Source organism: Drosophila elegans, unplaced genomic scaffold, assembly GCF_018152505.1.
Source record: "Drosophila elegans isolate 14027-0461.03 unplaced genomic scaffold, ASM1815250v1 contig_814, whole genome shotgun sequence".
In the NCBI taxonomy this organism is placed as follows: Eukaryota; Metazoa; Arthropoda; class Insecta; order Diptera; family Drosophilidae; genus Drosophila; species Drosophila elegans.
The window spans coordinates 20,009,352-20,135,615 of NW_024546167.1; the positions used below are offsets into that span (position 1 = coordinate 20,009,352).

The window sequence follows — 126,264 nt, forward strand, 5'->3', positions numbered from 1 at the left end:
TTGATTAATTAAATTGCCAAGTGTATTTTAATTAATCTTTGATATATATTTAACTGATCAGAACAAGTCAAATTGCTTGTGATTTTATTTTTGATAACTAAAATTCGGTATCTGCCTGGCAAATATAAGATGATTTTTCTTTACATCTGCTATCAATCATGAAGTGACCAAAGAGACGCACGCAGCGGTTAATGTCATCAGCAGGGTTGAGATTATACTTACTCCATTTTAAGTACGGGGCTTTCTTCCCGGAAGCCACTGACATATATTCGCCTTTATTGTCTCGATCGTTGATGCCTAGCCAGTAGAACTTATACTCCTCAACCATATACATGAGAGCGAACTCTTCTTCCACGTCCTTGATGGACGCTAAGTGTCCTCGTTTTTCCTGACAGGCGCGTTCAGCATCTGTCCAATTTAACTTCACATTGTGCTCAATGATAAAATATCTTGTGCCAATTTTCTGGTATTCTGACAAGTCTGGCTTAGGCGTAAAGTCGCAGTCGAAGTTCCAATCGCGTAGGTGAGTATACAGATAGTACACAAGTGCTGCCCAAACAATCATTTTAAATTTGTATTGTTTTCGAAACAGTAAACGCGTATGGAATCAGCTTTAGGAGGCAACTAAATTTTGGGGCTCACTTGCCTGTGTTTATATGTACCTCGGAACGCTTTTCAATTTAATAGAATGCTTTACTTCCGCGCTCCCGACACGAGCTTTTGCTATTGAACCTAGATAACCTTAATAGGTGTAATTTATTTGGAAAGATAGCTTTTGCTAAGATAGATTTGAAATGATAGAGGACGCTCTGCTGAGTAAAAAATACCTAAATACAGCAACAAAAACAAATTCGAAATATAACACAAAATATTGAAATATTTATTATCTTAGAAATAATAGCATGGGTTTTAATACAATGCTATCTATTTTTCACATTTAAAACTAAAAGTTTAGTTTAAATAGGTGTCTTGATTTTACTTGTAGATCATAACCTTACACAATTTTTAATTCAACAGCCATATATATTTTTTACTCTTTCATTATTTATTTATTAAAATGTTCATGTACACAATTAAAACTCATGTCAAACAATTTGCCAAAGAACAGAGCCACGCAGTGCGGTTGGTCGCTCGTTTAATCAGGTTCCCCCTTGACCCACTTAAAAATAGGGTCTCTTTTCCGAAAGCCACGGAAATATAGCCTTATTCATCATAATCGACTTTGGAAATGGTGACCACCAGCTCCACATTGTTGTTTATGGATGCCAAGTGTCCTTATGGACTTACCCATATAAGAGTTAAGATTTTTGTTCTACAAACATTGATAACGTAAATTAAAACGACAACAAAAATAATAGTTTTTAATTATATTTTTTCTATCTTTATATTTTATATGTTTTACTAAGGTTAATGGTTGGAATATATAACATGTTTGATTAAATAAATTGCCACGAGTATTTTGATTAATCTTTGATACATATTTAAGTGATGTGAACAAGTCAAATTGCTTGTGATTTTATTTTTGATAACTAAAATTCGGTATCTGCCTGGCAAATATAAGGTGATTTTAATTCACATCTGCCATCAGTCATGTCGTTATCAAAGAGCCACACGCAGCGCTCATTATCTGGAGCAGGGCTGGGATTATACTTCTTCAATTTTAAGTACGGGGCTTTCTTCCCGGAAGCCACTGACATATATTCGCCTTTATTGTCTCGATCGTTGATGCCTAGCCAGTAGAACTCATAATCCTTAATCACATACATGAAGGCGAACTTTTCTTCCTCGTCCTTGATGGACGCTAAGTGTCCTCGTTTTTCCTGACAGGCGCGTTCAGCATCTGTCCAATTTAACTCCACATTGCGCTCAATGATAAAATATCTTGTGCCAATTTTCTGGTATTCTGACAAGTCTGGCTTAGGCGTAAAGTCGAAGTCGAAGTTCCAACCGCCTACGTGAGTATACAGATAGTACACAAGTGCTGCCCAAAAATTCATTTTGATTTTGTGTTATTTTCAGAACAGTGAACGCGTATGGGACCAGCTTTAAAAGACAACTATATTTTGGGGCTCACTTGCCTGTGTTTATATGTGCCTTGGAACGCTTATCAATTAAATAGAATGCTTTACTTCCGCGCTCCCGACACGAGCTATTGCTATTGATATTAGACAACCTTAATAATTGTAATTTATTTGGAAAGATAGCTTCTGCTAAGATAGATGGAATCTCTAATAGATTTGATTTGAAATGATAGAAGACGCTCTGCTGAGTAAAAAATACCTAAATACAGCATATATTGAAGACTATCAAATGCTTTGCTATGTCTTTTTTATATGCAGCTCTGGCTGGCGTTTTGCGGACCACTTTACTGCCACTCTTAGCATTTGTTTCGATTTCATTACCTCAATTTGCTATTGCAATAACAGCTCGGACACTCAACAAAGCCGAAACCGAAACCGAATCCGAAAAAGCAGTAACGTTTTGGTCCCCTGAGGGCCTGACCTTCAACACTTGCTGGCATAGAGACCCATATAAACCCATATATGTATATACCATACCATCCGCTCACCTCTTTTTCTGCCCTTGGCGATGGTCCAATAAAGCGCTTCATTAACCAGAGACTTTTCGGGTGGGGTTAGGGTAACGAATAGGTTAAAGTGGGAGTTAAGCCGGCCCAGCCAACATCCCCAAAAGAAAAAGAGCAAAAATTCCAATGCCTAAACGTGGGGAATCCCCCCATCCTCGTCCTAAAACCAAAGCTATTTCGGACTGGCCTCAATCAACAGTTGGTTCCAAGGGGTTTTTAAGGTGGTTTGGCTTTTGGGTGACTTAAAATACGGGTTTGGGTATGATTTTGTGAAAGAGTCGCTCAGAATTGTTCTCTTTTTTTGGTATCCCTCTAGATTCTGTCTGGGTGAACTAATAATCCATGAAATTTCAATTACAACTCACAAATTATCACCCCCTCGCTCTATCTATATATCCCCTCTCTTTTTCTCACTATTTTTTTAGCCATCACCTTTCTCTCTCTCACTTTTTGCTAGCCATCTCTCGCTACACTGATAAACAAATGGAACAGTACAAATATATATGTGAATTTAAATTTAAAACAACATATACCAAAAAAAAAAATAAAAAAATCATTATATTTAATAAAAATCATAATGATTAAATATAAAAATATTGGTATTAATATTAAAAATATAAGGTTTAAAATGGGTTCGATTATGTTTTAATTATTTCAATATAAAACTAATTGTATAAATGTTACAAATATTAAACATTTTGGATTTAAAATGGGTCATCTTTTATTTTATTTTGTAAAATAAAAAACTGTTTGTAAAAATCTTTAAAATATTTGACTTAAAAAGGGGCCATCTTTGTTCAGTAAGCAATATATTTGTAGTGTATTATGGTGTAAATTTAATTAAATATTTCAGACATCAAAATCATTTCCGAGTATAGACAAATAAAGAACTGAAAAAATGTCACATTACCAAAATATTTAACTTGACTTACCACTTTTTTTGTTTATTAGTGTAGTGTAGTGTAAGTTGTAATCATTGAGAGCTTTTTGTAGTTGTGCTGGAAGAACTTGGTTACTATATGTTTTTGCCGACAATTTGCAGAGTTTTCCAGTTTACATTTCCAAAAGGAGGGGTTGGGGGAGAGTCTGGAAAAAGCTCTCTCTCTGTTTCTTTCCCTCTCTCTCTCTCCCTCTTCCTGTTCCTCCAACTATTTCTCTTTTGGTGAATTTCTTCAGAGTAACTTTCTCTCTTCGTGCGTAGTGCTCACCTATTTGGCTATTTTGCATGACTATTGCTCCGCAGAAGAAAGTCATATTTCTCTTGAAAAATTAAGAGACCAGAAAAGGTGTTGTTGTAATGTAGGGGGGGGCTGATGGTGCGGGTGGGAGTGATGGTGACTCTGCCGGTCTGGTCTCTTGAAATGTTTGGCAGCGGATCCAGTTGGATTTCGACTGCCCGACGAGCCAGTCTCTACCGCTTTTCTCTCTAACCGCGTCGGTCGGTCTTTTCTTTGTCCGCATCTGCTGCTCCGTTTTCCCAGTGTATCGCTGTGCCTCCAGTGAATCAAAAAAAAAAAAAAATTGTCAAAAAAATAAATGAAAGAAGGCAATACAAGCAATAAATAAAAACCAGCCAAGAAAACAGGCAACCGTGAAAATATAAATATAAATTCCTGGCATCAACTGTCAGCGACAGCGGCATTTTTCCAGCACAATGTTGTTTCTATTCGTACGGCGATTTTAGGTTCGTTTTTTTGGGTGCCACTTTTCCTATTTTGAATATTAAAAGCCAAGTGCGAGGACGGACATCAATAGCAATGACGCTGACAGTTTTCGCGACCCCTCCCCCACCCGTGATATCGCTTTTCCTCGGGTTTTCCTTTGCCAGCCAGCGATTAAGACCAGTCAAAGTTGTTGGCCGTTGCCTGGCTACGTTTACAAGCCAAGAGTCGAGAGATGGCATGCATTATACATAAGCTCTAGTGAGAGGTTTGCACCGAGAAAAACGTACCCAAAAATGTCCATCTCTTTGGCAGGTTTTCAATATAATATAGTTCACTGATTATTTATACATTATAGCGTTTGCAGGACATTACACTTCCCTAGGTTTAAGTGCCCTTCAATATGGCATGGTAGCTTTTCAATTTAAAATAGTTCACTGATATGGTAATTTATACATTTAAAGTATCTGTTAATTAATTAAAGCAATAGTAGGGAACCACAATTCAGTTTGTTACAGTGATATTTAATATTAAGCAATGAAATAAACAGATTTATTAGATTTATACTCTGTACTGATTTGATATTTTAATTTTATTCAAACCTTAACCTTTAATTCCAACCTTTTTTTCTATAAAATTCAAACCCTTTGCCCTCCAATTTTAGTAAACATATAACAAACCATCTAAAATTCGTTAAAATGAAATGAAAATCGTTTTTTTAAGACCATTTACATGTTATCCATTTTAACTAATGAAGTTTGACTTAAATAGTTAGCAGCGCTTTGAAAAAGAGATTACAACTATGCATATACAAATTTAAAATAAGTGTAATTTTTAATTTTTTTTCCGTGTGCGGAATTAAATGAAAAAGGTGTTCCGTGGGGTGTAAAAAAATGGTTGGAGTGGCATAGCGAAGCGGGAAAAGAGTAAAGTGCTATTGGCTGCTGGTCTCCAACTAGATTAACTGTGAGCCGAGCTTTTATTTTTTGAATCTTTATTATTAGCCGGGCAATCAGAGTCACTTCGCTGGAAATTGGACACTTCTGCTGCACACTCGTTGTGTATTAATGACAATTTCCCTGACAAATATTGAATCGATTGTAATGGTTTCTGGCAATGGTAATTGTAACTCGATGCGGTTAGTTAAGGGGTATCTGAATAACTGCGGTGGGTCCTGGTTTACCGGTTGATCAAGCGGAAATGTGAAACAGGTCGTACTCGGATTAGCCTATATTGATTGAGATAATGAATGGATTGAGGGTTGTGTATTCTCCGCAGAAAGAAAAATTGTATAGAAGAACCAAATATTTGTAGACTATACCCGTTATAGAAGAGAAATAAATCTTCTAGGAGTTGAATTGTTGAATTGTTTCTTGTGTAGTATAAAATGAAAATGTTGCTGGCAGGTGTTTTAATTTAACTTTCTTTCTCAACTAATCCAAACTTTAACAGTCAAATGCATACATAATTTTGCTCACTTTTAGCATAAAAAGTTTTGCACACTTGTACTTGTTTATTTATTAATGTGGTTGGGTAAATTCAAAGAAACATAGATGCTTGTATTATTTATACAAAACTAAAACTAAAAAACTTGGACGAAAGTTGGAAATTACATACACCCACTAAGTATTAATACACTTGTAAAATAGTAAATAAAAATTCTACTCTCTTTAATGAGAAACCAACTAAATCAAGTAAAGTGCAAAAAAAGAAGAACAATTTTAATATTTCTTTGTGCCTGTAAAACGTGTTTCAATTTGTTCGATGGTTAGTAATTGCAAAAAATATTTGAACAACAAAGGAAATTGTTGGTATTATATTTCGATCAAAAATGGCAAGCTAGATGCCCACAGTTTTCCAATTTTGGTCAACAATGAAAGCCAAAAACCGCTGAAAAGCCAGAGATTTCCCAGCTTTGCCAGTGAAATACCTAAAGGGATTACCATCGAAGTTTATCCAACACGGAGAGTGACAACCTGACAATTACGCGAAAAACTAAAACTAGAACCGCTGATACCGAATAAATGGCGTGGAAAACTTTAACTCCGCGTTGCAAAATCCCGTCGGAGTTGCTTGACTTTTCCGTGGCATACGTTTAGGCGAGCTCGCTGGGGGAAAACTGCGGTGAAAACTGCTGGGGAAAATTGCGGCCATGAATGACGCAAAATCAAGGTATCCAGCGGGTCGAGCCCAAACGTTTAGCGCAATTCTTTGGTTAATTTTTTATGTGATTACCCCAGCAGGCAGCTGGCAGGCGGCAGCCCGTAATTGCATTTTAATATTGATGATATATTGATGCCGCTATGGATGTGTGTGTTCACTTCACTTCACTTCACTTCATTTATGAAATTTACATATATTTCATTTAGTGACAGGCCACTTTTTCGGTTTTGATTAAAGCGATTCGCGGGTCACGAGCTCAGGCCTTCATTTGCATAGTTTGATTTTGCGATTTCAGCATTCGGCATTTTGCATTCCGTTGCTGAATGTTGACAATAGCCGACAGCTGCGAAAACAAGCGAAAGGTGAAGTGTTTGTCGAGAATCAATTGAACGGTTAAGTGCCAAAACACTTCACGCGAATTTTCCGCTTGCCCTCGCTTTACACTTTAAAATATAATATTTTAAAAGTTCTTTTTATTCTTTAAATCTAATAACTTTGCTTTGAATTAAATCTTACAAGCTTATGAGAAATTTAGGATTAAAGAGGCTAAGAATAGTGTTTCAGGGAATGGGTTTTTAAATGTTTTCATATTTTTTGTTTGCAAAAACTTTTACCTTTTTTTAACTCTTAATAAGTAATTTTCTTATTTCTTCAATTTAAAACAATGCTTTGGATTATACCTTCTAGTGTTTGAGAAATTTAGGATTTAAGAGGTGAACATTAGATTTTTTTTAACATTTTTCCCTTCGTACTTATTTTACCATTGTTTTAACACTTTTAATGCAAGTAAAGTCATCTAATTTATATTTAATTTAAAAATAATACTTGAATTTTCCTATAATTGTGTGTTTTTGTTTAATGAAGATTTTAAAAAAAGTCTATCAATAATACAATTCGGCCAGTGGATCTAAAAATGTATAATAAATCAAACAACATTTAAGTTAGCTTAAAAATAAAAAATATGATTATGTATTCTAGAGAATTGTCTTAGCTTTCTAAACCTTTTGGATTCTGGTTATGTATTTTTTTAGTGTGAGCTTTCCATTTCCATTTACAATATTAAATTTGTGTCGAAGGAGTCGTGACAGGACAGAACTCGTCCTGTTCTGTTCCATTTTCCTGCTGAACTGCGCACAAAATTTTCCACATCACCCCGCCCGCAGACAAATGCATTATTTTTGTTTTTCTCTTTGTTTTTCCCTCCACACGAATAACAAGTTCATTTCGTGTCCTGTAAACAATAGATTCCATCACAACAAAATTCGTATATGTCAATCGAAAGTATTTCATTTCATTTTTGTCTTGCTGATTCGCCTCAAAATTGTTTCAAATATTTTCGGGTTTGATTTTATTTTTTTTGGTGATAGAGGAGGATAGGTTGTGTAGAGAAACCTTTTTCCGTTTGTTTACAATTGGCTTAGCTCAGATTTGTCTATGGATTTCGATTACACTGAAATGGATATTTTGTGAGGCTGCATCAACAGGACATGGCAATTATTTATTGATTAGATAGACATTAGGATTTATCTTTCAGAAGGGCTGCCGCAAAAAAAAAACAAAAGGACCAAAAAGCGTATCAATATCCAGGGATTGACCTGAGTGTTGAGACATTGAAACATTGTTCTAGACCCACTGAAAGTCATCGAGTTGAGTGCCCCGACCTTTTAGCAGCAATTTCCAATTCGAAGCAATTTGCCAGTCGCCTTTCCTGGGAAAAGTTTTTAATTAAATGGGGAGTCATCGGCATAAAGTGTGGATAATTTGCATATTTCTGGAAAATTCACGAAACATTGAATAAGACTCTCGGCTAATTTAGTGACTTTAAAAGTTTTAAATTGTTAAGTGTATGCTAATGAAGACGCCGTCTGAAATTCTCCATACAACTCTACAGCTTTTTTCAGCTTTCAGCGAAATAACTTTTGATTTTCCCGCTTTCGGCTTGATTATGATTAATTTTGATGTTTAAGAAAATCGCTTTACGCGTTCAATTTCACACTGCATAAATATAGGGTTTCATTATTGATAGATACATAAAACACTAATACCTAAAGCTAATTAAGCGAGATGGAGGTAGAATCCTTAAAGATCTTTTGCATATTTTGGGATAATTTGGTGGATAAGTGATAGCAGAAATTAAGTGAGTTTCGAAAGTTTGTGATTGCTTACTGTATATTAATAGGGTGTTCAAATGCAAATACAAGGGAATTAAATAGGATTTTGTTAGTTTGTAAATGAAAGTCCTTTGATTTTATAGTTAATTGTTTGATTTGTTTACCTAGTTAATTTATGTTAATAATAAAGAAAGGAAATATTGACTTTTCCATTTTTTATAATTTTTTTTAAGTCATACCATTTATTACATGAAAGCAAATTGATACTACCTTTGTCCGTCTCTTTGCCTAAGCCTCTTTAAACTTTTTTATTTGCTCTTTTCAAAACAAGTTGTGAAAAATTCTTTGGCTTTCCACAAGTATTAATTTTCAACTTTCCTTAAAGTCCTTGGAAGGAAAGGATTCCCTGCAGTGTTTAAACCAATTAGTTTGAATAATTTGCTAGGGCTTGTATCATTTATAACCCGAAAACTTCTTAATCAAGCCGCACAAACCGCACAAGGGTTTCCCTGGTTTTCTCCCATTTCCATTTCCTATGATTTTCCCGTTCTTGCTTAATTGTCCCTTGGTGCGTTTTCTTCGCCCTGCGTTTTTGAGCTTTTTGCTTTTGTTTTCTGTTTTAGCCCTTCAAAATTTTGGGGGTCTTAATCCCGAGGAAAGTTTCGGGCTTGGGACTGTGAAGTGCATCTTATCTTAAGCACTACCCAAAACGCATTGACAGCCACTTGATGCTGCGTTTTATTTTCAGTTTGTACGCTGTGGCCATGGCAGTTTATGGCTTGCAAATCCTTTGTGATTTAGTAGAGTGTCACCCCCCGGAAATCCCTCTCAGCTGTCACATAAACCGATTAAACTTTGAGCAGCTTATGCATTTTGTATCTGTCAGCTATCTCGTATCTGGCAAATGTGCAGCTCTAAGCAGGCTCCGCCCCAAAACTCCTCATGGAAAACCCCCAAAATTATACATACAACCACACATCGTTGACCATAAACTGCAAATTGTAGCTGGTGGAACATTAATTGTACTATCAATATTATAATTATATCTGCCTCGAACTCAACATCACAGTTTATTACAAAAATTCGTGGCTTTCATTGTAACAAAAAGATCATAATTGCTTAAAGTTGACTTATACAAATATGATAAATGATGAGTTAATTACAAAGTTTTATAGTACAAAATTTTTTTGTGGCGTTCTTACATCAACAATACTTTTATTAAATTGAATAAATCTTGTATATCTGAATAAATGATAGCTCTTTATATGCGCAAAAACTATTAGCATATCTATTACAAATAAACTGAAAATGGTCTTCGACTGATGAATCCCAATTGGTTGCTAAATTTATGATCAATTCGAGTGACACTCGTATCAAAAAGTAATCTTGCTGAATGTTTATGCAATATGCATTGCTTTGATGGCTTCTTTTGCTGGGTATATTTGTAAAATTTCTCTTTTCCGCCTCACAGTACTGAAAAAAAACATGTACAACTTTTCCCTCCGATTAGTTTATTATTTCTCATTGCTCTTTGAAGCAACTCAACTCATTTCTTTTCCTTTTCTTGCTGCTGCTCAAGGAGCAGAATAATTTTAAAGTAGAATAATAAAATAATGGCTATTACACATTTAGAAAAGGGAACAAAAGCCGTGAAGAACGGGGAAGAAACTGAAACAAATGTAAAGAAATGCAAAGAAGTTGCTAATGTTAGAGCTTAAATGGAACTTCAGTGTGGAGAAAAGCCTTTGAAACGTTTTCCCTAAAAAGTACGAGTACTTGTGCAAAAACAAAGGGCTTATCCCGTAATTGAAAATTATTCATTTGAATGTGAGAAAAAGTACAAAGGCTTATTCCAACATATTGAATTTTTCAAAAAATTTTGCCATTTTAACCAATCTTTGGTATAATAAAATTAATAAATTACCCGTGCAATTGCTTTATTGGGTAAATATTTTTAAAAGAACATTTAAAACTTTCCCAATTCCTTTCTCGATCAGAGAGTAAAACCCACTTCGTTGTGTTATTAAAACTTTTTTCACTTTGTCTACAACAAAATTTCTTTGATTATTTTTCCTTGAGCCTGGGTGCCATTCGCTTAATTTATTATTCAATTAAAGCAGCAAAAATAAAGTAAACTTTAATCGTCGAGCAGGCATCAGCAAAAGGCCCCAAAAGACACTTACGTACAGGAACCCACACAGACAGAAGAACAAAATAGAAAAAATAAATATGGAAAATCGTGTGCCAAGAAAATTGCAGTCACATTTTCGTTGCTCCTTTTGTTTGAGTTTTTCCTCTCTGATTTTTCGTTGTTCATGCAAAAGTTGTTGCAGCTTTTTGCAATCGATTAAAAGTGCATGTCAAACTGTGCGTGTGCTGGATTTTTTTTAATGGGCTGCTAAAAACAACAAAATACCAGTGGGCTGGGGAAATAATAAAAATACAACAACAAGGATAAAAAAATAAGCTCGGTCGCATTAACATGAAAATGTGCGATGAAACAGCAGCAGCAGCAAGAACAAAAACAACAACTACAACGTGCAGAAAAGCCCAAATGAAAAGCCAAAAAAAAAATTTAAGTGCAGAAAACAAAAAAGAAAGAAAATACTATAGCAGATGAGAAGAAAAGCGAAAAAATATGACAAAATTTACGAGCATCGCTCGTTCCTCATATTTGTACATACCAGACTCTCTCGCTATGAGCCTTGTAAAGGGGAACCCCCTCTTCCTGGTGATACATGCTAAACAATAGCTTCCAGAATATTAGCATTGCTTTGGAACACAATGAATTAGTAATAAAAATGAAATACTATTTTTGCATAAATTCTAATTTAAATTAACACATATATATAAAATAAATTGTTCTTTCAATTGTAAAGACGATTGCTTGTGTTTATCTAAAAATTTATTTGGTCAAGATAGGGTTATTAATGGTCATATTTGTGTTATAATTTAATGGATGGTTATATTATTATGAATGTTTTGGTTTTCTGCGACATTTGTTAATTCTATATAAAGTTAGATCACAGATATAATAATTGTAATAGATATTTTTTTCAAATTTCCTTATGAATGATTTGATATGTTATGAAAACAATGGTCTATAGATTTATCCCCAAACAATTTTTTTTAGTTTACTCCTATTTTTGGATCCTTGGGTGTGTGTCCCCAACACCCTGTTCCACTTCTTGTTACCAACGCTTGGTGACGCTTCCTCGTGTGGCTTGTTTTTAGTGCTTTGGCACGTAATGGGGTCGTTCCACAAGCCCCTCCTTCTGCCCACCACCACCCACCACCCCCTGAGCCTCCTTCCTCACCCACCCCTTTTTACCCACAAACGCCTTTTGTGTGGCGGCTGTTGTTGTCGTTGTTTTTGTTGTTGTTGTTGTTTGCATGCCGCCTGGTTTTCTTTGGGACTCCTCCAAAAACTCATCGCTTGCCACTTGTGTGCCATATGACGATGATGAGATGAGCGCCAAGTTGAGTTGAGTTTAGCTGGGGCTGAGCTACCAGCCAAGCTCCACAAACTAACTGATATGGACGGGCTACAAAGCACTTGGAAAAACAAAAGCTCGCCGCAAATAGAGAATTTATATTCAGGGAAAAAGAAAAACTAATTAAAACAAAAAATGTTTTTTTTTACTAAATTATCTTGAATTTTGTCCAATGAAATAGTGATTTTAATGATGAATTATAAATTTGCATAAATAAAAAAGGTAATTTATATTCAAACAAATACCCTCCATTAAACCACATAAAAAACGTGTAGATTTATTAAGTTTACTAAATTTAATAACATAAAATATTTATGGTCTTGTTTATAAATTTATTGATTTATTTTAAGCCATAAACACTTTTTAAGATACAAAAAAAAAACACTTTGTGGAATATAATAGTTAATTTGGGACCATAAATTTAAAACTTTTTTAAGTTAAAAAGTTTATTTTTAAGAGTTGTTTAAATGAAAACAAATTATTCTTCTTACTTTTAAAAACAATATAAGGATTTTTGTATATAAGATTTTCAATTGGATTACAAAGGTTAGCTTTAAAATGTGTTTGTTTTAAATGGTGTTTTTACTTTTTACGTTCAAGTGCAAAAGTGAATTTTGGTTTTTAGAACTAACAGTACTTAACATTTTATGATATATATTTATGAAATTATTTTAAGTGCTTACAAGTTCACCCTTTATTTGGCTCAGTGGAAGTTAGGTGCTAGCTGGCGTTATTGCCGCAAGAACTTATGGCTCTTCTCCCTTCCGGCGCGAACTGTCCGCACTTATCACTTGATGATGATGCCAACTCGGCGGAGTCAAGTCTGCTCGGTTGGATGGTTGCTTTAGTTGGCTTAGTCCTGGGGTCTGGCGGCACTCGCCTCTGTTTGATGTGATCTGAAGGAACGATTAACGGCATTCAAGGGCCTCAAAACGAAGTCCTTTCGTCCTTCCCGCCTGTCTAACTGCTAACTGCTTACTGCTGTTGCTGGCTTGGATTTGCGGAAACCACGAAAGCAAATTACGTTAACGACAAGCATCATTTTCCACTTTATTGAATTACCCCCAAAAACGGTAAATATGGGGCAGACAGCAGGATGTGTGCTGGAAAGTCCTGTCCGCAGGACCAACGACAGATAAACAGAATTTCAATTTAAAATAATTTTATATATTTTCCTTGGCAATTTCTCCCCTGGTTCTGCTGGCTTGGCATAATTTTTTGTCTTCCTTTTTTTATTTGCGAGGCAATGTCTTTACTTAGCCTTAGACATAAAGAAGTTATCAGCATGGCGTTTATGGTTGTGCTGCTCTGCGGGAGGTGGTGCTTTTCCCCCCTTTGAAAACCGCCTGTCAGTCAGAATGTGAGTTTTCCCCGATGCCTTTCATTAGCCATGAAAAGCCCCGCCGACTGTCTGCCTGTCGCTTTGTTTAACTTTTTGTTAGCCCGTTTGCCTGTGTGTCTGTTCCTTTTTTTTTTTTTTTTTTTGTCACAATTTTTGATGAGCCCATCACCTACACAAAACTGGGTGTTCTCCTCTGCATATAAGAGTTATATATATACGTGCTACGTATGCATATGTATATAATCATGATTGTTATGCGCATTTGAGGCACTTTCGCTAGACACTCCCAACTAGCAACTTTTTGGGGGGACAGTGGAAATTCACCAAATGAAATCAACGGAGAGCCAACAAAGTTGGGTGATTTGATTTGGAATATTAACAAAATACGAAATTACAGCAGTCTTAAATGGAGGAAGTTTGGTTATTGAATTAGTACATTGAGGGACACTGAATTTCCCCTACAAATATTTTGCCAAAATAAGAATTTATGGTCTTTATGGTGTATTTTCTGAGATAATATTTAAGTATAAAATCTTAAGTCCATTTAAGTAAGTGGAAGTGAGATAACAAGCTTTAATTTTTTTAGAACAAGACATATTTTTTGTTTTAATGTGACATCGGATTATACTTTTAGTAAATCCGAAATTTGTTTATTTAATCATAACTTGATTTCACCCTAATCTAGCTATTTTTTTTAACCGAATTTGTTTTCAAGAAAAAGTAACTTCAAGAGATAATTCAAACTTTTAGATGAAGAATAACACGGCCAATTCATTTATTATTTCAATATGTTAAATAATGAATAAGAAAGAAAATAAAATAATTATTCAGTTTTCAGTGGAGTAAGTTATGATTATGATGCACGTCCATTTCAAATAGCATAAATCTCTGTGGAAATTTTGCTGTACAGAATTTCTCTGATTGAAAGTAGTTGCAGATTGAATGTTTGGGCTTACGGGAATTATACCCTTTGTAACCCATATTAATTTTCCAATAAATTGGAGCCACTGTGCCTTGTCAGCCGCATTCCGTTTCGCAGTGGGCGCCATTCAAGCTGCGTGCTTAAAAGAGCATTGCCCGCCGGCATTATGTTTTGTGTCAGCAGGAAAAGCGGATGAAAAGCGGGTGAAAGGGTGGTGAAAGGGGTGGTGAAAGTGGGTGGCTCGGGAATTGCACGTATAGTACATTTGTGGGTTAGCAGGCCTTTCATCCTGGCTGCTCCGCTTTCAGCCTTCGCTATAAAGTAAGTTGGCCATGTTGACTATGTCATTTGCTAATTTAGCACAAACGGTTTGAGTCTACTTGGCCTAGCCACACTGGTTCAACTTGCATTCGCCAAAAGGTCAACAAAGATTGGAGGGGACACATCTCGGACACAAACACACATATCCACATCCACATCCATACATCCATTGCAAACGAACATTAATTAAGCAGGCCAAACGATGGATGGCAAACAGCTAAAAGGATGTCAGCAAAGGCACAATTCCGTCCAGCCGAATAATAACCACAAAATGCCTTTCAGCTATTCATAATTTGCAAAGCCTCAGTTACTTAATGGATTTCACACTTTTATCGACAGCCTACACACAGCAAAAAAATATATAACACAAAACTTTTAATGGTTAAAACTGTCGCAACCTAGGAAAAAGTATTTGTCAACGTATTTGAAAAGATAAAGAATCTTCGATTGTCTATTCTACAATAGTATTTTCTCCAACAATTAATAATATAAAAGATTTGTAAAATCATTTGATTTAGATTTATCATTAGTTTCTACAGCACTATTCAATGTCCCGAAAAATAAAATAACAAAACACGTACCATTTTTAGGAATAGAAAAGTATTCATTTTTCATTGGCGGTTTTACTTATTTTATTTTTCAGTATGCATAGTTTTTTTTTCACGCAAAGCATTTCTGTCACCTAGTATTTTCAGCACAAGCGAAATCAATTTGTAAAATTTTAGCAAAATTTGGGTGGTTGGTTGGGCAGACTACAGTGCACTTGTGTTCCCATTCTCGTGGCTTCCATTGTGCCCGAGGGGGACATTTGGTGGCAGCTCTATCAAGGCCCTAATGGCGAGATGTCTGGCTCGAATCCAAGCTCCATGTCCATACCATACCATTCCATACCCATGCCATACCATCGATGAGCTGACAGAGACTAACGCTGGCTCGTCACACACGTTGACACATTGTTAGTCAAACAAAAGATTTCGCATGCTAATTCGATTCTCCGGTCCAACACAAACGCACATCTGGGCTAAGACCCCATTTTTTTTGTACTTTTATTATATTTTCTCTTCACTTTTTTATTTAGGGAAGCCCAGAAGCCAATAATAAAAATGTTTATGTGGGTTTAAGGCTCTGTCGCTGTCGCCTTACTATGCACTGAGAAAATATTAAATATTATCTTTTTTAAGCCAACAGGAACCTATTGAAAATAAAAAAATTTGTATTATTAAAAATATTAAAAGTAATTAATTGATTATAAGAAACAGGGCTAAAAATTGTTAAGACACTGTCTAGTTCTAGCCAATTTATATTGACTTATAAAAAATATAAAGAGTAATTAAATAGTTAAAAAAATGGTTTTAGAAGGTGTTGTTTAAGTTAATAGGAACTTTCTGAAAGTAAAGAATCTGTCAATTTTTAACTTATTGACATAATATATAGCATTGTGCAGCTTTAACTATTTATTGTGACTAATGCTATAAATGGTTTAAAATTTATTAAATTAAATATTTACTTATTTTTTACAAGATAGGACAATAAATAAACTAATCCTTTTATATTATTTTTAAATATTTTTATTTAATAATAGAGAACTTAATTCTTAAAGAATTTTTAAACAAAGAAAGAAAGTTAGAGAAAATGTAGTTAATTTTAGAATTAGGCTTTTAAAGATTTTTTTTGCCAGTGCAATCTTTACTTAAGGACTGATGTTGATAAAGCAAGGCGCACGACACAGGGAATTTGTTGCGAATTTCTCCGACCGTCCGCCCGCCGGAAAGCCTTGTAATTTTCATTGTTTTTAGGCCGGGCCAAAACGAAACGAGATGGGACGATGCTTGACTTCCTTCCGCCTCGAGTTTATCCCTTTTTCCTTTTTTCCTGCACGCGAGCTGTACGGAAGTGTCGTTTTTCAGCTAAGAAGGGCTTAACTTTTTCCTTTATGATTTAGCTCACGCCTGCTTAAAAAGGAAAGCAGACAAGTAATCACACAAAGACAACCACCGCAGCAAAATTTCCGGATGGCTCTTGATTTTTGGTGTGGTTAATTTTTGAGGTCTCAGCAAGGTTAGCATTTAAAGTGTATTTTGGAGAATAATATTAATTTTAATGTCTGGCTGAAGCTGATGCTGACGCTGACGCTGAAGGCAAACCTAATTATGCCCGTGATAGGATTTTTGAGTTGGGTTCACAGCTCGTTGGGCACTTCCACCGATAAGGATGTGAACCTTTAGTAACCAGATTATCCAGGGGCGCCCATCCCTTCAAAATTGGCTTATTGGGGACACATTTTAATGCCGTGTTCGGTTCAGTTCGTAATTTGTCTAAAAACATAAATCCATTAGCCGACACTGCAGAGCACTTGGTTATAAAATATGCGAAAAGTTACAGACAGAGCAAGAAATGGTCAAGTTTTCCCGTCTGCAAACTAAATGAAAAAAGTATTAATATATCCCCTTTGCCAGGGGCTGCATTGCAAATGATTTTACCCTGGGGAATGCCGAAATTTCTTCGCATAAAGAAGGCGTTTGTATACATATATATTCTATACAGCTTCTATATCCCGAAAGGAGCCAAAAAAAAAGACATCAAAATTCGTACCCTTTTCTGGCAAGGCGGCCAAATAAAAGTTGTAAATGCATATGGGCAAAAGAAATAGAAAGAAGGTCGGGTCAGCGTGTTCTGGCAAACGATTTCGATACAGTTGGCAAAGTTGTTTGGCCAAAACTTATTCGCATTGTCAGACGGGACTTGACTCTTGTAAACATCTCTTGTATGAAAACTTTGAATTGTACAATCGGAAAACGAGTGGTCAAATGGTGTAAAAAGTTTTCGTATAATTTTAGGGTAATTTCTAAAGAGTTTCTGGAAAATTCACAACAATCTTAACTCTTTATAACAATAACATGTAAAAACTTCTATAGCTTTAGCAAGTTTTAAAATGTTAATATTTTATAATCTGACAAATTCTTATAATAAATAATAAAATGTTTCCTAAAGTTTTACCCGAAAACAAAGAACTTAATTAAACACTTTCAGCTGATCTCCCTTTATTGTTCATACACAGATTATTTTTAGTCCCTGTCGGAAAGCATTTTATTTAAAATACTTAACTTAAAGAGCCGCATAAGCTCTTGACGGGACTCTTGCTGTTTTGGCCACAAGAAGCGAACTGTAATTGGAATATGGCCACCACAAAGTTGCCTTCGTTTTATTATCTTCGCTTTTCGCTTCTCGCCTCGCGCATTTTATTTATTTGCATTTTTATTTAAGGGTGCTGATGCTGTTTATGTTGTTGCCACTGAATGTTGCCGCTGCTGTTCGCATATTGTCGTGTGTTTATTACAATGCAAAGTGCAAAAAAAAGGCAAAAGCAAAACTAAAATGTGAAACCCCGAGGCAATATGATACCCATTATCTGCCAGTTGGGGGCGACAAACTCGACAAACTCGCTGAAAAACGTTAGCGGGCAAAAGTTTAAATAAATTTTATGTGGCTGAGCCGTCGCTTTTGCTCCTTTTTTTTCCTTTTGCCTTTTTGTTGCGGCTCGCTGATGGTGGCGCATATGTTTAATCAGCAAAGTAAACCGACCCCAGAATGACCCGGCATCCAGTTAAATCTCACCTTCTCGACGCCCACTGCGCCACGCCCCCAGTAAATAAAAGTTGGCCTTTTTTTTGACACAACCGCACCGACACAGACACACAGCGGCAGTTTTTGGTCTCATGCGGATGGTTACAGTGCGTTGGAATAGTGTAATTACACTTCTTAAAGACAGAAACTTCCAATTCATTTGCTGTGTTTATCTTAAAGATGATAGGAATATATTTATTTAGAAAATATCATTCCTTTACTTCTTTACTTAATTAATACACAAGATACAACGCAAACATAATTATTCAAATTTCACAGCACAATATTTATATATATAATTATCAAAGTAATTGGCTCATATAAAATCATATTTAAAAATATATAAATATATATTTTAATTAAAGCTTGTTGAGTTCAGCTTATAATTGATTGAATTTATTTTGGTGTATATTTCACTTTGAAACCATTCTACGAATATGAAATTAATTTAAACTACAATTCACTCATCTATAAACAAACACAATCAAATGGCTACTTCTTTGGCTACAAACCCCAAATTTGTTTTAATTTACTTAGGCAATATTAAGCCAAAATGAAATTAAACAAACCACTCCGAAACTTATTAAAAGTTAATCCCGAACTACCGGCTGTCAGCTGTCATACAGTTCCGAAACGGACTGCATAATTTTGACTGCAGCATAAAGTTGGTAAAGTCAATGACCAGTTAAGTCAACACTCCGTCTGCCGGGTGGCAAAAATGGTCGGAGGTGAGTGGATCCATATTGAAATCGTTGCCATCATCGCCGGCACTCTCGCATTTTAATATAACATTTTAAAGAACATAAAACTGCTGACAGGACCGATTCATATTTTGTGTCCATGCGTTCGTGTGCCACAAGGATATTTAAGGATTTTATTGCATCGCACCATTGGAGCAACAAACGAAAGCCCAAAAAGCTGTGAAAAGTCCGAGAACCCACAAAGGAAAGAAAAGTGGCAAAATATTTATTTTCCTTTTGTATTTTTAGGTACAGAGAAAACTGATCATTCTTTTTTTTTATAAATAAAAAATGAAAAGAGTTATTTCAAAAAGAAAATATTAAGTATAATTTCTTTGGCGTGATTTTCGGGTTTAAGCATGGTCGAAAATTGTTATTATTATTATTTTTCTTATTTGACATCCTAGCACTACATGTATAATTTATTGTTTATGGTCACGAAGACTTATTTATATTTTTAGTTACAACAGTTTAACAATTATAAGAAAAGGAACAATAAACAAGTTGACAAAATATATTGAAACTATTCCGTTTATGATCATTATATCTCATATAGTAATTTATTTTAATTTAAAGTTGGGTTCGCTCTTAATTATTTTTAATCCATTTGGAATAAGGTACCATTCTTTAACAGCTTAAAATTAATTAAGTCACATGCATATGAAAATATTGCTCGTCAACTTGTAAAGGTAATCATTTACTATTTTACATCCTTGATTAAATAGCAACTTCAAGTATCTTGTACTATTAACGAGAAGTCGGATCGCCTGCTTCATATTTTTTTATTGTGTAGCCAATAAGCGCTAGAGCGGATAACACAGGATATCGTTATGTATAGCCTTTTTGCTCTTTGCTACAATGTTGTTAAATTTTATGTTTCCACAGGTAATAGTCGTAGCTTCGTTCTAAGGAAACTCCACCATCTACCGCCCACCTGCTGAGTTTCCTTTGCAACGGGTTTTTTGATTGATGTTGCTCTTGCTTTTGCTCGACTTCCTTTTCTCGGGGATGCTTCCGCTTTTCCGCTTTTCCCACAATCAATTTAAATGCGCCTCTGTGCATTGTGAGGCGAGATGCGAAATGCGAAAATGCTCGGTGCTCGTTGGCCAAATCGCTGTGTGTGCAGCCATAAAACTGGATAACTGGGCCATATGCTGCTTGCACAAACTTTTCCCGATGCAAAATGATGCAAGTTTCCCTTTCGGTGTGCTTTTGCTTTTGTTTTCCAACTGCTTTCCAACTCCCCCGCGTTCGCTTGTTTTCCTCATTCCAGATCATTTATCATTTTTATAGCCCCTGAATGGGACATTGGAACTAATCTAAATGATACCATCGCTCCTTAATGGAGAAGTAGTCAAACGATAAAGACATAAATCAATCAAGTTTTTGGGAAAATCGAGAAGCGGACTGACATGGTGTTTTATGGCAGCTTCTTGAAGAAAGAATTCAAAGTCATTTTGCGAAAAAGCAAAATGTTTGATTTGTGGAGTTCAAGAATTCTTAGGTAATAAAGCTAGCTGAAACCAGCATTTAAAAACAAACCTTTAGACATTGATTAATACGAACTTTAACTTAACTTTAAACATTTTTTGTTGATATTGATAGAGATCCTTTAAATCCAGATAATCAGGCTAACAAGTTTTGACCAGAACTTAAATTTAAAAGAGTCAAAAGCATTACTTCTAAAGTGTGTATTATTAGTACCACTAATTGCAAAACAATACATCAAAACAGTAATAAATAAACTACACATATTGCCTGACATTGATAAGGGTTCTCAATGCATAAAGCTGACCAAATACGAAAATCGTTGCTATGCCCTTACAAAATCTATGTATCAATTCAGCTTTGTTTTACACAATTTTGCAAATGCGAGTACTTAAAATATTTTGCAACTAAATCTGTTTTGCATACACTTTCCGAGTTTCTGGGAGCAAACATAAATATGTCCAACATTTTTGCAGGCCAAATATGATAACGTGTTCATTTAAATTCCCGTGAAAAGGGACACACATTCTTTGACCAAGTCACAGTTCATTTCCATTGAGGATATTAAATAATTTAGAAAATGCAAATAAAATATGATGGCACATAAATGTATTATACGAAGTGCCAATCGCAATTTCCTCTAATTCTTCTGCCACAGTGACCGCAAAAGTTTTTCGCCCCATCCAAGTTATGTGTACCACGCCCCCTTTTGTCCCTCCGCCCACTCGACTAGCACATGTCTGGCAGGCAATTGAAAATACACGCAATTGAACAACAAATTGAATTATGCATTGCATATGCTTCTTGTTTTGTGTGCTGCTGGTGTAGAGTAAACAAATTGATTTTGATTTGATTTATTTATCGACTCCCGTTGGTTCGCTTTTTTTTCGCTCCCACATCCTCTTTTTCTATCTCTATGTCGCTGTGTTTCGCATTTTAAAAACACTGAAACAAAATTTTGTAGAAAACTTTGAAGTTAACTAAACTTCAATAAAATATAATATATTATTTATATAAACCCTACATAAAGTTTGTAAGATTTCATGATTTTTGTTAAATTAATTTTTTAAAATATCGTTGAATAATGAATTTGGTCGTCACTGGTGTTTTGCCTTGGGCAGAGTTTCAGTTTGCTTTCTTAAAATACATAATTACCAATTTGCTACCAATTTTTTTGCAGTGGGTTAACACAATTTGGCGCTTGGCTTGCAAACGTTCGAGATGGCCCCAAATGGATTCGGTCGGACACTGGCGGCGGCAGCTGCCTAGAAATCCTGGAGAGCTCTGCCCCGAAACTGATACCGAAAACAAAACCGAAACCAAAACCAAAACCGAGACCCCAGACTCGAAAATAATGTGCTGCAGCAGCGGGCATTACTGAAGTTGACAAACAATTTCGGCACACGCACGCAACGATTTGAAAGCAGTGGGTTAAAAGCATTTTTGGCGGATCCGGAGGAGAACAATGGTCATCCAGTGCACATGTGATTGCAACTGCAGTGATAGTAGAGATAACCGGAGCATAATATCCTGCCTGCAGCCGTGCAAGTTGGGCTCCTCGTTCGGTGGCGATGATATGGAGCCAAGGATACCGTACTACCGACGCCTATCGAATACCTCATCGGCGCTCTACGGCAGCTGTCCCCAATTATTGCCCACTGGCAGTAACCACCATTCCTGGCTGAGAATCCCCAAGAACAACCAGGAGAATCCGCAGGAGAATCCTCAGAAGAATCCCCAGGAGAATCACCAGGAGAATCCCTCGGAGAATCCACGACAGTATTCAAGTCTGGTGAGGCCCAAACAACGCAGTCCAGTGCTATGCAACAAATGCGCACTGTGACGAAGATACAATCTGAGCTGTGAGCATCCCAAACAAACCACCGGGAAAATAGGGAATACCAACACTGGTAAAAAAAAAGCGTAGTAGATCAAAGTGTTACATAATCAATTCAAAAACGTTGCGCTTTAATTTTCATCTATGGGGGCTGTTAGTTGTTGCATATATGGAAATATTACATTTTATTGTAATAAATTATTATAACATGCATTTAAAACAAAAAGGACAATTTTAAATTTGACATATTTGGAAAATACTTATCTTTAATTAATTGGTTTAAAACCAAAAGGAACCATTATAATATTATTTTGAATATTTATTTACTACTTTCGGAGTTCATTTTAATATCTGAAAATATAATTCAAATTCAAACCATATAAAATATTTTAATAATGCAATTTTATATGAATTGTTTTTAACATGAATATTATTCAAAGCGGGTTTTAGTTATTTAAATTTGTCTTTTGACTACTTTTAGAATTGCTTTAAATGTAGTTTAAATTCAAACATTATTACATCTTATAAGATTAAATTATGCAATTTATTATTATGATCCTTTAAATAATTGAATTTCCCTTTTTATTTTTACTCTTCCATTTTTTATCAGTGAACCAACCTCATCTGGACAAGGACACGACCACCCAGCGATATTTGTGCCACGAGTGTCGCTTCAATAATCAGCCGCTGGCCTGGTGGGTCTCATGTCCAAGGCTTTCCTATTTGCCGGCTGAGCAAACGAATATGCAGTCCACTGCCACGCCCACCCGTCACTGCCATGGCGGCGGGGGCGTTGGTGCCCAAAGCACCAGCACACCACCCACTCTGCCCCGGTTTCCGAGCAAACGGCATTGCGACAATTTTGGCAGCTATGCAACATTGCCCACCATCGAGCAGCAGATGCCCATGATGCCCCACTGCAGTCGACACGGTGGTTTAGTGTCTGGTTCTGGAGTGGGTGGTGCTGGTGCTGCTGCTGGACTGATGCCCGCCCCACCGCCGCCCCGCTATGCGAATCACAATTTGAATGGCTGCTGTTATATGTACAATCCAATGCCCGCCACCGCTCACCAGAATCAGAGTCAGAATCAGAGCCACCTTCAGCATGGCCAGCACCACCCACAGCACCACCAGATGAGCCAGCACCACCAGAGTCACCACCCCCACCACAACCACCCACACACCCACACCCACCATTACACCCCGCAATACTGCCTCTGCGATAATTGGTACCATCAGCCACAGCAACAGCAACAGCACCACCAACAAAGGAGCAAGAACCTAATGGCCAACGGCGGCTGCTATTTCGGTAAGTACACTCATGGAAAATTTAAAAGAAGAAGCCATAAATTAGGCTCTAATTGAAAAAAGAAAACACTCACCTACTTGGTTGGAAAATTTATTTGGTCACGGACAACCAACAAGTAAGTTAAAGAACTCTTGAAGGTGCTGTGCTAAGTGTTAAATACTGAATAACATTACTTTTCATTGATTTATCTTTGGGAAATAGAAAATATTTAAAAAATATTGTAAAGTAGAAAATGACATAAAAAATGTTATAATTGAAAAACTATATATAAATATTAACTCCTTAAAGCGCTGTACAAATTGTAAGATTTTTAATTTTGTTTTACAAGATTACAGTGCAGCGTTTCAAAATCTTCATTATTGATTTAATTTATTAGCTAGCAAACTTCTATTAGTTTATAAAATATCTTTGGCAATACAAATTTATTGAAGGTCCTGAAACTAATTACAAATGTGTGTAAAAGTATATCCATAGTAGTACGTTGTTTTTTTTTTTTGAAAGAAAACGAAATATTTTAAATTCATACTTTTTTATACTCTTTAAGGTGAAGCCAACACTCAAAATATTGAATATTAATAAGCTTTCTTTTAAGTTTTTGTTTTGGTGTAACGCGGCAAACCAAGCCATTTGTGGCGTCATTTAATCATCTGCCAATTGTTTTTAAATGCCCAGGTTACGAGGCGAATCATCATCCCAGCCTGCATGCCACGCCCCCCCATCCCAGCCACATAACCGATGAGGAGGATTCGGCATTTCCCGGACTGGCCGATCGAGAGTTCCACCTGCTGCACCGGAATATTCCGGCCCTGCGACGAACCGGCGTGGACACCACACGGATTAGACAGGTGAGGCATATATCAAAAGGTGCACAAGGATTGCACTATACACCCAACTTTCAGTGCCTGTCAAACTGTAATTGCCGGCCCTTTGTTCTGACACTTGCAGAACACGAAAAAAAACAAAACCAAAGCTAAATTCTTGTCATTTTATTTTTCTTAAAAATGTTGAATAAAATAAATTCTCTAGAAAGCCGAAATGATACTCTAGTAAGCCGAAAAAATGTATAAAATAAGTATTGGCTAATTCTATGCTTTATTTCTCCATATCAATTTAATTTGCTGGTTATACAAAAATAATACAAAAAGTAAAACAAAAATATTTTAAAATTCGATTTTTATTATTCATTTTTTATATTCAAATAAATATTTTTTGATCGAAACCTTATTGCTGCGTGTATTTGCAGTACTTTTATCCCGATGGCGGCTGGGGCTGGATCATTTGCGGCGTGTCCTTTCTGGTCCACATCCTGACCACAGGACTCCAGCTGAGCTACGGCCTGTTGTGGTTCTATGCCGTTCAGTATTTGCATAATACCAGTGGCATAGGTAAGTCATATGAAAATCGGGTGAAGGGGGAGGGGAATACATTTTGCAAGGTCCTTAATCGGAATGTATAATCAGAGTCAACGCAGCCTGTTGTTATCTCTCTGCCATTTTCCTGTTTTCCTACACATTTGTGGTGTTTTCTATTTTGAACCCCCCGCTGTGAGGCAATCAAAATGTTTGTCACACTGTTTGTGCTCGAAATGCAAATGTTTGTGAATAATCCATGTTTGTAGGTGTGCACTTTTTGCATACATTTCATTTGCGCTTGACAATCCGGACATAATTAAAGAATAGTGTGAATATTGTGTGTGGCTGAAAGTGTTTTCCAGCTTTTAGCCAACCGCAAATTGCTAAAAATAAAGAATGCAGTCTGTGTTTAACACAAATTTCCAGTGTTTTGCTTATTTGAAGATTTAAACCATATTTTGTTTTCCAATTCATTGGCTTCGCTTTATTAATAGATGCAAAGGATAAATATTGTTTTTTCATATTATAAATGCACGTGTTGTTATTCGAGTATAAATAAAACGAAAGAATTGATTTATTTTAGCTTAAAATAAATTCACTTCACGGAAAAATATAATGGCTTTTTGAGAGCGTACATTCGATAAAACAATTTATTAATTTGAACTCACAACAGAAAATATATGAAACAAAGGCTGTCAACTGTGCATCATGTGTTTTATTGTTTCTATAAATTTACAAAGAAAGGCGACATTTTGTTCAACTAAATACACATAGTAATCAAAAATAAAATTTTCAATGATTTAGAGTTAATCATGTGTTAGCACAGAAAAGTCATGTGAATGCCTTAAATTGATTTTGTAAATTCCAGTTGAAGTAAAATCTACCATTTAAGGAACCGTTTAAATGCTTCACTTTCAACTTGTTTAAAACGCTGCTTATACATTTGTCATTTTAATAACACTTAAATGCCACCTTTCCAGTTTACCACCAAGACCTTCGTCAAGTTTACTTTGCCGCCTTAGAATATTATCACTCAAGAGCTTAATTTTTTACATTGCTTACAGAACTGCTGGGCGCCCTGAGCTGGTCAGTTTCCATGGTGGCCACATCGTTTGTGGTGTCCCTCTGTCGCAAACGCTCCATCCGCCTCCTGTCCATCGTGGGCGGACTGGTGATGCCCCTGGGCATATTGTTCACCTCATTTGCCACGGAATTTGGCCAGGTTGTTTTCAGTTATGGTGCGTACAACCGGGCTATGGGGTATGGCGTATGCGGTATGGGGTATATATAAATAAATAACCTGCCAGATGTCAGTTAGTCGGCAGCGGAAGTTGCTTATCATTCGCACTTAAACACTGGGAAAATAGAAATCATTACTGACTGCTTATACAACTAATGAATTCATGCTTTATAAAACTAATGAATTATTTATATATTTTTATTCAACCTAAAAACAATTATATTTCAAATATGACTAGCTAAAAACTAAAGATAGTTAACCAGGATTTCTTTATATGCATAATTTCAAATGATTTTGAATTTGCTGCCATTTAATTTTACTAAATCGTTAAATGTTTAAATGTTAAATGTTTTTGTTTTTAATTAGTGCTTTATATTGTTTGATAAAGTTCAATGTCACTCTTTAACTAAAAATAATATGTTAATCTGGTTCACAGACTTTAAAATCTGTGTTTTAACATCTGTAACATTTTTGATCACTGTACGAAAAACACCGTTCTCGACACATCCTTAGGCGTCGTCTTCGGAGTGGGAGTGGCCATGGTGCGGGAGGCATCCACCGTAATGCTGGGCAATTACTTTAAGCGGCGCCGTCAATTCGTCGAAATGGTGGCCATGTCCGGCGAGGGAGTCGGCATCGCTTTGTTCTCCGTCATTCTGAAGGAGGGCGTGGGCAAGGCGGGATGGCGCCTGGGCCTCCAGATTGTGGCCGCCCTGACGGCACTCAGCTTTTTCATGGGCCTAATGTACCGGCCCGCCTCCCTATATCATCCCCAGCGTCGGGCCATCCAGCATCTCAAAAATCAGCGCAAAAAGGTGGGAAATGGTGTTGTGCAAAGTTTTGGTTTTTAACTTCTTGTGACCCAAACCATTTTTAGATGCGGGAAAAGAAGCCGATTCTCAGCCAGGAGGTGGAGAGCACACCGAGATACTTGTTTCTGGACATATCATCACTGAAGTCGGTGACTGTTAAAATTTTACTCATGACCTCCAGCGTGGCCTCCTTTGGCATTTATACACCCATGTTCCTAATGGTAAGTGGTTTTCCCAATTTATCTTACTTATTTTTGGTAGGTTTTTCATTATCCCACATACTCTATTAGCTTAAAAACTAGCTTTGGAGCTGCTAGTATAGTTTTGGTTACCATGAATTTAATTTTTAGGAATTTATATGTTTTGAACTTTGTTTCATGTGTTTCGTATGGTGCTTTAGTTATGTTTTGTAAATTATATAAAACAAAAATCATTGAGAATGTCTACATTGAATTTTTAGAATATTATATGCGATAAATTTTAGAAATTTTCTTGATTTGTTTAAATTTGAAATGTGTATTAATAATTTTACTTATATTTCTTTTAAATATTTTTTCAGGCTCTTAATGCCGCCGAGCAGGGCTCCGATGTGCAAGAGTTGGTCCTCCTGCAAACTTTTTTGGGAATTTCCATGGCCCTGGGAGTGGTTATAGCTGGAGCTTTGCTGCGACGCTGTTTTGTGATCAGGCACTTTGTGATCAATACCAAAATAGTCACACAGGTGGGTCATGATGCGTGCTATAAATATAAGAGATTTCTACCTAATTGTTCCCCCTATCAAATCGTAGATGTTCATATCAATTGTGGCCTTGGCTATCCTGTTTCTATCCTTTGTCATGGGCTATACAGGCCTTTGCATACTGAGCTGGTTGTATGGCATTGGTCTGGGTGGCTTTCAATACTCGCTGAAAATATTGGCACTCGAACGCATAAAGCTGAAACACTTTTCCAAGGCTTGGGGTGAGTTGTGCGGTCATAAATATTTAAATTATTGATTTAACTTTGAGCTCTTTACTTGGGCAGGTTTTATACGGGGGGTTGAGTCAGTTCCTGTGCTGATAAGCGTACCACTCACCTCGTTTCTGAACGATTACTCCCTTAAATACGGACGGGCTGGCTATTACATATGCTCAGCGGCGGCAGCCATCTCGGGAATTATAATATTTTTCATAAGTGAGCCGCAGCAACAGCAGTCGCAGCAGCAGCAGCAGCAGCAATTGCATCATCATTATCAGCAGAGAAATGGCCATTTACCAACTCCCATGCTGATGCGCCACTCCTCCGCCCGCCAGCCACGCCCCCAATTGCCGATGGACTACGGCTATGGGGAGTACCCCGCCCCCGCCCCGGATCTCCTCAGTCGGAGCTGCATTAGTCTCAATCAAATGGAGCCCTATCTGCAGGCCAACTACTGCCAAAGGCACATGTTTCAGCAACAGCAGCAGCAGCATCAGCATCAGCAACAGCAGCAGCAGCATCAGCAACAGCAGCAGCAACACTCCCACCTGCAGCAGTTGGCCTGCCACAATCTCGATTTGCAGCAGCAACAGCACCAGGTAATGTCCCACTTAGAGAAATTATATTAACAATTTATAATATGTTTACCACATTTCTTAACTAATTTAAAAGCAACTTTAAAATACTGGGCTATAAAAACTTATTTAATTTAATATCCATTTTTTTATATACCAAAATTGGTCTCAAAATTTGTTTAAAATTTTATATCAATAGAAAAAACTATAAGATAGTATAGCCTCAGGGTTATAAAATTATAATTTAAAGAATTATCAACTTTCCGATAATAGTAAATTAATTTTAAAAACGTTTAAAAGCTTAATGATGTTAAAAAAATGTAATTATTTATAACTGCAACATAATTATACTCATTTTGATCTTTCCAATCATAGTAAAATAATTGTTTAAAAATAAAATAGCTTCGATATTCATGTAATATACATTTTTCACCCGTGCAGGTGCGTGGAGCCTACCAGTTGGGCCAGGGGAGCATTGGGGCCAGGATGGGAAAGCGACTGCAGCGGAGTCTGTCCTTCATCCAGCAGCACAGCAACTGCTGCGACGGCCAGATGTACTGCAATTGGCACAGCACCTACGAACTGGGCTGTCACAAGAGCAACAAGTGAGTAGAAATGGTGGAATGGGATCCCTAATCACCCCCCAGTGTGCAGTAAACCCTCGCTCCTTCTACATGCAATTGAATGGCAAATCAAAGTTCAGCTGGAAATTGTCTGACAATTTTACAAGTTAAGTAGCTATCGACAGCTTACAGAGAATACATTGGTAAATGTCAAAGGGATAACGATTGCGCAGGGAAACTGTTAAACGCAGTCGTCATACACATTTAAAGCAGGTGAATTGCTTTGGCTTTAGCTTTTAATGCATTTTAAAAGCCCCAAATTGCATTTACCACTGTAATTTATACTTAGCTGTAGGAATTTTGCCGCTGCAGGGAAAATTTATTATGCAATTTATTATGCTTTGTATTTTTAAAATTATTTATAAATATCAAACATAATTATTTACTAAAAGGGATGTCAACCAAATCGAGGAAGTATAATTTCAAGCTTTGTTTCAAAAAGTTTAAAAACCAATATGAAATAAATCAATTTAAAAGTTAAGTATCTAAAACAAAAAATTATAAAATATACTTTAAAATGTGTGGTTAATACTTACAAGCCAAAGGAGTTGTCAACTTTATTAAAATATTATAACTGAAGGTTTATTTATTTATTTTTTGTATTTATTATTTAGTATTATTTATTTTTTAAAACTGAATTAAATTTTAATATATTTAACTAGTTGCTCATAAACAACAACAATTTTTCTTTCTTGAAACTGAATTAAGGTTGAAGAAAAAAAGTTTAACACAAAAACTAGGTGGTTCCTAACAAAACCTGTTCAAGATTTCTATCTTACCCCTATCGAATAATCGATTCAAAAGTTAAGTAGGCCAAGCGGAAGGAAGCCAACATTTCAGTGGTATCAAAAACCAATTAAGAGATTTCCCGCCGAGCCAGACAATCAATGGCAATCAGGACTGGAAGCCCTAGAAAGACAATCAATTTGACGGCTTCTTCGTTGCTTATTTTGGCCGCAAATTCGCCAGTTTGCCAATTTGCCAATTTGCCACACTCTAACATTTTGCGATGCTAGCCAGAGATTCTCGTACTCATACCGCATTTAACCGCATGCCGAAAACTGTGTTGACACTCGCGCCTAAACCATGGAAATTGACTTGCCATTTTGCAGGAACCCCGGATCGGCGGACCGACAGCCATTGATATGCACCTGCAGCAGCAGCACCAGTCCGAATAGGACCTTTGGCCAGCCCCATCCGCCCAGTTCCACACGAAGTCGCAGTGTTCCGGAGGGCTTATCCTCGATGTCGCAACAGTGTAACTGTCGCCAGGGTCCCGCCCCCTTTCCGCCACCCACCAGGGAGTTCATCTACGTGCCGCACGCCTACGCCTCCCTGCAAAGGACACCCCATCGGCAAAGTCAGGGTTCGAGTTCTGGGGGGGGCAATGCCACGTTGCGAAACAATCCACAATGCCGCCTGAAACGATCCCAATCCCTGTGCCGACCCAACGCCGTGCAATTCGTGGAGCAAATCACCACGTCCGTATAAGAAAACAGGGGGAGTGACAAAGGCACTCGGAGAAAAAGGGTACAAGAAAGGCACTAAATCGACAGAGAAATATATTTTTATTTTAAGTCCTGTCCCAAACTAAATTTCACTATCTAAGGTGCCACTTAAATCTCTTCAGGTCAGAAACGATTTAAAAGGTATATTTGATTTAAATAAAAAGGTCGTCTTTTGCCATTAATTCAAGGGTCTTTTTATACCCTAGACACCTTTCGAAGTGATTTTAGTGTCCCACAAATTTATGTGGCCCTTGAATGTGTTGCTCTTATAAATCTTGGTTCCTAGTTTGATTCCTTTAAACTACAATAAATTAAATTTTTAACTGTTAGAAATATTTTTTCTCTGCCGATATAATAAATTTCAGTTCCACTTTTTTCCAGTGACAAGCAAAGCTGAAAAATGCGAAGAAAATCGGAGAGGTTCCCGCAGCAATTGGGTCCTATAAAACTTATATTTTGGTATTGTGGTCTCAACCACACACACTCACAAACACACACGACTACGTGAATCGCATGCACAATTTGTCAGATCTCTTCTAGTCTTTTGTCGTAGCTCTATTAGAAATGTAAACTTAAAAACTCGAACCGATTGAGGGCGAAAGTGTAACTGAAGTCCCGCAGCACCCAAACGAAAAACGAAACTCGATGAATTTTTCACTGAAAATCCACATTCAACTTTTACACAAACGCATGTACTAAGCTAGGATGGAAATTTTTACTCATTAGCATATTAATATTATTATTATAGAGATAACAGACAGACGGAAAAGCTTTATCTTTGTCTCAAGCAAAAAGTATTCAACTTGTGGCCAATACATAAATATTTATGAGATAATTCAATGAAGCGGAGAACAAACGGAAAACGAACAAACTTCTTAAATGGTCCATTTTATAAACGTGCATACAATTTAACCACCGAAAACCGATTACCGATTAAATATACAAGCGAGAATGAGAACGTATACATGGACATAAAGTCGATCCAATTAAACGACTCTTTTTTCCCGGAGGACAAGGCTGAGCTGTCCTGAGTGCCGAGTTTTTCGTGTCGGCCAAGTACTTTATTTTTCAATAACAATTACAATATATACTGCATAATTAAGACCCGTTTAACGGCGGACTACTGAACGAGGCCAAACAAAATGGGCAATGTAAATGAAAATTACATTCGCCTTATTTTCCAATCGAAATGAGGCATATGAAATAATAATTATTGCCGTTATGATAGCCATAATTAATTGAGGCTGGCATGACCAGAAATTCATTTCGGACAACTACAAACATTTTGTAATGGAAGCAGAAATTACCACTAAATTTTATTGCTCTGAATCTCGGAAAGAAAACCTGTGCTTTTTTAGATTCTCGAGCTCATATAAGCGATTTTCTAATAAAAAATAGTTTGCATGACAAGAAAAAATGCTTGAGGGCTTCAATATTCACTAGAAACACCCAATTCAATTCAATTTTATTTGCAAAAGTAACATTGCGCCAATTTTATCGATCGGAAAACATCTAAGGTAATCCGCTATAAATTACAAAATATATTGCCTATAAATAACATCAAAAAAATTAAACAAAATACGCAAAGCCAATTTGTAAATCATTAGTAATTAATTAATAAAAAGAATCGAAAGTTAAAAAGAAGCCAAGTGCATAGGCAGCTAAATAACAAAGACACATTACATACAATTAAAATGGATAAATGAAAAAATCAATGGCACTATAAAAACAGAAAAAAGATCAACAGAATAAATGAAATATTTCAAAGGCTTAAAAAAGCAAATAAACAAGCATGGGACACTTAATAATACATGAAAAATAATAAACTTGCATAAAGTGAATTTTGAAATCAACTAGTAAAGTGGCAATCGAAACATACACAAAAATTGCAAAATGCCCAGCCAATTTAAACAATATGTTCAAAGAAAACAAAATGCAAATTTCTAACGAAACGGAAAACCAATTTATAAAAATTTCCAAACGAAATTATACATTTATTAAAGGCTATAAAAGATGAAATACGAATTTCCCGCATCTCACCTTCTTTGTATATAAATTTCCACTGAAAATCCTCACAATGCACAAATAAATGGACTTAAGTCAAACCAACTGCCATAAAACGCGAAATAAAAACGTAAGCATTTGTTTAAATAAATCTATACAATTCTTAGAAAAATTATTTTCTTTCAAGGTCCTTTAAATTTAATTAGATTTACCTTTTCGCCAATTGTGTTCAGCGAATACGAAAAACTTAGCATAAAATACTATTACATTACATCCTCAAGCATATCTATGTGCCAAAAAATAAACAAAAAACCATAAACTGTTTGCAATTTTGCCGAAATATGAAAAGAGAAAAACTAACCAACTTGAGGTACAACTTGTAGCTAAAACAATTTTTATCTGATGAAATTTAGATACGTGAAATTTTTCAGAGAAAAACCTAAGCGCAGCAACTCATATTTGTAACTCTTTATCATTAGTAGTTTAGTGTGATAAATGTTAATAAAGAAACCATAAACGAAAACCCCCTCGACTCATTCAATCCTTTTCAATTTGTTTCTTGACTTTGAGGGGAGACCCAAAAAACCGCAAAATGTCGGGTAAGTTGAACAATTTAATCCCAAAATGTGCCAGAACTTTCGTTTGGCCACGATAAACTTTTCATTTATTACGTGCTAAAATTTAATAAACAGGTTCAACAGTGTGAATGTCGTATTTCATTTATTAATTAATGGCATTAACATAAAGCGTCAATTTGTGCGGGCAAACAGAGACACACGAATCCACAAAAGAGAGGCAGCCCTCTAAAGCCGGTGCGATTAAAAAGTTTACCCTAGGCAAAGTCAAGACCGGCCCTTAATGTTGCATATATTGTGTGCACATAACCCCGGGGTCCCCATTACGAAACGTGCCTAGACTGTAAACAGCCGTCCGGGGAAAATCGGGCAGACACATATAGCATATATATATATATATGTATAGCATACAGCACATCGTCAATGACATGCTCAATTTTTCATGCATTATGCCAGGCCGTCGGGCCACAGTGCGTATGCTTGATATTTGCCTTAATATCGGGGCGAAAGCACATTTAAGTCGCCGAAGCGAGAAAGCCTGAGTATTTGCGTGGTAAGCGCTGCCACGGCGCGAAACTTCACAGGGCCCATAAGACAATTTGCTGCTGGCTTACTTGCCAACACTGAGAAAAAATGTCTCGTTTTTAAAGTTATAAGACAAGAATGAGCATTTCAATTTATTGTACATATCATTTTAAGCGTACCAGTTATTTCTAAGTGAAAATTTTGAATTTGTATTTAAAAAATGTTAAACTAAATGTTTAGCAATTCTTTGCTGTGTAGGCCAACTCACACATACGCACACACATCTTGGTTTTGGGGATATAGGCTCAAACTGGGGATGATTTCGTTGCCTTAGGAGTTGTGGGCTCGGAGCAAACATCGTGCAACGGAAACTATCGTCGTCTATATTGAGGAAATGGTTGGGGCTTTTCGGTCTGGCCATTTCGGGTTACATAACTGATTAAAGATTGGCCCAGCTTATGGAGATATACTTGCACAGATGTGGTGAGTGAGATTTGGTTGGGCAAGGGCTAACCTCTCGTGTCAACTTGTTGACTAAGCAAAGTCAGCCCCATATGAGTTATGGTTTACTCAGCTCTTAAACAGGGAAAACAACGATGAGGGGGAATTGCCTTTCAACGCCTCCTATTTATATTATGTTGCTAAACAAAAAATGGCACTTTGTTACTTTATACCGATTCGTTTCTGTCATCTATCAGTATTAAACAATCTATTATTAAAACATTAATTATGTTTGCATTCTTAAGGAGTTTTACAGCAAAGATTCAGTAATAAGAACATTGTTCTTGTAGCAATGAATTCTTATTTTCACTACCTTTATTACCTATAAAAAAAAAACATTGAAAGGGCATTAAAAATGTGCCACAGATTTGTATGACAACTTAAAGGTTATCACCGCCTTAAATAACCACAAAAAGTTTTACCTCGCACATTTCCTCTTCCGCAAAATGAATCTTCAAACGTTTTATATGTGTCCTAATGCCATAAAGCAGACCTAAATTCGTGGTTTGCCGTAGCCGTTGTAATTTTGTTATGACCTCTGTCCCCTAATTCCCCCCAAAAGTATGCCATAGGAAACTTCGTAGTAATTTAGTTGAAATGATGCAGTGGCAACTTCGCCTTTGTTCTTTCATTTTGTGGCAGATATCTCAAGCAAATTAACCTAACTACTCCTAGTGCCGGAGTACAGCGCTCTGGCACTCACACACAAAAACCAATTAAATTCATCGCAAGGGCATAAAAGCTTCCTTGCCTCGATTAAAGCTTTGTAGAAGTTGATAATATGGGGGAACTCCGCAAAAATGAAATAAAATATCCATGTCTATCTTGATTTTGTTATCCTTAGAGGACAATATTAAGCATATTATTTATTTATAAACTAAAAACGCTAAATCTACTATAGTCTGAACAACTTTTTCGTTCGAAAACCGTCATAGGAAACATATTCGAATTTTAAATTTTAAAAGAATTTTTCGTCACAAAATTTGATATCAGAAATTTGTATCTCGTTAAGAGGTATTACTTATAATAGAGAATTTTAATAAAAACATTTCGGTGCACACAGAAATACAATCCCAAATCAATTACAATGGAAGTGGTTTTCAATTTGTTGCTGTGCACATTGTGTTAGACATGTTTTTGCCTTACAGCCAGACATGGAAGCCGTGTGAAGTCAACTTTTGTGGACGCCTCGAACGAGTTCTAAGTGAAATTTAGCCGTTGGCTACGTGACGATGCTGCTGATTCTTCTGTTTCCTCCGTTCTCTGCTCCTGAAATAATAGCTGGACGAGGCATGAGGATATGGCAATGGCATGTCCTGGCCGACTGTCTGCCTTGTTGACATACGTCCTGCTGCCTTTTTCGTCGAGCCCTAATGCGCAAACGCATGCCTACTTCCAGGCATTTTCATTGTTGCGCTTTTGCAGTCGCAGAATCCCCCGAAAGTCCGGAAAACCCACCAACCTCCCCCCAAAACGCACCAGATGCCGAACATCTGTTTTATGTTTGCCTCGCTTCCAGGCAAACTCTCTTAAATTCGCATGAAAATCTCTCGCTCTTTTTGTCAGTGCGTCGGAAAATGCGAGTTTCAGTGGCTGAGTTTCAGTTCCAGCATCAGCGCCATCGAGTGAGGAGCGTGTTTTGGGGACCGGAAAATCCGTGAAAACTGTTAGGAGCACACACACACACCCCAGCCAAAAAAAAAATGGAAGAAAGGAAGACCCTGCGAAAAGCAGTCAACTCAGCGGAATTTAAGAATAATTAACAAGACCGCAGCGAAACCCAGCTCCAGCGGAACGCAAATTAAAAACGCGGAAGAGGACCCAACAAAATTGAATTCGGTGGAAAAAACGTAGAGTTTGCGTTTTTCCTACGGCTTTTCCATCGCTTTTTTGGCCAGCGCGAATATCGATTGCTGACTGCCTTGCATAAGTCCACGAAGATTAGTATACAAACTGGAAAAGCGATTCAAATGACAACGAACAACAACAGCCGCACTTGTAGTAATTATGTTTTTTAATTATCAATATTGAAGCAGTCAACATGGAGCAGCTGAAGTCAAGGATTTCAAAGCCTCACCCAGACAATTGACACGAAAAAAATAGAGTCGAAAACAAAAAGAGCACAATTTCCCAGCATATATATAGGAGTTGACGTGTGTGTGTGTGTGTTTGCCCCTGTTTCGCTTTTCTTTTCTTTTCTTTTGCATTTTATTTCTTTTGTTGCCGTTTGAAAATGGATATTGCCTTGCGTGGCACAAACAACAGAACATCATCAACATCATCAACGACTGGAACTGGTGAGTCCTTGGAAATCCCGGCTCTAAGGCACATAATCACACATCTTTTATGTGTGCGCCCATGTTTTATTCGACTGGCAAGGCAAAATGAAACAACAGCCATTTCATTTACAGGTCTGCATCATGCTGTGTCATTGGGCAACATTGAGGTCTCCACCAAGGTTCGTACTCACATAGAGCACCTCGGCCAAAAACGCAAAACATTAAACACCACAAAGTGTGCGGCGAGTAAAATTAATTTCTGTCAGGCCTGAAAAATTCCGGGAAGCAGATGCTGTCACACCGTATGATTGACACAATTATTTTGGTACAAATCTAGAGGGCAGGAAAAGACAGCTCAGCATGCAAGTGGCTGGAGAAATTAGGGGGCTTAAGATAGCACAGCAGAAACTAGAAGAGAAATTAAGGGATTAGACAGGATTAGTCAGGGAAAGAAGCGGAGTAATAAAACCATTACAACAGTAGAAGGAACACTAAGAAAAGTGAAGTTGGATATACTTTAAGTGAGAAAAGTAATCTGACAGGCAAAATACATTTTTAGAAAAACACATTACACAAAACTCTAAGAGAATTTCTGTAATATAATTCTTTAGGAAAGACAAAAACGTTTTTTAAAACAAACTGAAATAAGTAAGTTTTCCATTCTTAAAGAAACTCAAAAAAGAAAAATAAAAAAAAAATTAATTAAATTTAATTATCAAAAAATAGATTATATGAAAATAAGCTGCGATAATGTCAAGAAGTCGTATACGTACTTATATTACAACAATAAAAAATACAGATTTAAATTTAAAAAATATAGCCCTGAAAAAAAATTAAAGCTGTCCTGGATATATTTTTTGCCTTTTTAATAGGTACATAATGTTTTTATACCTGACTCCCTTCTAAACCGAATATTAAGTATACGACAGGTTGGGCCTCAACACGAATAGACCAATTTTAGAGAAGAACACAAAAAAGGATTCTTAAATTGGTCATAAATTTTAATTTAGCTATAATGTAATAACATGTACTTAAAATAGTTGTATGATGAGTTTATGCCTGTCCTCTTATTAAATGCAATGTTAAGTATACGACTGGTTGTACCATAATAGCAACATACAATTTAAAGGCGTTCGTAAAAAAAATATTTGAAAATATATTATTAATTTTTGTTAAAATGTAATCCCTAGACCACTTACTCCAGCCACATGGATCGCAGCTACGACTCCGAAGACGAACACACTGGTCGCCGAAGACTTCGCCACACACTCTCCTCGGAGCTACAGCCTCGCACTTCAGTCTACTCACGCGGAGATATTAGGGAACAGGTTTGTTAAATATGTTATTCAGAAAGTTTTATTTAATTAATTTGAATATTTTTAAAGTACTGCCTCACAGATCGCCAGCTGCATAGCATAGAGCAGCGTCCTAGGCGGGAACGATTTTTTGGCTGCCTTTCGCGTCGTGGTCAAACGCAATCGGGCAGTTTTTTGGGCGGTTGTGTCGGTCGTCGAGTGCCCTCCGATGAGAATCTGGCCGCCTATGCTCCGTTTGAGAAATATCCACGGTGGGTAGAAATTGTAATAAAAAAAATATGTCATTTTTAATCGAGTTCTGAAAATATTTCCATAAATGTCACAGTTATATCCATTCAAATTATAATGATCTCAAAAAAAGAACAAATTTCTGAGGTTACCACAGATATGTTCATGTGAAGCGTGACACCTTAATTATTGTATCCTTCGTTTTTATAAATATATTAGACTCTATAAAATAATTCGTATTTATGTGAAAAATTCTAATTGTACCAAAGACATCCACTGAAATCTCCTTTAAAATCTGTGGTATATAGTTATAATTAATTTCGTCTACAATGGTTCAAAATCTATACTCCGTTATTAACAATAATTTCGTATCAACCCATTTTGTAGCTACCAAAACAACTACACAGACACACACGAATTGGAAAGTTCCTATTTTCGCCGTCAACCGGCTTCGATTTTGAGCACTGGTAAATCGGGTGAAGCGGATCCGGGTGGTCGTTACACCTGGATTGGTCAGCAGCAGCAGATGACCAACAACAACGCCGACTACCAATCGGACCACAGGTATGAAGTGCCTGATCGATATTACAGATCGATAATACAGAAACAGATAACCAAGAACCAAAAAAAAATACCCAAATTAAAAACCGTAAAATGCTATGCCAACTGTCGCTTAGATCATGCTTAACTGTCGCACTTTCTGTAGTCACTAACTCTCTGTCGCTCGCTATACACCCCGACTCTCCCAATATATATACACTATTATATATTGTCTTGTATGTACTATATATGAAAAACGCTCGCAATGCTTGCCCGAAACTTTCCACTTTCCGAATCATCCATTTGCATTATGCCGCTTTTTGCCTCCAAACAAGTTTTTGTCAACCACTCGAAAAACCACTGATAAACACCCTACTAGAAATGCTGTATAAAAATACTTTTTCGTTATTCATCCACCTGTCCTTCTCTCCTCAAAAACCAAAAAAAAAAAACAACTGTAAAAATCAACCAAAATTTAACAATTGATATTGCCAAAATCAAATCAAAACCCCACCAAATACTAAATGAAATGATCAAAATGTGTAAAGGGCAACTTGTTGTACAGCACCACTTGAATCCTTTTACCAGGATGTTTTGCTACGGAATTATTATGTCGAGCTTTGCGCTCCACCAAATCCTACACCACCAACATCACACACCAATCAAATCGCTAATCTAAATGTTTGGTATGTAAAGTGATCTAAAATCTAACAAAATACTTAAATAAGATATATATATATATGCAAGAAGCTGAACAAAAACTCTATTAAAAAAAGTGCGCTAAACTAAAAATGTTTATTTATTGTTATGTGTCTGCACGTGACCAAAGCAAAAATCCAAAAAAAAAATCTTGTTAAAATTAAAAGAATTAAATTAACTAAAAATGCTTGTGTGTTAACTAAAAATGTAGCTAGGGGAAATTGGTTAATATTCTGCTAATGTGCTTACTCCACAGCTCGTATCACTGCCCCACTTATGCCACAATGCCAACCACTCATCACCAACATCATCATCAGCAACAGGCCGGAAATGTGAGGTAAGTTGAAGAATAATCTCCTCTAGAAATTGTCTTTCACAAAATTCGTTTTCCACAGAACCAAGCACGTGAGCTTCGCCAGATCCCACACACTCACCAGCTTCGACAATGTGAATGCCGGATTTCGGTCCACGGGGCGATTGAAAACCGCCCGGAGTCAGGAGCGTTTAATTGGGGGCAAGAAGCCGATTATTGCCACGGGTTCCATGTACGAGACCCTCCAGCCACCGCTCCTCAGTCAGCAGCAGATGCCACAGCCACAGCAAAGCTCCACTCTGCCAAAAACCTGGCTGCCACCACCAGTTCAACTGCAACCCTGCCAGCACCACCATGCCCCAATCCACCTCCACCAACCGATTCCAGGTGAGGAATTAACTGATTAATTAATAGGAGCTTCAGGTTCGACAAAGGTACTCTTACCAAATTATGTCTTTTAAATAAAAAGTGGGTTTTAGGTTAGGTATAAGTATAAGTATTCATAAGTACGAAGCCGAACTTCCATCATATTTATTTAATTGTATTTATAATTTTCTGATTTAAATAATTTGAATGTACTCTATAACTTTTAAATTATAAACTATTATATAATTATTTAATTTTTCAGACAACATGGTTGGCCTGATTATACCACAGCCTCTGCCTTTGGCTCTTCCACTGCCCAGTCCCGAAGTTCTCATCGTGGAGAAGAAGTTCCGCAATGCCATGAAGACGCAGGCCACTCAAACGGATGCCGCTGCCCGTCGACAGGGTCAAGTTGGCTATAATACTCAAGTTCTGGCCTTAAGTCCTCGGCCACCGCATCGCATTAAGGTGGTCTCCCAGGGGGCTCAAACCAATGGTCTCCAGAATGGCAAGAAACTAACGAAAAGCCTTTCCGAAATACCCAATGGCAAGGAGCTGCCATCACATCAGTATCAATATGGGTAGGTTTTATTTGATTCATAATTTTATACTAACATTTTATGATTTAAATAAAATTGAATACAGCAACATTTCGTTTAAAGTACATTTTTTATTTTAAAAAATCTTCCGAACTCTAAAATTATTATCAAAAATCCGATTTAAATTAATTTGCTACTTTTTAATAAATAATTACATTTTTCAAGTAATTAATCTGATTCCTATTTGTATTTTTAATTTATTTATTTTAATATTTTTTAATATAAATAAAGTTTTTGATTTCCAAAACTTACTATATATTTTAGCTATTCCTGAGTCCCTATTAAAATTAAGATTTAAATTATTTTGGAAAAAAAATAAAAATTTTAAATTAAAAAAAAAAGAGTAATATTTGATGATCACTCCATCCACAGCTCGATTTACCCCCACGAGATCATCTACCGCACTCAGTCGCAGGATGTGGTGCCATTGCAGACCCTCTCGGATGCCCAGAACAACATCATGTACTACAAACCGCCGCCACCTTTGCTGGATGCCCATAGCTATGGCCTGGGAATGGAGCACCTGAGCAGGACTCGACCGTCGCCCTCCGAACAGAATGTGGAGTATGTGAATGTGAATGCCGCGGCAGTGGCTCTGAATGAAAGCTTCGACTACGAGAGCAACAGTTTGCCTCGACGAACGAGCACCTCGCATACGGATTACTTCTCGAATAGTCTGCCCAGGCGACACATTACAGAGGGATCGGAACTCATGGCCGAGAATGTGCCCCTCGACTTTAGCCAATCGCATTTATTGCCGCCACCAAGTGAGTACTGCAAGAACGACGACGATGTGGATGTTGATGTGGATGTCGATGTGGATGTGGATGTGGAGGAGTACTACGAGGAGGAGGAGGATCATCCCCACGAAACGGAGAGTTATAGTTCGGAGGTCTGCATGGAACAGGCTGCCCAACATCGCCGAATGTCCATGTTGCCCCAAATGATTGACTCCCCATTTCGTCGCGATGACTTGAGACGCCAATCCATGCCGGTCTATGGGCAAACCGAGAAGCTCATCGATGGCTTCGGGCCGAGAACATCCTTTCGAAGGCGCGACAAGGTCAGCTGTTTTCCGGATGAGCCACTCAGGTAATACCCCAAGTATACTGGTTAAGAACACGTAGTAAATCCATCTTTTTGTACCCAATTAAAATATTTTTTGCTTCGATTTTCATCAACTTAAGCTATTTTAGGTATTTTATATATTGCACTTTTTTATAAGTTTTTATTTTGACTATTTTTGGAATTAATTTCAATATCTAAATTATAACCATATTTTACTTAAATAAAATACATTTACATCAAATATTAACTCCTTTAAATACTTTTCCTTTTAATTAAAATACTTTAATATTAAATCATGCGTTAAACATGCATTATATAATCATTTTAGATCTAATATTTTCCACATTTATTAAAATATTTTCATATTAAGTCATGCAATTTTAAATGCATTGTAATCAACAATTTTAATGTTAACATTAATGCATTGATATTTAAAATGCCTTGTATTTATAATTATAATTGCATATTTAATTTCAATGTTAAATACATAGAAATTTTACTATTTTATTTTTCTGTCAGTGCACCTGCGGTTCGAGATCGAGATGAGCAGGAAATATTTATAGATTTCAAGCCACACGTTTCGCCAAAGCCAAGTCCTAAATTGCAACTGAAGCACAGGAAGCAACATAAGGCCGAAATTGCGATGAGAAAAATGCAGCAACAAAGAATGGCCCAGGCAGCAGCTTTAACTTTGCCAAAACTGAAATCGGTCGAAGTTGAGGTTAGAAAAGCGGATTTGGAGCCCAGTGATGAGGAGGATGATGAGGATGAAGTCTCTGAGCCCGAAGAGGAAGACGTTGAGGAGGAAATCGATGAGGATGAGCAGAAACTGGAGACAGATCATCCGGAGGATGAGGAGCCGCTCTACGAGAACATAACACCATGTAATTACCGCGTGGAATCGCAACCGCAACTGGGGGATATTCAAGACAAGAGATCTCAGTTCCGCAAGCGTTCTGTGAGCCTGGATGATGACTATGAGGCGAAGACTTCGGGAACTCCAACTCCTGGCCTGCGATTGCCATCCACTCCAGCGAGTCCTTGCCGCGACGAACTGCTGGCCAATGTCTCAACCTATCCATCCTCTGACTCGCTGGCCAACGACAACACACGCGATCATTCCGATGGCATTTGGAACGAGTCGCAGGTCACTGTCTTGACGGCTGAACATCGCGATATATCCGATGCATCGTATAGCTCCAATTTGCTATTGACTCCCTCGTCGAAAAGGAAGAATCTACTGCTGCAGCACCAGCAAAGAAGTTCGGTGGACACCGATGCCCTGGATTTTGAAGAACAAGTGGGTACACAGTTGTGGTCAAAATAGTAGTAGTTTTTTAGCTTATGGAAAGAGCAAAAATATTTTAGAAGCAGCTTTGACAATATAAACAATTTTTATATATTTATTAATGATAAATTACAAGAGAAATTGAAAAACGAAGAAATATTGATAAGAACATTGTTTTAAGATTTGTATTTAAAAAAATAGATCAGATAATAAAATTATTTTTATTTAAATAGAAAGTGCAGACACACAAGGATATATAGTTATTTTCTTAAATTGTTATTAAACTTTAGCGAATTATTTACATCTTAAAAGTTCCTTAAAAAATATTCAAGGTTTCTTAAGCCTCATATGGTGTGTTGCTAAGAAAGCATTATAATAAATTACTAGAAAAGTTGTCCTTTGCCTTAAACGTTTGTTTTAGATTGTACCACTACTATTGTATTGACAGCAGCTCTATGAAATATATATATTATAAAGTAATTTAACTAAAATTACCCTTTTAGAGCCCCACCTATGGCCTACAAACACTGCCGAAGATCATCAAGACCCCCACACCAACCGCATCGAGGCCTACTTCCACTCAACCTCTAATGCCGCCACCAGCCATCGCTGTGACCCCATCATCGAATCAGATACTGGACAGCTCTATATGTTCACCACTTCCCAAGAGGAGCATGGTGGCCAGGGGATCGGTTCCGGATGCCCGACAGCTCATGTTTATAGGCGGAGCTGCCAAGCAAAGGTTACTAAAAAATATATGGTGCTAGATATATTTATCTTTTGCCCAAAAGTATGCTTTGTGATATAGTAAGAAAAAGCAAACTATTTATATCCCTTCAATATGATTATCAAATCATGACTTTTAGTTTTTTTACCAGAATTTTAATAGGACTTCTTTATGTATAATAAACTTTTAGCTATAACAAATACAGTTTTTAAAACACACTTAAAATTGTGTTAATTTATCAACTTGAAAAAAGACTTACATTAACCGAGTATATTATCACAAATTTTCATTTTATACTAAATACTAAATATCATTTAGCTTAACTTCAATTGAACCAAACACCTTGTTAAGGTTTCTTTACACATTCTGATTTTTTATATTTAAAAAATATTTAATCATTTACTATTTAATTGAAAACCATGCAAACGAAATTGTATGTAATACGATGAAATCAGACTTTTAAGACAAAATTTAAAAGCCTTTAGGATTTAAGAAGCTTGACAAACCAAGAATAAGTAATGTATTTTAAACTCTCTTCCAGACACTCGGATGCTTCGTTCCTGCCAATGGGCGTTACAGATTACGTCCGGAGTGCGGATATATCGGAGTGCAGTACGAATACAGATGAGTATGCCACCTGCACGGACACCTCGAAACGAACGCCAGGTATTAAGACACCGCCGACAACGACCAGTTCATCGTCGACCACACAAGTGCCAGGTTTGGGCCCTCCGATACGTACTCGTACCCGTAATCGTACTCGTACTCGTACTCGTACTCGTGCTGTGTGTGTTCCTGTTCCTGTTCCTGTGTTTGTGTGTAGAACATAACCTAATAATCTTGATCCATGAATGAGTGTTACTACCAAATCGAATCGAAATGTGTTTTTGTGGCCACCACCAATCCACCACCATGTACTCTCACCGCCACCATGCTTACTGCCCTAGTGTTATACAGCCTATATAGCTTATAGATTGTAGACTCATCTGCCACACCTCAACTTTGTCTGTCTAAATCTATCTCTCTCCTCCCTAGTTTTAATGTTGTTGATGCCTGATGATTATGATGCCTTGCCCGCAATGCTTTAGCTGTACTCGAGAAATTTGCTTAAAAACAGCTTTAGTAACTGGCTGAAAACCCCTTCTTATTTCACAGTTTCCACACAAAGTTCGCAGTTGGAGAAGACACATGCCGGAAGTTCCTTCGAAAGCGCCAGTTCGTTGTACTCCATGAGGGAGGAACTACTGCAACATGACGAAAAGGAGAGGGATAAGCAGGCCACTTTGACCAAATCCCAGCTCAAGTCACCCATTGGTTCGGTGGCTGAGTTGACCAGGAAATCGCCCTCGCACTCCATCAGTAGCACCACCTCTTCGGGAAGTTGTCCCGTCTCCGGAGCAGCCATTAAATCTCCAGCCAAAGAAAGTCAAACACAAACGGTGATCAGCTTGGGTACAGCTCAAATGAAAGTCAGTACGGCGGAAAGTAGTGTGCCGCCCGGAGTTAAGCCCAAGCCCGATTCAATATCAGAAGATGAGCGCAGCGAAATGCGATACTCGTCTTCAGGGTACTACGAAAGTCCTCATGACGACGACGACGAAGAGCAGGGCATGCGAAGCAAAGCCCGGAGAATTCGACAGGAAGATGAAAGGAAGCGGCGCAAAACCAGCATGAAACTGGACATTGAAAAGGAGAATATGCGTGCCCTGACCAGTCCCATTAAAAAGCCCACAGGATCATCGAGCAAGGTCACCTCACCAGAGCAACAGGTACCAGGATCCATGGATAATGGCAGCAGTCCCAGCAAGATGAAACGCTTTCGACCCAAGATTCGACGACAGTTGAGGAAAAGTTCACGGGAGGATGTCCTGGCGGCGGCAGCGGGGCGAAGGAGTCGCGCCACACCCACCATTTTTGGCCTGAGCAGCGGCAGTGGCGACACAGAGTTGCTACTAGATGCCAGCATGTCAAGTGGCGCCCAAGCAGGGGCAATAAGTGGCGCCCAACCAGGGACAACAAGTGGCGCCTTAGCAGGGACATCTACCACTACAACCTCAACATCATTACACAGGTAAAAAAAACGTAGTTAAATCTATTAATTAATACCCAATTTAAATATTTTTCGATTTGTTATTAGTTATTTTTATTACGGTAATATCTGAAAATGTAATTTAAATGTAAGCCATATTAGATTAATGAATTTATTTCAAAGGTGGAGACATTTCTAATATAATACTTTGTAATTGATATTATTATTTTATATTTAATTTTAATATAGAAGTATATATTAATAGTAATTTAATTTCTACTATTTAATTTTTTTATTAGTGTGCCTTCATCAACATCGAAGGTGACAGCATCGGAGTCTTTGATGACCACACAACTTGAAGCAGGAGTTATACCGTTGACAGTAAAGAAACCACACAGTTGTGCCACGCCCACATCCCTGCTCTCGCCCAAACTGCCCACAATAAGCAGCACTCAATCGAAATCCACTTCGGACACCTTTCAACTCAAAGCCAAGTCCATAGAGTCCCTGCGGTCCGTGTCACCAGGCTCGGATTCAGTGTTCTACAGCGAAGCCGATGGAAATGCGGCCAGTGGCGAGCAAAGTCACTGCCTCCATTGTGGCAAGGAAATGGAGGGCAAGCAGCAGAGCAACACCATTAGCGAACTGGCTGGGGACTCGGTCGAATCGATACCCTACATCGAACAGGACATCGTTAAGCCACCCTCGGACTTTGCCGACTCCCCAGTGACCACCAAGACCACCCAGCGTTTGTACAAAAAGATGGACAAGCGATTCCGATCCGAGGAACGATATCACGGCGAACGGGGCAGGCACTACAAAACCAGGCAGGAGAACATCAGGGCAAAGGTAATATCTAAATCTAAAGAGACTTTTATTTCTGTAACTATTGTTGCTAACCTAATTATTACCATAATAGTTTATTCTATTGAGGTGTAGCTTTTGATATTAATAGCTTTTATTATTTTGCAGAGCGAGGAGCGTGGTCGTGCTCCCAGTTTGCCCAATACCCCAGTCTTGCGTCCTGCTGGCTCGAGTCCTTGTGTCCTGCCTGATATCAACACCGAGCAGAGCCAGCACATCATCTATAAGGGTCACTACGACGCAGGTCGCTACACACGTCTGACCGATGATGACTTGTGGACTCAGCTGGACCATCAGTGCTTTGGTGAGTGAAAAAGCATTACTTATGACGTGGAATTCGTTTTTGATAACTAAGGTTTAATTTTCTATGCAAAGGCATTTACTGTTTGTTTAAAATTTAGATCGCAATACTTGTGCAATTTGTATGAGCAAGACCCAAATACATATAGCATATCTTAAATGTCTTTGCTTCTATAAGAATTGGCATTTAAAGTAACAGATACATGAAACTAAACTAAAAATTTTCCAAGACAAATTTTATTTGACACAGTTGTTACTGAAAAAAAGAAAAATGAAAAAATAATGTAAGATTGAAAATATTTACTGCATTTGGTAGCAAACAAAAAAGATGAAAACAGTACTTTCTATTATTTTCGTATTATTTCTTGAATATGTTGTGGGTCTGAAATATCGTGAGTTTTAAGCGACACAAAACTGTTTTTGACTAATAATCAACAATCACTTTTCTAGCTGTTTGCGGCCTAAAGCCAAGGATTAATAGCTGTATAATGAATGTTTTTCCAGTTCCTAAATTTTATTACTATGATGAAAACAGAAACGAATGCTATATACTTCAAGATCCATGTAAGAAGTTAGTCCGAAAATTTGCAACGAAAGCGATCTGCCAAACGATATGTGTGGAGTAGCTAATGCGTTATTATGATTTGAAATGTACAAATTTACTATATAACTGAACTAATAAAAATTATGTTTGTTTAAAATGCAACAATTTAAGTTTAACATTGTTTCAATTCAAATTAAATTAAATTTTTCCAAAAATAGTCAAATTAAATTTTAAAACAAAAGAGTAAGAAATATATTGTCCCTTAAGTTTACTGCTTTTACTTACTTGTGAGTCACTTGCAAATTTTTATAAATTGTATTTCCTTTTTTATAGATCGTTCCAGGGAACGTCGAGCTTCCACGGAGTCCGAAAAGGGCTTCCATGCCAAATATCAAGTGATCCTCCACCGTCTCGTCCAGCGGCGTTGCACCCTGGAAATGTATCATCGCCAGAAGCACAACAGCTTTCGTAAGTCCAAAATAAATTGAAAAAAAAAACACCCTGTTCGAACACCCAAACAATATTCTAATTTTGGCACAACGTGCGTGCTTTTCTACTGAGAAACACAGAGAGAGATTGAGAGAAAATTGGGAGAATTTTTGAGATAACAAATGGCATGGCGCTCCGAGTTTTCATGACCGGCACTTGGCATACATAGTAGATATGTATGTAGGGACCATCAGACAGAACCGAAATAAAAAAAAACAACCCATAGTTTTTTGGCTCTATTATCGAGAATAGTTGAGGTGCGTGCTTTGTTGTGTGCCGACCATAAAAAATCCGCAACGCGTTCCGTTCGGTACTTCGGTTTAAAGCCAAATGTAAAGAAATAAGTGCGAAAAGTTTTGGGAATATTTACGTGGTGTTTACACAATACTCAGGCCAAATGATTGGTGGGTAAACAACAAAAGAAATCAAACGTCTCCGTAAAGGGTTTTAATTTTTTTTTTATTTATGAATATAACTATACAGAATTAATAGCGTCAAATTCCACGCCGGATTCGATTCGACGAAAGTTGGAGGAGGTCTTGAAATTGATGCTCCTGGTTTGGGCACGCGAAACATTTGTGATATCCACACTTAGCAACGGTGCACATGGTAAATGATGTCCGGACGAAATCCGGAAATAAAATAACACAAATCACTTAAATCTCTCTCTGTCTCTCTATAAATAATTTCCCATGTCTACACTTGAGAAAAAGTATGGGAAATGCTTGTATTTTTATTTGTATTGTCTTTAAAGAAATCTAAAAAAATTTTATTAGCTTTTTTTACTTATAGTCCTCAAAATAATTGTTTTTTAATATGGAACTAACAATGGTTTTTTAAAGCTTCTGTCTCGATTTGAAATCCTAGACTTAAAAACCTTTAAGTTTTTTTTTTTATAAATTTTGATCAATTCATATTAACCTTTTATGTTTTATATTTCATGTATATATATTTTTTTGAAGAAATTGAAATAACACTATATGTTTTAGTGTTATTATTTTTTCCCAAATTGTGTCTCCAAATGATTACTCAAAACTGCGGGAAGGTATTTTCCAGATGCAAAATGTTTTATTGTAATTAATTTAAAAAGTTTTTTCCAAATGTATGATCTAAATTGAAGTGTATCTTTTAAGTGTATCTAAATCTATCTAATATATATATATACCTCTTTTAGGCGTGGATAAAACTGTGGTGGTCAAGAGCGATTCCGGTGAATTTGGCTTCCGCATTCATGGATCCAAGCCCGTGGTAGTGGCTGCTATCGAGCCGGAGACTCCGGCGGAGAGTTCCGGCCTGGAGGTGGGCGACATCATCATCTCGGTGAACGGGGTTCAGGTTCTGGACAAGCACCACACCGAGGTGGTCAAAATCGCGCACGATGGCTGCGAAAAGCTGGAACTGCAGGTGGCACGGACCATTGGAGTGCTGATGCACGAACAACTGGAGCCGCCAAGTCAACCCATTTTCAGTGGATATTTGTGGCGGCAGAGTGGTCAGGCCAAGGGAGCCCCGAACTCCAAGAAATGGGTGCGACGATGGTTCTCCCTGAGACCCGATAACTGCCTCTACTACTACAAAACAGAAGATGTGAGTATGCATTTGTATGACTTGAATTTGTATTCACATTCCCAAAACTAACGATGTTAGTTAGAATTTTGGTTAACTAAATTGTATTTAATATATTCCAGGTTCTGTAAATAAGAGTCATTCCAAACTTATATTTTAAATGGCTTGTTGAGATTTTTTATTATATTTGCTTATGAAATAATCTGATTTATATGCAATTTGTAGGGAAGAGTAAATCCAAATTTATTTAATTTCGAAATTCGCATACTTTTCTCTACATAAAAAGATTTTAATATGAAATTATATGTAAGCCGTTTTGTTAAAAATGATTATTTGCATATAATCATGACTTTATAAAATTTTGATTCTTAAATACCTAATCATTTTCCAAACAAATTTTATGTAAGGACGATGAATTTGATAATTTATTATTGTTTCTTTCTTTTCTTGATATGTTTAGAAATGCTTGAAAAATTAAGTTCAGAAGATTTTTATTTGAAATAATAGGTAAACACTTACTTATTTTAAAATGACTTTCGAAATAATAATGGTTTTTGATGATTTAGGAACATTGTATTATTTTTGTTTTTATTTTTAAAACTAAATTGAAACTATTGAATTGGTGCTGAAAGATTATGATTTTATTTTTTTTGTTTCTTAATATATTTTATTATGTGTGTAACACTTATTTCTATAGCTATCTGACATTTATATTGTGATTTACTAATTCTGCAGGACTCGCAGCCCGTTGGTGCCATGATAATGGCCAAGCACACGGTGGACCTGTGTCCTGTGGATGTGGGCAAGCCGTTTGCCTTCAAAGTGGATGCCGGGGAGGGTATTCCCATGTACGTGGCTGCGGACTCCGATGAGCTGGCCAACCGATGGCTCCAACTCCTGCGGCAGGCGGCCTCGCAGGACAACCAGTGGCTGGACAAAAGGTGCGGTTTCATTGATCTTGGAGACCTTTTCGACTATCCTAGTGATCCATTCTCTCACATCACTTCCCTTATAGCGCGAGGTGCCTGTACCAGAGTCCCACCAACATTCAGAGGCCCGACTGCTTCGGATACCTACTCAAATTGGGCTCAAGGTGGTGCGGATGGTCGAAACGCTATTGCGTTCTTAAGGATGCCTGCCTCTATTTTTACCAAGATGCAAATAGCAAGAGTGCATTCGGTGAGTCAACTCGAACGGCAGACGGATTGATACAAAACAGGTGACTGACTGGCCAGCAATTAATTCAATTTCAATTTCTCTACTCAGGCATGGCCTGCCTGCACGGCTACAAAGTGGCCTCAATGTCCGCCAATGCATCCGGCAAGAAGAACTCGTTCGAGATAATACCACCAGAAACGAAATTGCGTCACTATTTTTTCTGCACCGAAAGCGAAATGGATAAGAAGCGGTACGTATCCTAATAGATGTTCAACTAAATGGGACAAGCTCTTTCATTCAAGTTACATTTCCTACCATAAAAACTATATATTCCTGATCAGCATCACTAGGAAAGTCGATCTACTCTCGGTTTTCAAGGTGTCGGGAAGAATCTTTCCCGTAAGTCTCTTTTTTGTGCCCGGAGACAAATAAGAAAGAATCGGAAAAATAATTTATACGAAAATTCTTCGAGGATATTTGATTATTAATTTTAATAATTTTTAATTTTTCGGCTACGAGCTTAAAGTAATAAGGGTTCCTGGTTTGTCCGTCTCTCCATTCCAGATATGGTGCTGGAAAATCGGCACAGGATCATTGTTTTTAAACATTAATATCTAAAATTAAGTCGTTGTTTCGAATTTTATTTTGTGATACAAATATTTTCAAGAACTCTTTTCGACTTTCTATTTTATTCACAGCTGGATATCCGCACTGGAGTACTCCATTGACCGGTGGATAAAGTCCGGGTAACTAAGGTTAAAGACACGCTCCAGATCGGCTCTGAGCAGCCGGCTTAAGCGTCGCAGTTTTAGCTACTTGATGGATTAGTCGGAACACTTTCGACGATTTGACGATTTGAAGATTTGATTTGTTCGACACTAGTACGGGTACTACCAACAAAACAACACTTAGAACTTAAGCCAAGCAAACCAATTAGTTTTAGGCATAGGCGATTGCTTAGTCCAAGGAATTTAGTCGGTCATTCAAATCGGGTTTAAAACTATTTTGAACAAAGCGTACATACACAAATATATACACATATATAGAGGAATACGATTCAACATTTTTGGTGTGTATTCTTGTTATATAGCTTACAACAAATGGCATACATATATATATATACAAAACTTATGTTTAGTGAGGTTGTCTTGTCACTTATATACATAGAAAATATATTTAGCCACGAAAAAAGTGAGAGAAACGATCGTACAGCAGACCAAAATGATTGTCTAATGTATATAGAATTCGACTAGGCTAAATCCAAATTGATATGATTAGGTATTCAAAAGGCTCAAATCCAGGCAAGGCAAGGCAAACGGTTTTTAGATAAATGTCTATTTACATAAAAGGGTAATACACAGAACAAAAATTAGTCAAGCGAGACCAAAATTCGAATCGAAATTATCAGAGTGGATCAGTTTGAAAAGTCATTATCGAGGGCCGAGATAAGTTTCCCATTTTCCATAGCTGCTTCCATAAAAAGAAAAACAAAATAAAAATTACAACATTATGTGGATAATTAACAACGGTTTTCGTCCTTATTGGAAACGATTATTAGTTAGACGCGATTATACGATATAAGCCAGAATTAGTTAGCTTTTTGATAGGTTGGATTTTTTAGGGAACACAAACACACATCACACACAACGTTCATAGTAGATCAAACAATAATAAAATAGAGATTAATTCGGAATCCAGTAGTTACTTTGTCATATATAAAGATATGATCTTTAAAATGCTGATTTCCTGTTTTTTTGGGTCAGTATTAAAATACAGAGATTGAGTGAGGATGCAACAATTTTGAAGCTTCTTTTTGGTTTTTAATAAGACGGTAGCGAACATAAATATATATATATATATATATATATATATTTTATATATTTTAAATAGAGATTTCCAATTCGGCGAGGCGCAAATTAAACAAAAAGTTAGGTAATTAATGTATGCATTATATTGATTATATGATATACACAAGAGAGAGCCATTTTATGTTGTAAGTGGAAAGCAAGATAGCAAAAACAAAAACAAATGAAAAAGAAAACTAAATAAGAGCTTTAATTATTAAATAAAGAATATACCGAGAACAAATGAGAAAAGTGTGTCTTGCTGACAGCCCGGGGGCATTGAAATGCATCTAAACATCATTAATTTGGCTCAACGATCCGATTCGGAATTGGATTCAATCCAGGCCCAGCCCAAACAAAAAAAACATCAGCTACCTGCTGAGGCCAACGAAGCATTTCGAATGCGATCAATGAACCTGTTGCTTTTGGACCTCTAGCTCAAACTACCAGCTGAACTCGCAGTTGGCCACATGTTTTACACAAATTTCCAGTAACTAATTTGAAAATCGTAAAGCGATGCAAAATATGCAAGGAGGGATACAACATTAACTGCGGCGCACTTCGAAAAATCACTGTTAAGTCTGTAAAAATGTGGATATTGTTGCAGATGGAAGGTAAGGTTAACTTCATTTGTTTTTGGGTAAATATGAGGGAGATATTCATACATATAAAATCATGTTTAAATGGATACTTTTGTAACTTTTCTGTCTTAAATTTACATTTTAGAACAATTACAAACTTAATATAATTTATATATGATTCATTACAGGGCAATATTATTTTCTAAGTGCAGCAAAGGCGGCAGCAAGCGCAACAGTTGTTGATGGGGGAAGTCGACGACTAGCATAACAATTCGCTCGCCCTATGAGGCAGCTACCGTTTTGGCCTCTTCTCTTCTCTACCACTTACTATAGTTCTTCTGGTCTTCTGGCTGCCGCATTGTATCTGAATCCATTTACTGTTTTTGCAGTGGCAACAGCCACAATTTAGTTCCACTGTGCAGCACCCTAATTACATGGCTCCGGCTCTCTTTTGTTAGCCACTTTTCGGGTTTTCTTTTTCGGCATCTCAGCATCTCGGTATCATTACGACCATGATCATTATGATTCCTCTCCTTCTGGACCCTGACCGATTATTTTTGGACTTTTTTGTTTCCTTCTTTCCTTTTACCACTTGACCGAATTGATGCTGGTTTGGGAGAAGATGTTGCCAGATTGTTGGTCTTAACAAAAAATATTTATGGAATTTGCAGGACTCAACATTTAAAATTCCAAGTTTAAACTTTCGTTGCCTAACAAAAGGGCATCCAAGTCTAAAGGCATTTCTATATAAATGATGTCTTGACTTTTCAGACTAAAAGTTTTAGCTTTTAATTTTATTTCAACACTCACACCTATATAATAAATACTAATTACTATAATTAAAAGTCAGTCTGGCGATAACTTTACCGCTTTAGACCAGTATTGTTTTACAGCCGTTTTCCATAAATAAATTTATGATTTGGCTGCTGAACTATGATATGCTGTATTAAGTCATCGTTAAAGTGTAATTTGGAAATATAAAAGTTACTTTTTATTGTTCAATAAATGTGGCAAGAATCATAATAATAATGACTAGAAAAACAGCAATTCATGGTTAATGTTAATTGATTAATCCTATATGATATTTACTTATCGGTATCACAATCGATGCAGTATATCAAAATATTATACGAAGTATGTAATAAAGTTTATTTCACCCCAAAATTCGATATAATCGCCGCTTGCAAACCCTTTCTCCGAAGAAACCTTATCGCCTTGCGATTAGTCATTCCCCTAAACGAAACCGCAATAATAACCGAAGAACAAAATACACCCCCACAAAAAAGGAATAACAATAAACAGGGGACTACCAGAGTTACACCCTCCAGTGCCAGTGCTCGGACCCACCTCCACCATAACGATCCATGGGCAGCGGCGGCAATCTGGCAACACCCGGGCAATTGTTACCGTACCCGCGCGACCGGGGCCGAAAAAAAAAACAGTCGGCGGTGGTAGTCGGTAGTCGGACGGTAAACAGGTAGCGCTCTAACTGACAATAACTCGTCGTACGAATGCACGTTCCATGCTCCGCCAGTGCCAGTCTCCGGTATAAGTCCGTCCCCAAGTCCGCCCGTCCATTTGGCAGCGTGCGACTGGCGGTCGGTTGGGTTGAGTTCGGTTCAATTCCTCTCCTGCACTGTTAGAAATTTTTACAAATTATTTATCATTTTTAAATTTTAATCTTAAAATTCTAGTGAGTAATAAAAGAAGCATTTATAGGTTTAAGTATCAGAATCGAAATAACTCTATAATAAGCGCATTCCAAATATAAGAAAAATTAATATTTTGTACCTATTGGCATTAACTTTAAAGAAAAGGGGAAGTGAGTAAATAATTATAGCATCTAGGAAAAAACTATTGGTTTAAATATAAGTTTGAACATAAGTTTGGTATTCCAAATATAATTATTTATTTCCGTATTTTGTTTTGGTGTACTTTTTTACTCTTCAATTATGTTTGTACATTTAAAGGCTTAAGAGTAATTTCAATATTTTTGCCTAGCTGTTTTTACTAACTATTTGCTATCAACATTATGTCGCAAATTAAAAAAAAAAACAATTTTTTTTTCTGTGCACTAAGCAGGTTTTCCTGCTCCCGCTCGCTACTCGTTGGCTGTTGCCCTCTCTTTCTCCGTATCTCAGGCCGTTTCTCTCGGCTCTCTCTTTCGGGATTCGGGCCCGGTTTTCCGAGATCGTGGCTCAGTCTTCGAGTTTCGATCGTGGCTAACGCACCTGCGCGCGGATCGTCTACGATCGTATGGGAAAAGTGAACTGCATTTGTGAGTGCCTCTCGCTCTATATCTATCTGTATCTTTGGCCGATGTATCTTTTTCTCGCTTATTGAGCGGGTGCCAGTGTGTGTGTATGAGTGTGAGTGAACTTGTTGCATCGCCAGTTGCCTCGAGAAAAGCGCTTTTCAACTGCAACTGGCTCTGTGTGTGGGAAGAGTTTGGGACTACTTGAGGAGCGAATTGGTAGCTGCACTGGCTTCAGCTCCTATTTCAAACAAAATGTAGAAAAACACATTTCAGCTGCCGTTGTATCTCTCGTTCTCGTTCGGTTTTTCTTGCGTTCGCTGAGGTTTCGGTTCGGGTTTTTTCCTTCGGTTTTTGTATCTGTGAGATACTCTGGTACTCTGTGCTTGTGTGTGCCCGTGAGTTGTACGTGGATTTTGTTGGGTTGGAAAAAAAAACTACGTGGTTTGTGGTAGCTGACTGCCGTTGATGCTGCTGCTGCTCCCGTAACCGCCCCCCTGCCGCCCCCTCTCGCCCACCCCTAATGGCGATCGTGTCGCGATTCGAATCTCATAATTGTCCCACTGTGTGCGTGTTTTTAAGTCGCATAATGCCCTAAAACTATTTAATAAAAATTAAAACCCATAAACTTAAAAAAAAACCTTTAAAAATCTGAAAACAATAGTGAAAAACATTTCAAGCCCCAATAAATCGATTATCTATCCACAAAATCCTAAACCAAATTGGTTTCTTTTAATTTACAGAAATTCAAATCAACTAAGAGAAAATAAAAATTCCATAAATTTTTACACAAATTCATCTACGAAATTGCGCATTAAAAAACAAAGTTAAAGTGCCACTTAAAAAACACAGGTTCTACTTTGAAAAACAAAAAACAATGCTGAATGCTTAAAAAAGTACAAAACAAGTAAGCATAAAGTTGTTCAAAAAAACTACTTGGATACTTGAGGCCGCAAAGATAGAGCTGAAAGAGCCCCAGGCTTTCTTCTGTTTAACCCACAGGTAAGAAACCGCCAAGAACAGGCCCTGCCCACTAAGATGAACGCAAAAATTCCACAGCACTTATTTTTACTTTTAACGTTTGTTTTTTTGTCGTCGTAGGGCTAGCTAATTATTTTTGTTTTATTTTTCTTATTTTGTTATTTTTGCGTTGGCCAAAAAGGCAGCGAGTACAGAAAAATAACGAGTACGCAGATAGAGGGAGAGAAAGAGAGAGAGAGAGAGAAAGACCTGAGATGTATCTCAAAACCTGCTCCACAAAACGAAAGAGACGGGGAGATGGCAAGAGAAAGAGAGGGCAACAGAGGCTGGCGGTTGGCGGACTGTCGACCGACAAGCGGCTTCCACTACAACTGCATGTGCCACTGTCATTGCCACTGAACTCAGTGTGGTGCCGCACAGTCCACAGTGGAGTCCGCCCCACTCCCCCACCCCTCCCCCTCTTCATAACCCCCACCAGCCCCAACCACCCCTCTTTGCCAGCATTGTTGTTGCTTTGCTATGGCGCTCAGTTCGACTTGGACAGCTCGAGCCGGACTCGAAAAACCTTCGCTTGGAATTCTGGGGGTCTCTTTTATTCCCTCTCTGTGAATCGGTATTATGATTTGGTGAAGCGCCACCAAATCATAATTGTACAAATATATATGGTAAATAAAAATATATATTGAAAAGGTTTCTGGATCCTTAGAGGTAAAAATACCTCTCCTAAACCAATTTGACTTTTGATAATAGGGGGCCAAAAAGTAAATCCCATATTTTAAAATGTGTTTTCCGATTTTAACTTACCAATCATTATTACTTAATTTATTCTTAAACTTATAAGTACCCCTCGCTTTTCATTAAAAACCCATTGCAGACTTACTCGTTTTTGTAAAGTCATTCATATTAATTAATTGCCTTAATTGTTATCCTTTTTCACTTTTGAATAACAATATTTTTTATCCAAATTATAGAACTAGACAAGGAAAAATATTGTAGAATTGTAATAATTAATCAGAGAAGCAAAAAAGTGAAGTAAAGTTTTCTTTATTCAAGTAATTTTTCAATATAGGTAAAATTTAATTGTTTTTCTGTGGTTTTTTGCCTTGTGAGGGAATAGAAAACTTCGGTTTTTCTCTGCTGATTTAAAACCAACTCCGTTTCTTTTCTTTGTAAACCAGTTCACTTGTAGCCAGTGCCAGTGGCCACTGGTCGCTCTCGCCGTCTTTTTCGCTCTTTCTCGGCTTTGAATCCGGTTTTTGGTTTTCAGTTTTTCGGTTTTCGGCTTTCGGTCGTGGTCGCGGTCTTAACTTGGCTCGATTCAGATTCAGAGCCCGACTTGGGGCTTTAATTGTCCAGAACGTGTGGCCAAAGAGGAAACGCAATTGCCGCAAGCTTCTGTTGGGTTGAGATACTGATTTGGATTCGGATTCAGCCTCAACCTCAGACCATCGTCATCTACATCTCTTGATTTCTTTTAAATGCTTTACTTTTTTTTTCCATCATTTCATTTTCTTTGTAGTTTTTTTTTCCATAGCTTTTCGTAAAACGCCTCCCGCGCTCTCACAGTCTCGTTTTGAATTTTTTGTTGTGTTTTTTTGACTGCGGTTCTATAAAGTTATTGGCTTTTGTTCCGCCCGAGTGGAGATCTATTTTGGATGTTCATTGTCTTGGTTTATGGGCCATTTGGTCTTGTGTCAAAATGGATTTTTAGCATAAGAATGGTAGTACCATAAAAGTTTATTGCATTTTGCCTCTTTGGGTGGGTTTTCCGCTCCCCCCTTTCGGTTACAAACAATTTTAGTTTTCAGTTGTACCAACAGTGGAGGAAAATGTGGCTAATTGCCTTGCTGAAAGGAAAATCGAAATTAATTAAAATCGTGACAAAACAGTTGATGAATTTTAGTTGGCCATTAAGTGGCGGAACAATGGTTCGTTAGAGTTTCGCCATATACGATTTGAAATGGTTATACGATAGACACGCCTGGTTTTGGCACGTGTCTATAATTCACCTGATAGACCAGTTCATTTATTGTTGTTCTGGAACGGAGACTCATCAATTTTGATGAGGAAATTAGACGTTGTCCCGGGGAATATGAATATTTGATTCTATTAACGAAATCAGACAGCGGAAAGGTGATCAAAAGCTTACATTTTATGCTTTGCCTTGGTCTTAAAGATGTCTGAAAAACGATTGGGTTAAAAATTAATAATATTAAATTATTTAGCATAGCTTAGATGAATGTTAGAATTTAAATTTAATAACATTCAAATAATTTTGAATCACGAAAAGTAATAGTTTTCATAATCCAATTGCAAGGAAATAATAAATCACAGTCTTAAGGCCTTTACACTTATTAGCATAAACTCTTCTAATAAATAAGAATTGACCCATTGAAATTATCACACAATAGATTGTCTGGAAAAAGTAGCAATCCCACTAACAAAAGATTTAAAGAGCTCTTTTCAAGGGTGAAATTCTTGAATGGCTTTAGATCGAAAGAAAAGAGCAGTACAATATGCCAAAGAAATTTATGAAGAGATCGGCTTAGCATACAAAGTAGATTACTGCCAAAGGGATTAATTTTAGAAAGAGTCAAAGTTAAGCCGAGAATACTTCAATTTGAGGTAGGAATACCTGTACGAACTTGGGCTTATCTTGAGAATTTTATTTCAAATTGATTTTATAAAACATTTATTATTTAATATGAGTACTAAGAATAAATCATTTTGAGGAATGAATAATTGCAGAAGCTTGTGCTAAGCTTGAGAATTTTATTTAAAACTTATATTATAATATTTATTTTTTTTAATTTTTACCTACAATTAATGTTTTAAAAAATTTAAATATGTGATAAAGTTTGCTTAGAATATTCTTTGATTATTTTTGATATAAACATGAACAAGTTTATCATTTAAACATAGTCCTTCGAAGACATTCTGCTTAGTCCAATCGTTCCATCCTTGAATCTTAACAAATCTTCAGTCATAACATGAAAGCATTTCCAATTTATGCTAACGACGGTATCAATCCTGCTGCAGCTGCATTCCCGAACCCATAAAACTTCATTAGCGGTTGCTCGTTTTCCGATTTTCCCCGCGAAATTAGCAATGCTTTTAAATTAATGGCCAGCCCAGCACACATAGAACAGAAAGGGGTTCTCTGGCCAGCCACTCCAAATGTGTAAATCTCATGGATATTAATCAAGAAAATTATAGACAAGGCAGCGCAAAGGAAGATCGCCTGCCTACCTCGGGAGCTAAAAAAAAAAATAAAAATAAAACAGCATCGCAACTTGTTTTTCACCATGGGCAATGATTATGCTAGATTTTTAATAGCTTTGACTATAATCTCAGATGCTGCTTGGGGGCCCGAAAGGGTTTTCAGATTAACGCATGCGAAGTGCAGGCCTCTTCTTATTTTTTTGTATTTTCTTGGCTCTCCTCTTCGACTATAATTATAAGTCTGCAGCGTTTTTCCTCCTCTTACGTTGTCTTGATTATTAGCTACCTTCACCCAAAGAAAAGGTATCCCGAAGGGATTAAAAACAGCCTGGCCAAGAGCATTCCGACACTTTTTCCCTTGGACCTCAACCGTAATACCCATACGCATTCTCCTTCTCCTTCTCTGATGAAAAAACTCCTCCCACCACTCCACTTTCCTTCGTCATCGTCTTCTGGCTTGTTTGTTGTTGTTGGCTGGTGTTTTGTAAGCAAACTGAAGTGCATATGGGGACCCGGTAAGCACTCGGTCCAGAAGATATGCTCAGAAATGTAGGTTTACTGATAAACTACAGAAATACCCTGGGAATTGAATTTTTGCTAGTATTTTTATTTCCCAGATTTCTAATTGTAAAATGGGTTTTAAATCGCTATAACTGTATTAAATTATGCTGGATTTTAATAGTTATTTACTTTTTCATAAAATAATATAATATATATTTATTAACACTTTTTTGATGGCTCTTCACTTTTAAAACAAATGTATTTAAATATAATTTACAGAATTATCAGCTCCATTAATAATATTGATTATTATTTAACATACATTATTTAAACGGATTGATATATATTTAATTATAATCATTTCTGAACGCTGACCACTTACATAATTTTTACTCTTTTATAACAAAGTTCTACCAAGTTTTTTTCAATTTAAAGCATGATCACTTGGTTTTTAATGAATCACTTTTGCATGCTTAAAGAAACCCGATATACCCCGTTTAACACCCACAGCAATGGGCAGTAAAACGCATGGACATTTCCAACCATCGTAGGCCATCATCAGAGGGACAAACTCGCCTCCTCAACTCTCTGCGTTTTCTATACAAACACTAAATCCGTTTGCCCAGTGTGCGTCGTCTGTGTGTTTGTATATTTTTCTGTTTTTTTTTTTTCATTTTTATCAACTGAAACCTTTTCACTCTGCTGGGCCCTGGGTTTCAGCGTTTCTGAGTTTCTGCTGGCCTCAGATGTTTACACACAAAAACCCAGCAAACGAACCGATCCCGGACCCAAAAGAAGAAGAAAAAAAAAGCAAGACTGAGGAGGGAAAAAAAGTGGCAGCCAAATTGCTCCTCGATATCTTTTATTTTCCACCAGCAGTAGTTGGTCTTCTGGCTCTTTTTATTATATGTACTGTACAGAGAAAGAAATGAGATCATCGATCAGCTTGTGGTATAACTCTAATTGATTTCTAACAATATTTGCTTTTTTTTTGAGATATTTTAATAATTTAGAATGTAAAACATTACCAATTGTATTATTAGTGGACTAAAGTTTTTAATTTTAGTTTTCAATTTAATATATCCGCAAACAAATGCTTAGAGAAAATAGATTATTAAATTAATTATTTGATTAGGACGATTTTAAGACCCGAGTACTATCCCTTAGGATTATTTGTTACTAAAATAAATTTTACTATTTTTCTAATACCATGAAAATGTGAATAGGTTTAATATATAATCTTTTAATTATAATTTTATTATTAACGGTATATTAACGATTTTAAATACGATAAAGAATTATCCATAAAATCTTTAAGTAAAATGAAGGCATATTTAGAAAAACGACTTCCTTATGATTATTATTTGAATTTTTTTTGTTTAGACCTTGACCTGACATAATAGAATGACAAATAATTTTTTCCTGTGCACCCAAAGACGCACATATATTGGGAACTTTAAGCCTTTGGCTTCATTTGCTGGGCAACCGTTTGCGCAAACGTTTCGGTGTATCTGTAACTGTGGATCTTTCAGTTCGAGTATCTTTGTATCTCCGCATCTATATCTTTATCTGTATCTGTATGTGTGCGCACAGCACAACTCTCTCTCAATATTTCTACGGCAGTCTACGTGCCGTCGCTTTTGCTGATGATGTCCATTATTTACATGAATTTTATTTGTTTTTCTTATTTGGCTTGACGTTTTTCAAAAGTGCCGATGTTTCAGAAAAGATAATGAACGCTGAATTGTACATTGTATGTGCACAGGGTGTGCGTGGGGCAAAACGTGGGTCCAAGCGGGTCGTAAATGCAAAAGTGAGAAAACAAAAACCCTAGAAAAAGTACCGAGATCGAAAAAATCACAAAAACGAAAACCCAAAACCCAAAACGGGTTACACTATTTTTTTTTTTTTGCTGTTGTTTTTTCGAGGCTACCAGAAATACGTGAGCTGAAATTGGTAGGGGGATTATCGGGATCGTAATCGAATGACATATTACGGGGCAATCGCTCATCTAAAGAAAAAAGAGTCCGCTGATTATATCAGCCTGGGCATGTTGGGGGATTTATTAGATTAGAGTCGAGTGTGTCATAAAGAGATCAGATAAATGCTTTATTGAATCCAATATAGATAGAAGGCGACAACTTATCAGCTAGGGCAGGAGAACTCGCCTGGGTTAGATTAGAAATCAACAAATGCTATTGGAGTAGACGCATTATCCAATTACTATCTAATAAAAGTGAAAAATACTTTGGCATGTGCTTCTGGAATGAAGAAATCGTGGGTTGGGTGTGGTAAGGATTGGAAGTTATAAAATGTGGTCGACTTCTAGTTCTCAATTTTCAAAGCATTTTATTGACACTACTAAAATAATAAAGTAATATTTATTTATTTAACATTTACCCATTAATTATTTTTTTCCCATTTTTGAAATTTAAATAGTGATTTTAAAAATAAGATATAACCATTTTGCGTAACGCCTTAAGATTATTATACTTTTTTTACGGAATTAGGTAATGCCTTCCCACATCTAGCTAATACTTAAATGATTAAATTAATCTCCCACTTGAACTACACAAACTACCCAGATTCATTTCCCTAAAGACTGTATCAATGATATACTCATGATCAAGTCATGATTTCAGCTACTTTATAGAGCTAATCTGACAGCGCACTCTCCAGCCAGACAATACTAAAAATTATTTCCATAGATAAGACCTCTACAATGCCAACAATTCCTGAGCTAGTCATCAAAAAAAAAAAAAAAAAAATAAGGAACGGTATCTCCAACAATGCGCGCCTCTTCAACTGCCACAAAATCTTGGCTAAGCTTTTTTTTGTTAACCAACTATGACGATCACTTTGCTTGATGTTGGCTGAATGTTAATGTTGATCTTGATGACGTTGCAGCATTTTGCATTGAAATCAAGTGAGACAGCCAGAACGATTCTAGCAAATGATAAGCAAAACTGTCATTGCACCGACAGCAGGGTTATTTTTTATGCTGTTTTTTTTTTTTGTCTTCGCACAACTGGTTATAACTTTAAATGAGAAAAGTGCACAGGAAAAAATCAGTTCAATTTATTTATTTGTATGGTTAAAAATCATAGCATAATCATTTTCCTATAAGCCATTGAAAAACAAAGGAATTTTATACATAATATACTATATATATATATATATATAAACTATAATTTTTTTCAGAATAAAAAGTTTAATTTTAAACACTTTTTAATTAAATATTTATTTAAAAATAATGCTTCTATTTAAAATGTATATCATAATCATTTTCATAAAAGCCTTTGAAAGACAGTGGAATTTATTTGAATTCTATAATACTTTATTAGATAGAGTTACATTATAAATACTTTTAAGACTAATAAATTAAATAAATTAGTTACCTTTTATAAAATTGTAGTTACATATACTTATTTTCTTATTTTCTTATTTTCTTATTTTATGTTTGGTCTTGTTTACAATATATATATATTTCTGAAGTTTGGCTTGAACTAATCACTTCATAATGGTTAGAAATATAACATATTGAAGAATTAGTTACATATATTTATTACAAATTTCATTAAAAACAAAATTGACCCCCATTTCGTTCCATTTTTCCTGTGCAGCGCAATAAAATGGCAGAAACAAGCGTTTGTAAGATGGGGCCCACATATTTTATGGTTCGGGCCATCATTGTGATCATTATTATCTGCATTATTTTGTTATTATCGTGATGATCACGTTTCGGGTTGCTAGGCCCCTGCCCCCGTCGATTTATTCTCCCCCCGTCGAGTTATATTTTCGAGGCACTCAGAAGTCGAGGCTCCTGTTGCGTAAATCCAGTAAGCAGTCGGTCGAGTTCGGTTCGGTTCGAGTCATTTACCAAAACCGACGGCAACTTGGCTGCCTGCTTCTCTGTATCTGTATCTATAGTATGTCTTTGTATCTGCAATTGTATATGTATCTGTATCTGCAACTGTATCTGTATCTGAGAGGGCCAGAGTATCTGCCGATATACTATATATCTTGGTTGGAGGAGAGAATGCTGCCAGTGTGAGTGTGTGTTTCGTGTTCCGTGTGTGTTTATATCGTTACTACTGTGCTGGGGCCCCCTTGTTACTCAGACTCAGTGGTTCGGCGGCAGGTTTTTTTTAGACGCACAATCTTATCTAACCTGCGCACTGGAAGCCCCCGATCGCGGTGCCAAACTGCGACTCGTTTTCAGTTTAGTTTCACTCCTCGTCGTCGGCAGTCCGCCGCTGATAATGATAAGCCAACAAAAAACCAACAAAAACACAGCAAAAGCAACAATAATACAAAACTCATCAGAAAATATAAGCCATAATGTGATAAACTTTTTTGTTACCCTGTGAAAATATATTGTGTTTCTATATCGTATGGGTAATTTCCAGGAAAATGATTTTCTATTTACTATACTGATCTAGTAAATCACATTCACGTGTTTAAATTCTTGCTCAAACGCTTTAAAGTGATGTGTTTATCTGTGCTTTTGTGATATTTGCAAGTTTAAAGCCATTAAATGTGTTAATTTCCCCGATAAGAAGTGTCAAAAACAAATTTGAAGAACTTGGGGTGTATTAAAAGTGAGTTACAATAGGTTCAGATAATGACAGCATTTCGCAATATTTGGTTAAATTGAACATGCAATTGCATTGTCTTAAAAATTTAACTATTTCTGTTTAAAAGGAATGAGGGTTTGTGGCAGTGTTTTTTTTTCTATTTTTAAGAACAAAAATTTTTGAAATATTATGTTAACTTGTGATAATATAGATATAGATAAATCTTCTGATACTGGTGACTTTTTATATATATTTTATTTTCGATGAAATATTTTGACTTGCTTTTTTTTGGCTTAAAGTCATACTTAAAATCTGAGATCCCCAAATTAAAAAGTCATATTCAAAAATATGTTTTTTGCCAACATTCAGTGTGTCTAAAAATCTTTAAATTTCATCATCCTGAATATATTTACCTAAAACGAGGTGGCTTATCATACCCCGTACTACCTTAGGGGCCATAAAAAAGCGGGGTACAAATAACCGTTTATTGCACTTGGCTCGCAATTAAGATAAGCCCAAAAAAACGAGAGCCCAATTAAGCCAGTCCACAATCGTCTACTAATTGTTATTTATGCCACTACCCTTATTTAATTTTCACATTTTTTTACTTGTGTTGTCTGCCTATCTTTTGCAGTTCCAACGGAATGTGAAGAGGAGTCTCCTCCACGAAAATGCCCACGGAAAGCTCAGCCAGCGAGATCTCCGGCGGAGGAGGAGGTGGCGGTGGTGCCATACCCATGATGCGACCTTCCCGAATGGATCAGTTCATGACCTCGATGGCGGCGGCTGCGGCTGCGGTGGGTGGTGGTGGTGCGGTGGCGGACAGAAATGGTGGTGGATCGGGAGGATCGGATGGTGGCTCCCAGAATGGCGGCGATTCGCGCAATTCATCGGCCAGCCGGATCTCGGCATATGAAACACAGCTGGCCTATCAGCAGCATTTGGCCGGACTGCAGCCACCGCCGCACCACCGTGAGATCTCCGCCTTCGTGCCCGTCTTGCCCACCGGCAAAGTCCGCCCGGGCAGTAATTCCAACTACGAAATCATTGCCATGATGGCGGACAAGCGAAAGGAGTTGGCCCTGAGGGAGGCGGCTGCGGCGGCTGCCATGTTGGGCAGAGGTCCTGGCGGACCAGGAGGTCCTGGTGTGCCACCGCCGGGTGTTTTATACGGACCCGCTGGCGTCCCACCGCCGCCATATCTCACTGGACCGGGTCCGTCGCCCACCGGAGCCGGCAGTTTTCCATTTCCCCCGGTGCCGCCGCCGCCGCAGCACTTTTTCCACCCGGCTTGGGTCCTGGCATGCACGCCGGGCTCGACCGGCGTCTGCTCAGAGCGCCGGGCCGCGCTTCACGGCCCAAAAAGCAATTCATCTGCAAGTTCTGCAACCGACAGTTCACCAAGTCGTACAATCTGCTCATCCACGAGCGGACGCACACCGACGAGCGGCCCTACTCCTGTGATATCTGCGGCAAGGCGTTCCGGCGACAGGATCACCTCAGGGATCACAGGTGAGTTCGGGGGATGCACAAAAAAAGACACAAACAAAACACAAAAGGGGGGAGTGTCTGGATCGGGTAATTGCCATTCAGGCCTGCAGATATGTTTAAGCTTGATGGTGCATTAAGAAGGCGAATGTGGTAATACCCTTAGCTAGTTCTAAACTTATATTTTAATCAACAAAATTTGATTCTTATATTAAGGCTTGTGCACTCATAAAAAAATAGAATAGTTAATATAAATATCTGACTATTACAATCAAAATTTAATTTTAAATAAAAAATTTAACGCTTATTAAATTGCCTGACAAAAGTTATAATTTTCTAGTCTATGTAGATAATATAAGATTTAAAATAGTTCCTATTTGATTTAAATGCATTTTATTTATATATGGTTTAATTTTAAATTCGATTCCCGAAAATAGTTATTTACAAACTAACAATTGCAATGGTTGAAATTCACAGCAAAATATATTTAAAGTGTAGTGTAGGTACATATGTACATAGATAAATGCTTAAGTCTTTTGTTTTTAATATTAAACAATCCATTAAAATTATTTAAGTAATATAAGATAGCTGCTTCAAAGCAAGCACTTTTATTGAATCGCTTTCGACTTTAAGACCCATTTTAACAAGTAGAATATCTGAAGAATATTCCTACCCCAACCCAAATGAGTTTTCCCCCACAAAACGATCCAGAAATCAGAGCTCCTACGACTGCCAGTGAAACTCCATCTTGGCCAAAGAGTGCAGCACAACAAAGTTAATTAACTCTGTTGGTTTTCCTTTGGGGCTCCTCCACCACAGCATTAAAATTGAGGGATGTGGGGGGGAGGGGGTTATGTATCGGGTCTATATATATTATATCCCGATGCCAGGCAGCAGGTCTCCATCTTACCGACGACTTCCATGTGTCGGTCTGTCCGAGCGTTCTGTCTTTTGATCGTTCGGTATCGGTCCATTTGTCGTTTGTTTGCTTTGCCGCGGGGCTAATTCTTCTTTATTATTTTCGTTTTTTTTTACTTTTTTTTACTTTTTTTGACCAGAGCATGGGAGAAGAATCTCGGGGCCCCAGAGCAGACAGAACCTGTTTTGGGTTTATATTTTTTTTTTCCAGCAGCTGCTGCTGCCTGCGAAGCGATGCGATGCGATGCTGAATCTGAATCTAAATCTGAGGGGACTTTAGCTTTTAACTGAGGCGGCTGCTGGTGAACAACAAGTGGACGCCATTGCCAAGATGGCCGCCATAAACATTCAAAAAATTAATGCAAGGCGATCGATCGCAGACCCAACAGTTAAATACCCTATCAGTTGTAAGGAGTTTGGAGAATTTCAATTGCTCTTTTAAAGGGTTTCTAATAAAGAAATATTAGGAAATTATCAAAAGTTAAGAAAACATTTTCAGTAACTTTTTGAAATTTATTGTATACGAGTAATCAAAGTTTAAGTGATCACTGTTCAAAATTATGTTTGCCCCTCTTTTTTACTCTTAGAGATAATTTAATAAAGCTCTCGCTTTGGTATAATTAAAAAAATTGTTTATATCCTAAGTAAGGGTATACAGAGCATGACTTCATGGCTTTTTAAATGAAATTAAATTTTAATTATTTGTAGTAAGGGTATGCAAAGCCCTATTTTGGGAGTAAACTTTGGCAGAGATAGCTTTCAACTTTCAACGCACTTTAAACAATGTCTAACTTTTCCCTATTTTCTCAACTTTTATTTATCCAGGTACATCCACTCCAAGGAGAAACCCTTCAAATGCACGGAATGCGGCAAGGGCTTCTGCCAATCGAGGACTTTGGCTGTCCACAAGATCCTGCACATGGAGGAGTCGCCACACAAGTGTCCCGTATGCAGTCGATCCTTCAATCAGCGCTCCAACCTAAAAACCCATCTGCTCACCCACACGGACCACAAACCCTACGAGTGTTCGTCGTGCGGCAAAGTTTTCCGTCGCAATTGCGATCTGCGACGCCATGCCCTGACCCATGCAGTGGGTGAGGTGAATTCCGGTGATTTTGTGGATGTCGGCGAGGAAGATGAGGCCCGAAATTTGAGTGGTGACGAAGAGGACTCGCTGCTGGAGGTGGATTCGCCACGCCAATCGCCAGTGCACAATTTGGGTGCAGCGGAAAAGTCGGAAAGCGAAAGAATGCGACTGAAGCGTAAGGCGGTTGTGGATCAGGAGGAGAGTGAAGAGGAATTCGACGAGTTCGATGAGGAAGAGGAGCTGCCGGACATGCCACAAGCTCATGAACTGGCCAGTAGGGAGGATGAGGAGGACTTTGCCGAGGCCGAGGACGAGGAACAGGCGGAGGTGGCTCTGGTGGCTCGATTCCAAGCGGGCAGGGCAGCAGCAGCAGCAGCCTCAACGTCTCTGCCCCCAACTTCTACAGTGGGTCTGGGTCTGGGTTTGGCCATTGGCAAGCCGGAACGCCAGGGCGTTACCCATTGTCATCATGAGGGTGGCGAGACCTACACAATGCGACCACATGGCGAAAAGCAGCTGGAAGAGATGGCAAACCCTGGCATTTTGAGCCTGCCTATGCCAGCATCCTTTGTGCGATATCCACCAGCTGGAGCACCACCAACTGCAGCACCACCACCCAGCCATCACCCCGCCCAGGGGCATCCCCACTTACTGCCACCCAACGGAGATCCCTATTTACCCATTCTCCATGTTCGACGCGATTTGCACCACAAGAGTTTGAACCTTTCGAAGGGTGCACCCGCACCCACGCCACCCACTATAATCACCCAATCGGAAGCGAGTAAGCCACCCAATCAACCTTTGCATTCACCACACGAGGCCATGCCCAGTTTTTTGGGCTCGATTCCCATGCGCAAGAGGATCCTGCCAGCACCCGCTTTGGACTTAATGGATCCCCACCACTTGGGTCAGAGGTCGTTCGTGGATAATCCCAGTTTATACGCACTGAATATGTCGCGACATCCACCCAGGCAACTTTTGGTTAAGCCACCGAGTACAGAGACTGGTGGAGCGAGCAGTGAAAAGGCAGCAGCAACCACAGGGGGACCTCCTGTGACAGCACCAGCCATAGCGCCGCCACCACCACTACCTGCACCACCCAGAAGAACGGGCTTCAGCATTGAGGATATAATGAGACGTTAGAAGTTCTATCGTAATAAAAAAAAACATCAATTTGTAATTGAAATACAACAACATTAACTATAAAACTATTTATCAGAAATATCTAGGCATTTGAAAGTTGTATTGCCTACTTTCGGGCAGCATTCCAGATTTTTTATTTTTTATTTTAAATAAACATTAACATTTCAAGTAAAAAAATAAAAAAATCCCCAAATTACTACATTCCATGTAAAGATAACTATTTGTCAAAAGTATTGCGTAATTTCAAATCACTTGAAAAGAGTAATTGCACTTCAGGAGGTTATAAATAACCACCATCCCTAAAACTTTTAAATTTGTTTAAAGATCTAGTTTTGCTATTTTCAAAACTCTGATCAGGTGTAATTTGCTTGAAATCTGAAATGTTAATACGCCAATTTCCATCGAAATGGAATTGAAAATCTGCGCTTTTACAAAAAAAAACAAAACAAAACAAAAAATTGTTCCCAATGGCCAAACGAGGGTAATTCCCCATTTGGACCCACAAGCACGTTAAACATTAATTTAGTGCTACGTTTTAGTACATTTTAGTACAATGTCTAGGCAAGGCAATAAGCCTAAACTTAGAATTAAGTACAGTTACTATCCCCTATAAGCGATAATTGTTGCATTTTATAGAACATAGCTTAAATCTACCCATTTTAAAGTGTAAGCCTGTAGTACGAGAGAGTCTATCGATTAGTTTTTTATGCGTGGCCCAACACTAAGTGTTGCTGTTTGAGTGAATTCCAAGTTTTTATTTATGTTTCCCTATCCGGTAAGCTAATCTTAATGAGTAAACAAAATCGTAAATCGATTTTGCTGTAGGGAAAAAAATGGTTGAAAGTAAAAGTTATGTGTAAGACAGAGGAGCATTAAACGAAATCAAAACTACAAGCAACATTCCAGTTGAACCTATAATGTAATGTAGGCATATTTTTTAAGAGTTTTTGTAGTAGTTTATGTAAGCAGTCCCCATAGCATTCCATGGTCTTCCTTGAATTTTAAATGATTTTATTCAAACCATAGCGAGTTAGTTTATTTCAAATAAAGTTTGCATTAATATTGAACGTTTGGTGTGTTTGATTTTATTTTTAACGGATCTGAGGAACGGCATATGAATTTATTTCTGTAATTTTAAGGCTGATTGGCAATCATAACTAACCAAGCCAGATATTTGGCTTTCGGTTTAATAAAATTGTGTCCCAAATAAGCAACATATTTTTGAGTTATATTTTTATTACTTTTATTATTTAATAATATTTAAATCGTTGAAGAGCTTTAAGAACTCTAAGGTTTCCCAGTGTAGTTAATTTGAAATAGAGTTCGCTAGTATCAGAGAGATCGATGTCCAGATTTTTTGCTGTTTGATTGAAAGGAAGAGATCTGCGTAGAGCTATAAAAATCCACTGACTCACTCGCAAAAGGCCATCAATCACAGACGGCGGTAATAATACTTCGGGCACGTTTCGAGGCCCCTCCCCGACCTCCTAGACACGACAGTTTGCGGTTTGTGGCAACGCCTTTAGCATTGACTCAAATCGACTATAATCGGTGGACGGGGCTCAAATCGAAGTACACCACTCGAACACGTAGAAAGTTCAATTACAAAATGCCACGTAAATTGTCATCACCACCAGGCTTCCTGGAATTTCCTCAATGGTCGGAATATGCGACCATTTTCTCCCACTGATGACATCAAATTTTTTGGTTTAACTATAAAATATTTCGCGTAAAGCCGCAGAGTTTCTCCGACAGATGATATCATTTGAGTGAGGTCCAGGAAAGCACGTGATTTGTTTGCCAAACACTTTGCGTGAGAATGCTTGAATATCTTTCTCAAAAAGGCGTAAAAGGCTTTTTTTATATACTAATTACATTTTAAAGAATATATATATATAAATATTTTCCAATGGTAGATGTGTAGAACAGTGGTACGATTTCAACAACTTAAAAATAATAAACTGTTCAAAATAAAACGTAAAGAATAACATAAAAATGTATGTAATTTATCATATACATTGTTGTGGACATGTTTGTAGTTAAAATGTATTGTCTAACTGACAATTAAAATAAAATTAATTGAGGGCTTATCAATCCTATCAATCCAATTAAATATATTAATAAATATATCACAGAAATGTATATATCAATCGAAGCTTAGTGATTTATATATATATTTATTACAGAAAATATTTTAGGGACTGTTTTGATAAAATATGTAAAAATTTTAAAAATAAATTCCGCTTGAGAGTTTACCCGCGTTATTTATTATTAATTGATTTTTAAATATGTTTGTTGGTATGATGAGAAATAGTTCAAAGCTAGATAAAAGTTTAAAATATGGTAAAGCAATCTAAGACCCCTCGTTTTCTGGTTTTATTTTGATGTTTGAGATAGAAATTCATTAAATTATTATGCAATACACAAAACGTATTTTATGTTTATAATCATATATTATTTTTTGTCATATTGTTATCAAATAACATTTTACTTTTTATCAGTGCAAAATGTATATAAAGCATGTATTATTATATTGTGAAGGCTAACGCAAGGTCATCATGTTAACAAACTCCTCGAAATTGAGGTGATTGTCCTGATCGATGTCATACTCGCGTATCATTTCTTCCAGCTCGTCGTCGCCCACTTTTTCCCCAAGTCCTACAAAGATGTTCCTCAACTCGGTGGTGGAAATGTAGCCATTATTCTGTTTATCAAAAACACGGAAAGCATCGCGCAACTCTTCCTCTTTACTTGTGTCGCGCATTTTACGCAAAATCACATCGCAAAATTCGGCGGCCGCGATGGATCCATTTCCATCCGAGTCCACCTCATTTATCATGGACTGCACCTCGGATTCGATTGGCTGGCGACCAAGTCCGCGAATCACCACAGCCAATTCCTTGGAGGTAATGGCTCCCTCGTTCTCCTTGTCCAAGATTTTGAATGTATTTTTGAGCAGGTCCTGCTCCTCCTTCGACAGCTCCTCCATTTCGTTGGGACTAGTATTGTAAGAAACTAAATTTTTTCAAAGAAACATATGCCACTGTTAGGAGATGTCGACTGAAATATCCTCACTCGCCCGTTTGTCAGTTGAAAATGAGTATCTTCAACGGAGTCCTAAGATTGAAAACGAAATATACATTAATGTTCGACAAATATATATTTAATTATTTATTCTACATTTTACATTTAAATCGCCTTAAAATATGTTGTAACTTTTTAGCTTAGCTTCATTTTCTTATCTTGTGTCTTTTCAGAATTAAACAAAACAATTTTACCAAATTTATGTGTCATGCAGAAGGCAATATTTAATGAAGAGTTTTAGTTGGTTGTTGAAACAAAAACATAGATTTTTATATACATTTTAAGGTATTTAATTTTTAAAAACAAAATGCTAGTTCAAACTTTTAAAAAATATAAATAAAATAGGTAATAATGTAATAAAAATATGTTTTATTAAAGATGAAATCAAATACCTTGGTAAATGTTCCGAAATATTCAAAAAACAGTTATTCACATGGTGTTAAAAGATATGTAGTCAACTGCAAGTGCGTAGATGGCGCTACTACAGATTATTTAGAACCTATTCTCACCACTGCAACAACTGGCGCCACTGTGTGGATCATTCAACATTTAACAGACCGAATTCGACATAATTTTTAAATTTACCGTGAGTATTTCAAGTTTTGATTAATCACATTGAACTTTGGACAAAATAATTATTAATGAGAATCACTAAGAGGCGATTCGACAATCGGACGAAAATTTGTACATAATTATTTGACTTCTATAACCATAAAATAATTATATTCAATATACTTTATCTGCAGGTGCCTTAAACAAGGACTGGTAAGGAACGGTTGAACGATCTGGTTTAAAAATAAGCCATCGACATAACTAAACATAATATAATAAATTCAAACCATATTCAAAACAGGAACAAGTAAGCAACTTTATTTTGAGACTGGAACCCAAAGCTATATACAATATTATGTAATTATAATACAAACCATGAAAATCTTTAATTCCTTGATATAAAAGCCAATTCCGAACTTTTGTAACATTTGACTGTGGTTTAACAGATCCACAAGCCACCCACAAGATCGCCTTCTGTTAACCGGTAACCAACAGCAACAGGTCAAGTAACCAACTCTGTTTTGTGGCTGGAGCGCGAAGCTTTTGGCCACTGCACTGGCCACTTTCGGCATTTCGGCCAAGGTAACTGAGAGAGTGACGTTTGAGAGTCAACCAAAGCTTCTCCGGGCTTTTAACTTATGCCAGATGGGCTTACTTGGCCACTTTGAATGACGGTTAGCCACTCTCTGGCGAACTCAATGCGCTCAGTGCCGCTCAACGTTCGGTTTTTATTCAGAGTTTGAGTATTCCATTCCCCAGTTCGGTTCACAAGGTGTTCGATGTTGGACGTGTGCGCTTGAAACCGGGAAAAAATAACGCTTGGCAGTAGTAACATATTGATCTCAACGGTGCTTTGTTGTTTTTTCTCTTGGCTGTCACGTATACGTACAGTCGGTTCTTCACAGTGTGAGTGATCGCTGGCTGACCGCGCCTTAAATGCAAAAAGCGTCGCCTTTAAAAAGCTAACAAATCTATTCTGAAACGTGTGAAATAACATCTTCTAAGATATAACCAAATATCTTCAATAAAGTAGTGGCTATACAAGATATTTTAAACCGAAAAAGAGTGAAAAGCCAAAGCTTTTGGGCCAAAAAGTGAGGTTGTGTTGGTGGTAGCACCAAAAAAAGTATTACCAAACACACCAATACCTGTGCAAAACCAAGTGGAGTACACAAAGAAAACATACAAGACGCGCATTAAGTTACGGCTTAAAAGAGATAGACTTCTGGAGTGGAAGAATCATATTTGTAAAAATGTTCCACTTAAAAATAGGTTCTTTCAATGATAACATATATGACCGATTTATGATAAAAGCAAATAATGTTACTTTGATTTTTAATTTAACCAGGAAAGATTTAGTTTGAACCTTTCCCTAACTTGAAGAAATAATATAAATAAAACAAATTTGTATGACTTTTGGTACTTCTTTAGAGCAGTACATTTTTCTAATAATTTTTTTGAGCTAAAAGAAAATCACCGAAGTATAAAGATTGGATCCGAAAATTCTGTTACCTGTTGCTCTGTTGGTTGCTATTTTTGCACGCTTTCTTGGCAGCAACTAATTGCCCCATCTATGGCAATTTTACCTTTATTTTGTGTTCGCATTCGTTTGTGGCCAATAAACTGCAACTGCAACTTTTGAGCTGATGCGTTCAGCGAGCCGCAACGTTGGTTGCACTTGTTTTTGCATCCCCTCCTTATAGACAGGTTGTTCCCTATCCACCAGTTCCTGTCGTAGTTCCTCTGTTACTTCCGTTCCGCATTAGTCATTCGACTGGCAATTGAATTTAGAAGCCGATGACGCGTTGCCATTCTGGTTACACAAAGTCGGTAATAAAAAGAAAACGTGGAAAAAGTGAATTAAAAGAACATTTTCGCATACGTAAAAGGAAGTGGCGTATTATCAATCATTTGGCGTAGATAAGAAAAGGCAAAACAAAGACAAAACGATATTCCCGGTGCATTATTAAATCCAGTGATAAAAGTAAAAGATAAAGCAACAAGTTGAAAGACTAAACAATACCCAGTACTTCAGGGTTTGCTTGCACTTAATAATTGCTTAAAATTTTATTTTATTTACGGCAATTTGCTCAAGAGAGTTATTATTATAATTGATTTAAAATTAGTTTTTAACAATATATCTGCTGTTATGCTGTGCAAGTTGAGTTTAAATTTGTCCCAACATTTCCTAAATAAAATATCATTTTGAACCTTTTTTTATATACTTACAAGATACTGTTGTTTAATAATAGTTTAAAAAAAAATAATTTAAATAAAAAACAAAATACTTCAATTACGTGAATACCCATAAAGTGCAAAGATAATGGGAATGCAAAGCTTGCTGGTCAAGCTAATTAACATTTTAGTGCGGTGAGCATCATCAATGATCGTCTGTGAGATACGTTGAGAAGCGAAGAGGAATACTTTTATATTAGTAGTGGGTTGTATTAGTCATGCGAGATCATTGAAGCCGGCATATGACTAACAAATCCGAACTATTTGCATCCAAATAAATTGGACAATAACAAGACCTCAAACGACCATAAAATTGGTTAGAAAATTGGCATTATTCCAACAATTTTACTTCATCGGGTTGTTGAACTCTTTGGTAGAACGGAAACTAAATTAAATTGCTGTAAAATTGACCAAAAAACAACTGCACAGCGGGAAACCCTTTCACTTCACTGAACCATTGAGAGAAAGCCCAGATAAAAGTAGAACTCGATTGTGAGAATTGAAATGAAGAGATTTGGCTTAAAAAGTTGCCGGAATTAGTTTAAAATTAGAATTTAGAACATTTTTATCAAGACAATTTTAATCAGCTTATAGAATTATTGAATAGTTGAACGATTGCTCTTTGGTAATGAATAACTTCGCCTTCTATTTCTTATCTTCCTTATCTAATCAATTTAATTTTTTTAAGTTAATTTAATCCTTTTTTTGGGATTTTCTTCGATATAGAAACAAAGAAAATGACAATTGAGCACGTATTCCAATTTTATATTTATGACTTTTTACAAACTTTAGTAATAATATTTTAAGCCTTAAATAGCTCAGCTTATAAAATTACATAGAAGAGGCCTATCTTATAAAAAACGGAAAATGACAAAGCGCAAACCGAACCAAACTAAAGTTAATAAACCCATAAAAAGGCAGACAATAAACTTTTGAATGCACTTCAAAATGCAGTCACGGCAACCACAAAAACAACAACCAGCGTTGCAGTTGAGTCACATCCATCGACCGTCAGCTACAAGATACAATCCACACACGCACCGATGCCCCCTGCTCCCCCCCCGTTCGAAACCCTCTCCCCATAAAGATACTTTGCATATTCGATAAATTTAAAATGCTGGTTATCAAGAATGTTGGGGGTGCACTCAAAACAATTCTAGAACAAATGCAGGAAAACTTATATTGAAGATAGAGATATATAGATATAGCAAGCATAACATTATTGGGTATTAGTGTTAGTGTTTAAATTTATGTTTTCATATGTTTTAAAAATTAACTTATAGTTGCCATTATACATATTTTTTCTCTAAGTGCATGTTTGTTTTTTCATAAGAAACAGTAAATATTGGGGGGCTGATTCAAACTATGTGTACGATTTTGGAAAGCTGATAAAAACCTTGCTTATGGGTTTGGAATATGTACAATTTTTTTGGTGATAAAAAGAAATCTTATTAAAAAGAATTTTATATATAATCAAAAATTCTGGCTTCAATCAACTTATCGTTAGTAATTTTTTGTTAGTTTGTGTAATTTATTTAAGTGATCCTCATTAGGTATAATTTCGCTGCGTGTAAAGTGAGGGTGGGGCGAAAGTTTTGGTTAAGACCATAAGTCGAAGGTGGAAATGCTTTCTTCTCTCTTCTTACTACGCACACGTAACCGAAGGAAAAATAAAGAAAACTTGTGATAAAATAAACACGAACTTACGGTGCGTGCGTCGCTCTCTTGCTCTCCCTCTCTTCCGCTCGCTCTCTTTTGGAATGAATGAAATGCCTACACTTTTACAGTTATTTTACTAAAGTGGGGGAATTCCAGCAACAACTCCCCAATATTTAACATACATATTGTTGTTTGTTTGCCTCCTTTCTTTATCTCTCTCTTTCGCATAACCGCTCTTTTATGTCGCCCTCTCTCACTCTTTCGGTGGGTAGTACAACATACTAAACCCTCTCTATTTTTCATTCGTTGCTAACGGTTCTTTGCGTATGGACGTGTTTTGTATAGGAAAAATAGAAAAAGGTTAGACAAGAAAAATCCAAAAGCTGATACTTGTGTGTGTGTGTGTGAGTTTGTATTTTGGTAGGAGTTCTGTTGTTGGTTATTCGGTTTTTTTGGGCCCGTTCTTCTAGCGGCTTATCAGAAAAATTTGTTAACAATGAAACCCAACGAAATTCTCATGTTTCTGTTGGGAAATTTCAAGATATTTGAGGTTCTGGTGTTGAAAATAACAAACAATAGGTGAACAATAAGTGAAAAGTGTGTTAAAAGCATGAAAAAGTGTTGAAAAAAATTCAATTTACCTTGGACAACAAGTGAAAAGTATTGTGAACCGAAAAAATTAATCACATCGGAAAATCTTGCTTAAAGTTTTTTGAAAGCTTTTACAAGTGTTTAATAATTTGATAACAACATTAAAAAAAATAAATTTGTTACCAACAACATCAAAGTGACTGAAAAAAGCAATAGTTAAAACACGGAAAGCTTTGATTAATTCAAGGAGCTAAATACGTGAATAAACGCTTAAAACTTAAAGAAAATTACAAAAAATTATATAATTTCAACCAAGTGATTATAAAATAAATTCTTAATGTTTTTTCATATCAACTAAGAATTAGAAAATTAAATCGAAAATATATGTGAAATATTTACTCGAAATTTGACTGATAAAGGAATTACAACACACAAAACATAACTTAAAAATCAAATAAATTAAATAAACTACAAAAATCCCATAAATCTGAGCTTAACTATAATTGATTTCTATTTCCAATCCATTTCCCATATCCAGCTGTTTAATAATCACGAAACTGCCATGGCGAAAGTGTAATTAATGCCCCTAGTGAAGTAATTAATTGAAAGCAAAGTAAACCAAATTTAACGACAACGAAAAGTGATACGAAAACGATGCACAAATGAAGCTGCAACGATATAAAACCAACTGCCAACGAAAAAGCAAGGAAACCAGGGATCCAAAATGGGCCACCATATGTTTATGGGCGGTCGTAACGCTGATTTTTTCGACCCACTTGGCAGAGGGCCAGGAAAATCCACCAACGGTGGACTCCAAGGAGGCGGAACTGCTGCAGGATAATGATATCGAGTTCGCCAGTCTCGATGGCGCCACCCAACTTTTGCCAGCAACCCGACATTCCGGCGCAGACGTCACTGTGGCGCCACAAACATCACAAACTTCCCCGATGACGTCATCCGTCTCGTACACTGAACTTCAAGGCGGCGAAATCCTCAGCGAACGTATCCTTCGGCGCAGCGAGAGTCCTTATTTGGCACGCGAGGACCTCGAGGTCTTGAGGGGAGCCCGACTGACCATCGAACCGGGTGTTACCATCGAATTTGCCCCCACCAAAGGACTCAAAATCAGCGGCGTCCTGCAGGCGGTGGTAAGTGGAGAAAAACCCATTGGGGAAAATTCATTATGGGGCCCAAGAAAAGTAGTAACTTGAGTATGATTGACGGACGTGAAACCTTAAATGGTTGGATTACCAAGAACTGGGGTGCAAAATTAAAGTTAAATGAATGTTAGTTTTGAAAATTTTAGTAAATACACCACATTGTGTAAAAAATGCATTTAAGTAACCTAGGCCTAACACTTTTTTTTCACATAAAAAGTCCTAAGCAAATTATATACGTTTTTAAAAAAATTAGGAAATAAGCTTAAAAGACATTCTTTATAGAATTCAGTTGACTTTGTTTATATGCATTTGGTAAATTAATATGTGATTACTAATTACGAAAACCTTGTTTTCAATGAAGGGAATGATATCATGAAGCGAAATTAGTTTTTAAAATGTTGAAAATATTATATTTATTTAATTCACTAAAGGCTTTAAGAGGTTTAAATTGCGACATGCTACATATACAGGGTAACTACATAATTGAATCACTTATTGTTTGCCTACACCTGTAGGCGTTTTGCGAATGATTAAGCGGCACCTGTTGCTATCAGTTGTCGAGGGTCCACCATGAGTAATCTTACTGATAGATAAGCCCCATACAAAAGTTTTGTACCGAAGTTCTCTCATTGTTGACTTTATAGCAGCGATAAGATTGCGACTGTCTGATTTACACATCATTGAGGAGGGGAGATACTACACTCTGTATACATTTCAGCATAACTTAAAATCCATATGGAGGAGGGCATAATACTTTGTATGGTATATAGTGGTAGGTTAGGGCCTGATCAATCTTTAACCCCATAATTGGGTCAGCCAAGTTCAGTTGACTTCCTCTCAATTATGCCCTGCACTTTGCATGTTCCGCTCAGATCTTTACTCCTATAGTCACTTATTCAGCGGTCAAGGGGTCAGCGTGGGTTAATTAGATTTAAGTGAATGTCGGAGTCGCATAATTGACAATTCCACACAGACCGAAAGGGAAATGATTAAATTAGCTTTGTCAAACTCTTAAGCCAATTCTAAGCCCTCTACATGTTTATTTCACACTTGTCTTTTTTTTTCTTTTTTGGGGATATGCAAAACACCATTTTGAGTCATGGGATCTCAAGGGTTAAGAGTTCACAACGGCTTGCTGTTAATTAAATAAAAAGTGTTTTGCGGGAGTGGGCGACTTTTCAACAGTAGATATTTGTAGCATAGGTGTTAATTGATGCCCCAATTGGTTTGAAAATGATATACTATGTATTCTTCATGTCGGTTTTCATTGGCAAACGAAGGCCAAGTGGCGAGAAGATATCATAATTGAAAACAAAAATAATTGCATGCTACGTGAGAGAAACAAAGCCGAAGTAAAATGTATGAACTCAAAAGAAAAGTGCAGATGGGGAAAATTGGCTCACTGAAAAATAATGAAGTCATTTTTAATCTTGAATTTCTTACTATTTTTAAAAACTAACATTTTTGATTCAAATTGTAGTTAGTTTTCTAAAAAGGAGTTTGTGTTATATTCAATAGAACAAATGGAGGCAACTGATTTATTGTAGCCTGAATTAATTAATTAGATCAGCTTTGTATATTTGTCAATATATGTTGCTCCATCAATTTTTAATAACTGTGAGATATTATAATTCGACTTCCGGTGATAAGATCATCTCTCAATATTAATCTATGGGCTTATCAATTATTTATATATAGATGTGTACAATAAATATTGCATTTTGGGATTTTTCTTCTGCCCATAATAAAAGTTTTTGAATAAAATTTCTTTAGGGCACGCCAACCTCCAGGATTGTTCTGAAGTCCCAAAGTAACACTGCGAACTACAAATTGGAACTGCCCGATGACCAAGAAAAGGGCATTAGACTAGTGGATGGACCCACTCCAGTCGAAGGAAGACTGCAGCTTTTCCACAAAGGAGCTTGGCGATCCGTTTGCTCCAATTCGAGAAAGTAGGTGTCTTATATTCGTAAACACTGTTAAAAAAAACGTAGTATATTTCAGTATTTCATACTCAGTTTTCGATTTGAAATATGGAATTATTAAATTTTGTTTGATTTTTTTCAAAATATGTAATTTAAATATTTTTATCTTTGATTTTTGGTTATTTAAAATATGAAAAGAACATCTTCTAAAAATTTTCATTTGCCTGCTATTAATATATAAAATTTCGATTTAATTTAAGCCATATTAAACTTAAATAAAATGCATTTACTAATTCAAATTTAATATATTCAGCATACAAATAATGGATATTAAATCAGGCAATTTAATAATTTTGAATTGTCATTTACTACTCCACTTTTGTACCAGTGAAGGCCTGAAAAATGTTATAAATTATTAAAATGCATTTTCCCCCAACAGTTGGACTTTGGCGGATTATGGAGTGGCCTGTAAACAACTGGGCTACAGGGGCGGTCGCTTTTGGAACTGGGTGGAGCGAACGGCAGGATATTACCCTCGACTTCTGTACGAGCAGCCCAAGTGCAGAGGCGGCGAAAATAAACTGCAGGATTGCACTTGGACCTCCAGGCAAATGGGAGCTGGTGCCTGCGATTATCACAATGATCTGGGTATCCAGTGTTTGCCTGTGCACTCGGAACCCCTGGGTCACTGGCGTGGCATTTACTTCGACAATGCGCCATCCACAAAGGCTCTGGGCAGAGATAATATAGTTTATGCGGCCCAATCGGAATCTCGGCTCAAATACGTGGACATCATAAGGGCAGGCAGTGGAGCTGGCTTCAGTGCCAAATCGGCGGTGGAAGTCCAGGGATTGCCGCCCCAAATGGAGCATGTGGTGATCAGTCATTCGGCCTACACTGGATTCAATAGCACACGACCCTGGGCAGGATTCCAGTTGCAAAACGTCACCGTACGCAAATGCAATGGCATCGGGGTTTTCGTCAACTCAAGTCAGGGTGCAGTGCAATTGGATGGCTGTTCCATCGTTGACAATGCCGGCGATGGTGTCAAATATGTGGGTCACGATTTAAGGGGCACTGAGAGAAAAGATCGTGCCAGCATATATGACTTTTGCACACTGCCCACAACTTCGGGGCAAACCTATCCCATCTCGCTGTCTTTTACCCAAAAATACTATGCGGGGTCGGCCAAAGAGTGTGGCAAGTATTTCTTCACAAGACCTGGATACCTACTAACCCTCCATTTCGAGCACTTTGTGCTAATGCAAAACGAAACGGCCACTGTGGAAATCTATGATGGAGCCTCGACAAACGATCGTTTGTTGTTTGAGTGGAAGGCCAGGAATTACACGAGACCCCAAAGTGTGACCTCTACGAGGGAGAAAATGTTTGTGAGGATACGGGCAGATGCCAGGCAGGAATTGAATGGTTTCTTCAGGATGACATCCGGTGACTCGGTGGCCTATGACCTCAAGATAGCCCAATCCACGGTGGAAGACAATGGAGGTCGTGGCGTGGCCATTGATAATATAAGATCTAAGCTCCATGTGCACAGTAGTTCGGTCTCAGGAAACGGTCATGTGGCCGGGGTTCATGTCACCAGTGGAGCTGGAGATGTGAACATAACCAGTTCGAATATAAGTTTCAACAACGGAGCTGGTGTCAATATCACCTATTATGGTGGCAATCGTAACATCTCCAGATCGGCTGTAAATGCCAACAAAGGTTATGGTATAGCCACTTGGCTGAATCACACTTCGGATGTCAACTACATGGAGTACATACCATTCAATCAAACCAGCGTGGTGGAGTACTCACAGATCGGTGGAAATCTAGAGACTGGCGTATTCCATGGCAACTTCTGTCGACCCATTTGGGTGAACATCACGGGAAACAGTTTCAATGGCAGCCAACAGAACGATGTCTTCATTGAATCCTGTTACCAGGCCACTGCCAATGGCAAGCCCAATATGCAACTGCAATTGGGTCACAATCAATTCAAATACTCACAGGCAAACTCCATTAATCTAAGTCCCGCCTTGAATCTACAGGGAAGAATCGAGTACAATATGTTTCGCTTTGGCTCCTATGGCTGTCTGTTCATCAACAACGACTACATATATCCGGAGTTTAACTTCTTCCCTGTCAAACTGATTATACAGAGTAACTACTTTATGCGAAACAGTGGCGTTCATGTCGTTTCTTTGGGTCTATCCCCCTATAGTAGAGCTGAAGTTCAGTATATTCTGTTTACAAGGAACTTTGTAAGGGGAAACAATATAACCGAGGCTTTTGGACCTCTAATAGCGGGCTCTGAGGGATCAGATGGCGCTGGTCGTCTGAATCCCCGATCTCGAGTGGCTGCACCCGTTGTTGTGGGTTCCAGTAACATAGACATATTCAGAAATATCCTGCACAATCTGGATTCCATGTACGAAATTGGCTCGCAACTCACAGATCAAAGCAAGATCATCAATGCCACTTGTAATTGGCTGGGGCACACGGACGAGAGTAAGATATACGCACGGCTGTTCCATCGCAACGATCGCTATAATCTGGCCAAGATCAGCTATATACCCTACTTGCTGCACAGCTCGAACCCTGGATCCACGGCCATGATCACAGTTTCCACAGTGGTTCCTCGATTTTTCCACGAGGGCAGCGATATCATAGGTGGCGAGGTGGATGGTCAGGATATGGTGCCGGCAGGAACCTACACGGTGACCAAGGATATCAATATTCGACCTGGTGGTAAACTCATACTCCAGCCAGGCACCACTCTTAAGTTTGAACCCAGTGTGGGCATGATGGTGGCTGGCAAACTGGAGGCCAGAGGACGCCGACCCGATGACATACTTTTCACCCTGAAAAGGGAAACTATAATTAACGAGCATAATGACACGGAGACCATCGATTTGGACAGCGAAACGGAGGCCATAGATATGGAAACGGAGGTGATTCCCTCGGATGGAGTGCCCAGAGTGCCAGTTCGCCTGGTTGGTGGCACCGGCGCCAATGAGGGCAGGCTTCAGGTCTATCTAAAGGGTCGATGGGGCACGGTCTGCGACTACGGCTGGAATGTCCTGAACGCAGCTTTGGTCTGTCATCAGTTGGGATACTCGCTAAACCCCCAAGACTGGCGATTGCTACGCTCGCAGCTGCCAAGTGCCGGCACTTCCGAGGACATTCTAATGGCCAGTGTTCGGTGTACGCTGCAGGATCGAGATCTAACCAAGTGTCGAGCCGAATATGATTTCGAAAACACTTGCAGTCACGAAAACGATGTGGGTCTGCGTTGCTATGAGGGTGCTTGGGCTGGCGTGAGGTTCAGCATGCTGGCCGAAAGAGCCGACTTGCAGTATGTGACCGTGGAAAAGGCCGGACTGTTCGACTACACCACCAATGCCTTCAAGCCGGCCGTTCAAATGGACCATGCCCGTCACAATTTGGAGAACGTGCGGGTGGTTAACAATCTGCAAGATGGCCTGGGCATCGTGTACTCCGACATCTATGCCGGCAAGTCGGTGAACAACATCAAGAACTCCGAGTTCTCTGGCAATGGCGGCAGTGGCATTAGTCTAAAGCAGCTGGACTTTAGAGTGTCAGGATCGATTATTAAGGACAACAAGGGCAGTGGTGTTTCCCATGATGCTGTGATATCTGCCTTGGATCAAAAGGAAATCGGTGGTTGGTTTAACATGGCCAGGGACTTCAACGCCTACGACACCGACTACGATCCCTATGTTTTGCCCCACGAAATAAGCAACATTGATTTGGGCACCTTCGAACACAAGTATATTCGCACTGAAGAGATACTCGGACAAAGTATTAGTAGGAAAATTGTGGTTCAGTGCCCAGCCGGCTATGTCATTGGCATACAGCTCCTGAATCCCATACACAATCTGTCCACAGAGAGCATTAACATACTGAATGCCAGAACAGAGAACATAAGGAGTGATTTGTGGCAGGTTAAGAGGGATTTAAATGTATTCCCCGCCACCAGCAGCAGTTATGGCATTATAATCTACTACGAGAGTGGCTTACAGGCTCTGGGAGGAGCTGTTCTGATGTTGAGTACTGTCACGGCTCCAGTTCAGAATATCAGAAACCGCATAGTCAGCGGAGCTGTGCCCACTTTAACCATACGATCAACGAAGATTCAGAAAAATCTAAGGGGTATTACGGGTATCTACTACAATCGCTACATAGGCGACAACGGGGAATTGTACTTGAGGAAGGCCAACGAATCAATTAAGTTGATCAACTCTGAGTTGAGTTACAACGAACGAGAGGCGGTTCTCATTAGGTCGCCATTCTGGGATGTGATCTCCAGTAATCTATCGGAGATAACCCTTCATGTAAATGGTTCACTGATTACCCAAAATGGACATGGCATACGACAGATGTCCAAGGATCTGCGTTCCTCCAACAATCTTTTCCATTACGTGATACAGGATACCACTGTGGAGCAGAATACTCATGGAGGTTTTCAGGTAAGATCAGTATTTTATTTTTTTTTTATTTATTTATTTTTATTTTCTTTTTTTTTTTTAGGTGGCTTTACCCTATGTCTGGCAATACAACGAGAACTTCACACACTCTATTTACTTTGGCAACAGCACTTGGCAAAGAAATCGCGACTTCCGCATCTCCATTTCTGGACACTATACGGTCTTTAATATAACCTCCAATGTTTTCAGAGAGAACAATTGCCCGGGAGCTCTGATTTCCCTCGATGGAATGGAAAAACGGCTTCGTTTCGACAACAATCGCTTCGAGTCGAATAATGCCAGGTTTGTGCTGCTCTTCAAGGCGGATTCCCTTAGTGAAATTATTGGACAAGTACCGGCCAGCATTGAATTTAATAGCTTCAAGGGTAATAACATTGTGACCATGACGGCGAACTATAGAAACCAGTATATGAAAGCTGCCAGGAGAATAAGAAAGCAGCACAAGATACCCACCGCAGTGATTCGACTGGATGGTGTGCAGAATGTGCGACTCTATCGCAATCTTATAGCCGAAAACGAAATGGACTATAATCTGGTGGCAGGCGTGAGATCGGCCAGATTGAATAACTACTTTGAGGCCAGAGAGAACTGGTGGGGCACCAAGGATACTGCGTTCATAGAGGCCAAGATCTTCGACTTTGACAATTGGAACGATCATGCGGATGTGATATATCAACCTTTTCTCATCGAAGATAGTTATGATGCCAGTGTGTCGGTGGTGGTGCCCTTTAATCAGGATCAGGAGATCGACTTGACAACCTACAGAGGTGGCAGGGTGTACAAGGATTTGGTGTTGAAGAAGCAAACTACACCCTACTACATATCCTCTGACATAACAGTGATGCCTGGCAAAACATTGACCATAAACCATGGCGTAACAATGGAATTTGAGCCCAATGTGGGCATATTGGTTTTGGGTACCCTGGTGGCCATTGGCTACAAGGAATCACCCATTGTAATGAGACCGTTTAGGAATGCCACCAGGGAATCCCTGATAGATGCTCAACCCAAGAAGCGCGCTTTGGAGGACATGAGTGCTCCGCTAACCGAATTCGATTCCATAAGACTTTGCACCAGTGCCAATAACTGCACGGGAGATGCCGATGGCTTGTTCGGCTTGAATGAGGGATTCCTGGAGTACTTCAATCACACCACTCTTCAGTGGGTGCCCATTTGCGACAGCAGATTCACGGAGCGAAATGCCCAAGTTGTTTGCCGCGAACTGGGCTACGATCCGCTGAATGTTTACTATGGCCACGATCGCAGGATAGAGTTCCACACCAATTCACTGACACGAATTTGGTCGTGGGTTCAGCCACTGGAGTGCCGAGGTGATGAGGACCGAATGGAGGACTGTGCGGAGCGTCTGAATGGTCAACTCTATGGACATCGACACGAGTGCCGTTGGGATGATGTTTTCGTCTTCGTGAGCTGCAATAGCCTCGCCGACGATGAAGTCTATTGGGGCGGCATTAGATTCGCCAACTCAAAGTTCGAGGAAATCCAGTACGAACATCGTTTGCACAATACAAGATCTCATGCGCGATTGCCCTTGAGGGAAAGTCAGTTGGAGTTCGTAAATATCGAACAGGCTGGAATGTTGCATAATCACAAGGCAGCTGCCATTCAGGCCATACACAAGAATCCAACCATAACCTCGGTGAGCATTGAGAACTCGGCTAATCATGGCATAAATCTGATAGCTCCCAGTGGTAAATTGAATTTGAATCATTTGAATATCAACAAAACACTGGGCTCTGGCATAAGCATTGTGTCTTTGAGTGGCGAAGGTCGCGACAGCGATGAATCTAGTTTTTCACCGCTCAAGAAATTGGATCTGCCGTATAAGCTTTTCTCCCTGGTGGACATATGCGATCCCCAAAAGGTGCTGACCATTGAAGAGCGCATGCTGATTTACTACAAATACGACAATAATCCAGTGAACTGTGTGAAGATATTTACCTCAGCTTTCCGAGCCAAACCAATTGGTTTTAGGTTGCTACAATCCAATCTGTTCAATCACTCCAAGCTATATGGCAGAACCGATTTCATAAGGCTGTTCGATGGTGACATCTACAATGTGACTGCCACTTATCTGGGTAAAATCGAATCTGATACGGATAACCAAAGGTCGTTCTTCAAGACCAAGGGCCCAACGATGAGCCTTCAGTTGGTGGCCAGTGGAGCTCCCGAAACACATGGTTTCATAGCCGAGGTGGTCACAGTGCCCATTTCCACTTTGGGTCAATGTGAGTTACGCTTTTTTTCTATTTTATTTATTTTAAATCTTAAATTTGGATTTACAGATCGCGATGCCTTGCACAATATCACAGATACTCACATCTCAGGTGCTATGAAAGGGGCGGTTTCCTATTCCTCTGCGGGTGAGGTCACGCCCACTTTGACTTTGATTGGCAATCGGATAGAAAAGAATTGCCGTCAATTGTATGGCAACTTTTCAACATGCACTTCAGCTTTGAACTTGGATGTGCAGAACATGAATTCATTGTACTTTATGGTAAGTAGATAAGAAAAAACTAAATTTATACACTAAAAAAATAAAAAATAGCCATTAAAAATAATATATTTCATGTATTTAAAATTTAAAAAAAAAAGTCATTATATTAAACATGATGCAAATTATTAAACATTTGAATAAATATGCAAACAAATTTAATTTTAAAATGGGTCATATATTTTATAAATGCACTTCATTTAGGTTTAATACATTTTTATTTAATTTTTTGATATTAAAATCATTTTACAAAATAGTCAAATGAAAAATGAACTTATAATTATATAAATATAATTGAACTGAGACTGAATTACTTAGACTTAATATGTTCTGTACCAGTGTAGTTAATATTATTTTCTTTTTAAAAATTTGCAGAACAATCTGATCACTGAAAATCAAGGTGGCCTGCGTATACGGGCTGATTCTCGTGGCTCAGCCACTTCACTTCGAGGCTTTGTTCATCACAACCTCTTTATGAGGAATCGCAATCGTCCCGCTTTGTATGTGGAAGGACGGCAATCGTCGCCGTATCAGGAAGTAGAGCTCTATCGCAATTACTTTGCCCAGAATATGGCTGGCTATGAGGATGTGATCCGATTGTGCCAAGTGGTGTCCAACTTCAGCTATAACTATGTGCACAGCAATGTGGGCGGAAGAATCATGGAGGTTTCTGGCTTCGAAAAGGTGCGACTGCAGATCTATCAGACCACGGCTCACAATGGTTTTTATAGGTAGGTCATAAAATACCAAAACATGAGTTTCTTTATTTAAATTTTACTGATTTTTAGGAACTTTGCCACCAACTGGATGACCAGAGCAACAATTGTGGCTGGAACAGCGGGTCAGCAATATGTGGATAATATTTTCGAGAACTACGAAAACGATTATGAGCTGCTTACCGTCAACAATTCTATGTAAATATTGTTTCTGTTATTTAAAAAAAAATCTCTACAGAGAAAATCCAGAACAAGTCATTTTTGTATGACTTTTTCATGTTTATTTTATTTCAATTGTTCCAATATTTCGTCTTCTAAACCACCCTTTTAAACTCTTAATGGGAATCTAATTTCTTACTATATTTTTTTCTATTTCCCACAATTTTCCTTCCTGTAGTTTGAGTTTTGACTATGAAAACAGGTAAGATAAAATATTGAACTTAAACTAAAACAATATTAATACAATTTTTTTTTAACCCTCAACTAGGACCTTTGAAACCTGGAGCTCAAAGATTGATGCTCGTCATAACTATTGGAGCTATAATAATACCATTTCAGTTCAGTCTCGTATTAGAGATAAGTCAGGTAAGTTTTTATATAATTAAATAGATAAGATAAACTTAATATAATTTAAAAAAATTTACAGATGATCCTATGCTTTTGGAGGTCCTGGCCGTGCCCTTCCAAATGAACAATGAAACTATCCTGGATGGCAAATGTCCGCCAGGCTGGGCGCTAGTTCACGACACTTGTTTCATCTATGTGGGAGCTCCCATGACTTTCCATGAGGCCCGAGATTTCTGTCGCTCGGAGAACTCCACAATGCCATTCATTCGCACGGACAAGACCACGTTATGGAGGTATCTGCAAAGCCAGATGAGGCATTTGAAATATCCGGACAAGGTGTGGATTCAGGACTACAATCACATCGAACGCTGCACGAGTTTTGTGTTCGGGGAAATCGAACTGGAGGATTGCAGCAAAGAGCGTGGTTTCATATGCGAAATGGATCCTAGGGTAAGAATATCTTAAATTTTTTTGTTTATTTTTTATGTTTTACATTATATTTATTTATTCTTTATAGCACCATCTTGGTGCTACAAGAGAATCATTTATTTAATGCACTAGTTAGAAATTGAAACACTTGTTAATAAATTTTTATATTTTTTTTTAGGTGATCATTGATCCTCTCTCGTGGCGTGCAGACATCTTTGCCATCAGTATTATCTCAGCCTTTGTCCTTGCCATTATCCTGCTGATCCTGGTGGCCTTCTGCTGGTTTGCCAAATCAAAGCACCGTCATACCCAACGACTCCAGCGAAGAAACAGCATTCGCCAAAGTTTGCGCAGCCTGAACAGCATCGATCCGCAGGGTTCCCTTCGCCGAAGACCCAATTATGTATGATTTGCTTTTGATTTTATTATTTCATAGTTTTGATTTTATTTGTACCTTTACTTTTACTCCATTTTATGTTGTTACTTTGGGTTCATCGTTAACCAGAACATGTCCAGCAATGGAACGTTGTCCAAGAGCCAGGACTACAAGCAGATGGTGACGAATGGCTCCATTGATTCTATGGACAAGAGTGTGCTGAGCTCCGAGGCTGGCAGTTTTGAGGGCTACGAACAAAAGCCAAACTACAATGAGTATGTGAATCAGAATGCCCTGAGACCAGTTCAGCCTGCCCAGGATCATCAGAGTCACAAGGTGGCCACCATCTCAAAGGCCAGTGGACATCGGGCCAGAGCTGCCGCAGCTGCCTTGGAGCCCGATGCCTTCGAGCTGAGCTACCGAAACGAGGGATTCCGTGATAATTCCACCTACGGCGGAGGCACTCGGGCCAATTCCATTAGCACCAGTGTGGCCGAGGATACGCCCATTATACATCACACAGATCAGGAGATCGATGAGGGTGGCTCCGATTATTATGGCAATGCCAGTACCCTGCCACTGCGAACAGAGGCAGGCGGTGGGGGTAGCACACCGGGCGGAAGGCGTGGCCAGCCCGGCTTGGCCTTCCTCAGCGAATTGAAACAGAATCTGCCCGAGTACCAGAGAAGTTCCCACAGCAGCTTTATGCCGCACCGAAGCAGCGGCGATTCCCTGCCCTTCGATCAAAAGCTTGATCAGTTCAACTACTCCACGGAGTCCTCACTGTACCGTCCGGCACCTGCGGTACCCAGCCAGCTGCAGCAGCAGCAGCAGGCAACGCCAACGGATATGCGACGTCCGGACTCGTACTATACGGCCGTGAGGAGTAGTAAAGCTCCAGTCTCACATTACCGTACACCCAGGCCAGTGGCACAACCACCGGCCGCACCAAAAGTGGCGCCCTCGGGTGGACCGACGAATGGATCGTCGCATGGACGTCCCAAGACGGTTTACCAAACGGCTTCGGAGGAGTCCTCACCGACGAACCCCTCACCACTGGCCAATCCCTATCATCGCTCCAAGTCAGAAGCTCTGCTCGAGACGGATTTCGATGGGGACGGTGGCGCGGGGGGTCTGCAGCCCCTGCAGGCAAACGGACGGAGTCACAGTCAACCCCTGGAAACAGCCATGTGAAGAGTCGTCAACCAATTCATACTCTAATTTAACAATCACTTTCTGCTCGTTGCGAACAAATTGTGCTTTCCAGATGACAAAACATTCCATTTCAAGCTCCATCAAAAATTTGTTTTGTCAGCTTCGTTCCGAGTTCAATCAGAATCATAGCTTAGTAGTTTTAGTTTGCCTTAAAAGTATACTTTTTAGAATCGAGATTACGATAGAGAGAGACCAAGAGAGACGAACACGCCCGCCCGTTGTTTTTATTTTTGTGGTAAACTTAGATCATTCCATCCATTAGCTTTAAGTCTACGTTTAACTATTGCCGAAACGAATTAGTCCTAAGTTGATGTATATAAACAGATAAATAAAATAAATAAGTTTAATAGAAAAAAGTGATTTTTTTGGGAAGAAAAGAGCTAATAAAAATATTAAAATTTTTGTAAAACCGCTCCAAAAGAATTTTAATTTAAAGTACCTTTACCGAAAAGGTGAGAGACACAAATCATTCCCAAAATTTGACTTTATTAAGCACAGTTATTCTTTTTTTTATCTTTCGTAGAACAAGTTTTTGTTTATAACATCACTAAGACAAAGATGAACAATATTCAACAAAATGAATGTATTCTCTCTTTTAAAGTTAATTGTAAAATTAAAGAAAGGCGTCAGAGAAAGATTTCGGCCTGATCAGCATTTCGGCATATTTCATCACATAGGTGTATTCACCGATTCGGTAGGACGACCAATATATGCCTTCAACGCCGTATTTTTCGCCATATAACCCACACAAATTACTAAAAGAAAAATCATTAAATTGCGATACATTTTTCAATGATCACGAATACCAGGTAAATACACTGACAAAAAAAACGTAAGCTAATATGAATAATAAATATCTGGATATTGACTACAAATAGTTATATTTAAATCTTAAATTAAATATCATAACATAATATTAATTTCAATGCAAAATAAATTGAATGATTTAATAATAAAACATTTTAATTTATGTATAAAATATTATAATTAAAATGGGAGCCATTTGTTTAAATTCATTTTAAATTCAATTTTTAATTGTTAATATTTCTTCCGAAAAAAGTCAAGCTAAATATTAACTTTAGCCGACACGGTTAAAAATCTAAGCGAAATATGTTTAAATTCAGTTGAAGATACTTGCAGTAACTACGTTTTTATTTACCAGTGAAGTGCTAAATGTTGTACTTTTATAATTTTATAGCAGAAATTAATGGCTTACCTGTCAAGGCAATTGTAATACCACCATGCACCTTTGGCATAATTTGCGCAGCCGCCTTTCGTTATCCCGTTGTCGCGATCCTTGGTGCTGAACTGGCTGTTCAAGTGATAGGTGAGTGAGTCGCCGGCATCTCCAGAAAACGATCCCACCGATTCCAGGGTGTAGTTGTTGCTCTCGGGACCAACGCTAAAGTTGTCGTACAGCACGTAGGCCTGGTTGCCGTTGAAATCCTCCAGCAGGACCAGGAGTTCCTGGGGCTCCGCTGCCGTCAACGCATGCATTTTGTCCAGCCCGATGAAGAACTCGCTGTCCAGGCGGCCAAACCCTTTCTTGTAGTCCTTCCATTCGAGGAAAAAGTCCTGGCTTCCATCGCTTCGTCGCAGAATCACAGTCCAACCGCCACCGTGACTCTCCTGATCGCAGGTCACCTCAAAGGGGTACGCACTGTACCCGGGCACACGGATCAATGGATTGCTGCTGTTTGATGACTCGGCGCAGTTGGCAGGATATTCATTGGTCACAAATGCTTTTAGGTTTTGGTTCAAGCCCTCCAAAATCGCTGCCTGGCGCGCTTGCTCTGCACTAATTTTTAAAAACAACCAATCTCATGGTTATAATTAAATAGTCATTAAATATTTACCGCACAGCAGCCACCTCAGATTTTGTTGCTAGAACATTATCAAATATTGTCAATAGGGTACTATCTTCAGTGCCATTTTCAATGGCTAAAGTACTCAAAACTAGAAGTGAAAATATAATTCCGAAACGCAACATAACTTTACTTTAGCTCTTTAAAAACTGGCAACAAACATTAAACGAGACGCCTATTTATAGTGTCTTAATCTAAAGTATAGTATTTCATATTGTCTTATCCGATTTGAGAGACACAAGAAGTTTAAATAGATTCTGTTAGCATACACTGAGCGATTAAATGTTTAATGCTTTTCTTAAAACAGACAACAATTTTAATTTTGCAAATTTAACTATTAATGATATTCAATCTATTATGTTATTCCTAAACATTTATGGTCACAATTTAAGAACTGTTCAAAATAGTATAAATATATTTATTAAATTACAATATAGTATGTACAAATTAAATGTAGCACTGTGTGCCCATAGAAAAAACTAATAAAGTGTGCATGAATTAATGGTACACTAACTCTATGTGTTGTATCTCTTTTTTTCTTATCTTTATCACATAACTAAAAAATTAAATACCTTTTAAATAACCTACGCTGAAAGAAACAGTAGTCTAAATTAAATTGTATATTCTGAATACCGATTAAATCTAAATTATACATAAATAGATTTACGCTTATATATTTTCAATATTTTTATTTTATTAGGTTCATTAACAAACAAAAATGTGGCAATTATAAAAAAAATAAGTATGTAATAATAGCTTTAATTGCGCTCTTTAAAAATTAAGTACTTTTAAATTACTGCCAATCAAAATTACCCTTATCTTAAAATGATTTCCGTTTTGTCGTATTGTTCCTTGAATTGCCTCATTATGAGTAAGAATCGCCCGATAATACCACAATTTAAGATGTTATCATTTGCCGAATTTCTTTAAGGGGAGTACCCAAAATTGACTTTTTTCAACCCAAGGCTCTCCATTTGTATTTAATTTATTTTGTTTTAATTTTAATTTGATTTAGAGTAGTATGCTTTGTAGCCGAAACTCTTTTTACAACTAAACATAAATTGGATATATTACACGCAATAGCATAAAAATAAAATTATGAATTTAATTACAAAATATTTTTAAAAACTTTATTACCCAATGACGATTGTAATTTACAATTTATTTTTGTTTTAGAGAATATGTTTTCGGCCTCATCATCATTACAGCACGTTTCATCACGTTAGAATAGCTGGCAAATGTCTCCCAAATTACACCAACAGCAGGTTTATCCTTGCCATATGTGCCACACAAATTGCTGAAAAGATAAAATAGATTTCAAGCTGAGGTTCAAGGCCATAAATTGAAATACTGACCTCCAATGGCAATCACGGTACCACCAAGCTCCAGTATATTTAAGTGCACAGTTTCCATCCCAAACGTCGTTATCGCGATCCTTAGTGCTGAACTGCATACCCTCATGAGTTGTTAGCGAATCGCCGGCGTCTCCAGAAAATGATCCCACCGACTCCAAAGTATAATTATTACACTCCGGACCAACTCTAAAGTTATCGTAAAGCGCGTAAGCCTGGATTCCTCCGTAATCTTCTAGAAGAACTAGAAGTTCCTGCGGCTCCGATGCCGTCATCGCGTGCAGTATGTCTAGGCCCATGAAAAACTCATTTTCCAGCAGGCCAAACCCTTCTTTGTAGTCCTTCCACTCGAGGAAAAACTCCTGACTACCGTCGTTACGTCGCAGGAATACAGTCCAGCCTCCACCATGACTCTCCTGATCGCAGGTCACCTCAAAGGGGTACGCACTGTACGCTGGCACTCGAATCAAAAGATTATGCTTGGATGACTCAGCGCAGTTGGCGGGGTATGAATTCCCAAGAAGGAGGTCGAATTTTTTATCTAATCTCTCCAAAATATCTGCGTGGCGTCTTTGCTCCTCACTATCGGTTCATACCGATTAAAAACCGGAATAGAAGTTACATTTAAATATTTACCGCACACCAACCAGCTCTGATTTTATGGCTTCAATATTATTACACATCGATAGGAGTGTACAAACTTCCTTGCCATCTTGGCTGGCAAAGGAGTTTTGAAATAACAATGAAAAAATTATTCCGAGAAGCAACATGACTTCACTTAACCTTTTTTTAGACTGAGAACTATTTTTAAATAGTGATAATCGAAAGTATTGGTAATCTTATTATCTTATCTAAACTGATAAGCATTTATAAAATATACAAAATAAACGAATACACTTTTCCGCATTTATGTAAGCAATAATACAAATCAAATAAAAAAAAATTATGTTGTTTTAAAAAAAAGCTTAAGTCGAAAACCGTTTTTATTGGTGGAGTTATAGAGTTACAGTTGGGTAATTAACTTTAAACTTTATTTCATATTTATTTAAAGTCAGTGCTTATGATCGATTGGAAGAAATCCTTTTTGGCCTTATCATCATTGCGGCCCGTTTCAGATTGTAGGGAAGGTAGGATGTATTGTATCCAAATGTATCCCAAACTATGCCTCGACCAGACCAGTTGTCGCCAAACATGCCAAACAAGTGACTAGAAAGAAATACATATAATTTGATTATAAGATTATATATGAAAATTTGTAGGACAAATTATTAAAATAATAATAATCAAAATGTGTTTGTTTTAGAAAATACTTATTAAAAATAGTTGTTTTTTATATTATAACTTTTTGTTATGTTATCCTGTTTTTTTTTTGGTAAAAATTATTTTTAAAAACATTATATTATTAATTACAACTTTTTTTTTGTGTTTTCTTAAAATTCAAACTTAATTTTTGTTTTGAGAATTTCGTATGCTCACCTTTTATGACAAGCTCGATACCACCAGGCGCCAGTAAACAATTCAGCACAGTGCGCTGTCGGATCGATATCGTTCTTACGATCCTTAGTGCTAAATTGCATGCCCAGATGATATATAAGTGAATCCCCAGCGTCTCCGTTCGATGATCCCAGCGATTCTAGCGTATAGTTGTTAGACTCGGGTCCGATTTTAAAGTTTTCGTACAGCTGATAGCGATTGTCGTCTTTATAATCTTCCAAGAGAACTAAAAGTTCCTGCGGTTCCGATGCAGTCATCGCATGCAGTTTGTCCATTCTCATGAAGAACTCATTGTTCAACTGGCCAAATCCTTCTTTGTAGTCCTTCCACTCGAGAAAAAAGTCCTGACTACCATCGTTTCGCCGCATAACTACAGTCCAGCCTCCACCGTGACTCTCCTGATCGCAGGTCACCTCAAAGGGGTTTTCACTGTACTCTGGGACGCGTATCACAAGCTTATTTTTGGATGTCTCTGCACAGCTTGCCGGATATGAATTGGGCACACAAAGGTCGAATTTTTTGTCTAAACCCTCTAAAATAACCGCCTGGCGTTTTTGCTCCTCACTAGTATTTTTATTGAATAATTAAAGTCTAATAAAAATCCACAATTAATTTATTATTTATTTACCGTATAGCAGCAACTTCATATTTCAAAGCTACAAGATTATCACAAATGGTTAAAAGAGTACAAACTTCTTTGCCATTTTGGTTGGCTAAAGTATTTAAAAATAACAATGAAAAGAATATTCCGAAAGACAACATGGTTTTACTATGGCTTTTTGTTGACTGATGAAATGACGTGAAATGTTTATTGATCAAGTTTCTTAATCGAAACTTTTCTTATCAGATTTCCTGATTTATTAAATTAATACTTTTATCTTGCTTTGAAATACGCTGTACTGGTTGCAATAATTTTTAGATTTCAATTTTACCATTCATAAAAATAATGTTCTTAGAAATTACTCATACGTCATGTATGCCAGTCATTTGATCAAAGGCAACAGTACGTATGAGTGTTAAATTTTGAAGCCAATGCTAAATAATTATTTTCAAATTTTGATTCATATATATGTTTGTTTTATTCAATTTTGGGAGGAATATTTGTCTGTTATTATAATAACCATCCGTAAAAAAAAACATTATTGCTTATAGGGCATAAATAGAGTATACAAACTTCGACCTAAGCTGCCTCTCTTGAGTTTTAATCTCTCTCTTTCTTCCTTTTTTGTGTTCTGTTTTGTGTTGCTTATCAGCCCTCACAATCACAATTGTATTTTTTGAAATCTTAAGAACGAGAAAGTGTTATTGAAAGTTTAATAAAAACGGTTGAAATGTTTTATTTTTAATTAAATGTGACGTTTTTTTATTTGTTTTTGGCGTTTGGAAAACTTAAATTGTCTGGGAAAAATGTTTATTGGGTTTATCGTTTATGCAAGGCACGCGCAAAATTGAGAGAGAGAGAGAGAGAGAGTGAATGAGCAATTTGCAATTTTTACTTGCTGGAGAGCAGTGTTGCCAACTTTTAATGAGCAATAACAGATGTTAACAAAATAAAGCTAAAAATGATTGTCATATAATTATTGTAATTAGAAAAATTTTAAAACTAAAAGCAGTAGTCTCATTATATAAAAGGTAAATTAATTATAAAAATGAACAAAACTATGTAAAGAAATAAAGGCCTACTCTGAAACTCCCGCTTCTTGTTTCGAAATGATTTTAGCAGCCCGAAATGACTAGAAACAACTGATTTGGCAGCACTGCTGGAGTGGAAGAGTCATTGGGAGAGAGACAATTGGGGAGCGCGTGCTCCGCTCTCTCTTCCTCTCTCTTTTTCGCGCTGTTTAGTCAATTCTCCAAAAAACGCGTCGCGTGCTGTTTTCTGTAGTAAGCGCCATTCAGTTTTTCACTCGCCGCCGCTGGTCCGCTTTTCCACTGGGCTTCCTGCGTTTCCATAGCCGAAAAATAAATAACTATAACATAAAGTAATATATAATAAATAAACAATTTTGTGATCAAACAAAAAGGAAAACCAACAGCCAAAGGGGGAAACGGAGATAGAAATATAGAGATAGCGAGCGAATCAAGTAAGTTTAGCACTAACGGTGATTGTGATAGTGTGTGTGTGTGTAAGACAGAGAGAGAGACAGGGTCCTGAAGTTGCAAGCTTAAGCTGAGTGCTAAATTTAGAACTCAAGCTGAAGGCTGCACCACCCCCGCCCTCTGCCCCACTCCCCTCTCAACCCGCCACCCACCTACGTCAGGCGCTCTCCCAGAGAGCTTAAAAGGGAGAGAGAAAGAGAGCAAGTGAAAGAGTGTGTGTGTGGTATGAATGGAACAAAAGTACGGAGGGGGTGTAAGTACATGCAAGTGTGTGGGTGTGCGTATGTGCATGTATTTGTGGCACGTAGACTCGTAGTAAAATTTTCCGCGTAAAATTGAAAGCAAATTGAAAAGCTCACGAGGGAGTTTGCAAAAAATGGCATAAATTCCTGAGAAATAATAAATGATTTATAAAAAACTAAACAATTTATCATCTAAAAAATTATGCAATGTATGTGGTACTTTATTTTAATTTTTATTGAAATTTCCGAAAACAACCAAATTATTAATAATAAAACCAAAAAAAAACGTGTAAAATTTTATAAAATTACATTTTCAAAAAACAATTAAAGGCATATCTTTAAACAATATTCACTGGGGAAAACTACAAAGGAATCTCTAAGCTGCTATTACATTGTTTCATATCAACATGAAAACTATTAGCTAGTTCCCCATATTTGTGAAAAAATTTTTACTTACAATAAAAATTAAAGGTGATTGAACGCATGCATTTTCGAATGCCAGTCTAGACTGATCATCATTTTTTTAATCTCCAATAAAAAAAGTGTTAATTAAAATACAGCAGACAAAAAAGTTAACAACCATCCAAAATATATAATGTATAAAAAAATATAAAATATACTTGTATGTATATAAAATACAGAAAACTGGCTAAAGCAGCCGAAAAACCAGTTCGTGCGTAGTTTTCCATGTCATGTTTTCCGCATGTTTTCCACATTCGGTGGCGGAAAGCGTTGCAACGAGTTTTGCACGCTTCGTTTTATTTCACTTTTTTGCCGTAGTTTTCCTTCTGCTTTTCTTTTCCTATCTTGTCCCCCTCTCTACACTTTTCTTTATTGCCACACGTTACTACTCATAGACATGGATATATAGGCATATAGCCATAGGAATAGGAACCTGCCCGCTCCAGCTGCTTCTTCTTTCGTATATAAATACTAAGGTGCGCGACATAGTGTTAGAGCGATTGGACAATTTTGCGTGTATGGATGGGTTAATGTAGCTCTAAGAATAAAAACAAAATACAAAAAGGTCACATTATTGATTGGATTTCAATAATACAATATGAAACACTATTCTCTATTTCTGTTTTTTAAATAATTTAATAGTGATTTTAAAATATCTCTTTATAATACTTTGCCAGGAACTGGTTGATGATTTAATTATCTTCAATGTAAATATTTCTTGGGCTAACTTACTTATTTTTGTTCCAGTGAGAAATTTTAGATATTTTAAAAGCCTTACAATATCGTTCTGCAGCTTTAACCATCGTTGTTGGAGGCACGAGTTGAGCGCGCATGTACAAAAGCGAACAGCACTACGTAAGACCCCTCTTTCCCCCTGGCGCCCCTCCCAATTTTCCATGAGCGCCCACACGGGCATCACATCCAAAGTGTAGTAAGTGCACTTTGTGAGTGCGGCCAGGGTTGCCAGATAAACGCGCCTTTGCACAGTTGTCGGGTGGGAATGGGCCAAGAATTCAATGAATGGGAAACTGCCTGCACACAAAAGAAAATCAGTTGAAAGAAATTTGCCATGGAATGTTAATTTTGCACAGCTAATTACAACACGCCACTTATCCACAATCAATTATAGTGTGCAACTTTTGCAATTAAACATGACTACATTGTTGTGCAATACGATCGGGGTACAAATTTAGTTTGTGTTAATAACTACTTGTAATTTAAGGGTTTTGATTTATACATTTTACCTATTTTTTGTAATCTCTCCATCAATATTACGTAATTTAGGCCTCACGGTCAGTCAGTAGACTCATAGTGTTCCGATTTTTTTTTTAAGTCTTGCTGTATTTTTTCATTATTTACTTAAAAAAATATTTTTGAAAAATATTGAAAAAAATATTTGTTAGCAAATTAACCTGAATTCGATAAGTCTGTTTAATTTATTTGTAGCCCTTAGGTTTGAGATTGTGTTTTTGTAGTTTAAATACGTTTTGAGCTGCGATATAATACAATTTTTGATTTATCATCGTCCATCTGGTAACTCTGGAAACCGCAAGTGAGAAGAGAATCGTAGGTTGCACGCATTGGAGAATTGTTTGGGGAATGGGAAACGTGTTGGTCTCTCTCCAGCGCCAGCGCAGAGATTTTTAGAGACTTGGAGACAACAGTGTTGCCTTGCCACATTGTGGGCGCAATGAGTTTTCAGTTGGAGCGACACGTTAGCCGGTGACGGGCGATGGGCTATATTCGATTTATACGCGATATATACCCGATGCACAAAGTAACACCGTAGTAATCAGCCAAGTCAGCAGGCGTAGGCGGGGATCCAAAACAGTTGCACAACTACCGAAAAAAAAATAAATCTGTGAAAATAAATATATTTTGTGCCACCAGGTGTATAAAAACCAATTTCTCGATGGGTTAAAAAACCTCGAAACTCACAGCTTAACCCTTTGGCGGTGCGGTGTGCCTGTTTTTTTTTTATTTGCGGATTTCGCGTCGTCTGGTTTCCGTTCTCGTGCCAAAAAAAATCGATAATTCCGTGCTGTATAAGTTACGGCGAAAGGTGCGCGGATATTCCGTTCGGGATTTGAGTTCGGGTGTTTGAGTACTACGCGTAAGGACCAAGTGTGCGCGAAAGAGATTGTAAGAAAAAGAGATTTACAAAACACAATAAAAAACTCGAATATAAAAATTCTAAATGAAATTATTTTTACCACATTTAAGCACATTGGTTGTTCCAAGTTAAATACCAAAAATGTAATACAAATCATGTTTTACAAATAAAAAAATTCTTTTTTGGAACAGAGAGAGAGAGAGAAATCTCTCACCGCTACCATTTCTCGTTATCTACGGATTTACAACCAAAGAGAGAGAGAGAGAGAGAGAGAGAGTGTGAGAGAAAGTGGAGGAGGAGAGAGAACGTAAACGTGATTGAAATTTTTGCACAAAAGGAAAGCACCGCTTACGCTTTACACGCGCGCGTGGGAGAAAAAGAGTAAATCAGGAAGCAGAGAATCGCAAAACGAAGCAGCGCGTAAAAATAACAAACAAAAATACATGCCGAGGCGTATAAATAGAAACAGCGTGTAAAGCGCAACGGCAAAAAAGTCAGTAGTATGTAGTAATAGTAGTAGAAAGAGAAGGAGAAGCAAAAGGTGGAGAAGAATAACGAGGTAGACGTCGGCTGTGACGCCTACTGCGACTGCGGCGTCGTAGTAAGTTCTTTCCCCCTGTACGTGTGCGCTGCGTGGGTGCATTGTTGTAGTGGTGTGCGTGTGGCATGTGCAGCGGATAAAAGCAAAGCAGAAAACCATGATAAAGTTTGTCAGGCAGAAAAATCGCGAAAATACACTAAGGGTATCCAAAAATTTTATGCGTAAAAAGGTTCGATTTTTTAATATAACCATTCCATTTAAAGATATATGTATAAATTTAAAATTTCATTTTTACTTTTTAATTAAAATTTAAATAAAAGTACAGGTTACGTCCGATGTGTTAATCCAATAAAAATCAGTAAATTGTTATGATTTTATTTGTGTTTTTATTTCTTTTAACTTCTTAGCTCAAAAAAGAGTAAAAAATAGATAATATGGAATTTGGATTTGTTAAATAAAATATTTGTATGAAATTATTGAAAATTAAAAACTATTAATTACGATTATTTGTTGAGAAACCCTCTATTTCAAAATTTATTTTATATAAGAGGAAGTAATGAACTCGATAAACAAATTTTAGTTTTAGAAGTTTCAATTAATCTGCGCTTTAAAGTAATTTATTTTGTAATAGTTTATTTTGTTATGTTATTTATTATTGCTGTGACTTTTAGTTGTATATTTAAAATAGTGTTTAATACAAAATTAACTTTCTACCCTTTCAGCGTGAATCGAATGACTCAGGCACCGAATCTGATGGTGAACTCCTCGATGTGGAAAACCAACGTTACTTAGACGTGGATATGGAAACTAGTAAGTGCTGAAATAGCAAATACAGGTTTTGAAGAAAATTGTTAAAACTATTTCGAAACTAAAATACTGTAACATTTTTGAAGTCGTAAACCTTTAACAAAAAACAATTGTTTTGCTGTAGTTTCTTGTATTACCAATTAAATTCTTTAAAGTTTTTTTTTTAATTATAAAACTTTTAATGTAATTATAAGTTCTTTAAAAAATCAATGATAATGAGATTAAATGGACTTATTGCAATGTATCTATTTTCCCAGTTGAAAGAACATTATTAATATTACTCATCCTATCGCTTAGGTGTTGCTGGCCAAAAACCAATAGCTTCTGCAATGATGTGTCACCAGCAGACGTCGTCATCCTGCGCCCATCTCATGTACGACCAGCACAGTTCGGAGGAGGAGCTGGAGGTGATCAATGGCCCGTCCTCGCAGGGTGGGCATGGTCAGCATCCCGGCGGAACGACGGCCACGGGCTCCTCGTGTGTCTCCCGGATCTCGAATCGCGGATGCACCTCCTCGCTGGACACGGAGGCGCCCTACGAGGAGCGGGCCACCACCTCCAACTCGAAGCGGTCCAGCTCCACGCTGATGGTGGAGAATCGCAAGCGTTCGCTGGCCCACAGCTCCGACGATGAGGTGGGTTCTGGTGAAATTGTCAGACGGATTTTCAATTCTTGAAAACTCAAACCGGTTGTAGACGGTGCATCAGCAGTACCTAAATACTTATACCTAGTTAAGTACCTAAGTAACGAAATGTGGTACTTTACTTTTTACATACCCAGGCTAAAAAATATGTGGCTACCCTTTAGCTTAGATGCTGATTTTTAAATGTGTACCTTAGAAAAAGGCTCTAAACTTAACTACAATTTTTTTATTACTTTTGTATATCTATATACGGCATGTGCAAGATATATTTATGTTTAGTTTTCTCACTTCTTACTTAAATTCAACTAAAACTTTGAGAAAAGCTAATTGACCTTCAAAATTATTAATTAAAAAAAAATATATTAATCTCTTAAGCACCTATGTATATCTAAAAAACTAGTACCTTTCCCGAAACTGTAAACGATGCATCAGCAACAGTCTACGCAAAGCTGAAAAAAGCTTTTAAAGATTGATAACACGGCTTTTTTGTTTCAAAAGATTTTGAGAATCTGTCTGACTGTTTAAATTTCCATAATGCTAATCCATTTTGTAAACATTTACTTAAATAGTTGCGCAACTCGCTGGAGCCAATATTGACGCCCGTGAATTTTCGCACATCGCCGCCATTGGAGGCATTCAAGCCAAATCGTAGCCATATGATGTTCCGCTCCACAACGCCACTGATATTATCGGAGGCCCGATGTGGCATCGAAAATATTAAATTATGTGATAATAGTGTAAACGAGGAGAATGGCGACAACGGTGGCGTGGCGGCCAATAGCAGTAAGTGTGCTAAGATTGGTGCGGCCAATGCTGGTGGTGCAACCAGTGGTGGCAATGAAAATGAGCCCAACGCGAGCGCGAGTGTGATTAAGGCGTGCAGTAGCTCGCTAAAGATGAGCAACAGTAGCCATCACATATACCAGCCGCAGCCCAAATACAGTTTCCACTACAATAGCTCGCGCAGCAGTCCGGCCAGCACCACCGGTTTGGATATGGAGGTGAGATCGGTGAGTCCGCCGGCGAAATTGTTCCACTGCGCCATATCGCCCAGGCGGCGACCCAGTAACAATGCCAGCGGTCCATCCGTGGGCGCCACAACAATATCACCATCATCATCATCATCATTGGCATCATCGTCAGCCACAACAACGACACACAATGCTGCCAATTCCGGGGGAAATGCCGTAAATGCCGGAAATGCCGCCAACGTCACCGCCGCCGCCACACAGAGACTGCAGCGACCGCATCGGCCGTGTTTAGATTTTGATAAGATGCAGCAGGTTAGCCTCTAATGCAGAGCACGCTAACACCAGATCAGCCGGAAAAGGAACAGATTCGTGGGAGCAGAATGGGGGGCAAATCAAAGACTTTTTATACGAACCAACAACAACAACAAACACAGCAACAGCAGCAACAACAACAACAACAGCAACAGGCCATTAAACCAGAAATTGGAGGACTGCTAGCTACAGGTAGCAGCATATTCAAGAACTCAAAAACAGCAAGAAAGAAATATCATCAAATCAAATTCTATAAATCTAAAGGTAATTCAAATTTTAACGCAAACCAACAAAAAACCAAAAAAATGAAAAAAACACAGAAAGAGAGCAACCTAAAATTTACAATAGATGCAGCTATTTTTTCACAATTTTAAACTGAAAAACTGTAACAAAAAAGGCAAACGACGCGGGGATCGAAAGTTTACGAACAGAAACAATAGATTTAAAAGCTCCCGGGGGGCGTAAAGCGGATCGAAATAAATATCGTAGGGGCAGGGCTGTAAAGATAGATATTCTATATGCAAGCCATATGGAGAGAAAAAGGATCACAAAAGTTGATTAAAAATAAACATAAGTATATGCTCTGGGGGTGTGTAAAGAAGAGGAGTAACGATTTAGATGATAAAAGGCCAGCCAGTGGAAACTGTGAACTGTAAATATTGTATTTGATTGGGATAAACCAAAAAACTTTTGAAGAATTGGCATGCCATCGAAAGACGAAGGAGGGGGGAATAGAAAGTATTTTAATTTTTTTAGGAAGCCGACAAAAAGCACTGTTTGGTGATGTGGCAAGAAGACTCGAAACTTGTAAAAGAGACAAATTATATTTCTATAAAATGAAGGAAGGCAAAGAAAACTGTGAGCGGAAAGCGTGAAATTTGGGAAATCGGGAAATATGGAAAGGAAATAGCAACAGCAAAACATGTGAAGCAACAATAGAAACAGAAAAAATAATATAAAAAAAACACAAACACAAACAAAACTTTTTGTATAAGAAACCAGAAACCAGGAGCCGAAAAAACAAAACTGTCGCAATGTCAGTTGAAAAACAATTAAAATATGTGTTTTATGTACAACATAAAATAGCAAGCTATTTTATAAACAATATTCAATTTATCCACAATTAAGTGAAACGACAAACGAAAAAATAAAACAAAAACAAAAACCAAAAAGCTGCCATCAACATTCATGCATTCGATTAAAGCTCCTTAGTTTAACCAATATGATTGATGATTGATGATTGCTTGATGGAAAGACTAGTAAGCGCAACAATTAAACAATTGGCAAATGTTTGCAAGCTCATAATATGTGTATTAGTAATACAATTCTTTGTCAAGTTAATGAAAAAACCAAACGCAGCAAGTAAACCCATACCCATACCCATATTCAATTCAATGAAAACCAAACGAAAGCGAGAAAACTAAAACCAGTAAATGTGTGTGCAACCATAGCAAAGCAAAAGAAAAACAAAACATACGTTTTAAAGTACCATATAATATGTAAAAACCAAACAATGAAGCAAATCCAGAGCAAAATATTCTATGTAATGCTAATTTTAAATCATATATTTACTAACGCAAAGCAGGCAAAATTTGAGTTAAATCCAAAAGTAGTCAATACTAAGTTTTGTCAATAACCATCTCATGCCCACTAAATGTTTCACACACACCCACATACCACACTTGGAACACTCAGAACACACAAAACACAACATTCAACCTACCAAAACAGCATAATCCACACCACCAAGACACCAAGAATAATTATAATAATGGAGGGGAATCGAAATCCAAATCGAAATCGAATCAGATGGAGAAATTCGGGCTGGGAGATGAGAAGTGCAGATAAGATACTGATACTAGGAATGCAGTTTTCGTAATTTTTAATTAATTAATTAAACACACAAAAAAAAAAAAAAACAAAGAGAACGAACAGATGAATTATATTATATATGTGTAACGAACGGGAGAATCGGAAGATATCATGGACTGAAAAGATAAGAAAGAAGCTGGTGAGAAGCCATCAATACTAGGATTTTAGTTTATAAGCTCTCAAGCGACGAGATGGAAGTTATTGTGAGAAAAGCACACACAAATCTAATGGAATGTATGGCTGCGGGGCGTTTATGTTGAATATTTTTGAGAAACAAAACAAAACAAAAACGACAAACAAAAAAAGAGAAAAAACAAATTATGTTGTAAACAAAGAATACAAAGATTTCATTGCGTTTTGGGCCCAATTGACAGGCGCCCAAACACTTGTGTTGTACATAGTTACATTAATAATAACAATATATATTTAATATATATATATATTGATATATATATATATACTTACTCATTAACAATTAAGTCGATGAACGGTACAAGTGCAAAAACGAGAGAAAGAAGTATGAAAAACAAAAAACATTTGAGATAAAACGAATGAAAGGAAGATGACAAGACAAAAACATGAAAAATAATAAAGAAATGCTCTGCAATAGAATATTTGGAATTGTTTTATATTTGCAAGTATCAGCGTGGGATTGTCCTAAGAAACAAACGAATTTAACTGAAATTTTAATTTTACTTTTTAATTTACAAATTTGCTTATGAAATAGAATTTTAGAATCAAGTTTTAGTTTTAGATTTTTTAATATTTAATTTTTAACCAGAATTTTCTTTTACTTCCCGTAACTATTACGACAATAGAAATTTGCATTTTTATCTTGCTAATATGAGAATAGGATCCTTAAAAATAAAAGAAAGTTACTTTAATTTTCGAAGACAATCTTTACTTTTTTACAGTTTTAGATTGATTCCAGATTCAATTTCAAATTAGAATATTCTTTAAGCTCGCATATTTGCACATTTTTCTTTGTTTATTTGAAATAATTACTTTATAAATACAAGCATGCTTTACGTATCTTATTTATCTGAACTTAGGGTTTCTATTTACACACATAGCTTGTACAAAAATGCGTACTTTAATCTTGATTTACTTATAATATTCTGAAGAAACCTTGGCACAGCATGGCTATAAGCCCAGAATTTCCTGCTTAGTTTGGTCGCGCATGGCGTCAGACTTATTGTGTTGGATGCTGGTGGCCACCCCGTCATCCCCTTCGATTGGCATCTGTTTGCTGTGAGCAGCTGCCCTTTTTTTCTTTACCTTTTCCGCCGGTGGTTGATTCGTTCTGGCGGGATCGTGAATCCGGGAATGTCGCTTCAGATCCCCAGACACCCGGAACTTCTTCTCGCAGATGGAACACTCGTATGGTCGCTCTCCAGTGTGCACTTTAATGTGGCTAAGCAGATACGAACTGGCCCTGAATGTTTTGTCGCAATGCTGGCAGGCATAGTTTCGCTCCCTGGTGTGAATTCTTCGATGGAGAACCAGCGAATATCTCCTCGAAAAACTCTTGCCACAGAATTCGCACATGTGCGCCTTGACATCGCTGTGCCGCGAGATCATGTGATACTTTAGATCGCCCCATTGCCGGAATTTGAAGTCACACTTTTCGCATTTGAAGGGTTTTACGCCGGAATCTGTGAATGTGTATTGTTATATAGTATAAAGTATAGTAATTTGTTTGTGGCAGTTTCTAAGCCAAGACTCACGTGTTCTTTCGTGCGCTTTTAAGGCACTCTGTGTATAGAAGGATCTCTCGCAATTATCGCATTTATGGGATCTCTGCTGGTTGTGCGTGTACTGATGGTACTTGAGTGCATTATACGAGTTGAAATCCCGGTTGCACTTGTCGCAAAAGTGCTTTCTCCTGGTCTTACTTCCCGTTTCCTGCGGTACACTTGCAGCCAAGCCCTCCACCGCCACCGAGAAGCTTTCGTTGTGCTCCTCAGCCTCGGAAACGCCTTCTTCAAAGGGCGAAGCTGGCCGGCTATCATCGTCCTCTTCCAGTTTGAAGGCTTCACTCAGCTCTAGCGGAGATCTCTGCAGTTGTTCGATCGCCGAATTGGGCGGAGGAGTTAGCGGCGGCGGTGGTGTTGCCACTACCAACATGGTTTGCTCACTAGCTTCCATGATTTTGGGCAGAGACTTTTCCAGTTTTGGTTCCACCTTTGCGGGACTTAGGAAATCCAAAGCCATGTGATCGTTTTCGTGGGGATTCGCCTTGAGGAGTGGAGCAGCCTGTTCCGCGGAAGCTGGCGGCGGTTCGCCGGGCAGCAGGAGAGCCGGAAAAGTGATGTCCCTGAAGTTGTTATTGAACCACGGGGCTGTCATGCCACTGGAGGTCAGCTCCAGATCCACCAGCTCGTCGCAGGTGTCCTCTATCGACACCTTGTCCACCACATTTCGTATGCCCTCGAGCATGTCCTCCGTGTCGCTGAACTCCACATCGTCCACCACGGGCACGGTATTCGGTGTGCTATTGCTGTTCACCACCACGGGACTCAGCTTGTCCGTGGCCTGTCCATGACCATGCAGCACCATATTGACACCCACATTGCTCACATCGTCCACATGGTGACTGATGTTGTGGAAGTTTTCGAAGTTCAGCTGCACGTCATGGAAGACCTGGTCCAATTTGGCCTGCTCCTGCTGCAGCTGTGGGAAAAGGTTGACTCTAAATTCTGGAATTTCATTTTCAAATATAAATTATTCCTATGTTGAACCCCAAAATAAAGAACGCTTACAAGAGCTTCTAAAAATCAATTGGAAAACATTTCAGCCCTTAAACTTTCAATTTCAGGCTTAAGCCAAATAAATACTTTAACAAATGCAGCTTTGTAGGCTCGTTTTTAAAGCAGGAACTCTAATCTATCCTAGTGGATGATTACTAATTTATAATATTAAGCCTCCTGCTCTTTAAAACATATAAGGATTATTTATTTTTAGGACACTATTAATTGGAAAGCATTTTACTATCGAAATATTTGAACTAATGAAGCTTTTAAGACTAATTTCAAAGCAGAAACTATCCTCTGGGTAACCCATTTTTTATATCACTGGATGACTATTTTATAGAAAGTATATATTTTTCATTCTAAGAATAATTAATACCTACAATGTATTGTAAACTACTCTTTAAGATGAACTCTATTGAATTCCTTCAAGTAAAAGGATTTTTTTATATAAAGGTATTAGAACCTTAGATATCTGACCTTATCCTTTCGATTTCCTTCAAATATTAGGATTATTATTTTAAGAGGGTTTCAGAGTCCCAGCAAACCTTTAAATATTGGGGCTAACATTTATTGATAGTTTTTTTAACCCAATCTGACCTTATCCCTTCGATTTCCTTCAGATATTAGGGACCCCAGCTAACCCTTAAATTTTAGGGCTAACATTTGTGGATAGTTTTAGAACCCTATATTCAGATATTAGGATTATTGTTTTAAGAGGGTTTTAGAACCGAAGCTAACCTTATCGTGGGCGGACAGACCGCACATGTCGATTGGTTCCTTTTGCTGCTGGGTATCCTGGACCACCAGACGTTGCTCCAGAACGGTGGGTTCGTAGTGCTGCTTGAGGTGGGCGAAGAAGTCCAGTTGGGTGTGCACCGAGTAGCCGCAGAGTTCGCAACTGTAGATGGACACGGATGGGGCCACATCCTGGACATGTTTGTGCACATCCAGATCGGCATCAATGTTGCCCTTGAGTTTCCGCGAAATGCGCTTCTTGTGGGGCAACACTTTGCGGGCATTTGTACAGGAGACATTGTTGTGGGCATACAGTAGATCCCCGTCGTCGTGGACCAGGCCCGCGGCCACATCGATGGGAACCGTGGGCTCAATGGCCAGGGCCGGAAAAGCGGGCTGCGAGTCCGGTTGCTGCGGCACAACATCGTTTTCCGGCGACGATTTGTTCACAAATTGAAAGATGGTATTGTGAAAATTCAATTCCGGTGTCAGCGACTCCTTTTCCGCATAGCCCACGCCGCTCTCCGAGTTTCCCGAACTGGGATTCCGGCTCAGATTGGTGGGGCCTTCAGCCTTATAGGTATGATCTATCAGATCCATTATAAAGTGATTGGGATCTCGCATTAGCTCAGTGGCCAAAAGCGTCTATTTGTGGGTTGAAAATGGGTTACAACTTGGAGTAATATACTTTATTTCACTATGTTACACTTACATGATCGATGAACTGTTGTGTGTCCACTTCTTTACGCTCCATTTTGCTCGATTATCGCTAAAATTCATTAAATTCTTGGGGAGCCCAAAATGTTTCACTATAATTTACAAACAGTGCTGGAAAACGGTAAAAGTGGATCAGCTGTGGCTGGTCTATCGACACCGCCGATAACAAATCGAGTGCAGTGTTAAAGCAAGCAGTGCACTGCTTGGAAAACCCGCGGTCTTTTCAAAATATTTCTTATCATTTCAAAGCAATTGCATAAACTATTAAACATATTAAATATTTAAATGTAATAAACCAAATTCTTGTTAAAGCTCTTTTTTTATATTTAAAACTTTTTTATGCACATACTGCAAGATTTCCCTTCCAATTACTTAAATAAAATACTTTAACCAAATGCACTTCTAAATTTTATTTATTTTTTGGTATTATTTATACATACATTGATTCATACAATATATTAAACGTTTTTTGATGAATTTTTAGTTCTTGTTTGACTAAACATCGTTGTCTAACTGGCAAATGTAATGGTATTCTAAGTCACACCGTCGAGTAGACATTTGGCCTAAGGCGACCAACACGCATTCCTCTTTAATGTCGTCATAGTTAAAGGGTTCCTCGCCCATCCAATCCAGAAATGTTGCATTTTTCCCAGAGGCCACGGATACGAAATGGTTCTCCTCTTCCCGATGGTTAATGCCCAGCCAATACACTCCCACAGGCAGTTTCTCTGTGACTCCATTAAACTCTTCTCTGTCTTGGAAAGCGGCTAGATAACCTCCCTTTTCTCGACAGGCGTTTTCGGCACCACTCCAATCTTTCCTATCTTCAGGTTCAATGAAAAAATATCTGGACTTGACTCTCTCAAATCCTGGGTATCCTCCCAATTGCCCCTCAATCCTGTTAAGTTGTTCCTTTGTTTCGCCAATGGCACCCGAAGTTCTTTCCATTTCTCTCAGTGTTTTTTTTAGAGCAGAAACTTGATTATCAATCTGGTCTTTAAGATTGGCAATACGATGATGGATTGGATGTAGTTCACTTTGTACGAATGGCCTACATTGGGTTGAGTTATACTCGGATTTAACCATCCCAAAAAGGATGCAGGTTAAAATAAAATATCCACATTTAAACATTTTGAGAGCGTAGAACCACGGAGGGCAAATGTTGCCGATGAACTGACACCAAATGTATTCGCTGACTTTCAAAGAGTTTTGTGAGGTCGTCCAAAAATGACGTAATCATATATGAAAAGCTTAATTAGGCCATTCGCGCATTTAAATCCAATTAAGTACACTCTGAAAGTAAAACTACTTGTAAGGTGTTTAAAAAAAAGGAATACAAATATCTTATAACATTAGGCATAACATATTTAAATTTATCCAAAACAATTTTTTTTTAGTTTATTTCAACTTAAAATTTTTATTATTTGCAACCCTGTTTAAAACATACTTCAAATTCTACAATCAAATGTATGCTTTTTAAATAATTTTATTCAACTTAAATTATGTTCATTAAAAAAGGTAATCATAATTCCAAGACTTTTAATTTAAATTAGAATTTTATATTTTTGGCAAGCCTATTTAAAACATACTTAAAATTTTAGAAACAAAATTATTCTTTATAAATGATTTTAAATATAATAAAAGTTTAATTTCAAATTTAGTTTATACTTTATTAATTCAAAACTTATAATTTTAGTTTCAATTTTTATTATTTTTTTTTATTTAAAACAACCATATATTTTTTTTAATTCCTAGCAAGACAAAAAGTACATAAAACTAAAGTGTTCAAATTTCACGAGTATCAAAGTGTTTGTTATGATTTATCGTAATTCTCTTGCTCAAATTGGAGTTCGTCAAACATCAAAGTGCATTTGTTCTCGACTCTCAAAACTTCCTCCCCCTTCGTGACGTGTCAATCGGATCGTTTAAGGTGTTCCCTGATTGATTCCTCAAGGGATTCAATTGTTATTGTTATGATTCATGGGAATTCGTGTGCGTAATTATACGATTTGATCTAAACAAGGCCGGTTGGTATTTATTTTTACACCAGTTTCAGTGAGTCAGCGAGGAGATCAAAGCTGGCAAAGCTACAAAAATATGTGAATTGTCTAATAATTGTTTATTAAACATTAATAGACTTTGGGCGAAGTGGCTAAGCAGCAGCCGTCGCTCGTCACATTAAATTGTCGAAAGAGTGTTCATAAAATTTTATGGCATTTTTTGCGGTTAGTCGCCACTTGAAGTCGAGCCTATAAATACCAAGGGGAACATATGGACCTTCCCTTTTCGTTCCCTCAAATTTGTGGGAGCCCTAAGCCCGCTGATCCGTTTACCATAAATATGTTGATATATCACTGAGCAGGATTAGCTTCCTGTTTGCGGCCATATGGAGATTGGAGATCGGAGATGTTTCGGCAACTTGAGGGGAAAATGGGGGGAAACGGCTTGGATTATGTGCCACTTCAGAATTTGGAATATATATGAAGTGTTAATTTGTAATGGGAATGTTTATGGCTCTGTTTGTTGTTGAACTTTATGTTCCAACCAATTGGTTTGTGGAGCAATGGGGAAAAACATGGGGGAGTCATTAATTTACGGGAGTTTCAATATGGCAACAGCTTAATATTTAGTTTAATATTTAAAAAGGGAAATCAATTTTTCTACAGTCTAAATTTGTTGTCCTTTTTTTTTAAATAATCCTAAAGATTTTCAGTGGTTTTTTTACAATGGTTTGGATTTTTTTGCTGTGCCTTTTAACTCTAGCATTTCAATTGCAATATTTTTGTGCGCTATACAAATATTGTTTTTTCATTTGGGGGAAATGCAAATTGTTTGCTTTTTGGCTCACACATTAGTAACGCCCACCAGCTGCCCATCAGAACCCGTGATCTATTCCATTCCATTCTTATAGATACTTTGCTACCTGACTCTGGCTCTTTGGATTATTCTCTGTGTGTTTACTTTACGAGCTACCAAGCCATTTTTGTTTGTTTTTGGTTTTTCATAAATTTTGTATAAATAAAGCAGAATTTCTTTTTGAGGTTTTCAAATATTTTTCGCAAATATGAAATTCAATATTTGCTTTGGGGAAATAATATAAGTATTAACCTGCCTGGGTAAATGGAATTGTTTTGGTTATTTTCTGGGAACGAATTTTTATGATGTTGATGATTTAATGACTTAAGTATGTTATATAGATTTCATTCTTTTCTTTTTTTCGATATATAAACTATGTTCTTTTTAATTTTTGTATTTTTAATTGATTGTAGATTTTTTCACATAAAAATTTCTATTCTCTGAATTTAAATAAGGTATATTTATTTTTTATTGTGGAAAAGAGCTAAGAGCTTGATTCTTCTCACAAACTTGTCAACAGCTCGTTAGAAAAGTTTGTGCAACAAAAAGAGGCTGTAAAAAAGACTGCGGCTGTACATTATTACATGGTATACAATACATAATGTCATTATTATTATAAGCGTGCTTTTTTGTGGATACAACAAAAGCAGCAGCAAGAAAGTTTTTGTAAAAAAACACAACACAAGCGTAAGGACGTCCTCCTTCCACGCCGAGGAAGGGCAGGAAACATGCAAGTGCCCAAGTGCCTTCTTTTGTTCTTCGTCACGTACTGCGGTGCTATGGACCCTCCTTGCCATCCTCCCTCTCGGAAATATTCAAACCCCATTCTCGGAAATAACCAAACAAGTGTAGCAGTGGCAAAACCACCTTACAACCACACGGATCCGGCGCGAAGGACCATGGACCAAAAGCAAGACCAACCTACCGCAGACTCGAGTTTTTCGCTGCTGCAAAAAAGAGGAAGCGGAAAGGAGCCTCATCAAGAGCGGTTCGATCGCTGAAGAGAGCTTCAGATACCCTGTTACGTGGTGAGTATATTGAGTTTTTTGAAAAGTTTTTAATTTTGAAACTAAAGTATCAATGCACTCTGTTTAAAATACAACATTTGTTGTGTAAGATTCAATCATTTATTTTAATGGCTAGCAAATGTTTGTTTACCACACAAAAGGGAATATATATAAAAATTACAAAATAAAAATATTTATAAAAAATCATTAAAGAACAAGAACTAATTTTTAAATGCTTATCTTCAATAAAAAAAATATAAAAATGTTTACAATATTCATAAGCATTTTACTGATAGTTCTGAATGGGAATCATTTTTTCTTTTTTTATATTTTCTAAGTTTTGTGCATGAAAATGATTTCTAACCATAACGGTTTATGCTCTATAAATAAACTTAAAATATATTTAAGCATTTTAGAGATATTTCTTAATCGCAACCAATATTTGTTGCCTTTTTATATCTCATTGTTTTCTGTTGCCTCTTGGAGTTTGTCGCCTTTCGGGTCCAAATTATAAAACAAAAGCTGTAAAATGTAGCCAAATGCAAAAACAAACAGAGGAACGACAAGTACCACAATTTCGCCCTTGGGGCTTGGAAATATGCCCCCCGTTTTTCCGGCTCCATCCATTTTCCCTCGTTTCCATTTTGCTGTTGGTGCTGCTGCTGCATAAATATTGTCAATAGCAACAACTACAGACGGCAACAACAGCAGCAGGATTTTAGTATTTTCTCGGGTCGGGGGGTTGCAAAATCCAGCCCCCTTTTGGACCCCACCACCCCTGTTTCCTGCCACATTTTTCCCATTCTCTGCTCACGTTTTTTTTGTTTTTTTTTTGTGTTATTGTTGTTAACAATTTTGTGCTCATCTCAGCGAAAAATCTGTTGACGCAATTGTCACGTGCTGTTCACTGGCAGTTTTTTACTTGCATCTCCGTCCGTGTCCTGCCAAAAGGATGCTTGCCTATATAGTTTTCGAACACATGGGCATGATTCACTTGCCTCGTGCCACTTTTGTCCCCGTGTCTGAGTTTTGAGCTCCTCGTTAAGTGCAATGCGGCGACGTACAAGTGGCGACAGCAATCTGATTTACTTACCCCCTTGTAAAAAGGACATTATGTGGGGGATAATAAGGGCATAATGCCTGGGGAGGCCAAAAATTATTTCTTAGAAAGTAAAGTATTGATTACTTAATGATTTGTAATACAAATATCTAGCTAGCTATTCTTAAGAAATGTTTACATCTTGCTTTTATAGTCATGCAATGTTTTTAAATAAATAAATTTAATAATAACCTTAATATTAACGAAAATAAGTTTTTTTAATAACATTTTGTATGGAAAATAACTATTTTCTTAAAAATCTAAACTAATTGCATCTCGTGAAACATTTATATGCATTTAAGAATAAAAAAAATTTAATTTAATACGTTTTCTAAGAAACGCTTTGGAAAAATAACAGCCAAAAATAAAGCATATACGATATTACTTTTATGGCACAGGTGTTTAAAAATATCACACTCTAACCACCGAACTAATTAAAGAAATCTGCCGCTTTATTTGGATTTGCAAATGTTCTGCCCCTCCAAAAAACATAAAATAAATATAGAGTCGACTCATGAGCTACCCGCTAAGCTTGCACACGCCCGCCCTGCTCTACCTTTTTGCCAATCTCGATATTCCGACATTTGTGTGCCAAAACGAAGCGAAACCCGAATCCAAACTCAAAGTCAAAATCAAAAGAATATTTTTGTTTGCTATGAAATGATTCCCCGCCTGGCAAAACGCAAAACGCATTTCGATTTCGAGTGGAGAGCGATAGTTTTCACATGTTTTGTTCGAGCATTAATTCCGTTTAAATGATTTCCGCAACAGATTTGAGCTTTGCACGTAATCAAGTGGAAATGAATTTGACCAACACAAGAGGTTTATACACATAATTTTGCCTGCTTTTTTATATTTTGCGGTGTCCCATTAGTTTGATTGTTTCGAAGGCCACTGAGCCGTGAAAAAAAAAATCAGAGAAATAAAAAATGGGAAAGACCGAAATGAGCTGAAATTTTGAATCGAAGCGAAAGTTGAGATTGGTTGATAGCCGTTTTCAGGACTCGCAACGGGATGCTGCAGTAGATGATCAGGATATTATGCATCGATATTCGGCTTCACTTGAAGTCATTGACCCATTTTATTTGTATTTTATTTTTGCGATAAGGTATTATTATGTTTTTGTTAAAAAATGGAAAATACCTACAAATGAATTTTAAAAAGAAAAATGTATTTATAAAAGTAATGAATGATTGAACTTAAATTTATATATTTAATTGTGTTTATTGATATACCATAGATATGCCATGTTTAAAATAATTTCATAAGTAATATTTCTAAAGTGCGAGGACTCTCAAAGATTTTTATACATTTATTTGTATTTATCTATATGCCATGTTTAAAATAATTCTTTTAATAATGTACATGTGTTCGCGATATTCATATTGAGGTCATTCGTTGTCAACTTACATTCCGTTCGACCTTGCAATGCCAATCAAAAAACCAAAAATTATAAACACCAAACTTGAGATTAGTTAACATATCGTGACTGTGACCAAAGAACGCGACAGGATCTCCGAAGGACTCCAGCCGAAGGTCAATGTATGGCCACAATTTTGCGTTAGATCCCAAAGTCTCGGCCAAAAAGTGCGTGTACGGTTAACCAGGAGAGGCCAAAATATGCCATTTACTTTGGCCACACATCGTTGTTGTAGGCGCTTCAAGGACGAATGGCCGTTCAAGGACGAGTCGTAGAACTCAAGGCATTGCGAGACAGCAGCTGAGTTTGGCCTGTTTGCTGTCGTCGGGATGTCAAAGTCAGCGGGTGCCATTTATTTGAGTCCTGCGTGCGAGGTCTTTTATTCAGCATCATCCTTACTCGAGGCTCATCATCTCGCAGGCAGGCGCATCCTGCCGCGTGGATCCCCTGGACTCCTATTCCTATTCCTGGTTCCTAAGTTCCTAAATTCCTAAATTCCCGATTCCTATTCCGATTTCTGGTGCCTCCTCCGGTGCGCTGCTGGTGCAAATCGCCGGCATTTAACACTAACCTTCCGATCTCTGCTGCCGTCCAAAGACATTTTGCCAGCGGGCAGAAAGGACAACGGCAAGTCGCTTTCCAAAATCAAACCAGCACCTGAGATTTGGGCTGCTCCTTTGGGCAAAAAACACCTTTGACTTGTGTCAATTTGGGAAAACTAAACACTGCTAAAAATTCAATAGAAGAGGGTTGACAATTTACTATTGAAGTTTGAGCGAAGAATTTTTATTTTTTATGAGGATGGCTTTTCGTAATGGATTTGTTATATTTAATTTGTATGTTTTTGATGGCTTCTTAAATAAAAATAGTTTAAGAGTTTTTCTAAATACAAACTAGCTTATATTATATTTCTAAGTTAGGCTAATATCTTTTCTTTTAAATATGATTTATAAATTTTGTACTATTATTCGTATAATAATTTAGATTGCTTCTTGAGTTTTCCTAAGTGTATGGACCAATTACTCCTTGTCGTTCCCAAAATCCTCCTTTGGACTCACGTCTTTCCTTATTTTCTCCCCAGCTTCCCTTGTTGTTCCTCACATATTTACCCAATGATAACCAAATATTTTCTATGCCAAGACATTTTCCAATTTGAAGCAATGAAAACATACAAGTCGCATGCGGCCTTTGATGTTGCACGTTCATCTTCGATATTCCTCGATTTCCTCGATTCCTTGCCGCATGAAATTTGAGTGACTCAGTCAGTTTCAAGTGTGTGTCTCCGTTTTCCCTTTTTGGATGTGTGGATGTTTCGTTTTTCATTTGTAATTAACCGACTTTCAAACACATCGGCGGCACTGCCTACTGTTGTTTCCTTTTCGGTACGCGATGTTGCCACGTCTACGCCTAAACACTTCACTTGCCGCATGTGTTTCTTGTCCCCAGTCCTGGCTACACAGAGAAAAATGATCAAATTCGTTGTAATTTTATATGTTTTATTCCTGTAATTTTTATTTTCATTTTGTAAAAATATAATCAAAATTATACTAGTATTTTACCAATATAACATTAGTTTAAGTTTCTCTTTGACCTGCACATATCAACGAAATTCCAATTGTTTTTTTTTCAGTGCACTTCTCCACATTTTCAACGGGTGTATCGGATTTCCCCGCGATCCACAAGACATTAGCTCGAAGTTAGGCAGGCGCCTCGAAACGTCAGCGAATTTTGACCGCCTGCGCCTGTTTGTGTTAATGAGAAAGTGTCATCGATTTGACGTCGCGGCAAAAGACAAACGCATTTTCCCATCTTGTCATTATGTCAACGAGGTGTGATTTGACTTGGTTTTTATGGCCATAACTTGGAGAAGTGCGCCACAAAGCTGATGAAGTGCGCCACGAATGGAGCTGACATACTTTTACGACGCCACGGAAGGAAGTAACTTAATTGGAAGTGGGAAACTCGATCTGGTAAATAACCAACTGCATAAAAATAAAAAAGGGTATGTACAATTCAAAACAATTAAAAAAACACAAATAAAATATCCTCAAATATTTGACATATTTTTTATATAACAAATATTTATCAAAAATTGCTTATATAATATTAGATTTGATATTTTTGGAGAGTCTCTAAATCGAAATTATAGGTAATAATTACTTTCGATTTCCTTCTGAGCCAAAAGGTGTTTTTTGTAACCATAATGCCATGCGATCATCAAATATATGTTAATTTATAATTGAAAATTTGGAAGGTTTTCAAACTATAAGAAATATACAAAATTAATATTTATATCGATTTTGATACCCAAAAGATGTTTTTTGAGTCATAATGCCTTTTGATATCTTAACACCTGAACTCGAAGCACATTCCAAAATGTCCATAAACCGATCATCTGGTGATCCTTCTCAAGCACTGGTCATCACATTTGCCAGCTGTTAGATCTCTTTTATTTTATTTTTGGTTATTTCATAACGATCCTTCTTTCATATCCTGTCGATGCATAAATCGAACATAAATTCCTGCTGCTTAGCAGCCCTTGTAAAAGTTAATTGCTGTGTTAACACGTCCAGGCCATAACACACAAAAAGAACCGAACCAAACCGTCTGCTGCTCATTTCAATAAGGCCAAAAAGGAATCGATTTTTAAGACTATTAAAGGCAGAATCCGCTTAGCAGAGAAGTCTCCTTTTTTTTTTTTTACTTTTTAATTGTGTTTGGTTTGGGTTTAGGTTTGGGTTGGGGCGATCCTAACGATTCCTCAAACATTTTGCACGCGCTGCGATCATTTGTGGTGATTATATATTGTTTGAATTTCTCCTTTGATTGCGTCCACAGTCAGGACTCAGCATTAAGGATCAAGGATCGCCGAGGCATAAATCAAGGACTCCCGCTGCGGAGCAACGTGCACACATTCCCAATCCCCCGTCCCAAAATATTTTCCAAAGGGCGTGGCCCAAACTCGCTCGAATAGAATTAAAGTCAACGTCAAAGTCAAAGCCAAAAGGCCGAAAACAAGAAATAATTGAGACATTTGTTGGCATCGGCGGCGGCGGCGGCTGTTTTTCTTTTTTATATTATAGTATATAGTAGTTTTGGTCTACCCGCAATGACAATGTGATAAAATGTTTCTAAAACAATGGCTTCAAAGTCGGGACTCCTTTTATGATTTCCTTTGGGCCAAAGAAGCGGCTGCTCCTTTAGCATTTTTCAGGTGACATCTTATTTCCACCTTTTGGCTGGCACGTTGACAACAATAAGTGTCGGTGGCTTCCTTTTGGTCCTGAGGTCCTGAAGTCCTGCTGCCCCAAGGATATGTGCGGCTAGTCTGATCTTTTCCGATCGCCTTGATTATGTTGTCACTTCGTTGTGTTTTGTGATTTGCCGACACGAAAATCACCAGATTAGACGAAAATCACGGCGATGATGAGGCGATCTATAGTGGTTCAAAGTGAATAGAAATAGAAGTCGGCTTTTTTTTCGGCTACTTTATGTGGATTATGTTGTCACATTTTTGGCACAATCGGGTTAATGGGTTTTCGGGGAACTTGCTCCGCTGAAAAGGATATTGTAATCGATATGGGAAGATCAGTGGATGATATTCTATTAGCCGAGAGGTGAGAATTTACTCCAAAAAAGGTGTCAAGTAAAATGTGGATCATTTGGATCAAAGATAAAGGAATTTTAAGCTGTTAATAAAAATAGAAGAAAAAACCCCTTAAAGATTAATACTAGATTGAAAGGGAATAATATTACATCTAAATTTGTAACACATAAATTCAAGGATATATGTACAAAAATATAAAGGAAACATAGCCTAAAAGTATTATTAAAGTTTAGAAATATATTAGGCTATTAAGCAAAGAAATACTTGTCTTAATAAAAGTTTAAGCCTTGAAATTGTATTTAATAAATAAATAAATTAAACTTTTTAATTAAATTTATAAAATCCTGAAGTAAATTTACGATATAAATTACATAAATAAAGACTAACGAAAAATGAAATGCAAACATATATTAAATAAAATGAAAACTCTGCCTTAAAACCGTAACTCTTTTTACATTTTCTGTCTGAAGTATTATAAATATAAAATTAAATGAAAACTTTGCCAATATAGTACAGTCATTCCCTGATCCTGACATCTTAATCGAAATGCTCAAAGGATAGATTTTCAATTGCAAACCGACATGGACATGGTGCTGCTACTAACGAGCAATTATCGCCAGCTCCCAGGCGTTGTCTCCCGATTTCACACGCCCCGAAAGGCAGGAGATATAGGGGTACAGAGTATATAGTCCTAACCCCTGAGATATCCTCCATAGAGCATCCTCATCCTCATCACGAATTTGCTACGCTTTGGGGGGGAGTTTCACTGCTTGGGAAACCTGCAAATGCTGACTCTCGAAAACAGATCTATCGTATATGATACCAGTAGTAGTGTACACCATCGCAACACACACACACACTTCCACACACACACAGTCGTATTCCAGTTGTTAGGACACAATGGATGAAAATATTTTCGTCCTGTTGTCAAATGATTGCATTTAATGTATCGAAATCTGCGTGACGAATCAATTTAGTTCTGGCTAGCAAGCTGCAATGGAAAAAAAAGGGAATGTGGATGTGGATGGCAACCAGTTGCCCTTTATAATTCGATCGTCTATAGCGGGCGATATCCTTCCAGGTTTTTATGCATCCTGTCTGGCAATCCCAGTTCCAATCCCAATGCCAACCGCATGGACAACTTAATCAATAAGTCGCAGTCGCCCATCGAAGGATGCGAAATACTTTTTTTATGTGCCTCGGTGTGGAACCGATCGATTTTAGTGGGTGTCGACTGTACGCTTGGAGGTCCTTTGAGCTCCTCGTTAGGCTATAAAGTTGTCAAAGAAGGTTGCTTATGATCTCCAGCTGTTTCCATATGGGGGAGGCGACTCTACTTAAGTGGAACTTTGAAACACATATGGCTAGAAAATAAAACAAATTTTAGACGCCTTCGAAGTAGGAGGCGGTAGCTCTTGAAATATTCTTGATTTTTGGTTGTTTTTAAAACAATTTTTTATATTAAGATAACATATTGTGTTGATAGAATCTAAGTCTTTCTGATCGTCAACAAATTGTAGTTTTATTTTTTATTTTACTTTTTTTTGGTTACTTTTAATATTTAATATATTGATAGAAAAAGTAAAATTAAAATAACTGCAAAGTTTCTTATTTTATCCTCGGATTCAGTTATAAATATTTCACTTTGTAGTAATGTAATAATAATTTTAAGATTTTAATATTAGATTATTCTATTATTTGTTTCAGTTTACTTTTCATTGTTAAATAATTTTTACAAGGTGGTTGTTAGACACTGGTGTATATTTATGGTTGTTATATATATTATGGTAAAGAGTTGTAAAATATTTTCACATACCTGGCTGCAAATAAACCCCTTTTTTCCCCCACTACCTAAAACCTAAAAGGCAGATTAAAGGTGAATCCAGATCGTAAAGGCAATATAAACTTAAGTCCGGTTTTGTACCTAAGCCAAGTAGCAGGATTCATTCAAAATCTGGGATTGACACCGGACTTATCAATAAACTGAGCCTTATGCAGAAATACCCGAGTGAAAGGACCTGATTAGTGACAGATTTCAGCGTTTCGGGTGCATAAAAAATCGCTACATATTTCTTTTTTTTTTGGGTATGCAACGATAGATCGATCATGGCCATTGTTTCCTGTGCATGCAGAATGTCCTGTCGACAGGACAATGGCAGAAAGGCAAAGTGCGAGGGCGAGAAGACGACTCGCTGAGCGCGACAAATGCGAAAGATGTCCTGCTGATGCCCCGGCCATGTGACAGTCTCCGAGGATCGGGGATCGAGGATCGTACAACGAGTCCTGTTGACAGCAGGGACCTCAAAAGGAATATCGCACATTACGATCAATTATGAGACTCAATGCTCACCCACAGTGGAACGAAAACTGGGCGAAAGTTCTGAAGGAGGGAAATCTTGTGGCGTTAATTGAAAATTACATGCACATTGTCTGTGGCCACGGTGTCTACTTGGAATTTGAAATTCGCTTATGCATTGCCCATAGTTCCCTAAAGATTTCCATAGTTTTTCCTTAGTTTCCCCTTAGTTTTCCATAGTTTTCCATAGTTTTTGTGAGCTAATGAGGCAGGCGTAGCGCTCGCTCGAAGCGTGAAGCTCGCCAAGGAAACGCCTAAGTGTGGTTTTGGCAATGAAACCATAATGTCAGCCAGCGTGATCCCGATCGTGTCCTGATCACCCAATCAGCGACCACATGCTCTCGGTCTGCTCCACGCTGAAAAGGTACGCGTTCAAGGATCACAAATCACTAATCAATTCGTTTTACGGCATTATCGTCTCAGCAGAGAATCGTTAAAGTCAAACTCAAAGTCAAAGTCAAGAAAAATGGGGTGTTTTTTACACCAGTTTTTAGAAAAGGAAATTTTTTAAAAATGTCAACTAAATATTTAAATGATTTGTTAAACGTACAATTTTTATAGCTTAGAATATTTTTGAAATTGTATATTTTTTTTAAAACACTCTCTATGCCAAATTATCTTTGCTTTAAATATAGATTTTTGAAACTACATTATACTATACTATTATGATAAGTAATTTTTATAAAATATACCTTGTATTACATTTTAAAATTATAATTGTTTACTATTATCTTTGACATTATGATCTTTTTAAAATTCTTTTTTCTTTACTGTTTAAACTAAGCTATCAACTGTTTTTCGTAAGCACACATTTACTATTGCTTTGAATTTTTTTATATTTTATATATGTTTCTGTTAAATACACACTACACCTTACAACTGATAATCTAATTACTTTTAGTCTACCCTGTTATTTCCGCAATGTGTGTGTTCCAGGATTTGTGGATTTTCGATGGCTTAGGGGTTTTCACAAATCAATTAGTTTTGTCGCGGCTGTCAAAATTATGCACTCACCAGGGAAAAGTCGAAGTCAGAGTCGGCGAAATGTCTTTCAAGTCCGACTCCGACTTGCAAAAAACCATACAAATTTCCAACTCAATTAGTGGGTCAGCCAAAAAAGAGAGGGAAAAAGTGAGGAAAAAAGGGAAGCCGCAAAGAAAATCGAGGCGTTCAAATCTTCATTTATCCCTCGCTTAGAAAAGAAAGGAAAAGAATAGTAACTGAACCTGCCGCCGCCTCGACAATTGTTAACCGCCTACTTTTTTCCACTGCCATCTACCTTTCTCTCTTCACTCCACTAGCCCCGTCTCTTTCGGCTACTACTTTCAACTTTGCCGACTTCTCTGAGTGCATCATTATCATCGGCAATTGGACTACTGCGTTAAAAGTGCGCTGCCTACTTTTTTTCCCAACTCTGCCATTGTTTTGTTCACTTAGTTTTTTTTTTTTTTTTTGGTTTTGGGCAAAAAATAAAAATATGAGAAGGGAGCAAATTAATAGACAGTCATTTGGAACATGTGTTGTTGCTGCTTTGATTGTTTTGTCAAGTTGTCTAAGATATCAAACGCACAGTGCCGCCGACAAGTATTCGGCCCCATCCATCCATCCATCCATCTGTAATAACCCACAGCGCTGACGTCTTCATTGTGTCTACTTGACTTTCGCCCGATTTATCTGCCTGTATATATATTTGTTCAATTGTTCTAACAAAACATGCCATTAAAACATAAAACACTGTGGAAAAAAAACCACTTGTACTTCCTTGTTATTGTAGTCGGTCTAGTCCAGTCGCGGTCCATTGCCAACCCAATTGCAATCGAGAAAACCCTCGACTTTAAGTCCATTTCGGTAGCCATATCGCAAAGTGTAGTCGGCTATACTTCGTTTGATCCTAAAGGATGTTTTTCCATATGAGTTGCATATGTCAGGACTTACTTATGATTGTCAATGCTCTAAAAATGGTTATTAAAGCGATGTAATTTAAAAATTTAAGCACAACTTTTAAGAAAGTTTTTTAAAAAGTAAGTATTTATAATGGCAATTTATTATGGCAAATCAAAAAATGCATTTCAAAATTCCTTCTTAATTTTCATTTATTAAAATTATGGTCTACTTACTCGCTTTTTGAAACTTTTTGAGACATAATTATATAATATTAATATGTCTTTTTCTCTTCATATTTTTTTTATTATTGTTCCAGTTACTAAATCCTAATCTAATATCCTCTTACTAATAAGTCCCTGGTCTTATCTTAAACTCCATTACAAATCATCAAAACACAACTTAACTTTGTCCCAGCCAACTTTAAACTTAACTGCAAGTCTGAGCTCAAATATTTGTCGGAATGTAATTTTCCAAATTTATTAATCTCGAAAAGGATTGCCAGAGATCCACTTTGATTCTGGCGAAGCGCGCCCAGAACTAATTCGCAAATCTGTCGCGAAACTAGAACAAATCCAGCCGCTTGAAGGTTTAACCCCTTCGGATTACCTGAGTCCTCAGTTTTGAGTTCTGAATCCTGAGCTCCATTGAGCTGTTGAAAATCGTGCCGTAAGCCAAGGAAGATAATCCTCGGACCACAAAAGCGACCCTTGAACTAGTTTGGGCGGGATTAGGAGCAACTCAAGGAGTCGCGCAGATTGCTAGGAAACTAATTCGCAGAACTCATTGTCAAATTATAAGTGGATAAAATATCCAATCCTATTTATTATATACCAAGATTATTCGTTGCACAAAGCCCAAAATTATAGCCCAACTTATTATAACAATTTCTTGTCTCAGAATTTTAATTTTAAGTATAAATAATCAAAATAGTAAATTCATATTTTAAAAGCCCATTTAAAACCTTGTCCATTTTTAATCCATTATTACTTTGCTTACATTTTATATATTATGCTTGTAAAAATAATCATTTCTTTTATATTTAATTCGAATTATTTTTTGGTTTTAATAAGTAAAACAGTAAACTCATCTTTTATAAATCCATCCTTAAATTTTAAATACATTTAAAGAAACTATAAAATCAAGTGAATTTTCTTTAAGATTATTTCTAATACATTTGGCTACTCAAAGTTATAAGGCCAATAAAACTGATCATCTTTTTTGAAGTGATTAGAAATGGCCCACTTTGTCGGCAACTTCTGGTTTCCCAATCAAATGTAATTATGAAATTGCAAATATCCTGATTAAATTGCAATTCTCTAGACTCGATGTTTTTGTTTTTATTGCCGCTTGTTAGTGCAATTAATAGTCAAAACAGCGAGCGGAAGCAAGACGCACTGAGAGCAACCCCAAAGACCGACCCTGTTTGGATTGGATGTAATGGATATTTTGACGCCGAAGCAGCAAAAGACTGCAAATAAACATCCACAAGTTCCCAAACAAAGTCCGCTTTCCATACTATACCTTATACTATATACCAAAATGTTTTTGTGGAAGTTAAAAGGCAAAGTGTGGAACAAAATGGTCACAAAATGGAGGGCGGAGCCTTTGCTACCTAACTGCCTAGCTGCCCCTCTCTTTCGCACTTGCTGTTCGTATGGCTACACCCGTCTCTGTCGCACCATGGACTCTCTTCGTGTAGACTTCGTTTGTGCCAGCGGAGGGTTGGGACTATAAATAGCCCAAACCGGGGCTGTAGAGAATCAGTTCAGAGCTACCATCTCAAGCGCAAACATCTCAAGCGATCTCTCAAGTCGTGAGTGAGCATTCGAAACAAGAAAAAAAAACCAAAGATAAATCAATTTTTGAAAACAAAGAAGAACAAAAATGGTGAAAAGTGAAATGGAATTCAAGAGCAATTTCTCCATCGATGCCATTTTGGCCAAGAAACCCATTAATCCAACGCAACAGCCCATCAAAATCGAACCGGTGCACCATCAACATCACCATCATCATCAGTATGTGCATCCATACTCCAATTCCGATGGCGAACTGTCGGCTTCGGAGGATTTCGATAGCCCCAGTAGAACCAGTACACCGATGAGCAGTGCCGCCGAAAGTCTCTCCTCCCAGAACAATGACAAACTCGATGTGGAGTTCGACGATGAGCTGGAGGATCAGCTGGACGAGGATCAGGAGAGCGAGGATGGCAATCCAAGCAAGAAACAGAAGTTGAGCTCCGGCAGTGATGCCAAGAAACCGCCTTACAGCTACAATGCGTTG

At 37.6% G+C, this 126,264-nt stretch overlaps 13 protein-coding genes across 22 annotated transcripts in view; 7 read left to right on the plus strand and 6 right to left on the minus strand.

Annotated features, from left to right (window-relative positions):
• Nucleotides 1-1,997, minus strand: part of LOC108134675 — a 3,349-nt gene extending 1,352 nt beyond the window's left edge. The window contains exons 1-2 of the mRNA XM_017255073.1: nt 1,577-1,997; nt 223-408 (exon numbers count right to left, since the gene is read on the minus strand). Coding sequence (XP_017110562.1) covers nt 223-408; nt 1,577-1,997 — 607 coding nt within the window. The remainder of the gene's footprint in view (nt 1-222; nt 409-1,576) is intronic.
• Nucleotides 1,998-3,982: 1,985 nt separating this feature from the next.
• On the plus strand, nt 3,983-33,178 carry LOC108134747. The gene is made up of 13 exons (XM_017255187.2): nt 3,983-4,271; nt 21,634-22,285; nt 22,982-23,599; nt 24,272-24,444; nt 24,843-24,984; nt 26,016-26,189; nt 26,705-27,006; nt 27,069-27,224; nt 27,563-27,724; nt 27,792-27,963; nt 28,027-28,559; nt 28,977-29,140; nt 30,271-33,178. The coding sequence occupies exons 2-13, from the start codon at nt 21,919-21,921 to the stop codon at nt 30,647-30,649; spliced, it is 3,342 nt and encodes a 1,113-aa protein (XP_017110676.1). The 5' UTR covers nt 3,983-4,271; nt 21,634-21,918; the 3' UTR covers nt 30,650-33,178.
• A 2,164-nt stretch (nt 33,179-35,342) lies between these two features.
• LOC108134738 lies at nt 35,343-52,726 on the plus strand. Of its 7 annotated transcripts, XM_017255161.2 has the most exons (23): nt 35,808-36,568; nt 36,683-36,729; nt 37,741-37,878; nt 37,936-38,117; nt 38,482-38,658; nt 39,590-39,670; nt 39,729-40,033; nt 40,275-40,593; nt 40,984-41,703; nt 42,199-42,979; nt 43,471-43,709; nt 44,236-44,360; nt 44,850-45,765; nt 46,023-46,572; nt 46,696-46,891; nt 47,765-47,899; nt 48,247-48,324; nt 48,404-48,529; nt 49,095-49,507; nt 50,222-50,427; nt 50,502-50,665; nt 50,753-50,894; nt 51,343-52,726. In XM_017255161.2, the coding sequence occupies exons 1-23, from the start codon at nt 36,505-36,507 to the stop codon at nt 51,392-51,394; spliced, it is 6,156 nt and encodes a 2,051-aa protein (XP_017110650.1). In that variant the 5' UTR covers nt 35,808-36,504; the 3' UTR covers nt 51,395-52,726. The 7 variants fall into 7 exon arrangements, with proteins under 7 accessions (XP_041566310.1, XP_017110646.1, XP_017110650.1 ...); XM_017255157.2 differs by lacking the exons at nt 48,247-48,324; nt 48,404-48,529 and adding an exon at nt 39,183-39,320 and having other exon boundaries at nt 35,807-36,568; XM_017255156.2 differs by lacking the exons at nt 48,247-48,324; nt 48,404-48,529 and adding an exon at nt 39,183-39,320 and having other exon boundaries at nt 35,809-36,568; nt 44,236-44,414.
• LOC108134739 lies at nt 47,191-47,593 on the plus strand. Its single transcript, XM_017255163.1, has 2 exons — nt 47,191-47,279; nt 47,338-47,593. The coding sequence occupies exons 1-2, from the start codon at nt 47,216-47,218 to the stop codon at nt 47,511-47,513; spliced, it is 240 nt and encodes a 79-aa protein (XP_017110652.1). The 5' UTR covers nt 47,191-47,215; the 3' UTR covers nt 47,514-47,593.
• Nucleotides 52,727-55,271: 2,545 nt separating the features above from the next.
• Nucleotides 55,272-70,307, plus strand: LOC108134736 (protein bowel). Its single transcript, XM_017255151.2, is given in 5 exon segments — nt 55,272-55,347; nt 56,067-56,325; nt 65,239-65,860; nt 65,863-66,116; nt 67,836-70,307. Coding segments are annotated over 3 exon segments (2,244 nt in total). The 5' UTR covers nt 55,272-55,347; nt 56,067-56,325; nt 65,239-65,275; the 3' UTR covers nt 69,241-70,307.
• Nucleotides 70,308-71,710: 1,403 nt separating this feature from the next.
• On the minus strand, nt 71,711-72,312 carry LOC108134704 (neo-calmodulin). Its single transcript, XM_041710394.1, has one exon. It carries the CDS (start codon nt 72,227-72,229, stop codon nt 71,783-71,785), a length of 447 nt encoding a protein of 148 aa, XP_041566328.1. The 5' UTR covers nt 72,230-72,312; the 3' UTR covers nt 71,711-71,782.
• A 1,338-nt stretch (nt 72,313-73,650) lies between these two features.
• On the plus strand, nt 73,651-91,131 carry LOC108134737 (protein bark beetle). Of its 2 annotated transcripts, none has more exons than XM_017255155.1 (13): nt 73,651-73,782; nt 77,900-78,509; nt 80,295-80,473; nt 80,886-84,939; nt 85,001-87,206; nt 87,264-87,475; nt 87,848-88,203; nt 88,261-88,386; nt 88,586-88,609; nt 88,676-88,773; nt 88,835-89,205; nt 89,363-89,587; nt 89,690-91,131. In XM_017255155.1, the coding sequence occupies exons 2-13, from the start codon at nt 78,024-78,026 to the stop codon at nt 90,752-90,754; spliced, it is 9,402 nt and encodes a 3,133-aa protein (XP_017110644.1). In that variant the 5' UTR covers nt 73,651-73,782; nt 77,900-78,023; the 3' UTR covers nt 90,755-91,131. The 2 variants fall into 2 exon arrangements, with proteins under 2 accessions (XP_017110644.1, XP_017110643.1); XM_017255154.2 differs by lacking the exon at nt 73,651-73,782 and adding an exon at nt 77,065-77,130.
• A 681-nt stretch (nt 91,132-91,812) lies between these two features.
• Nucleotides 91,813-92,765, minus strand: LOC108134705 (ryncolin-1-like). Its single transcript, XM_017255101.2, has 2 exons — nt 92,632-92,765; nt 91,813-92,573 (listed from the first exon to the last, which is right to left on the minus strand). The coding sequence occupies exons 1-2, from the start codon at nt 92,763-92,765 to the stop codon at nt 91,988-91,990; spliced, it is 720 nt and encodes a 239-aa protein (XP_017110590.1). The 3' UTR covers nt 91,813-91,987.
• A 979-nt stretch (nt 92,766-93,744) lies between these two features.
• Nucleotides 93,745-94,776, minus strand: LOC108134691 (ryncolin-1-like). The gene is made up of 3 exons (XM_017255089.2): nt 94,629-94,776; nt 93,996-94,574; nt 93,745-93,937 (listed from the first exon to the last, which is right to left on the minus strand). The coding sequence occupies exons 1-3, from the start codon at nt 94,760-94,762 to the stop codon at nt 93,802-93,804; spliced, it is 849 nt and encodes a 282-aa protein (XP_017110578.1). The 5' UTR covers nt 94,763-94,776; the 3' UTR covers nt 93,745-93,801.
• A 186-nt stretch (nt 94,777-94,962) lies between these two features.
• Nucleotides 94,963-97,268, minus strand: LOC108134735 (ficolin-2-like). 2 transcript variants are annotated; one of them, XM_041710254.1, is made up of 3 exons: nt 97,170-97,268; nt 95,469-96,077; nt 94,963-95,198 (listed from the first exon to the last, which is right to left on the minus strand). In XM_041710254.1, exons 2-3 carry the CDS (start codon nt 95,852-95,854, stop codon nt 95,051-95,053), a joined length of 534 nt encoding a protein of 177 aa, XP_041566188.1. In that variant the 5' UTR covers nt 95,855-96,077; nt 97,170-97,268; the 3' UTR covers nt 94,963-95,050. The 2 variants fall into 2 exon arrangements, with proteins under 2 accessions (XP_041566188.1, XP_041566187.1); XM_041710253.1 differs by having other exon boundaries at nt 95,469-96,050; nt 96,115-97,268.
• A 133-nt stretch (nt 97,269-97,401) lies between these two features.
• On the plus strand, nt 97,402-105,597 carry LOC108134734. Of its 2 annotated transcripts, none has more exons than XM_017255149.2 (4): nt 97,402-97,570; nt 101,667-101,754; nt 102,049-102,386; nt 102,965-105,597. In XM_017255149.2, exons 2-4 carry the CDS (start codon nt 101,745-101,747, stop codon nt 103,688-103,690), a joined length of 1,074 nt encoding a protein of 357 aa, XP_017110638.1. In that variant the 5' UTR covers nt 97,402-97,570; nt 101,667-101,744; the 3' UTR covers nt 103,691-105,597. The 2 variants fall into 2 exon arrangements, with proteins under 2 accessions (XP_017110638.1, XP_017110637.1); XM_017255148.2 differs by lacking the exon at nt 97,402-97,570 and adding an exon at nt 100,374-101,173.
• Nucleotides 105,598-106,517: 920 nt separating this feature from the next.
• On the minus strand, nt 106,518-109,862 carry LOC108134733 (serendipity locus protein H-1). The gene is made up of 4 exons (XM_017255147.1): nt 109,751-109,862; nt 109,042-109,683; nt 107,278-108,223; nt 106,518-107,205 (listed from the first exon to the last, which is right to left on the minus strand). Exons 1-4 carry the CDS (start codon nt 109,790-109,792, stop codon nt 106,694-106,696), a joined length of 2,142 nt encoding a protein of 713 aa, XP_017110636.1. The 5' UTR covers nt 109,793-109,862; the 3' UTR covers nt 106,518-106,693.
• Nucleotides 109,863-125,762: 15,900 nt separating this feature from the next.
• The window catches only part of LOC108134688 (fork head domain transcription factor slp1), a 1,507-nt gene continuing 1,005 nt past the window's right edge, over nt 125,763-126,264 (plus strand). The window contains exon 1 of the mRNA XM_017255085.2: nt 125,763-126,264. This exon is cut by the window's right edge and continues 1,005 nt beyond it. Within this exon, the coding sequence (XP_017110574.1) occupies nt 125,869-126,264 (396 nt within the window). The 5' untranslated portion in view covers nt 125,763-125,868.

Coding starts and splice junctions, on each gene's coding strand:
- LOC108134747 (XM_017255187.2), top strand. CDS start 21,919: ATGGTCATCCAGTGCACATGTGATTGCAACTGCAGTGATAGTAGAGAT. Junction 24,445..24,842: donor ACACCACACGGATTAGACAG/GTGAGGCATATA, acceptor GTGTATTTGCAG/TACTTTTATCCCGATGGCGG. Junction 28,560..28,976: donor TGCAGCAGCAACAGCACCAG/GTAATGTCCCAC, acceptor TCACCCGTGCAG/GTGCGTGGAGCCTACCAGTT.
- LOC108134738 (XM_017255161.2), top strand. CDS start 36,505: ATGGATATTGCCTTGCGTGGCACAAACAACAGAACATCATCAACATCA. Junction 40,034..40,274: donor CCTCCACCAACCGATTCCAG/GTGAGGAATTAA, acceptor TTAATTTTTCAG/ACAACATGGTTGGCCTGATT. Junction 40,594..40,983: donor TCACATCAGTATCAATATGG/GTAGGTTTTATT, acceptor CTCCATCCACAG/CTCGATTTACCCCCACGAGA.
- LOC108134739 (XM_017255163.1), top strand. CDS start 47,216: ATGAAAACAGTACTTTCTATTATTTTCGTATTATTTCTTGAATATGTT. Junction 47,280..47,337: donor TGTTGTGGGTCTGAAATATC/GTGAGTTTTAAG, acceptor TCACTTTTCTAG/CTGTTTGCGGCCTAAAGCCA.
- LOC108134704 (XM_041710394.1), bottom strand. CDS start 72,229: ATGGAGGAGCTGTCGAAGGAGGAGCAGGACCTGCTCAAAAATACATTC.
- LOC108134737 (XM_017255155.1), top strand. CDS start 78,024: ATGAAGCTGCAACGATATAAAACCAACTGCCAACGAAAAAGCAAGGAA. Junction 84,940..85,000: donor ATACTCATGGAGGTTTTCAG/GTAAGATCAGTA, acceptor TTTTTTTTTTAG/GTGGCTTTACCCTATGTCTG. Junction 88,774..88,834: donor TCGTATTAGAGATAAGTCAG/GTAAGTTTTTAT, acceptor AAAAATTTACAG/ATGATCCTATGCTTTTGGAG.
- LOC108134705 (XM_017255101.2), bottom strand. CDS start 92,765: ATGTTGCGTTTCGGAATTATATTTTCACTTCTAGTTTTGAGTACTTTA. Junction 92,574..92,631: donor TCTGAGGTGGCTGCTGTGCG/GTAAATATTTAA, acceptor TTTAAAAATTAG/TGCAGAGCAAGCGCGCCAGG.
- LOC108134691 (XM_017255089.2), bottom strand. CDS start 94,762: ATGTTGCTTCTCGGAATAATTTTTTCATTGTTATTTCAAAACTCCTTT. Junction 94,575..94,628: donor TCAGAGCTGGTTGGTGTGCG/GTAAATATTTAA, acceptor ATGAACCGATAG/TGAGGAGCAAAGACGCCACG. Junction 93,938..93,995: donor TACCGTGATTGCCATTGGAG/GTCAGTATTTCA, acceptor TTATCTTTTCAG/CAATTTGTGTGGCACATATG.
- LOC108134735 (XM_041710253.1), bottom strand. CDS start 96,248: ATGTTGTCTTTCGGAATATTCTTTTCATTGTTATTTTTAAATACTTTA. Junction 96,051..96,114: donor TATGAAGTTGCTGCTATACG/GTAAATAAATAA, acceptor TAAAAATACTAG/TGAGGAGCAAAAACGCCAGG. Junction 95,199..95,468: donor TATCGAGCTTGTCATAAAAG/GTGAGCATACGA, acceptor ATTTCTTTCTAG/TCACTTGTTTGGCATGTTTG.
- LOC108134734 (XM_017255148.2), top strand. CDS start 101,102: ATGATAAAGTTTGTCAGGCAGAAAAATCGCGAAAATACACTAAGGGTA. Junction 101,174..101,666: donor AAAATTTTATGCGTAAAAAG/GTTCGATTTTTT, acceptor CTACCCTTTCAG/CGTGAATCGAATGACTCAGG. Junction 101,755..102,048: donor AGACGTGGATATGGAAACTA/GTAAGTGCTGAA, acceptor CCTATCGCTTAG/GTGTTGCTGGCCAAAAACCA.
- LOC108134733 (XM_017255147.1), bottom strand. CDS start 109,792: ATGGAGCGTAAAGAAGTGGACACACAACAGTTCATCGATCAT. Junction 109,684..109,750: donor CACAACAGTTCATCGATCAT/GTAAGTGTAACA, acceptor ACCCACAAATAG/ACGCTTTTGGCCACTGAGCT. Junction 108,224..109,041: donor GTCTGTCCGCCCACGATAAG/GTTAGCTTCGGT, acceptor CTTTTCCCACAG/CTGCAGCAGGAGCAGGCCAA.